The following is a 144,179-nucleotide window of genomic DNA, read 5'->3' on the forward strand; positions in this document are numbered from 1 at the left end:
TTACCCTGTACTTCTATGTGTAGCTCTTACTATGTCATCACTTTGTTGAACTCTCTCTTCCATTGGACCATTAACTCCTTGAGGTCAAGGAGAGCATTCTGTCTTTATTGCATCTCTAATGGTGTAACCCAGAGACTAGTAGAATGCATTCCTTGAGAACAAGTACCTTGTTTATACAGTTTGTGAATTTACACATTTGCTCTGACACTGCAGTGCATGAGGTGATGCTCATTGAAGGAAGAAGGCTCATGGGTGGCTTAGACAGGATCTGCAGTGGATGGGACCAAGATGGAGATTCTGGAGAAGCTCTTTTTTTCTGCAATTTCAACTTGGGGTATGTCTATGTGGGGAATTCTAGTTGTCTTCAAATATTTAAAATAAGTATTTAGAAAGTTCTTGTGCCTTTAAGTTCAATTCATGCCCTTGAGTTTCCTTCAGATCTATTGTGGTTCATTGCTTTTGAGATAACTAGAGCTGTATCTCTGACTTGCCCCCCAAAACCAGACATAGAAAGTTAAATAATAAAAATCATATTTGGCCACAGATTTTCTGTCTTCAAAATGTTTCTACATCTCTTTTGGTCTTTATTAGAATACCAGGTGTATGAATTCATTCATTAAAAGTGTTTCTTGATCTAGGCACTGTCCATGGTGCTGAATGAGCATTAATGACATTGACGTGGTGCCTGCTGCCCTTATTTTCATTTGAAACTGAGGAAAACAGAAGTCATGACAAAGTATAAGGTTTCCCATGGCTCCTTTATTGGTAAATGAAGGAGCTTGAACTTGAGTCTAGATTATCTTACCACAAGCATATATTCTATTATATCACCTTGCTAAGTGACCTTGCTAAATTACCTGCTGAATTTTGAAGTTCAGTGAAAATATGCTTTCATTGCTCTAAGTTTTGTCTCTTTTTTCTGAAAGAGAAACACCTTTTTGAAAGGAGGACCAAGGATAACATTTGAAGCAATGCTTAGTTTTTTCTTTCAAATTCTTTAATGTTGAATGGCCTAGGTTTCAGGGTGATTTTTCCAGTAACAATTTCAATTCTCATCCAGGCCTGGGGGACCTGAACAACCTGAGAAGCTCTCCAGACCCCTTGGCCTCTGACTGAAGACATATTTTCCATGGAGAATGGGTAGAGGTCAGGGAGATGTAAGAAGTGTGCCCTACCCTACTCAACTCACACACTTACTGATTTTCTCTTAGTCTTGGGGACCCAGGTACCTAGATCTCCACCACCACCCTGCCAACTTTCCTCAGAAGAAAGCAAAGGTTAACTGAGATCACACAGCCAGGTGGATGCCTGGATTTGCTTTCCCTAGGGCTAATTATGGAACTACATTAGATAAAAGTCAACATATGTTGTAAAAGGCACTGTGTATCACTGCTTGACAGTTTCTAACAATGTGCTCATGTAACAGCTGTCAAAGGCAGTGCTAGAAAATGAGTAATATGTTGATTTATGTATATCAGATCTGTCCTCATGCTCTGTGGTGGAGCAGGCCAGGCAATCTCGGCTCTGTGGGTGGAGAATCTAGGAGGGTGGTGAAGGCAGGAAGGAAATTCCCTCATCTTCAGAAGCGCCTGGAAGGCATGGCTGAAGCCTGTAGCAGCTGTTACTTTCTGAGGTCCTTTGGAGAAAAATTGCCTAGGGGACATCTGTTCCCTTTCTACAACAGTGGGAAGAGTAAAATCCAAGTCTCCTAAGGCAACGGGGGCTGCTGAGGTAATCTGTGCCTTTCTTGGCCTCTGGATAGGGCTGAGAATAACACCACGGATCCCCACTCTAAATGGTTTTGGGGGTTTATCTTGAAGTAACCACTCTGGATTTTTTTAATAGCCAGGGCATTTTTAAATGACCAACTCAATTTTCTTATTTGTTTTATAAGTATCTCATTTTATTTCCAAAGTATGTTAAAAAAGGAAGTAAAACAAGTTTTTCTTTTCTTTTCTTTTTTTTTTTTTTTGCATTTTAAAAGCCGTCTGCTTGTGCTGTTTTCCCTTGAGGCCATTCAAAGGGCCCCTGGTCTCTGAAAAGATCTGATTATTACATAGGGGAAATCAGTTTGGTGTTGCCTTGGGAATCTCCACTAGATTCCACAATTATGATTGGCTCCTCTCTCTCTGGCATTCTCTTGGTTCTTATTCTCTTTGCCTTTGCTGTGCTATTCACTCAGTCATAGAAGTCTCCTCTAAATGGTAAGAAGTGACTTAATAAGAAGATTAGGTACAAAGCACAAAGCCAGCCATTGAATGCTAACAGCAAATTCAAACTCTCAAATAAACACTGCTAAAATTAGTTTTGGGAGGAATCATTCACTAATAACCATAGATAAATAGTACTACTTACTTGTTGGTATTTATTGGGACAAAAATATAAACTCCTCATTTTTTAGAAGTTTATTTACTGAGAAAGAGAGAGAGAGAGAGAAAGAGAGAAAGAGAGAGGGAGAGAGAATGAGTGGCGGAGGGACAGAGAGAGGGAGAGACAGCATCCCAAGCAGACTCCTCGCTGTCAGCACGGGGCCCGATGTGGTGCTCAATGCCATGAACAGTGAGATCATGATCTGAGCCAAAATCAAGAGTTAGATGCTTTACCCACTAAGCCACCCAGGCGCCCTCTTTTGTTTTTAGAGAGAGAGCATGAATGGGGAGTGACAGAGAGGTGGAGAGGGGTAGATGGAGGGGGGAAGGACAGAGCGGGGAGAGGGGGAGGGAGGGAGAGAGAGAGAGAGAGAGAGAGAGAGAGAGAGAGAATCATAAGCAGGTTCCATGCTCAGTGTGAAGCCTGCTGTGGGACTCGTTCCCATGACCCTGGGAAGATGACCCTGGGATGATGACCTGAGCCCAAATAAAGAGTCAGATGCTTAACTGACTGAGCTGACTAAGCCACCCAGGCACCCCAGTCCTCACTTATTTTTATCCCTTCAAGTGAGATGGAGGAATGGATTGCAGAACATAGTTGCCTTTTGTTTAAGGTTGGAAACATTGATCAGTGAGTCAGGCTTGAGGGCTTTCACTACAGGTCTCAGGGTATAAGCAGACATGACATCCTTTTCTCTCCTGGAGGTAGTTTTCTTCTGGGTTGAGGCACTAATTGTATTGACATTAAGTGTATTGTACACTAATGTTCCACTGCTTACACAACATTGCAGCCACCACTGCATGCGCTGGAGGATGGCAGATGCCCGCTAGTGCTATACATCCCACACAGAAGGCCCGAATACTGCCACCAGGGAACATATCTTTATTAGGCAAATTTACCTCCAACTCTGTATTTGATGCACTTCCATGAGCTCATATCCAGGCACAGCCAAACTCCCACAACAGAACCAACTTCTAGCAATCTAGTTAATGGAGAAAGCCATTTACAAACCTCTACTCTGATCACTAAAACACTGAAGGATAGTTGATTGCACACCTAGTTAATAAATCTTTATGGGCACTGTACATTTATAAGGGCAAGGATTTAGAAAGAAGTTAAGATTCACAATTGACGAAGGGTAATTTATGTAGCCAATTGAAAGTTTTAATCCGCAAAAGGAGGTGTCTCTCCACCAAAGATACATGAGGACCTATTAGAAATTTCAGTCAGTGATACAAATCTACTCCTGGAGTAGTGCGTCCTTTTGGGACAACTGTTTCTCTAGTTAACGCAACAGCCCATGATGATTATAGGTTGGTATGAAGACAGTCTTACCTAAACATGAAAGAATGTCAAGAGCAGTTATGAAAAATCTACTATAGCAGTCTTTTCAAACATTATATTTCTTACTAGGGGTCAGTCAAAATGTTTTAGGTAAGAAAAAGTTCTACTAGTTTAAGACAGAAAGGTAACAGGAGTAGTGGAAAGTGTGTGGAATTTAGAATTGAACAGTTATGGTATTGGTTTACTAACTGTATAATTTTGAGCAAATTAATGTCCTAGAGGCTTGGATTTTTAGCTATAAAATGGGAATAATAATCATAGTAACTTACAAAATTGTGGTAAAATTAAATTAGATAATGAATATAAAAGTGCTCTTAAAATGAAGTATTAAGTTTGCTGTGTTTTCTGTTTTTTTAAATATTTTTATTTATTTATTTTGAGACAGAGAAAGAGAGCGAGGAGGGGAGGGGCAGAGAGAGGGAGACAGAATCCCAAGAAGGCTCTGTACCATCAGCCCAGGGCCCAATGTGGGGCTCAAACCTACAAATTGTAAGATCATGACCTGAGCTGAAATTAAGAGTTGGACGCTTAACCAACTGAGCCACCCAGGTGCTCCACTGTGTTTTCTGTCGTTTAAGACACATTTTTTCCTATGCTTTAACATTTATAAAATCAATATATTTCTTATAATTGATGCATACATTCAATGTGGTAGTTGTTTTTCTTTTCCCCCTGGAAAGCTATTAAATTGATGGTATGTTATGCAATCAATGGCTTCCTAAGACATGAAAATATGGTAGCTCAATGAAAAGGAATCAGATTTATTATTTTTCATTTGGGCACTTAGAGTCACTAGATTCATATGATATAGCCACCATTTATTAAGTACATTTTGTTATGTGCAACAAAATGCTACCCAATGCAAATAACTTTCTATGATTTTCCATTTCCTTCTAATTATACTCGAAATCATAGTTGGAACACTGGCTTGTCGACATTATTAATTGGCAGGTTGAGGAATGGTGATAGTGGGGAACCTCCTGCATAGCAGAGGTCATCTACTGATGGAAGGAAGCTGGAGGATTTTAGAACAGACCCTTAGCTGCTGGGTACACCATCAATCACTTTTTAGTTCTTGGTCAGCAAACTCTTAGAGACTCTAAACAAAGAGCCCTGTAAAGTGAAAAGTTTTATTGTTATTAAAAGATAAGATTACTTAGACACAAAAATGCAGTATGCTTTCTTCTAGATTGATTTTTATTAACTTGAATGCAGACTCTTCTTTGTACCTGATTGTACCGTTCTATTTTCAAATACACATGCTGTATTGACAATCTTATTCCCTCATTGAATTTTCTGCAGGTCTTTGTTGTCTTTTATGAGGCTATTCCAGTGAGGGAAAAAGTTAAATGGAATTTATGGCAATATATTTACCTGGCTGGGTTGTAACTATTTCTAAAATAAATAAAACTTTTAAGACAACAAAACCAAAAGGAGCAGATATCCATTGAAGACTTCTCCCTTTGGGAGGGATAAAAATGCATCCCACTTACAGAATGCCTTTTTCTAAAGCCTTTTCTGGTTTTCCCAAATAGCCATTGTCTAAATAGAGTAGCTTGTATGAAATTGTACACTCTGTGGGTAGTCCTATAAATATTCATTAGTAAAATGTACATAAGGCACTGATCCATGGGTTTTTTATTCAAAGATATGGTCTTAAGAAGAAAAAGCTCAGTTTTGATCTAGTGGGTAGAGTCAATGTAGGCCTGAAATCATGATCCTGAATACCACCCCCATCCTTTTGGAACTTGAAAAAAAATATTAAAAAATTTAGCCCAAAATTAAACTGGGAAGACATGAAAATGAAGCAATAAATGCTGTTAGATGCCAAGTTCAGCATTCATCTGCTCCTGTTGAAGGCCTCATGGTGTTTGCAATGCAAATCTCAGAGTCATGCCTTAATCATTACCTCAGGGAGACAATTAGGGTTAAAATATAGATTTCTAGATCATGAGAGCAAATAGTAGAGAAATAAATACACAAAACAAAGAGAGCTAATGTGAGTCATTTATAGCAAAGCTCTGTTCAAGGAGGCTTGAAAGGTTTTTCTAGCCAGGAGATGGGCTTTCTGGGTGTGAAACTGTGTATAACTTGGCCTAAGACTCAACATTTTATGAAGGAAAGATGGGAATATCCTTTCAGGACTTTGGGTTCAAGTTGAGAGCACCTAAAATTGAGGCATGTGAGTAATTTTATGTTTTTCATTTTATACTCTACTGGTTGAAAACTCAGGCACTTGAATTGGACAGACCCATGTTTATCTGTTAGCTCAGCCAGGCAAAGCTCTCTACCCTTGGGCAAATGACCACAGCTCTTTAGGAGCTAAGTGTTTAAGTTTCCTCATCCAAATGGTTATCAACTTCATTGGTTTGTTGTAAAGACTAAATGAGAATGTGTAGAACAATCCATCTCACCTGTTGTTATTATTAAGGTTATTTGCTGTGCCAATCACGTGTCCTCTTTTTCTCCTGAGAGACAACCTCATTAGAGCTGTGCTTGCTGACCATTCTTCCTTCAGTCTTTTTTCCTAGTGAGAACTTTCCATGACTGATTGCTGTTTCTCATGACTATATATCTTGTGCACACATTTGGATGTCTGTGACTGGGAGATCATGCTAAAATCTCCTTCTCTCTGCTGTGGTAATAACAGACTTTTCTGGAGGCCATCCATCAATCCCCTCAGAGAGAAAGATTTTCTGAGGGTCTACTGGGAGCATAGTACCATTGGTGGACTAGAATTCAGGATCACTGGGTTCTAGTCTTGGTGACATGACTTCCCACTAGCTGTATTGTCTTGCCATGTCACCATACCTCACTGGGATTTAGTGTTTTGTTTGTATGTTAGAGGAGTTGTACTAGATCAGTGGTTCCTAACCCTGTTGCATACTAAAATCACCAGGAGAACTTTTGCAAAATACCAGTGCTCCACCTCAGGGTGGGGTCTAGAATTGATGTTTTGTGTGGTGTGTGTGTGTGTGATCCTTTCTTTTTTTTTAATTTTATTTTTTATCTTTTAAAATTTATACCCAAATTAGTTAGTATATAGTGCAACAATGATTTCAGGAGAAGATTCCTTAATGCCCCTTACCCATTTAGCCCATGCCCCCTCCCACAACCCCTCCAGTAACCCTCAGTTTGTTCTCCATATTTATGAGTCTCTTCTGTTTTGTCCCCCTCCCTGTTCTTATATTATTTTTGTTTCCCTTCCCTTATGTCCATCTGTTTTGTCTCTTAAAGTCCTCATGAGTGAAGTCATATGATTTTTGTCTTTCTCTGACTAATTTCACTTAACATAATACCCTCCAGTTCCAACCACATAGTTGCAAATGGCAAGATTTCATTCTTTTTGATTGCCAAGTAATACTCCATTGTATGTATGTATGTATATATATATATATATACCACATCTTTTTCCACTCATCCATCGATGGACATTTGGGCTCTTCCCATACTTTGGCTATTGTTGATAGTGCTGCTATAAACATGGGGGTGCACGTGTCCCTTCGAAACAGCACACCTGTATCTTGTGGATAAATGCCTAGTAGTGCAATTTCTCTGCCATGGGTTAGTTCTATTTTTAGTTTCTTTGAGGAACCTCCATACTGTTTTCTTTTCTTTTTTTTAAATGTTTATTTATTTTTGAGAGAGAGAGTCAGTGTGAGCGGCAGAGGGCAGAGAGAGGGGGAGACACAGAATCTGAAGCAGGCTCCAGGCTCCAAGCCATCGGTACAGAGCCCAATGTGGGGCTGGAACTCATGAACCATGAGATCATAACCTGAGCAGAAGTCGGATGCTCAACTGGTTGAGCCACCCAGGTGCCACAAAGGAACCTCCATACTGTTTTCTGGAGTGACTGCACCAGCTTGCATTCCCACCAACAATGCAAAAGAGATCCTCTTTCTCCACATCCTCACCAACATCTGTTGTTGCCTGAGTTAATGTTAGTCATTGTGACAGGTGTGAGGTGGTATCTCATTGTGGTTTTGATTTGTATTTCCCTGATGATGAGTGATGTGGAGCATATGTTGGTTGGCCATCTAGATGTCTTCCTTGGAGAAGTGTCTATTCATGTCTTTTGCTCATTTCTTCACTGGATTATTTATTTTTTGGGTGTTGAATTTGATAAATTCTTTATCGATTTTGGATACTAACCCTTTATCTGATATGTCATTTGCAAATATCTTCTCCCATTCTGTTGGTTGCCTTTTAGTTTTGCTGATTGTTTCCTTCACTGTGGAGAAGATTTTTATTTTGATGAGGTCCTATAGTTCATTTTTGCTTTTGTTTCCCTTGCCTCCAGAGATGTGTTGAATAAGGAGTTGCTGTGGGCAAAATCAAAGAGGTTTTTACCTGCTTTCTCCTCGAGGATTTTGATGGCTTCCTGTCTTACATTTAGGCCTTTCATCCATTTTGAGTTTATTTTTGTGTATGGTGTAAGAAAGTGGTCCAGTTTCATTCTTCTGCATGTCGCTGTCCAGTTTTCCCAGCACCACTTGCTGAAGAGACTGTCTTGGTTCCATTGGATATTCTTTCCTGCTTTGTTAAAGGTTAGTTGGCCATACATTTGTGGGTCCATTTCTGGGTTCTCTATTGTGTTCCATTGATCTGAGTGTCTGTTCTTGTGCCAGTATCATACTGTCTTGATGATTACTGCTTTGTAGTATAGCTTGAAGTCTGGGATTGTGATGCCTCCTGCTTTGGTTTTCTTTTTCAAGATTGCTTTGGCTATTTGGGGTCTTTTCTGATTCCATACAAATTTTAGGATTATTTTTTCTACCTCTGTGAAGAATGCTGGTGTTACTTTGATAGGGATTGCATTGAATATGTAGATTGCTTTGGGTAGTTAGAATTGATGTTTTTTAAAGAGCCCTGCCAAGTCATTCTTAAGTGCAGCCAGGAAAGAGAATCATTTAAAGGGATTAATGGTTTCCAAACTGTGCTCCTCTAGATTGGAGGGAAGCTGGGGCCACCTGCTCTGAGGCCCCACCCCAACACTTCAAAGAGGCGGTTATATTCTGGTTATATATAGTGGTTTTCTTCTTAGGGTTTTGTTTAAAGAAACTGCTGCTACAAGCCAAATCAAAATCTTTGAAAACTTTTGGACTTAATTGTCTGTGATGTTTGATACTATTCTCATGATCTGGAACTTGATTTGTTCTGGAAGTGACTTTTTTTTTTCTAATCATAGATTTCTAATCATAGATTTTCTAATCATAGATTCTAACCAGACCCCTTTACATTTTATGTTTCATCTTGGAAATACCCATTTAGTAATAATAACATAATTAAGTTTTGCTTATTTAATCATTATTAAAAGCATCGATGTGGTTCACTATGATTTAAAAAAATAAAACTCATATCCTGCTATATGCATATATCAGTTATTTACATACATTGATTGAATAAAGACTTTGAAATTTATAACAGATGTCCTCTTATAATATGCCAACTGGAAATAAGGTTGTATTTACATATGTGATATATCCATATATCTATATATGTGAATAAAGTTTTTATCTTTTAGTTTCAGCTTCTGTGCATCCATCCATGTGTGTATTCATTAATTTCTTCCTGCAAGAATTCTTATTGAATATCTGCTTTTTAAAGCCTTAGTGCTTTGGAAGATTTTGTGTGTGTGTGTGTGTGTGTGTGTGTGTGTGTGTTGTGTTTGTGTATGTATGAGAAATAATGATATATGTTTATGGATAAACAAAAGAACATATCCACAGTCATAGCAAGCATGAGCCTATAATTGTAAAAGATGCCAATTTATATCTAGATGGTATGGACTCAGTTTCCCATTAACTAGATAAAAAGAAATAGTTTTCAACTACCTTGAGCAAAAAGTAAAAAAAAAAAAAAGCGTTTAGTTTGTCCACTTGCTTGGTTCACGATATCTGCAATATTTGGTTAAGAAAGCATGAAATCAAATGAAAATGCAAATATATTAGGAACATATCTGAAAGAGTTAATGAAAATTGGAGTGGATGATAAAGAAATATGAAATAAGGACCTGATGGTAATAGAAGCAGGTGCCAACATATCCAGAAAAATGTGTCTATAGTGGGAGAAGTTGGATTTCAGAGAGCCAGCTGTTTCAGGTGAATTCAGATATACTGTTTTTCAATGCTGGGGATCTTTTAAACAATACTGCTGCCTGGACCTCTAACCCAGACCAACTGAGTTGGACTCTCTGGGCATGGGGTTTTGGTGTTGGCAATTAAAATCTGCTAGGTGATCATAATGTGCAGCCAGAGTGGACGAGGACTAAGCCACCCATGGTTTCTGTCATCAGGCACACTCCACACCGGAGTTAGGCCTAGATGCACACTATTTTTGCAAGAAACAGGCAAGTTCTACAAGGAGTTCCGGTGTCAGGGGAGGTTAGTTGGGCTCTAATTGGCTCTAATTGGCTCTCCCAGCAGCTGAAACATTCTCTACCTACAGCTGAGTGACACTCCAAAAGGGGAGAGATGTGCTCCGACCTTTGAAAACATCAAAGGAGTCACTTCCAACATGGTTCTTACACAGCTCAATGCCCTACAGCTCATCAGGGTCAGGGCCAAGCCCAGCAAAGCTGATAGGAAACAGCTTTTGCAGAGTCAGATTTTTATCTCTTTCCCAGATAGCAGAACTTGCTGCCAAAGGATTGGGGTGGGGAAGGAGAAGAGCCCTGACTTAAAGGGGGCATCTGTCCCTTAACTTGTTTTGCTGCCCCAGCATCTTTTGGGCTGCTAATTCCCCTTTTGGTGGTGAAAGGAAACTCTATTCATATGTATTTTAGTGTGAATGAGTAACACTTAATATGTGAAAGGGTTTTAAATACATGTTATGTAACAGGCAATTAACATGGCTTATAAGGAGCCCAGGTCCTGATGTTTACTCTCTCTAGTTTCATGTTTTACAACTCCATGTGCCAAACATATGGAACCATTTCTCTTTCCTTAAATAAGTCTGGTGTGCACCTCTCTCTCTCTCTCTCATTCTGTATCTGTCTCTGTCTCTGTCTGTCTGTCTCTCTCTCCAGTTAGCTCAGTGTGGACAGGAACCTTTGCTATCATGTCAAAAATGATGCCTCACATACAGTAGAGGCTCAAATATTTGCTAAATGAATAGGTAATGTGTAATTTGGCAAAATGATGAGATACTGACTTGATTTTCAAGTGGCCTGAAATCCAAATCAGGATTAAAAGATTCAAAGATATAATGACCCCTGCCCTCAAGGTGACTGCAATCTAGCGTGGGAGCAAATGTGTCATAATAACTCCATAGTGCATTGGGGGTGCAGAAGGAGTTTCTTCTTTCTCTCTTGGGACAGCCTGGTAAAGGGCAAGCCTGGTGGAGGAGGAGGAAGTGGCTCAGCCTGGGCTAAGGCTCCAGTGGCAGGGGAAGGAAAAGACAAAGGGGAGTGGGGCCAGAAGGCCAGCGTTATGCCTGAAGGAAAGGACCAAGGATTAAGAAGGAGAACAGCATATTTGCATTAGAATTGAGGCAAAGGAACAAAGGGAAGAGTGAGCTAAAATTTGAAGGAAGTAAGGTGAGGAGCTAGGAATAACGATCTACTGCCTTGAGCAGCCCTTGATGCCAAAATATCCCTTTAATGAAATAAAAAACAATATTGCATAGTGCATGAGAGCACTGAATCTGGGTGTAGATAGACTTGAGCTCAAGTCTTACTTCTGCCATGTATTCATTGTGGGCCCCTGGTCAGGATACTTCACTTCTAAGTCCTCTAAAAATAGGGACATTAGGTATGTTGCTGCCATTACTGGGCAGCAAGGGTCCTGTCAAAGGCAGGAGATTTGAAATGGGGGCAGGCTCAGGTGCAGGAGGCCAGGAACTCTGGCCCACTGTGTAGTGATCCCCTCATGCTTATGCGATAGTCAATAGTCACTGGCATCAACTTTCACAACCAGCAGGAGAAGGGGAGTGACTTCTCAGAATTCCTGAGTAGCTTTCCTCTCCTGTGTCATTATCCTAAAGTGGCCAAGGACAACTGGATTAGTTTCCTGGGACCGCTGTACTAAAGGATCACAAAGTAGGAGGCTTCAGAAGTCCAAAATTAAGGTATGGACAAGGCCACAGTCCCTTGGAAGGCTCTAGGGAAAGATTCTTGCCAGTCTTCTCTCCTAGCTTCTGGTAGTTCCTTCTCTCTTGGCAGTCTACCTTCTATCTTCACACCAGATTCTCCCTGTGTGCTGTCTCTGTGCCCAAATTTCCCTTCTTTATAATGACACCAGTCATATTGGATGAAGGTCTACCTTAATGACCTCATTTTAATTTGATTACTATCTCAAATAAGGTCACATTCTGAGATCCTGGGAGTTAGGATTTCAACATACCTTTTTTAGGGGGAATGCCCATCCCTGAACTAAATACCACAAAGGGAGAGATGTGTCACACTGGCTTAAATCATCTAGAATGTAATAAATACTGGGGAGATGTCTGCAGTGCCCACACACTCTCCTTATTGGGTTCTGGGAGGGTAATGCGAACTCAGCACCTGGCACAACCTGGACTTGGAGACTGTATATTAGTCTGCATGTTGCCTGGAGCAAGGTTTGTAGCCTGTCTATGCTGTAAAAATTGAGGTGGTGTTGTGTGGCTCTAGGAACTAAATGCTGTGATTTATGTACAGAGCTCAGTGTGGTGCCTGGCCCCACAGTAAGTGCCCCACAAATGGGACTGTCACTTGTTATTATTATTACTAAAATACCTTGCTTCTGGCCATGGTTGAAGGAGCTAAGTTGAGTCATTAAAGGAGGCAAGGATGTCACCAGAGGAACAGGTGAAGTGAAAGCATTTGGCCTTGGAATCTTTGAAAATAAAAATTTTAGAACATTAATGGGAAGGTCTCTGGCAAAGATACAGGCCTGAAGCTCTGGAGAATACTGGAGACTGACAGCTTTGTCATTGGGTGACTGTAAATGCTATGAGTGTAAACAAGCTAGCTCAGGAACAGACTATGAACACAGGACACAGATGTGGACAAAGCTCTGAGGTGCTCCTATACTTAGGCGGGGACTGGTTGGAAAGAAAATGGGGACCCAGAGATCCTGACAACAGTGTCTCATCTGACACAGGTACAAAAAAAAGTGCAAAAGAAAAAGCTATAATTGAGTGACATGAGCTCCAAACAGGGAGGACTTGCTGGGGTCAATCACAGGCCAGTTGACAGTCCCCTTGGAGGGGTTGGCTCAGCTGTACCTCTGCTTAATAGCATGCAAGGAGCAGAGGAAAACGCTGAGCCAGGGAAAGGGGATCCAGGTGAGAATGTGGAGACGGACAGCTCAAGCCCAGAGCTGAACACTGGGTAAGATGTTGGTGTGTAGGGCAATGTGAAGGCAGAATTGGAAGCATGGGGGCAAGTTTATTTGAACTACAATGAGGTGACTGTGAATTGCAGCCAGCACAGAGTCCAGTGTGGGCAAGATTCAGAGAAAGAGGCCAGATTGGGGATCTTTCTTTGGACACAGAAGCCCTGGAGGATAATAGAAGCTCCTGGGGCTCTCAGAGGGTGTTGGGGCATTATGCCAAAGTTCTGCCCCCACAGACACTTCCAGCAACAGGGTGCTGAGGAAGCTACAGGGGTTCTGGTCCACAGAGATGTAATGAGAGACACAGAAAGCTAAAACTGTAGATGCACATTTGGGGCTGGGGGTGGAGATGATGACTCCTTAAGAGAAATTTGCTATATAAATTCTAGTTTTTTTCCCCAGTAGTCTGAACCAACTTGAAGACTGCAAATTTTATAAACCAAAAAGAAATTTTCCTTGAACTTGTCACAATACTTTGATTGGTAAAATAAATGCAAACTGTAATTGTTTCGTGGTTTATTTTTAATTTGTGGGTTTAAACATCATGCTTTTGTGATGCAGTCTATGTTTATGATTGGTTTACATTTCCATTGTCTGTTCTAGCATATAATCTTCTGGGAAAACAGGAACCAGTTCTGTATCAATATACTTTGCACTGTCTAGCAAAGTTTATAACTAAAGTTAATTCAGTGTATTTCTTTCTTGGGTGGTGAAAACTATTGAAAATGAATTATTTTATTAATGGAAGATATTTTCAGTGTGGGAAACAGTGGTAAAGTATTAATATACCCATGTTGCACAAGTGAAGACTGAAGGGGCAGTGAAGGAATTGGCATTAAAAACTTTGGTTCCTGGTCTCCTGACCGTACATCAATGTTTCTTCCTAAGATAGTAGTTCCTAAATTTTGCTGCACATTGGAATCACGTGGACATTTTAAAGAATATCTGAATGCTTGGTTTCCACCTGCAGACATTCAATTTCATTGATGGCTTAGAGTACAATCTTAGTAGCATTATTTTTTACAAGCTCCCCAGATGATTTTAACATGCAGCAAAGTTTGAGAGTCATCATCCTATGTGTTACTCTCTGGCAAATCAAATGAATAATATCACCATTTCATCTTTCAAAGCACAAATAATCAAACATATTATAAATCTGTATTATATCATAAATATATACATCTAAAATGTAGGATAGAATAAATAGATATCACAAATAGAACATAGACTAGACTAAATTGCTTCAACTTAAATATATAAATATCTAAAAATATGAAATGAAGGAAGACTCATGGATTGGTGAGGAAAGGAGCTATTATTTAGTTGGAAATACTGCTATTTAAAAAAACATATTAACATTTTGGAAACTAGGGTGCTTAATAAATAAACTCCTCTCACTGCCTACAGTCAAAATGAATTGAGTGATGGACATACAATCAGAAAGGTGGAAATTAGTATGTTATGCTGGTCCCTGGTAAATACTGGGTGGAGAATGTAGGTCTAGATCTTTTGGAAAACAGGGTTTCCTACACTTTGCACTTGGACTGGATAGATTTGCCCAGGTGAGTCCCTGGCAGCACTAAATGCTGCAGGTCTTTGGGGGAGGGCAAGGGCTGCTCTTGTGGAGCAGCAGACCAGAATTAAAGCTTTCAGTGGGAGAGCAAAATGGAGGAGGACAAGGGGAAGGGCTCAGCTTCTCCCACATGCACCAACAGAATTGTCACCATATGCAGTAAGGATTTGGGCAGAAGAGCAGGAGGAAGAGCACTGTCCCCATGGAAGCATGAAGGAATGGGGAATGGAGGCCCCACCCTCCAAAAAAGAGTCTCTCCTTCTACATTCACTAATTTCACATAAATTTTAGAGTTTAATGTAAGAGAATGAACCCTTGAAAAAAACCCAATAGTATTTATATGGCTATTTTTCTGTCTTCTGAATGAGGATGGTTTTTCTTAGCTTTGTAATGGTAAAAAAGATTGCCAAGAAACAGATCAATAACTGACTATACATCAGTTTGGGCCTATTTGATTATTAAAGATTTTTAAAAGTGAAGGTAATACATATTGTTGGGAGTATAATTGGAGCAACCTTACTGGATATAAATTTGGCAATTTATTTTAAGAGCTTAAATACCTTCATATCCTTTGACTCAATAATTCCACTCTTAGAAACTTGAGAATGTAATCAATGATAAGGTCAAAGATTTATGTCTAAAGATGTTCATTCCAAGTTATTCTTTATAATGAAATAAATGGAACTACCTACATGCCCAACAATAGGAGAATGATTAAATAAATGAGGGTGACTTTATTCTATGGAAATATTATGTTTCAACTTAAAATGGACCTTTTGAGTACTTTTCAATGGGGAAATGTAAAAAAATTTAGGTAAAAATACAGAACACAAAAATAAATTTGTAATCATAATAGTGCAAAAATTTATTTTAAAAAATATAAGAAGAAAATGCATCAAAATGTGAATAGGGATTGGAATTGTATTTTTGCTTTATTTTTTTAAAATGAGAATTCTTGTTCTTATATTTTTAGATGGATGTTTATTAATAACGTTAGTGTGTGTGTGTGTGTGTGTGTGTGTGGTGTTTTAAAGCATATATTCTTTTTGAGGCCTGAATGTCAGCATGCCAGTCTGGTAGGTTGGGACCAAGAATTAAAACTGCCTCCAGATGTGTGAGTCAGAAAAGAGGGTGACAGCTTCACTTCCCAAAGCTAGGAAGGCCTAGAGTGAACACAATGTGTGAAAATGGAGTGAGGTGCTTGCCATCACCTGTGTATGAGCAGACATCATGTAGTAACACAAAAATATTTTGAAAGAATAGATGATATTTGCTGTTATTAATTTCTTAAAACAGGCAATCAGGCAGTTACATATAAACTCCCTTTAGGACTGCTAGATCTTAATGGAGGCCATGCCCATGGAAGTTTCTGGGAAAAACACTTTGAGAAAAGTTGTGTGAAGGGGCGCCTGGGTGGCTTGGTCGGTTAAGCGTCCGACTTTGGCTCAGGTCATGATCTCACGGTCCGTGAGTTCGAGCCCCGCGACGGGCTCTCTGCTGACAGCTCAGAGCCTGGAGCCTGTTTCAGATTCTGTGTCTCCCTCTCTCTCTGCCCCTCCCCTGTTCATGCTCTGTCTCTCTCTGTCTCAAAAATAAATAAACGTTAAAAAAAAAAAGAAAAAAAAAGAAAAGGTGTGTGAAGAGAAATCAGGGCAGGGGTTTGGCTTGGAGAGTGTGCAGTCACAGTTGTTGGAGCAAATCCAGGTACCTAATCCATCTGACTGGTGTTGCACTGGAGCACCTGCCACATGTGATCCTGCTCATGTGCACTGCCAGTGGAAGCCCAGACCCCCTAGCTCTCTTCTTTAAATGGGACATCCACAGTAGCCCCGGTTGGTCTCTCTGCACAGAAAGCTAGGCGGATTTATATGAAAATCTGGTTCATAAAATTCCTAAGCATGCTATTTCATCCAGGCCTGGAGAGTTTAGCTTGCACAGATTCAAATATGACTGCAACAGAACCTACAGTTTTGTAATGTTGAAAAGGAAAGACAGAGATTTGAGTGCCCAGTGGGAGCTGAGACTAGGATAAACTCATGGTAGAGAGCACACATTTCAAAATGAAACAATCCCTCCAAAGTCAGCCTTTTTTCTCAGCCTTTTCCTTTTTTTCAGTATTTTTTTTTCTTGAGTCTCTATGTTTAAGGAAAAAAAAAATGCCGGAAAACAAAAGCTCGTTTACTCAGATGGGTGGTTAACCTTGATGAACCATTAGTTGAAAGTAGGAATATTCAAAAACATTTTATTTCCCCTTTTTGAAAAATTTACCTCTTTTAGAGTTTTGGTATTATTAATTATAATAATAAAAAAAGAAGAAGAAGAAGAAGCTTGGATAAATGTGCTAACAGCTTCTTTCTTTGTATTAAGATTTATGTGTTTTTAATTCAGCACTGAGCTGTATTGGACAGCAACCTTGAACGAGAAGAAAGGGAAATAGCTGATCTGTTACTATTTTTTCCATATTTCCTTAAAACTTCATTGCCCTCTTTCCAGTATTTTATACTGCTGAGCCCAGTCTAGTTTGAGGTGTCTGAATTATTAAGTGGTACATGAGGTAACTGATGCAGGATTAGGAAGTTAAAACAACATGCAATGGTATGACATGTGGGCAGCAAGGGTGAGGTAGGGAATTTTACAACATGCAGTGAGATTTCAGATATATGTAACCAAATAGTCAGTGGTACTGTGATGCTCCTCAAATACTTGGGGTTTTTGCCTTTGTACTGGGCAAAGATATGGTTCTCTTGGCTGGCTGTGTAGTTCATCCTTGAGGGCCTGCTCCTTCTCCTGGCTATGGGTGTTTTCTATAGAATCAGGACCAGGTTGGATTTGGCAACCAGAAAGGGGAAATGTTTCATGTCTCAGTATCTCATCTGCTTTTCCCTACTGGCTCCAGCAGGCATGAGGACCTAAATCAACTAGGGAACAGTAGGGAGGAGTGAGGGAGAAGGAATCAATCTGTTCTGATGTCTGTCTCCCTGATCTTTGGAACAGGAAGACAGCGTCACCTCTGAGCCCAAGTGTTCTTGTATGGGAAAAGCTTCCTTTTAAAGAATTAGCCTTCAGCATTCTGTCAATTATGGCCTCCAAATCTGGCTGAGTAATTAAATGCCAGCTGACAGTAAATATCAAACTGCTTGGGAGCCGTAGCGAGATATAGACAAGTGGATTCTGTGTGATTGCTTTGGTAATTTTCTTTTTAAATCTTTAATACCAATTAAATGCAGGGGAGCTGAAGCCCAAGCATTGCCCAAGTGAGACAGCCAGTCAGCTGATGCCGTGAGCTGTCCAGTATGGATGTCTTGGCTCCCATGACTGCACTGGGTCTTAGGAGACAGGGAAGTCTGATTGGCAGTGACTAGTGGACCCTGCACCATCTGGAGGCAGAGAAGCCCCTGTCCTCAAGGTACTGCAGGACTGTGCATCCTCAAAGGCTATGGTCAATTACCTCCCCTATATTTAATGCCCTTAGTTGTCCCTAGCATCATTGTGGGTCTGATTTAAGACCTGATTTTTTTTTACCTCATTACCTTAGGGAAATGGGCACAGGAGGAAAAGAAGCAATACCTACTGAACAACTACAAGGTGCAGAGATTGTTCTTTAGCAGTTCCTACCAAGACACCAAACTAGCATGAGTGCAGACTCATGCCTTCAAAACCCTGAGGAACTTAAAAGCAGTGGTTCTCAACCAAGGATGATTCTCCCTCCACATCCCCCACCACACACACACACACACACACACACACACACACACTCATAGGGACCTTTGGCAATATCTGGAGACATTTTTGATTGTCTTAGCTGTGGGGGAGATGGAACTGACTCATAGTGAGTACAAGCCAGCGATGCTACAGGGATACCACAATGCATAAGGCAGCTGAACACAACAAAGAATTATTTGGCCCAAAATATCAGTGGTGCTGAGGTTGAGAAACTTGATCTAGAGTGAAAATCCCAAGTTAGAGAGAAAACTGAGAAATTCTTGGGATTACAGGACAGCCAGCACAGCAGTGGGAAGATAAGAACTCCTTTTGAGGTTGCTTTTGCTTCTCTTCCATCATTGTTTCAGGAAATACAGAACCTGTCCCACACTTATGGAAACTCAAGTTCTAGCCTAGGTGTTCTCAAGAATAAATTAGTACAGCACAAAAGCTCTGTGCTTATTAAGAACTGACAAAATAGGTGGGGACTTGTACTTTGGGCAGTTGCTTCTTACTTATTTTCATCTAACCTTCCCCACTCCCCTCCCCTACCCCATGGTGAATTATTATATAAGGAGTGTCCCCCTTTACTGATGTTTCTTTTGGTTGACAGAAAATAAAACTTGACCTAGGTGGTTGGTTTTGGGAGTAGTGGACTATTTTTCACTGGTACCTAAGGTTCTCCAATCTGGGATTCATTCATCTGGGTTAATTAGGCTAATATTGGCTGGGATTCTGGCTTGCCCACACTCATTGTTTGGCAGAGAGCTAATACCTCTAGGAAAAAGGAGGTCACTAGTCAAAATAATGAGTCTTTGAGAAGTATAGCTTGAAGGAAATGGCATTAAGAATAGTGTATTGCAGATTCTATCAGAAGCATAAATATTAGAATATATGGACCAAGGTTTTAAAAGAGCCTAATAATAACTATACTAAAAGAGAAAACATAAAACAAGAACAGGAAAACATAAAATAGTCAAAGTAAAAATTTAGGTATGAAATACATAATAGGTGGATAATGATGGGTTATTGAGCAAGAAAGATATAGATGAGGAATGAATTAGTGATTTGGAATATCAGACTTAGGACATATCTGAGAAAGAAAATAATAAGAACAAAGAAATAGAAAAGCTGAGAGAGATAGAAGAAGCAATAGAGGAGTGAAACTTCAGCCTGTAGGGGCACCACAAAGAGCAGTGCAGAAGAATCTAAGGATGTAAGAAATAAAATCAGGAAAGAAAAACTCTTGTGGGGGATAATGGATTAAAAAGAAAAGGATGACTTCAGAGGATGGCTGTATGAAAGAGCTCATGTGCCAAAATGGAGAGATAAGGGACAACTCCAAACCTTATTAATGACAAATGGAATAACTTTGTAGTGGAAAAAACCTGGAAGATACCACCGTAAGCAAGTAATGTATCAACATTATTTACTACTGATACATGATGCATTAAAAAGGGCACATCACTTCTGTGATATTCTTCCCCAAATCCTATAGCCCCAATTGAATTATTAGAAAACATCAGACAAAGCCAAACTGAGGAAATTCTATAAAATGCCTGACTAGTATGCTCCTAAAGTGTATGGTTATGAAAAGACAAGGAAAGACCAAAGGATTGTCAGACTGAAGGAAACTAAAGAGGAAGGACATCTAAATGCAATGTGGAATCTTGGGTCAGATCCAGAACAGCAGCAAAATGGACATTACTCCAAGAACTGGTGATGTATAAATAATTTCTATATTTAATAATATTGTATCATTGTTAATTTATTAATTTTGTTAATTTTATCACATTTAGGCAAATTTTAACTTTAGGGAAAGCTGGGTAAAGGGAACAGGAAACTTTCTTTTCTGTCTTTGTAACTCTTCTAAAGCCTCAAGTTCTTTTAAAATAAAAAGCTAGGGGCATCTGAGTGGCTTAGTCAGTTGAGCAACTCTTGATTTCAGCTCAGGTCATGATTTCACAGTTTATGGGTTTGAGCCCCATGCACTCTTAGTGCAGAGCCTGCCTGGGATTCTCTGTCTCCCTCTTTCTGCCCTTCCCCTGTTGTGTGTGCGCGCTTGCGTGCGCGCTCGCACACACTCTCTCTCTGTCCCTCCCCCTCTTTCAATTAAAGAAATAAACATTAAAAAAAACTTTAAAAATATTAATCCATCATCTCCAGTATTGAAGAATTTGATGACAAAGTAATTATTGTATGAGAGTTCCAGTGGCTCCACATTCTCACCAACATATAGTATGGGTAAGCTTTATGATTTTGGGCATTCTAATAGATATATAAAGGCACCTTGTCGTGGTTTTGATTTTGGTTTCCCTAATGACTAATGATTTTGAGCATCTTTTCATATGCTTATTTGACATCCACTTGATGAAGTGTCTGTTCAGATCTTTTGTCTTTTTTAATTTGGATTTTTTTCCCGTGTGCTTTGAATGTTATTTATGTATTCTAGAAACAAATCAGAAATGCAGTGTACATTTTATTGGACATTTTGTGTAAATCACTAAACCTTTTTTGTTTATTGATTCATTTATTTTGAGAGAGACAGAAACAGCATGAGTGGGGGAGGGGTAGAAAGAGAGGGAGACAGAAAATCCCAAGCAGTCTCCGCACTGAAGCCTGATGTGGGGCTGGAACCCATGAAACCGAAGACCATGACCTGAGCTGAAACCAAGAGTGGGATGCTTAACCAACTGAGCCATCCAGACACCCCTAAATCATTAAACTTCTAAAGGAAAGATAAGATATCTTGGGTTAGGCAAAAAGTTTTCAGATACATCACCAAAATAAAATAAAATAAATATAAAAGCAATCCATATAATCCATATAATGAACATTAATTAGTTGGATTCTATTGACATTAAACTTTTGTAATGTATTTTTCTGGTTTAATATTACTAAGGTAATGCTGGCTTTGTCATTTGGAAGAGTTCGCTTATATTTTTTGGTAAAGGTTGTGCAGAAACTTGTATTATTTCTTTATTAAATGCTTGGTAGAATTTGCCAGTGAAACCATATGGGCCTGGAGTTTTGTTTTTGTGGAGGGTTTTGAGTACAAATTTAATTTCCTTAATAGATATAGGGCTATTCTGGCTATCTATTCCTTCTTGAGTGAGCTGTGGTAGTTTATGTCTTTCATCTAAGATGAAAGTGGAAGTTATTGGTATGAAGTTGTTCTGAATATCCCCCTCATTATCATCTTGATGGCTATAGGAGCAGCAGTGATGGCCCCTCTTTCATACCCAGTATTAGCAATTTGTGTCTTTTCTATTTTTTCATTGGTCAGTCTGACTAGAAATATATCAGTTCTATTGATTTTTCTCTGAAATCCGTTTTTTTCCTATTGTTTTCCATTTTCAATTTCATTGATTTCTACTCTGAACTGTATTTTTTCCTTCTTTCTTGTTGCTTTGGGTCTCATATTGCCTTTTTCAGATGTAATTTTAGATTATTGATTGGAAATCTTTATTCTTTTCTAATGTTAGCATTTAATGCTATACATTTCCATCTAAGCACTGCTTTAGCTGTTTGTAAATGATGATACATGGTATTTTCATTCTCATTCAGCTTAAAATATTTTAAAATTTCCCTTGAGATTTTCTCTTTGAGTAATACGTTATTAGTACTATGTTGTTTAGTTTCCAAATATTTGGGTATTTTCCAATTATATTTTTGTTACTGATTTCTAGTTTAATTCCTTTATGGTCCAAGACTATACTCTGTGTAATATCTATTCTCTTCATTTTTTAAAGCATTGTTTTAAGTCCAAAAATATAATGCATTTTGGTGAATTTTCCATGTAAATTTAAGAAGAATGTGGATCATGTGTCAATTTGGTCAATTTTGGTTCATAGTGTTGTTCAGGATTTTTATATCCTTAGTGGTTTTCTGCCTACTCGTTTTGCTAATTACTTTGAATGTTGAGGATGCCAACTATAATTGTGGATTTGGTTATTTCTGTTTCAATTATATAAGTTTTTACTTCATATATTTAGAAGCTTTCTTGTGGGTTACATACACAGAATTATTTCTTCTTTGAGAATTGAACCCTTCATTATTATGTCATGTCCCTATTTATCCCTGATGATATTCTTTGTTTGTGAGTTTACTTTGTCTGGTATTAAAACATCTATTCTAGCTTTCTTTTGGCTACCAGTGTTTTCATGGTGTGCAGTAAGGAATTAGCATGGTAGGCTTGAGGCTGCTATCCTTAGAAACATGTGTGAGCAAGGCTCTTGGGTGGTATCTGGGAATTTGGATTTTGGAGGTATTCCTACCACTGCCTCACTAATAAAAGGGGCTCACTGCATTTAGACTGTTTGTACAAGCAATATGGTTTATGCCACACACCTGCTTTCCTTCTGCAAGTTTAGAATTTTGGTACACACTAAAGCAGAGGGTGCCTACATGACCAGCCCTAATTAAAACCTTGAGTGCTTGGTCTCTATTGGGCGTCTCTGAGCAGAAAAAAATTGCACACATGTTGCTGCATTTTCATTGCTGGGGGAAGAGAGTGTTCATGGGAGGGAGGGCACATCCAGAAGCCTTTGTGATATGCTGTGTTCTTATTACCTACTGTAATAAACCTTAGCTGTGAGTATAGCTGTATGCTGAGTCCATAAGTCCTAGCAAATATCCAGACATGTGGTGGTCTTGAGGACCCCCAACTCACATGGTATATCATTTTCATATTTTGTTGTTGTTACTTCTGCATTGTTTTATTTTAATTAAAATTTTAATTTTGAGGTAATTATAAATTTACATTCAGTTTGTAATAAATAACACAGAGAGATCCCAAGTACTCTTTTCCAAGTTTCTTCTGCTAATGACATCTTGCAAAATTATATATAGTTCAGTATCATTACTGGGATAATGACATTGATACAGTCAAGATATAGAACAGTTCCATCACTAAAAAGTCCCTCATGTAACCACATCCACTTCCCTCCTGTGTCCACTTCTTCTTTAACCCCTGGTAAAAGAGAAATGGTTCTCCATTTCTATATTTGTCATTTCAAAAATGTATGAATAAAATCATACAGGATGTGACATTTTGAGATTGACTTTTTCCCTCTGAGCATAGTCCCTTTTAGATCCATGCAAATTGTTTGTAGTAATAGTTTGTTTCTTTTTATTGTTGCATAGCATTCTCTGATATGGATGTACTACAGTCTTTATTCAACTGTCAAAGGGCATCTGGGGTGTTTCCAATTTGGGACTATTATGAAAAAATATTCATGCGCAGGTATTTGTGCAAATACAAGTCTTTATTTTTCTGAGAGAAATGACATAGAGAACAAATACTGAGTCATATGGTAGTTGTATGTTTACTTTTTAAAGAAACTGCCAAACTTTTTCAGAGGGGCTGTGTTATTTTACATGCCTATGAACAATGAATATATGGTGATTCCTTTTTTTCTGCATCCTTACTAACATTTGGTGTTGTCATTATTCTTTTACTTTACCCATTCTGATAGTGTGTAGTAATAAGTCATTATGGTTTTAATTTGGATTTCTTTGATGGTTGATGATGCTACACAACTTTTTATGTGCTTATTTGCTACATCCCCTTCAGTGAATTATCTCTTCACTATTCTCTTTTTGTTTTGCTCATGTTCAACTTGGATTTTTTTTTCACCATTGAAGTTTGAGAATTCTTTATATATTCTATATACTAGTCTTTTGTTAAATACACGTTTGCAAATATTTTCTGCCAGTCTGCACCTTATCTTTTATCCTATTAGTAGAATCTTTTGCAAAACAAATTTATTCATTTCTCAGTCCTACTTTTTTTTTTTCCATCTCTTTCTGGGATTCCAATAATACACATGTTAGATTTCTTACTATAGTTCCATAGATCACTGTGACTCTGTCTACTTTTATTTTTCCCCCTTCAGTCTGTTTTATCTTTTTCATTTATGTTAGATAACTTATATTGTTCTATGTTCCAGTTCACTTTTTTTCTCTATATTTTGTATTCTTCTTTTTAGCCTAGTCATTGAATATTTTCCTGCAAGTTATTTTATTTTTCATTTCTAAATTTTCCATTTGGTTCTTCTTCATATCCTCTGTTTCTTTGATGAAGCTTTACATTTTTTTATTTGTTTCATCAGTTTTGTAATTATTTGTGGAATCATTTTTCATTATGGCTTCTTTTAAATCTCTACTAGATAATTCAAACATCTCTGCCATCTCAGGATCTATTGATCATCTTTTAAAATTCAATTTGAGATTTTACTGGTTCTTGGTATGATGAGTAATTCTCAATTGAAACTTGGATATTTTCATCTTATGCTAAGAGACTCTGTATCTTATTTTAATCTGTTTTAGCTGGCTTTATATGACACTGCATCAATGTCAGTATCCTGGTTGTGGTATTGAATTTTACGAGATGTCCAAAAGGGAAAAAGGGAGTTGCCGCTTTATTACCACCAAGTAGAAACAGAAGTCCATGTTGCCCACTTAACTTCCATTGACACCCAAAGCAGGAGTGATTCATTACTGATGGGCTGGAGCAGCAGTTCTGGCTCCCCATGTGGTCTCACAGGCTCCTCAGTAATGTGGTCTTCTTACTACTGGGTAGTAGTGAAAGTTCCTGACTTTCTATTAGGTATCGTCTGACATTAGTGCATTGAAAATGGTAGGGGAACCCTTGTTACTGATGAGTTGGAGTGGATGTTCAAACATCCCAGTTGGTCTTCCCTGGTATTGTGTTGGTTGGGAGTTTTCTTTACTGGCTGGTGGGGATCAAGTCCTGACCCCCTACTTGGACTTTCCTGACACTAGCTCAGCAGGAGTATTGAAGTGCCTTTGTACAGCATGGTGAGGGCGGAAGTCTAGGTTCCCTATTTGACTTTTGCTTGGCATGGGTATGGGCACAGTCATAGCCTTTTCTGTAATGTTTGTCTGGAATAGAGCGGTTGTTGTCAAAAAGTATTCTGTCTTGCTAGACTGACCTTTCCTGGTCCTTTGAGTAGTGAGAGTAGGCTTTTGGGGGGGCTTATTTTGTCCATATTTGTTGGTGTTTCTGGGTTGATGACTCCTTCATCTCCAAGTCTGGGATATACAAAGCAAAAGGAGAATACAGGGAACTTAGCACAGTGTTATTCTTTAGGTCCTAAGATACATAGCTGGTCTGCCCTTTTCTCTTCACCTTTCAGGGTTTTCTAATGTTGGATTTAGATATAATTTCCAGGCTTTAGTGGGAATAAGAGGGAAAAGTACATTTACAAGCTCAGTTTCCTGGAAGCAGAAGTCTCATACTTTTATTTCCACATTTAATGTAAGTTTCCTGTAGACAGCCTATTGCTGGGCCTTGCCATTTTAATTAATCCTATCTGATAATTTGTGTTTATTAACTGTTATGTTATGCCATTCACATATAATGTGAATGAATGTGATTATTGATATATTTGGATTTAATTTTATGACCTTGCTAGCAGTTTTCTATTTGTTCCATCCGTCTTTCATTTCTTCTCTTCTTCTGTATTCATGGGTTAATTGGACAATTTTTATTCCATTTGTGTTCTCTATTGATTTATTTACACCTCTTAAAAATTTTCCTTAACAATTGCCCAAGGGTTTAATATATACAAATTTAATTAATCAGAGTCTACCTCCAAATAAAATTATACCTCTGTGTGTAATGTGAGAACCTTTCAATCATATATTCTCAATATCTCCTTACCATTCTTTGTGTTATTGATTGTTGTTATATATTTTACTTTTACATATGTTATAAGAAATCAGTACATTGATATTACTTTTGCTTTGGACCATCAGTGATCTTTTAGAATAAATAAAAATAAGGAAAAACTTAATTATATTTTACCTTCGCTTATTCCTTTTCCAGTGCTCTTTATTTCTTTGTGTAGATTCCAGCTTCTGTCTCATATCATAAACTTTCTTCCCGAAAAATTTTCTTCAATATTTTCTATAGTGTAGGTCTGCTGGCAGCAAATTTTCTCAGGTTTTGCCTGAAAAAATACTTTATTTCTCATTTATTTCTGAAAGATATTTTTACTTGTTATAGAATTCTGGTTGAGAAGTTTTACTTCTTCAGCACTTTTGAAAATCTTCACTGTTTTCTAGCTTTCATGGTATTTGAAGAAAATTATAATTTAATTATTGTCCTTGTTCCTTTATATGTAAGGCGTCTTTTTTTGTCTGGCTGATTTCAATGTTTTCTTTTTTTTTTTTGATATGAAATTTATTGTCAAATTGGTTTCCATACAACACCCAGTGCTCATCCCAACAGGTGCCCTCCTCAATGCCCATCACCCACCCTCCCCTCCGTCCCACCCCCATCAACCCTCAGTTTGTTCTCAGTTAAGAGTCTCTTATGTTTTGGCTCCCTCCCTCTCTAACCTCTTTTTTTTTCTTCCCCTCCCCCATGGGTTTCTGTTAAGTTTCTCAGGATCCACATAAGAGTGAAACCATATGGTATCTGTCTTTCTCTGTATGACTTATTTCACTTACATTAACATTCTCCAGTTTCATCCACATTGCTACAAAAGGCCATATTTCATTCTTTCTCATTGCCACGTAGTATTCCATTGTGAATATAAACCACAATTTCTTTATCCATTCATCAGTTGATGGACATTTAGGCTCTTTCCATAATTTGGCTATCGTTGAAAGCTCTGCTATAAACATTGGAGTACAAGTGCCCCTATGCATCAGCACTCCTGTATCCCTTGAGTAAATTCCTAGCAGTGCTATTGCTGGGTCAAAGGGTAGATCTATTTTTAATTTTTTGAGGAACCTCCACACTGTTTTCCAGAGTGGCTGCATCAGTTTGCATTCCCACCAACAGTGCAAGAGAGTTCCTGATTCTCCACATCCTCTCCAGCATTTATAGCCTCCTGATTTGTTCATTTTAGCCACTCTGACTGGCGTGAGGTGGTATCTCAGTGTGGTTTTGATTTTATTTCGCTGATAAGAGGCAACATTGAGCATCTTTTCATGTGCCTGTTGGTCATCTGGATGTCTTCTTTAGAGACGTGTCTATTCATGTTTCCTTCCCATTTCTTCACTGGGTTATTTGTTTTTTGGGTGTGGAGTTTGGTGAGCTCTTTATAGATTTTGGATACTAGCCCTTTGTCCAATATGTCACTTGCAAATATCTTTTCCCAGTCTGTTGGTTGCCTTTTAGTTTTGTTGGTTGTTTCCTTTGCAGTGCAAAGCTTTTTATCTTCATGAGGTCCCAATAGTTCATTTTTGGTTTTAATTCCCTTGCCTTTGGGGATGTGTCAAGTAAGAAATTGCTGCGGCTGAGGTCAGAGAGGTTTTTTTCATGCTTTCTCCTCTAGGGTTTTGATGGTTTCCTGTCTCACATTCAGGTCCTTTATCCATTTTGAGTTTGTTTTTGTGAATGGTGTAAGAAAGTGGTCTAGTTTCAATCTTCTGCATGTTGCTGTCCAGTTCTCCCAGCACCATTTGTTAAAGAGACTGTCTTTTTTCCATTGGATATTCTTTCCTGCTTTGTCAAAGATGAGTTGGCCATACTTTTGTGGGTCTAGTTCTGGTGTTTGTATTCTATTCCATTGGTCTCTGTGTCTGTTTTTGTGCCAATACCATGCTGTCTTGATGATGACAGCTTTGTAGTAGAGGCTAAAGTCTGAGATTGTGATGCCTCCTGCTTTGGTCTTCTTCAAAATTACTTTGGCTATTTGGGGCATTTTGTGGTTCCATACAAATTTTAGGATTGCTTGTTCTAGTTTCGAGAAGAATGCTGGTGTAAGGCTTTCTCTTTGTCTTTTGTTTTCAGCAGTTTGATTATTCTATGATAGGTATGTTTCTTGTTTGTTTGCTTTGGTATGTACAAAAATACCAAATTGATTTGTGAGCATAATTAATTCTGGAAACATGCTTATAATCCAAAGCACTCATATATCAAAGCAAATTTCAAGAACCATTGGCCCAGTTGTGATCATGTGACATTTGTCATCACATACTACTCATATTGCAAGACATCACTCATTTATCAAGTTAAAATTTATTAGAAATATTTGCTTGTCTTGCAGAAGACTGGCAGAACAAGTTACTTGTAATGCAAGGTTTTACTGTATTCTGCTTGGAAATCTCTGAGCTTCTTAGATCTGTGTTTTGCTATCTGTCATTAATCTTCTAAATTTTTGACAATTATTTCTTTAAATATTTCTTCTGCTCTGTTCTCTCTTTTCCTTCTGGTATTGACTTGCCTGTTTGTTAGACTATTTGATTTGTTCCTAAACTCTTGGACTCTCTGTTCAATTTCTTCCTCCTTTCCTTTCCTTTCTTTTCCTTTCCTTATGCTTTAGTTTGAGTAATTTCTTGAGATCTTCAAATTCTTTGATTCTTCAGCTTCTTGTGTCTTTTATAAACAAGTTGAAGGCATTTTTAACCATTGTTATTGTGCTTTCACTTCTAGCATTTCAATTTTATTTCTTATAATTTAATTTCTGCTGATTTTACCCACAAAATATTGCCTTTGCTTTACTTTTTCCATTAACATATTAATTATACTTATTTCAAATTCACTGTCATATAGTTTCAACATGTGTCATATTTGATTTTGGTTCTGATGATCACTTTTTCTCTTGGGGCTGTGTTGGTTTTACTTGCCTTGTTGGGTGCTTTGTAACTTTTCATAGGAAGATATATATCTTGTGTAAGACAGTAGAGAATGAGGTAACTATTTTTTGTGCCTGAAATAAAAAGACATATCTTTCCTTCTGCTAGGACTTTAGTACAGGAGCTTGAGTTAATCTAATTAGGAGGTGAACTGGATTTCAGATTTGTTACTGCTATGATTAAACAATACTTTGTGTTTAGGGTAGGGGCTGGTTGGACAGAGAATATTTTCCAGTATATGATCCATCTTCTGGCTTGAGGTCTTCACTGTGCTTTGCACCTAAGAAAAGATATGTATCTTCCAATTTACTTACCACTCCATGCTTGTTAGCCTAGCCATAAGGATATAGGAGTAGGGGTCATTCTTTTTTGTTCTGACTAAGCTTCCATCTTTGGGTATGTGGCTTTTTCCACGCTGATCTCCTTCCCCAGCATGATTCCCTTCATCTAAGGATAAAAGGATTTTTCCCCCCTGTTATGTTTCTCAGCTGCAGTGGGTCTTCACTAGTGCCCTAAGGGTGACAGTGTTTATTGTCTTTTCCCTCACCTGTTAGGGCTTTTGTTCCAGAAAGGAGATAGAGAATAAAAGTTAACAGTAGAGTTTTTACCCCTCCTGCAGAGTCTGTTCTTCCCCTTCTTTAAGTCTGCACCACAAGGACACTCATAAATCTCCCAATCTTTTCTGTGAGCACCCAGTAGAAAGAAAAAAAAAACTATTATAGTGTGTGGCCTCCCCCAGTTCCTGTGCCACCTACAGGCGTAAACATCTATCAGTAGTGCTTTTTCACCCTCCATCACTTTGCCAACACCCCTAGCTGAATTCTCCTTACTGGTGTCTGGGTGCTGTTGTCAAGGTAAACCATTCTTGCATCTCCTCTCCTATTGGTTCATTTCTCTAGATTTTGGACTTATTGGTTGCCCTGTGACCTCAATGCTCCAGCTGGTTCAGAAAAAAATCATGAACTTGCTGTTTGTGCCCCCCCCCCTTTTTTTTAAATGTTGTTGTAGGGTTGGGATTGTCATTCTTTCCCAATCTCTACTTTCTGAGAGGAAACCAGAAGTTTCAAACAGTATTTTTAAAGTTTTGAAATAATACTTTATTCTAGAATATATTAAGCTAAGTTGGTATTCAAATATGGAAGTATGATAAAAATATTCTCAGAAATACAAGGCTTCGTCACACAAAAATCCATGCTGAAAACTGTTTGGATGAAATACTTAAACAGTAGGAGAGAATAATCCAGAATATTTTACCAATGTAAAAGATGTAAAAGTAAAAACAAACAAAAAGACAAACAAAACTCATCATACTGTCCTTTAAAGAAAGGAAATTTAGGGGCGCCTGGGTGGCGCAGTCGGTTAAGCGTCCGACTTCAGCTAGGTCACAATCTCGCGGTCCGTGAGTTCGAGCCCCGCATCGGGCTCTGGGCTGATGGCTCAGAGCCTGGAGCCTGTTTCTGATTCTGTGTCTCCCTCTCTCTCTGCCCCTCCGCCGTTCATGCTCTGTCTCTCTCTGTCCCCAAAATAAATAAACGTTGGAAAAAATTAAAAAAAAAATAAAGAAAAGAAATTTTTTAATGATGATCCAGAACTAAAAGTCTAGGGTAATATAAATATGATGGGTGTTGAGAAGGAGATCAAAAAACCTAAGAGTGAGCCAAAATTCCTGTTTCATTAGGGGAAACAATAGTATTTTTTAAAAGTAAGAATAGATTTCAAAAGAGGAGATAAACTTAAAAAGTAAGTTATATATTAGGAACAGTTCAAATATATCATTACCACAATAAATATAAACAAACTAAACTTGCTATTTACAAGACAAATAATGATAGGATGGTTTAGGAAATATCCAGATATACACAAAATTGCAGAATTTTCTCTGGTTCAGATTTTCTTGGTAGAAAGTTCTTTTTACTAGCCAAACTTTATAGAACATATACTTCCTAGTACAACATTTTTCATCCAATGTTTTAATGGGGAAAATTATATTTATACCGACCAAATTCAATTCAATTTTTGGCAAAACGATTTCAGGAAAAATAACAAGTTATGTTATAAATACAATTGGTGAGATCGTGTGGAGATTTTGAAAGTCTTGACAAGTGTTAGCAAGGAGGATGTTCATCTTGGATTTTGCTGAGAAGCTCTCAGAATCGTTCTCAGCTGAGCAGTTCTCTGCCATTGTACACTTGTTCTGAACATGTTTTTACACTGCCTTTCATACTTAGCTTAATGTTGTAAAACAAGTCCACAGGAAAATTGAAAAAATTGTGGAAAGGGAAGCAAAATGAGTATGAGAAATGATTGAATGGAGGAGATATTCCTGCAAATAAGGAAACTTTTGCTAACAACCATATTGATTTTTTTGGTGATTGAGAATGGATATTTTAAATATATTGTGATCTAACAAGTTTGTTACTGATATATATGTATTTTACTGTATTCATTTGTGTGTTAGAAAATAGGTCAGGGGTTTTGATTGGTGTGTAGTGGGTTATTGGAAAAAATGAAATAAAACAGATTAAGCTTCTGATTAAGTTTTCACTTAAGATGCTGACTGTCAGGAACAAATTGTGACCTCAACTGGAAGTTGCCCATATCTGAGGTAACACACAAAGATACAAAGTGAAAGTTGTAAAAAGACAGATCAGGCAAAATAAAGTTAGTGTGGCTGTCTTAATATTAGATAAAATAGATTAAAGCATTTTTTTTAGGGATGGAGAAGATCAATACATAATAAAACAATGTTCAATTTACCAAAAGGATACGGCAGTACTAAATGTATATGCATTTACGAAAAATCCTTCAAAATCTAAGATATAGCAATTGATAGAGCTCTGGGAAGAAATAGCTAAGTCTACCTTCATAGTGATTCCTACATACATTTATGATTGCTAGGTCAAGTGGAAAAAAGAGCAGCAAGTGTTTAAAGAGCTTTCAACAATACAATTAATTAGTTCTGAATATGAAGTTTTATTAACTCCTACCATTGTCAAAGGTGTATTCTGCTTATTCTTGAATCGTCTTAGGTCAGCATTTCCTTATTTGATGGAAAATTCTTCCTTGTCTTATGTCTTGGTCTTTTCTCCCTGTATTTTCCATCCAGTGTTTCTTAATTCTCTCCCATTGGATCATGTAGAAAAAGACTATTCCTATGCATGTGATGTGGAGCAATTTGTTTTGAGTTATTTGTTTGTTTGTTTGTTTTTGTATGGTACGAGGTTAAGGTTAAAGGTTATTTCTTTCACATTCAGTCCCAGTACCATTTGTTAAACAGACTATCCCTTCCCTAGTGATTTTCTTTGGCACCGTTGTCAAAATCAGTTGGTTATAAACATGAAGTTTATTTCTGTTGAATTCTATTCCATTGATCTCTATTTCTTTCCTATGTGGCTTGATAACTGTAGCTTTATAGTGAGTTTTGAAATCTGAAAGTGTGAGAGCTTCAAATTTGTTATTTCTTAAAAATATTGTTTTAGATTTTCTAGATGTTTTGCATTTCCATGTATATTTTATAATCTGCTTGTCAATTTCTACAAAAAGTGCTGCTGGAGCTGAGGATGGTTTGTTACACAGCAATAGATAACTGATCAATTCTGTTTACTCATAGTCAGCTTATAATATGCTATTGCCTAAGTCTTCCTCCCATGAGCTGCTTCAAAGGCACGTATTTCTTATCTTACACAGTGAATTTTTTTTTCTCTTTCTTTCTGTCTCTTTTTTGGACCCACAAAATGTACTTCATCTTTTTAAATCTATTACATTGTAATATGATTAAGTTTTGCTTGTAATTTCAGCTGGTCAGTCACTAATTTTATCATGCACAGTTTCTTCCGTGTCTCTTTGCCATCAGTCATTTACAAATTCAGTAACCATACTTTTTCATGGTTCTATGCAAACACTAAACAACAGTTGTTGAGCAGGCAAGGAGAGAGGCTTGGGCCATGAAATCCAGTCTCCAGGGAACCCTTGGGCTTCACTCATTAAAGCGATACTTTAGAAATTATAGAAAATGATTGAAAAACATCAGGGAGAGGGAAATTGTATCTATGGAGGCAAAGCTGAGGCCTTCTGAAGAACTTTTTTTTTGTCTTTGTAAGCACAGATTTCCATTCCTTTTTGATGAAGAAAGAAATCAGGGATATGATCCCTTTAGCCTCACCTTGTAAAAGATGACTTAGGGTGAAGTAGCCAAGCAGAGGAGCATGTCCTTCTTTGAAATGTGCAGGCCAGCAGACACTGAAAGTATTTCCTTAGCAGAAAGAAGCTGGGAGCAAAAGACAAGATCACAATAGAAGAAAGGCCTTGCTCCCACAGTGCTAGAAAAAGTGCCCAAGGAGACTTAGGCAGTCTTTTTGTAGTTGAAATTATATTAAAGGGAAAAAGAGTTTCAAGAGAGAAAAATTGACCCACTAATAAATGAGAAGAGAAAATTAATGCTGACTCTCCACTGTGAATGCCTGGGACTGTGCGTACACTTGGCAAATCTGTTCCCGGCAAGGAAAACAAAGCAACGTGGACAATTAGAAATAATGAAGACCTCGCAGAATTAGCAACTGACAGAAATGAGATGATATTTGGAAAAGTGAGGCATAGAAAATCTGAATATATGAAAAGCTTGCTTATGCCCTTTCTTTATGCCTCATTCCCCTCTATGCCTTATCATCTCCTTTGATGTGCCATTAGCCAGGAAAGAATCCCAGAGATTATTGTCTCTGGGAATAAGGTTTGTCAAAACTGACTTACAGTGTTGCCTCTAGTGTAACTGGGTGAGGAATAATGGAACAGGAGAGAGGAGAGCTGGGTTTCTCATAGTGATGTGGTCTTGGGCAAGACGTTTCATTCATGACTAGAAGTACAGTGGTCATCTGACCAGTATCCTTTCCCCCCTCCTTGTAGTTATAACACTCACTAACCCCTCCTTTGGGGAACTGTCTCTTCTCTATAACATAGGCTTCAGTGGGGCTGCCAGTCAGAGCGTTCTGCTTTCCTGAATACTGGGCTAAACTCGTAACCCAAGCCAGGTCAAGTTACAGCCAATAAATAATATGCTTTAGACAAGGGGAAGATGAGGGGCAAAGACGGTCAGAGTGGACCTATCTAGGGACCATACCTGAGAAATGCCCCCAGTCCTCATGCAGCTTCCTGGCTTTCCCCAAGGCTTACTTTATGCACCAATGCCAGTATCCTTCCGATAAGTACTTCTTTTTCTCTTAAACTTAAAAAATGTCCATTTGGTTGTTTTCAACCAAAGAAGATGATCAGATCTGAGAGAAGAGGGCATTCCAATAATATAAAGAGAAGCTTCAAGCAGAAACACAGGACCACTTTATTTTTGATTGCTGAGATGGGGGCAGCAGCTTCCATCAGCGATCCCAGGGATGCAACTGTCCAAGTCGCGTGTAGGTCCTGACCTGGTGGTGGCACCCGAAGGCAGGTGTGAAGTCTGTGAACCTCAGCTCCCTCCTTTACAGTTCCGGTTCTTTGGCTGTCTTCCTGGGATATTTTTAGAGTAAATAAAATATTATGAAGTGCTTTGATGATTTTGGAGAAACGATTAAAAATTAATCCAAGATAGTATGAAAATCTGGGCCTAGCCCCTTTAGCCAGCCCTAGGGATCTCAAAATATCTGGCAGTTCATCCGAGAATGAGAATGATGCTTCTTTGCATTTCTTATTCTGTCACACTCTTTCCTATTGATTTGCCAATCTGGGCTAGAAAGGAAGGAAAACACACAAAGACAAAAACCCTCTGCAACTAATTAATTATTTTGCCAGTTTTAGAGAGAAGTGGGAAAAAAAAAAACTTTAAAACCAAATAATAATTTTTAAAGGAATCCAACCAACACATTTCCATAGAGTGAATATGTTGGGCCTAGTAGGAGGCAGAAGGCTCACTAGGATGCTAAAACCTCTCCACATTTGCATATATTTTTTAACAGGGGCTGATAAAAGCAAATATTCCAACACAAATAATTATAATATTTTAATTGCATTCCTTCAGGGCTTAAAATCATTTTTAAAAAAAAATATATATACATACATATATATGTGTGTGTATATATATATATATATATATATATATGACAAAGTCAGTGTTACTAAGTGGCAAGGATTCTGCCAGACCCAGTTGCTGGTTTTTTTTTTTTTTTTTTTTTTTTTAAACTACATGAGGAAAGAGAGGTGAAGATGTGGTCTGCTTACTTTTAAAAAACTTATTGAAGTATAGTTGACATGCCATGTTATTTTAGTTTTAGGTATAAAACGTAGTGATTTGACAATTCTATATGTTATGCAATGCTCACCACATCTAGTTTGCTTACCTTTTTGAATTACAGAACTCTTAGGGATTCAGATCTAGTATTTCTGTCACTTACCCACTTGCCTCTCACTCACTCCCTCACTCACTCATATAGTCCAAGACACATCATAGGGACACTTTTGAATGGGAATCATGGGCCAACATCTTACAGATGCATCTTACAGATTTCATGGATCACAGAATACCAAAGATGGAAGCGTTCTAGAGGATTTGATGGCATCTCCACACTGGAAAGAAAAGACATAGTAAACTACCCATGCTTTTTCAGGGGGCATCTCAGGGAGCTAGTGGGAAGCCACAGGGTGGGAAAGCCGCCTCCAGTATCATTCAGCTGGGGCTGTGAAATTTCCCTGAGGAGGGCTCCTTTTTTCTCCTTTGCTCTTTGCTTTTTTAGAGCCACTCCCCGATTCATCTTCTTTTGTAGTCGAGGTCAAACTGTGGACCCTTCCATCATAGGACCGTATTGCTGGAGGAGACTTTCAATAGCTGTGTTTAATCCTATTTCACTGGAAGTCCAAAGAGGTTAATGAATCACCTGAGCTGATGAACGCTTAAGACCATAGTTTGTAGGCAGGATTTGGAAAACTGCAGCTCCAGAAGTGGCTTTGAAATAGTTCTGAAATCTTGGGCAAATAAAATGCCCAGCTGGGTTTCCAGCCACTGGGTTTCTTCTTCACCCCCACCCTGGTCAGTCTGGCATCTGGTGCAGTCCCAGGTGAATCCCCAGAACCCAAGTTGAGCCCTTCTCTCAAGCAGACCTTGCTAATCAGAGGCACTGGGTTTGGTCTGGAGCCACTCTGAATTCTCATCTGGGCTTTGTGCATTACTTCCATCTCTAGGAGCAAGTTCCTATAGTTTCTCTCCTGCTTTGTCTCTTTCTTTAAAACTCCTATTCTTGAGATTAGATAGACCTGGGTTGGAGTCTCAATTTTTGTCTTGCTATGTGTGATTCAGGCAAAATGATAGCCTTGCTGAGTCTTGTTTTTTGTTTTTGTTTGTTTTTTTTTCTTTTGCAAGGTGAGGATAATAATATTACTTCATGGTGATATTGTTATTGTTGATATTCAGGGTTAGTTGATATAGTATAGAGTCTGGAATTGTCATAAGAGAGGGGTTCAATATAACGTGGAAATAATTGTTTATCACTCCCTTTGGCCCTTCTTAGAAGGGTGGTTCTACTTCCTTTTGCCATTCTTCACTGGAGCACTGTTCTGGCCCCCCAGTCTGGTATTGAGGCTTTTCTCTTATTGGACAAACTTCCAGTAACCTTAACCCTAACACCCACCTTCTCTGGGCTTCCAGTATGGCCAGCTCTGATTTCTCAATCACTGGCAGTCACTCATCTTCCAATCCCCCTGTTCTTTGTCTTGGATTTTTCGGTCTGACTGCTTGCTGAAACTTGGCCCGATGTTGCCACTTCCCTTGGGTACCTCTCCAGATGCTGGCTGTTTCTTCCCCAGGGCCTCCAACCTGCCCAGGTCTCAGTGTGGATTTGACTTGTCAGGATTCCTGAGGCAGATATGAGAAAAGCTCACTAACCTGTGCCTGATTTAGTGATATTCACTATGTGCATCTACCCTCTGGCCCTCCTCCCTTTTTCAGTCCTCTTAAGGCTCAAAAAGGAGAAACATCTGTATGCAGCACCCAACTCAGAATTGCTACTCAACCAGATAAAAAAAATTCTGTGAACATTGGGTGTGGTAGGAATAGAAAGAAATAGAGCCCATCAAAGGTCATTGAGGCCTGCTGTCAGATTTCCTGGTGGTGTGAGCATGAAAATTCATGAGTGAGGCAGAGAAAGGAATAGAAGCAGGGTTGAGGTGGGGTGGAGGGAAATGAAGAAGTGGGGTGGGGGAGGGAGACATTAAGAGAAACAAGGAGAGGAGAACAGAACATTGCTCAAAATTTGTTCAATTTATTCTTTTACTCTTAAATGCATGAAAAGTTACTGAGCCTGACTCTGCTCCCTTTACGAATGCAATTCTAGTATTTATGCATAGAGTTGACACTACCACGTCTTCCATTTGTTCATCCATTCCATATGTAGTTTGTGTTCTGGTTGTTTTCATATGTATATGTTTTCTCTTGATGCCGAGTACAATCCTTTGTGGCAGGTGAAGTGTTCAACATACTCTAGGCGAATCAATGTCTGAATTCCCAGCTGTCCTGTCCATCAGTCATATTCTCTCTGATACCTCACTCCATTAGCAACTCTCCTTATTTGCCTTACTGTCCAAAGTCATATTTTTCTTGACTTTCTCCTCTCGCTCCATCACTTCAAGTCTTCAGGACCTGTTGTTTTCTAATGCTTGTTTTGTATCCATTACCTTATTTTTACTTCTACTTCTACCATGTCAGTTTCATCTCTCATTACTTCATACCTGGATGATTATAATTGTCTCTTGACAATTCTTTTTCCTGTTAATCTGTCTACCCACTACCCATTTAATCTTCCTGAAAATAAGTTTATTGTCATATGGTATTACTCTACTTAGGATCAGTCCTTGCTGCTTCTCAATAAATGCCATCTCTATCACTGGCCTGGAGCTCTCGTACTGGGTTGCCCCAGATGTCTGCAGCATTGTGCCTGCTACTTTTCCCAGTGTGTGGTCCATCTTCTCAACTATGTGTGGGTTCACTCTCTGCAGTGTACACAGCACTATTCCCAGTCAGCACCAGCTCTTGCTGCTTCCCCTGCTAGTGCATTTGTTGCTTCTTCTTTCACCTACACACATTCAGGGCTCAGCAATTTTTCTTTCTCACCATGAAGCCTTGTTGACCAGTCTGACCACTGAATTCTCTGATCTTTGTGGTGTAGATTATTTACAATGGGATCCAATTGTACAGGTTCCTGCACAAGTGCTCAGTTATTTCATGTATTTGCTACCACAACTATATCCCTTTTATGAGCAGGAACCAAGCCATATTATATAGCAGCCTTTTAGCCCCATTTATAAAGTCCTTCCCAAGGCCAGGCAGTATGTTGGTGTTGGGTGCAGAGATGAATTGGAATGTATCTATCCAGTAGTCTAGATTCATCTAGTAGTCCAGATTTTGGCATCAGTAAGATCTAAGTAAGGTCAACTTCTGCTCCATCACTTACCAGCAAGTCATATAGTAAGTTCAGACTCCATTTCTTCATGGGTTAAATGGGGGATATTTATATACCACTGTTGCTGTAAAGATTACATAGATCATATGTACAATGTTCTTATCATCACACTTGATACAGAAAATTATCATAGATATTAATTAGTTCCCTTCCTCATTGATGATCCTGGAACTACTTTCATAGGTGACTTCTGTCAAATGTTCCTTACTTACTGCTCACACAACAAAACAAGAGTTGGACACAGAATATCACAAGCTCTAGTCTCCCAGTTTTACTTAGAACTGAGATACGAGGCTTCCATGGGCCTTGTTCCTTGGTTGAAGCACACAGAACATAAAGCTACCAGGGAGCAGTCTGTGTAATTGTAGATTTCCCATGTAGGCTGTAGATCGGCCACTTGGAGGAGACTCTGACCTCTTCACTGCTTTTCTTGCCTGTTTGCTCACCTGGCAAACCTAAGTGCATAGTAGGACCCTCATGAATACTTGCCAAGTGGAATAGGTGGAGCATTGTTGTGGTGGCATATTGGAGCCACCAAAGGAATGGAGTGTGATGGGCTGGTACCTCTGGGTGGTGGGTTGGGGGTGCGGGCTGCCTCTGCTTCTGTGCAGCCAGAGATGACTTGCCATCTGTTCCTGCAGCTCCCTGCTGTTTCTTCCTCCTGTCTCAGTCCCATCCTGCCTGCCACTCTGAAGTTCTCAGTCAGAGAGTGCCACTCTCAGGACTCTGTGTGAGGGGTTTTGTATCTGAGAGGGAGGGACATAACCAGGCAAAAGGGTGTGGATATGTGTGTGTGGAGGGGAGGATAAGGAGTGTGCGGCAGTGTGGAAAAATTAGAATAAGCAAGAAAATTGGTGGGAGAAAGGAAGAACATGAGTCAGAGAGGGTAAGAAAAGCAGGAAAGAGAAAGGGGAACTGAGAGAAATGGAGTAAGAAACAGGGGCCTGGGAGAGAAGGATGGGAAGGGAGATTGTGTGTGTGTGTGTGTGTGTGCGCATGTGTGAGTGCGTGCGTGCATGTGTGTGTGTTTGAGAGAGTGGGGGAGAGAGAGTCCTGTAATTATATGAGTGAGAAACTACATCCCACAATTCAGATTGAAGACAAAATGGCAAGAGACACAGCAGTAGCTCAACAGCAGACTGAAGATAAGTTTGAAATTGCCGAGAGCAGTGGAAGAAGCATCTGGGCTGCAGTTACCTTTTGAGTCAGAGATGTAATCCTCTGCAACAGCACTGGGTTTCTTCTCATTTGGATCCTCACTGGGCACTTGGCCCTTCCCTCTGGGATAGGAGATGGGGAGAGATTGTGAGCATGCTGTTCCCCATAATTTTGGAGCAGGGGTGGAGGGATGTGCTGACAGAGCCATTATGACGAACGGCTCAGTCACTCAATAACTGTTGTCCCCAAGTTCTCCTCTATAGCTTGGCCTTACAGTTGCTCTCCATGCAAATCTGGTCCTCAAAGATGTCCTAAGAGTTGGAACTTTGGTCTTTCCACCTGTCAGTCCTCCTCTCTAGAGGCTCCTTCCCACTAGGGCTGGGGGACTACTTGAGCAGTTGCAGGAACACCTAACCTACTGGCTCATGAAACTCTCAGGAAGCAGGAGACCCACTAATATAAGTTTCTAAAGCTGGACTGTAGCCTGGTACCAATGGAGTTGATATCATGAGAACTTCTCTCCCTCACAGCTTTGAAATTGCCCTGTTTCTTAGAAGAGCTCTGTTCCCAAGAAACTCACTATTAATTCACCAAAGGTTCTGAGGGATTGAGACTCAATGATTGCATTTTGTGGTGCTAAAGATGTGCCTACCATGGTTGATTTTTTGATTTGGAGAAAGGAGATGTGTAAGGTCACATTTGTGTCCCAGGGAAAGTCTGAGGTAAAGGAATTGAAAAGTTAACAGGATTGAACTTGAGTCCCAAAGGTGAGATAATGGCATGAGCACCTGGGGGCTCAAGCTTCCAGATTTGGGGATAAAAGACACATTAAGTCACCACGGTGTCGGAGACCTGGCCAGCTCTCTTCTCCTGAACCTTCTGTAGTTTCCTGGGCTCACAGGAGGCTCGCCCCCTGCCCCTTGCTGTCAGCTCTGGAGACATTTGAATAATGAATTCTGTTTAAGACTGAAAACCTCGAAATTCCATCTGTAACAAGACTCGAAATAATTACAGCTGATGATTGCCTGGTACACTCAGCCAGAAAAAACAGAACAGCTTTTGGCCGCCAGCAATTACAAGCAGCACCGGCTTCAGCACAGACAGAACTTTTAAATGAATACATGAATACATTGCTGAAGATCAGAAGGCAAGAGAGACTGTTGGAGCTAGGGATGGGGGTGGGGGAAATGAGTTGGCAAAAACTGAGTGATTTCACCCACCATATGAGAGAAGAAGGGAGTAGAGAAGGGAGAGAGAGAGAGGGAAAGAGAGGGAGACAGAAACAGAGATAGAGAGAGAGAGAGATTCCTAAATTTAAAAAAAAAATTAGCTTCTACTTTTTTCTTGTTCCTATGGTGGTAGAGAGAGAGAGACCACCCTGCCCAACCCTTTGCCTATGCTAATTTATAGCTATGAAATAGCAAAAAGGTTTGACATGTAGTAGCGTCCTGGGGGTACTGTGTTTTAGGACTTGTTCCAGTTTAAACTCTTATCATAGGAGACAGTAAGATGAAGTAGCTTGCTTGCCATAGATGTGATTTGGAGTTGTAGAACATGGTGTAGGGGAGATAAGATTTGGAATCAGAGAAAACTGGGCTCAAAATGCTAGTTTTGCTACAATTGTTATCTTGCTTAGCCATTGAACTACTCTGAGCCTCAGTTTTCTCATCTGTGAATACCTTCTTGAGAGTGTTCTCATGGGGATTAAATAGGATAATGTTTATAAAGCATCTTACACTGCTGTCTGGAATAGAGTAAATATCCAGTAAACGTTATTTAATGGTCTTAATCCATTGGCTCTCATTCCATCTATAAAAGGTTCTCCTTTTGGTTTTATCTTATGTCTTTAATCCTTACTTGCATTGTCTGAAATTATCTGACCTCACCCATTGATTTAGAACAACCAGGATGTTAAAGACACTCTAAAAACAATTTTGGCTAGTCATTTGGTTAGAGGCCTTTAAAATATGGAACTGCACACCCTATGTTTATTGCAGCACTATTTTTAATAGATAAGATATGGAAGCAACCCAAGTGTCCATGGATAGAATGGATAAAGAAGATGTGGTATATATACAATGGAGCATTGCTCATCAGTAAACAAGAATGAGATCTTGCCAGTTGAAACAACATGGATAGGCCTAGGAGGTATAATGCAAAAGGAAACATGTCATAGAAAGACAATACCATATAATTTCACTGATATATGGAATTTAAGAAAGAAAACAAATGAACAAACATAAAAAAGGGGCAAACAAACAAACAAACAAAAAAAGCAGACTCTTAAATCCAGAGAAAAAATTGGTGGTTGCCAGAGGGGAGGTGAGTCGTGGTTTGGGTGAAATAGAGAAAGGGGATTAAGGAGGGCACTTATCTTGATGAGCACTGAGAAATGTACAGAATTGTTGAATCATTATATGGTGCACCTGAAATTATTATAACACTGTGTTAATTACACATCAATAAAGTAAATAAGCAAGCAAGCAAACAAACAATAAATAACAAAAATTGAGGGGGAAAGGTTAAACTGCAAGAACCTCTAAGTCACAGCAGAGAGATAGGGTGATGCTCTGGAGAGGACGTCTCCACAGCTGCATTTTTGCCTCCTACTTCCCTGATTTCTCATTTTGTACAAGTTTGCTTTGATTTCCCTGCCTGATTCACACATCTGCCTTCAACAGCTAATTCCAACCAGGATTAGAAGTGGGAGCCTGAACTCTCAGGACTTTAAAAACTAGTACATGAGCCATCAAAGTCTTGGTAATCAGTCCACTGGAGTGGAGATTTTCAACCTGATTTGAAGACTGTATGATTTCATTGCACTGCAGCTCCTTACCAGCTTCTCTGACTCAGCCCTCCTACTCACATCTGTGAGATCAGACAGGGTCTAAAGGCTGCTTCCTGTCCTCATACTGGAACCATCTGAGTGGGAGTTCATGGGCCAGCCTCTGTGCAAACCCTCTGATGCTCTCCAGGGAATTATCTTGGCAAGCCCAGTGTGGCTCTTTCTCCTCTGCAGAGTAGGGTTCCCAACTTTCTTCCTTTCTCTCTGTCCATCATCTCCTTAATTTCCCACTCTCTCATCTATAAGCATCTGAATGGAGCTCTGCTGTCCCCCAGGTATTTCCCTCTTTTATTTTAAACAAGAGGCATCCTCAAGGGGCCCCTGATAGTTGTCAGAGCATCTATCTGATCTGATTGGTTGTTTTGACTTTGCTTAGAGTTCGACTTTAAAGTTAAGCATGTTTCATTTTTTTTTCTTTTTGGGAGAGAGACTGCACATGAGTGCAAGCGAGTGGGAGAGGGGCAGAGGGAGAGGGAGAGAGAGAATCTTAAGCAGGCCCCATGTCCAGTATGATAAAGAATTGAATCCTGAGTCTAATGCTCACTGACTGAGCCACCCACGCACCCTAAGTTTAAGCATATTTCAGCCATTCAGGAACTACACTGCTTCTGGTTCTTTCTCTTCCCACCTTTCAGCTATCTCATGATTCCTTGGTACTTGCCCTAGTAGGGTGAGGGAAGGGGGACCATGGAAGAGAAAATGATGCTAGGGAAACCAGATACCATAATTTCAAATGAAGTACACAGAGGCAGAACATACTAGTGAGAGAAGCAATGGAACTGGGATCAAATGTCTGGGTAGGAATTTGGAATGTTTGACCTTGAGCAAGTCTCAGGCTCTCCATTTGTTTAGTGGGATTGTCAGGAGGGTCACACTTAATGAGTCAAGTGTGTGGAAATGATGACCCAGAGAGCGAACTCCATAAATGACACGAATGCCTCAGATTAAATCATTAAGATTTTCCTGCTCCCCCTGAGGACACAGGGACTTCACTTTTATCATGCTTTTGGGAATTTAGGAGAAGGGTCTACAGCAGGGGTTCGTGGGCAGAGTGACTTCCATGGTTCTATGAAGGCTCATAATTCCTTCAAACATAAATGAATTCCCCTGGGGTTACTTAATATTGAGAATCCTCTCCAAGTGTTGCTTTGGGAATGTTGACACACTCTCCTGATCACTCAGGTTGCTGTTGAAACCCCATCTGCTCTCATAAAACTCCTTAGTCAAAATCAATCTTGAGCTCTAAGAAGTGCTTTGTTAGAGTAGGTACCACCTGGATATAAAAATCTCTGTTTTTGCCAGGAGCTAACTGGGGTCTAGCCTTGTTAAACTCTTTTAGATCAAGGTTGAGTATATATATATATATATATACACACATATATATATAAAGACAGTAATTATAGTACTTTGTGATGCTGGACAATTTGCTTAATCTTGCCAAGCCTTGGTTTTTGTTTTGAAAAACTTTATTTAAAAAAATCTGCTTGACTTCATTTGTTTAATCCCTTTAAATTTTACACTTTGTATTTATTATCTGTATCTGTGTGTCTGCTAACATACCTATTCTTTTTGAGGGTGGAGCTATGTCATAGATATTATACAAACACTTATTGATTATTAATTAATCATCATTAAGATGGTTCTGGAGCTACAAAGGTGGGTGATACATAATTCCTACACTCTTATGAACTCAGGAAAAAGAGAGAAAAAATACAGGATGAGAGAAGGAGCGCTAAATAATAATAATAAATAATAATAATAATAATAATAATAATAAAATTAGCTCTTTTTTTTGTTCCTATGATGGAAACTTCCATATGGTATGTGAATTTCTCAGTCAATACTTCTAAATAAATATTGACTGATAAATAAGCCTAATTCCCTCATGGAAGCAAGGAATGCTGTGAATTTTAAGTGACTGGTGGAGAATATTTGGTTACACCTGGTGATATGAACATATGATTTCATCTTGACTCTGCCTTCAAAGTTCACTAAAGTGGTAGTAAAAAATAAAAAATAAATAAATAAGAAACATCAATGAGTACAAAGAGATTAAAAAAAGAGACCATAGCATGTGAGAGATGATTATATGTATTCGGAGCTAGAAAGCAGACAAAAGGAAAAAAGAAACTGCCTTAAAATGGATATGTTAAAACTTAAGCCCATGCGTGCCTGTTTGTGTGCATGTGGGTGTGTCAAGCAAACAACACCACATTGGAAAGTCTTGGGCCTTGAGTTTGGATGCCCTAGTTACCTCTATGGCTGAGAAAAGGTCAAATTGCTAAAAAACAGTAGACCCATATTAACTCCCTCAACGTGTGTTGCTGTGTGATTGCTCCCATCCAACAGAAACTGGGAGGTATGCATGGAGGACAAGGTGAGACATTATTTGGAAAATAAAGCAGGGCTAAGTGAAAGTTTGCATACTAAACAGCAAGGCTTTCAATCCCTTTCTTTCATCTTCCTCCTGAATCAGTCAACTATTCCTCCTAGCAGGACACTGGATGATTCCTTTTTGGGGAAACTGATGGGCATTTAATACAAGATTTTCAGATATTGAGCATAGCCTAATCAAAGTTAAGCCCACTTGAGTTACATGTGTATCATTGGTTGGTCAGGAGTTCTGCTCTGAGTTGTCCTTATCCTGGCACTCAGTGGAACAGCTATTATCAGGCATGTTGGCCATCATCATGGCAAAAGGGAATAGTGTTGTGGATTCTGCACTGATCCCTAAAGTTCCCTATGGAAGTGACACATACCATACCCACACACTTTTCATTGGCCAGAGCAAGCCATAGGCCTGTCTAACTTTATAGCTGGTGAGGGAATGAAACTTTACCATGTGCCTGGAAGGAGAAGAACCAGAATATTTGTGAATAACTTGGACAACAGTATTCCCATCTGGTCCCTAAATATTCTATGTACTCTTCTTCCCACATGCAAAGTATACTTATCTCTCCTGGAGGTAGATCTCTCTACTGTCTCATAAAGCTCAACCTCTAAAACAGAAGTACATGTTACTAGTCTCTTCAAGGGATGATGCTCAGGAGTCTCTACCTCTCATCCATGAGTGGCTCTTAGCAGTCTGGTGATCCAGGAAATAAACATATATGTAACCCCAAACAACAAGCCAAGTAACAAAATAAACAAGTTGTTACCTCCCCTCCACCTACCCAATATATACTTATGGAACAGGACAGAATAACTCCAAGAAACACTCTTATTTAGAAATGGAAACGAGAGGAGTCATGCAGTGGTGAATCCCACCGGGCAGTCATATTTAGAGTCCCCTGGTCTAAGAGGGGAAAATGCTCCTTGATTATACCTTGATTCATTTTCCTGTACTTGTTCCTTGCCCATTGTGTTCTGTGGTTCCTTGCTCCGCCTTTTTCCATGTCTTTTCTTTTTTATTGACCTCCATTGCCTCATTTGAGGTGGATTTTGGGGAATATGCTTTCCTTTGGAAGTGAGCAGACTTTTATACTAATTCATACCCATAGATAATGGAAGCTCAGAGGTCATTTTAAGTTTTGAAGAGTCTCAGTCCAGGCTGATAGTTCTTTTGACAATATAAAGCTCTCCAAAACATAGATAGCTTATTTATTTCATTATAGTCCTCTCCATGAGGGGAATATCCACACACAGAAAAACTTTTTCAATGTGCTATATTTATTTGTTCACTTGCTCTCATGTCTCTTTCTAATCTAATTGCAGATCCTTGAAAAAATCTGATCAGGCTTTGGTGAGAGAGCCACAGCTCTAGCTTCTTCCTTAAGCCATACTTTCATTTGGAAGGATTTTCTCGAAGCTGGATCTTTATTTTTAAATGAGTATCTTTGTCCATTCAGGAGTTTTAGCACTGGGTTGGAGGCCATGCTTTTGTGGGTCTTACTTTAAGGTTGATTTATAATCATCCTTTAAAATGTTTTCTTCTTATGTTTCTTCTCAGCTTTTTCTATTACTGTTTGAGTGTGAGAAGCAGCTACCTCTTCCAACCATAAAAGTCCCCAAATTATTGACTCGGTTGTTCTGCATTCCTACTTGGTTACTCACAGTTCTTTTCTAAACTCATTACAATCTTTTGTATTTATCTTTATGCCAAATGTAACCAACATCAACAAATGCACAGTCCTGATGCCCTGCTCTAGCACTGCAAGTTCACGAGATTATTGTACTAGGATTCACCAAGGAAACCAAAACAATAGGGTCTCTCTCTCTCTCTCTCTTTCTCTCTCTCTCTCTCATCTCTAACTGCATGTACCTATATATAATATATATCTCTATATAACATCTCTCTCTCTCTCTCTCTCTCTCTCTCTCTCTCTCTCTCTCATCTATCTAGCTATCATCTAGAAAGGGAGACTGGAGACCTGGGAATCAAGAGAGACAATGATGTAAGTTCTAGTCCAAATCCAAGTCTGAAGACAGAAGACCTATGTCCCAGCTCTAATACAGTCAAGCCCAGAGAGAGAATTCTTTCTTATTCAGTCTTTTGTTCTATTCAGGGCTTCAACAGATTGGATGAGGCCTACCCACTTTAGGGAATGCAATCTGCTTCATTCAGTCTACTGATTCAAATGTGAATCTCATCCAGAAACACCCTCACAGACACACCCAGATAGCATTTAACCAAGTATCTGGCACTTTGTGGCCCAGTCAGGTTGTGCATAAAATTAAACATCATGGTTATTTTCTGTTTTTCCAGATATCTCCAGTGAAACTTTTGCCAAATGGTTCCCATTGTCTAATGTGGGTCACTATTCCTCTAACCCCCGATAAATTTTCTTGTTGCCCACTGACACACCACCGAGCTGATGCCACATATTCTAGGTATTTGATGTGGCAGCTCCATGTGTCAATTTCTGTACTTTCAGGATAGTATAGGTTATACTATAGTAACAAGCAGTTCTAGAATCTCAGTGGCTTATATTAACAAAGTTTATTTCTTATTCACATTAACTGTTTCTTGTGGATTGCTTAGGGGTTCTTCTCTGAGTCATCCTCATGTCATGACAAAAGCTGTTGCAGCCACCATCTGGAGTTCTGCTGTCAGCCCTGGTAGAGGGACATACCATTCTGCTCATATGTGGTTGGTCAATATAAGTCATGTGGCCACAGCTAACTTCAAAGACCAGAAGTCCTACCATGGGCACAGAAGGAGGAGTACCAAAAGATCTGTGCATAGCCCCGAGGGTTATTACACAAGTTCAGCTCATGCACACAAAATCTCCATTTAGCTTTTTAGTATTTTCCTCTTACATGAGAGCCAAGGAGCACCAGACACTTAACAAAAGGCTCTAATATGAAAAATGGAGACCTATGCAAACACTGTTTTAAAAAATGAACCAGGAGAAAAAAGACAATTCAGGGAGCAGAAGAAAACTTTTAAAAAGTCCTCTAATTGATCTCAGAATAAAATGTTTGTATCCCTGAAAGAACAGGGTGTTATGGAAAGGAACAATCAAAAAAGAAGGGATTGCCCTTAACAACTAAATATATGGTAAAAGGAATTTTAAAATTTAGTGGAGGATTTTGAAGATAAAGTTAATGAAGCAGTACAAAATATCCAGTAGGTCAGATATAGAAAAGAAAACACGTGGATCAATCTGGAAAGCCCATCCTTTAATTAATAGGAGTTACATAGAGAGAAGATATTTTTCAAAGAAATATTTCCTGGAATATACCAGTACTGAAGGCAATGAGATTCCATATTGGAAGGACTAACCAAGTGCCCAATACAATGAATGGGAAAACTCCTACCCTATCACTGTCAATGTTCAAATACTAGTGATAAGGAGAAGCTCCTACAGACTTACTGAGAAGTGAGCAACTGTAGAAGGAATGGTGGTCTGCATGGGAGGAGTCAGAGTGGGGCTGGTCTTGTCAACAGCAGCTTGAAAGATAGAATTATATCTTTGGATGAAGATCCAGGGTTCAGGAAACTGTTGGACAGGAATTTCCAGAAGTGGATGAGAACTGTGCAGCAGTTTCCAGAAGCTTGGAGCTTGGGAATGGAGGCCTCCGGGGGTTGACGTGGATGCCTCTGAAGAGTGGGGATCAGCAATGAGGAGCGTGAGGCAGAGAGCTGCCCATTTACATCATAGGATTTTTTGTGTTTTAAAATAATGTGTGTGTATTCTTCTGTTAAAATGAAATCCAAAATTTAAAAATGCCTTGGTGTAGCAGTGGATTACAAGTTGAGAAAATGAGATCAAGTTCTCATTCTGATGACTAACTCACTGTGTGACCTTGATATATATTTCTTATTTTTTCATTTATAAAGTAGGGTAGTAAGCCTGGGAGACTTCTTAGGTTATCTCTGGCCCTTACGTTCCAGGGTCTTAAAGAGCTACAAGTGCCACAGTCACTTTCAACAGAACAGCCTCAAATTCCAATTGTCCCAGGGCTGCTCTCCCCTGTGGGGACTGATGTGCTCTAGAGTGTGCCTGGCTCAATTTCATTTCAGAGAAGAGACCAAACTTAGGGGCAAGGATCTAAAATCCAGGGCCTAGTGCCAGTGTGGACTGCATGGGAAGGTGGCTGGTGCATATGGTTTATTTAGATGCATTTAGTTCCCTATCCTGGGGACCCCTGTGTGGCTCCCTGCTGTGTAATGGGGCTGGCTGGAAGCTGATCTGGCAGCTCGTTAACACTCAATTAAAGCTCTTCTCTACAGTGTGGCATTAACTTTTAAAAAATTTATACATGCAATTGAAGGTATTAAAAGTGCAATGTGGTTTTCAAAGCAGCGCATGTGAGGGAGGCTGTGAAATTGTTCTCGTCTGCCTGGGATTCAGTTTTCAAATTTATATGTGCAATTGAGTTGGAAATTAAAGTGCAGCTTTAAGGTGGGTGTGAGTGTCTAATATGGTCCTATGTTAACCATTTTAAATTTATAAATGTAATTAAAATGGGATTACTTTGGAATTAAAGAATATAGGAAGGAGAAGAGGCTTGCTCTTTCTTGGGAATATGCTGCTTTTCCCCTTTCCTATAATCTAAATTCTTGATGATATGTTGTCAGCAAAGTCTTAACTCCTGAAAAACAGGGAAATAATATTTCCAGAATGGAGAAGATACCTTCTTGCATCGGACATCACCCTTTGTTGCTTTTCCTTCCCATGTTGAAACTGGGGACTCTACTTCCTACAGGATTCTAGAGTGTGTACCATTGTACACTTGTCATTTTAGTCCTAAGAATGTATGTTTTCCTTATTTATGTTAGGGTGAAGATCCAGAGATTACATTTTCCAGTTCCTAGAGTTATGCAGGAATTGGTTTTCAGGAATTAAGGGAATAAGTTCTGTGGACACCACCCTGTGCAGGCTCCAGTCCCGAAGCTTCGTGATTTCATCCCGAGGTTCAGCATGCTGCTTTTTCAGATGGGGCAGCCCACGTACAGAAGGCATTTTCTGGCTCATCAGGAGTATGCAAGGATTGGGGCAGATGCTGGTGAGAAACATGAGCAGTTCCCCATCCTCCCATGGATCCAAATGGCATGTTCCAGAGAAGTAGAGAAGTACTCTGATTTTTGTCTTTTCTAACCCCAATAACATGGTCAGAAAATTCTTCAAATATTTTTCCCATTCTGGTTTAGACTGGTTCCTTTAAGATCACTGGCTCTTCTAATTGTATGGCTAGGATATGTCTGAATTATCTAGAGAATGCCCATGGCTCAGAAAAATTCCAAGATGAAAATGCACCCTGCTTGTTCTCTGAGATGATGAGACATGGGTGATGCACATCTGTGTGGGCTCAGCTCTTAAGCTTCATCTTCTCTATCATGCCTCCTTTAAGGCAGGGGTTTGGCCTATGTTCCCCTTTCTCTTTCCTCGTTGCCACTCAACTGGCAGCTCCTCCATCTGCCTCAGAGCAGTGCTTAGTGCAGCAGGAGGATCATGAATGGCTTTCGTAGGCAACTCCCCACTGAATCCTGAATCTCCAGGCATGATTGACTTTCTTAGGCTAGGCACAAGATTTCCTGCATTGGAGGTCTTACCCTCTTCAAGGTGCTGAGCAAGGGGGGTGGGGGGTGGGTGCCAACTCATTGTGTCTGTAATCTAAGCCCCTTTATCATTCATCCTTGTCATTTTCAAAAGTCTTTGAATCAAGACCCCTTTCTTCTTTTCTCACCCTAATACATTTGCATGCTTATTGAGGCGAAAAATTACATGATTTCAAGATTGCACTGAGTCCTGTTTCAGACCCTGGGCCTACTTAACAGGGCCATCACTTTGCAATTAGGCTGGGACTCACAGTCCTTATTTAATATCCGTGCTTCTCCAATGTGAGTCCTTGCTGTTTCTCAGCTCCCAGTGTGCCTCTGTCCCATCTATGTGGCTTACATACTCACCAATGGTAGGTCCAAGGAAAACCACTTTGCAACCACACAGTGCATCATGGAAAATGAATGACTGACAGAATAAATGAATGGACCTATTCATTAAAAACAATTCTGTTTTAAAAGTTCAGATGTAAGTGATGAGTCACTGAATTCTATTCCTGAAACCAATATTGCACTGTGTGTTAACTAATTAAAATTTAAATAAAAGATAAAATAAAAGTTCAGAAACTAGTTTAGGCCTTAATCTTTGGTAAGGAAATTAGTCTTGCTATTAAAAACAGATTGAAACAAACAAGTGGAAATCATAGACTGCTTTATTCTGTGTGGCATGTAACCAAAGATTTGGAGGAATCTCCAAAAACATGTAAAAGACAATAGGCTTGAAACTGAGGGCTTTAGGTAAAGAGAAAAGATAATTGAGAAAATAGTAAGTCCCTTCCCATTTTTGAAAAGAAAGAAGTGTATTATGATTGCTGGCTAAGAGAAATATAGATACTGATACCTACCCACATGCAGGGCAGATGGGTGCTGACCCTGGAAGGCACTACAGGGTTTATTGGGAACAAGGGGCGGGCTGGTGGTGTTTGGATGCATAATATTCATTTTGGCTACTAGGAAACATGGAGTCAAGTGCACAGCTGACATCCAGCACCCCTGGGTGGTTCTGTTTTAGATGTATTTCTGTGAGCTAATTGCCACTGGACCTCATTAAATTCTCATCCCCCTTTACTCCCCACCCCCAATTCCTCAATTATTTTGGAGTTCCTGCAAATATGTGGTGACTTCAGTAACAAAATAAATCTGTCAAAGAATTAGGAGTTATTATGGGGTTTACTTAGAGTATGAGAGGAGCCACTTATTATAAATCTTACTAAATTAACCTAACTAGAGGGAAGGCCAGAATGAATTGCCTGATTTAGTGGACTTCATTTGTGAGTATCTTTAACAATTTTCAACTCATTTAGTGAGAATTGCCTGCACACCTATTTAACACATGACCCTCATTTAGGGAGATTCTTTTGGAGATACTGGGAATAACCACTTAGAGTCCTTGTCTCTTCTGGACCTTACCTTTCAGGTGGAGGAGGTGAAGAAAATGCATTTTCTAGATGTCAAGAAATTGGAGATAGAAACATATGGGTGCTGAGTCTCTTCTCCATATCCCAGTGCATACATGGTCCTGCCAAAAATGAGCGTGTCTGAAGGATCAGGAGATCTTGGCTTTGTAAATGATTCCTTGCACTGCAAGTGCATCTTGAATGGTGGGAGAAACTCTGAGTGTAAAGGATTGGAGAGCAGCAAGCACTGAGCCTCTCAGCTTGGGAGTATGGAGTGTGGAACTCTCCATACCTGCATGAAGCATGTCATTGAAAACTGCAGGACCCCTCATTTTCCCCCACTCTGGGTGACATTTTCTTCTCCGAGAAGGTGGAATTTGAAACTTAACCTGACTCCACTGTACATATGTATTCTCTCCCTGCCAGTCCATAGGCCACCAGAAAGATTTGATGGGGAAACAGATAATAAACATAGAAGTAAATTAAAGTAATTCAAAGTGATGTGTGATGTAAAGGAAAATGAAACAAGGGTAGTGTGACAAAGGATAAAAGGGTGGTCAGAGATATGTTTTTGGAAGAGTGTTCCTACGGAAGAAAGATCCAGTGGCAAGGCCCTGTGACACAATGTTCCTGGGGTTGCTTAAGGAACTGGGCAAAGGAATGGAGCAAGGAGGCACAGGGAAACAAGGTTGTTGGTGATCCTGGCAAGATCATGAAGAGCCCTAGGTGCCAGGTAAAGACTTTTTCCAAGTACAACAGGAAGCCACTGGAAGACTTTAAGCTGAAGAATGACAAGATCTGATTTATGTTTGAAAAGTTCTGACTCCTGTATCAAGAATGAATTAGAAGGGGAATAAGGGTTGTGGGTAAGAGTTGAAGCAGAGAGACCAGTGCAGGGTTATCTCTGAAGTCCAGGGGAGAGATCAAGGTGGAATGGTGATGGTCAAGATGTCTGGCCAGGTTCTGGCCACCGGTGCTGGGATGGTTTCCCATTGTCACTGTTATTGGTTACACTTTCTAGGTCTCTATGCCTTCATTTTATACTGAGTCCCTCAGAATCCACACTATACACTTTCACAGGTAGTGTAATGGATTTCCATCCTGTAGTTTTTTCCTAAACCAGATTATTTAATTAGTTTACAAGTGTGTCTAGGGCAGATAGGTGATTATGCTCACAGCTGGGAATGCCTGCTTAAGTCTAGGAAAAAGGTGCAGTTGGTGTGGCAATAAGGGTGTGTGTGCGTGTGTGTGTGTGTCTATGCGTTTATCAGATCTATCCCAGACTGGCTTCCAAATACTCAATTTCCTTTATTCCTGTGATTGGGAGGTTAAACACTGGTAATGAGCATCGTGGATACACTCAGACTTCCTGGGAAAGTCTTTTTACTCTCTCAGGCTCAATTTCCACATATGTAGAATGACCATGTTAGATCTAAAATGCCCTTTCCAGCTCAAATGTGAACAGAGATCATTTGCTTTTGGACTTGAACGCACAGTGTCTTACGATTCCACTTGACCCATAGAATTATGACATCACTGGTAATTACATGAGTGTCTGTTGTTCAGTATTTAAATCAGCTTGGTTCTCCCATGGTAGTACAATTCTTTCCCCTCTTATTTATGCCATTTATTTGCACAGAATACCTCTCTCCACCAATTTTTTTTTCATAGATAAACGTAAAGGTAGGCTTTAGTTTAGACCAAATAATCAGTAATAGCTCATGAATGAAGCTCTACCATGACATTGTAGGAAATAACTGGCTGCCAAATAGAAGCCAGAGCTGTGATGAGGCTGGAGTCCAAACCCATGACAGATTCATTGCCTTGTCTCTTCTTGGCTGAAGCAACTTGCGGGCAGTGTCCTTGTTTCTGTATCTGGTACCATCTCTAGCTTACCTGCTGGCACTTAACACTTGTTTATCATTATCATGGAGACTGACAAATAATGGAATCCCTCCTGCCACCCAACATGTGAAAAGGTAATTGCTGCTTGGGCTCGTATCAATTCAAACCACACCACTGCAGCTGAGACAGGAACTCGGCCTTATCTTGAAGCCTTATAGCTACTGGAAGCTGCAGGCCAATGTAATTTGCTGGTGCTTTTTAACTCAGCAGCCGTTTTTCAGCAAACACATCAAACTCTTAATGGGGTTTTTGAAAGTAAATCTCATATTTGAAGTGAGAAGGAAAGAAATAAACAGTTATTATTCCATTTCTCTTCTTTAAAAGAAATTCCTTTTAAATTTGGGGAGGGGGGAGTTGAGTGTGATGGGAGTGGGCACAATGATTCCTCAAAGCAAATAAGAGTCCTGTTGGACAAGCAGCCACGATTCTGCCAAGGAGCTGTGTGGATAAAATATTAAGTGCAAGAGTAACAGCAATGTGGTTGCACAGACATAATTAGATGAGTAGTTAAAGGTCTGGCATTCTTTAGGGAAACAAATGATTGATCAACCTTGCAAAAATAAATAACCTGGCTCTTTAGATCTATGTAGCAACTTTAAATATTTAATAAATCCATATGTATGTGAAGGATTTGTTCTCACCCCGCTCCTGGTTGGCTGTGATTTTTGGATGAATTTATCAAACATGCCATTTTAGGGACTTCTGACTTAGGCTATGGATATAGGAAGTGCCATTTAAAATTCTTGTCCCATCCCTTTCTTGGCACACTGCTCATTGGAGGCTGTGAGAACGGGCAGCCGTTGGGGAGGCTGTGCTTTTGGAGGATGGTGTTGGGGGTGGGGGCCACCTGGGACATTGGCATACCTCACAGGCATCAATCATAATGTGTATTTGCAGCTGGGAAGTAGCGCATTGAACCCAAAACATGACACAGATCAAAAAGTAGCTGGTTCTTTGCTGACAGCTATTTGTGGCTGTGAGGGTTTCCAGCCCAGAAGGCCTGGGCTGGAGAGGATGGTAGGGTGGGGCCCCTGAATTGGCCTTTGTGGTTCACACCATGCCCCGTGGGAGGCGATGGTCCCATTAGAAGGTGCTCCTCAGCCTTAGTGCTAGAGAGCACTGTGCAAGAAAGCAGAGACATGGCTTTGCATGGTGTGTGAGGACAAGCAATTGCCTCTGTGCTCAAGGAGTGCTAGAGATGGGTGGGGGAATCCTCCAGATTTGCACAGGCCTCGATCATTGTAGTAAGTTTGTCAGAGGGGAGAACATGGTAGAAGCTGCAATGTGGATGTACCTATATGGCTGCTATTGGTAGAAACCTGTTTTTAGTGACCTGGTGGCTGTAGGTGAGTAAATACTGTTACATTATAACTACTGACTGGAGTGATTGTTGGGGGGCACATGGCATCACATGGGGATGTCAACTTTTAGTTTTATTTGGAGATAACACTGAGTTTTACTGAATTCAGAGATCTTAAAAGCTGCTGAGATTTCCAGGAAGGTATTAGGTTTAGTTTCATTGAAGGGACAAGATGCAAAGTCACTGAGACTTTTTTTTTTTTTTTTGCCCTGCTGTCAAAGTAATTAGACAATGGTGCTTCATAATGAATTATTTCCTTTATTAAAGTCAATATATATTTACTAAATATTTATCACATGTCAGGTCTTATGCTAAGGACATGGGGATAAGGACTAAAAGATGTGGTCTTGGCCCAAAAAGCAGAATGTCTCTACCAAAACTGTGATCTCATGGACAGCACAATACCTGTGGGTCTTACTGGCTAGTTTTTACAAGAACATTCTTTGGTAATGAGTGAAGATTAGAACATTTCTTTAGGGAGAATCTCCATGGTTGCCCTCAGAACTTCAGAGAAAGTGGGAAAAATAGATAAAGACAAGGTTTTTAGGAAATTAAAAGACTAGTAATTAAACAGGAACTAGCAGAAGAAACAGGCTTTGGTGGTAGAGTCCAGATTACTGCCTTTGTATGTGTGCATCTGGGATGAGGCTCGGCAAGTCCAAAGCAGCATATGCTAAAGAGAGCAGATGGAGAGGTGGATCCTTCTTCTCGGGTCTTGCTCAACCCTGACAATGCAACAGACGTCCCCTAACCACCAAATGAGGCCAAGTTGGGGTACACAATGGGACTACCCCACTCATCAGTGTGCCCTGGGTTTCTCAATACCCTAGAGAGGAGGGGAATGACAGCTGTGGGGATAAGGTTTTCTGGGGCTGATCTTCACTTTGGATAGAAGAAAGGGTGGACTGAGGGTCACAGAGAAAGGGGAGGCAGTGGGGAGGCTCCGATGGCTCACTTTCCTGGAGTGACAGCTGGCAGGCAGCTGTGGAGAGATATTGTGTGTGTGTTAACAGCCACAGTGACTGGGTGTTTATTGAATTGCTGTGGATTTTCTAAAAGCAAAGCAAGCATACTAAATTGCTGCAAATTACCAAGGGCTTTCCTAATGTTCGATAAAAATACTGTGAACATTTAAGGACACAGGCTCAGCAAATGGTTCTGAATGTGGTTGTAGGGAAGCTCTCGCTTTGAGAACAAACACGGTAGCTCTTCAATACAAATAAATGGAGTTAGTTGAATGATGATCACATCAGAGGCTGGACATTACAGATTCAAGTTGGCATCTCCTTCCTTTTCCAGTATTTGCTTCCATTCATTTCAAGATGTGTTTCCCTGCCTGGCCTCTGCCCACCTTGCCCATGGAGAGATGATTATTTTGTTGTGCCACCTTGTGAGATGTGGTGCACCTCAAACCTGGTTGTTGTGGCTTATCTTCTGGCTCAGAGATTAAAAGAAGTGCAGGAGGATAGGCTACTTTTTAAATTGTCTTTTAATGATCATCAGTTTCTGTCACTGTTCTCAGTATCCCCAAGGCTACCCATCACTTCCGAGAACAGGAATGTCTTGAAGAAGGCAAGACCAGGGGTTTAGATTAGGACACATTTCTTGCTTGGAAGTCAAATATCTCCATATTCCACACCTGGTTTCCTCAGGTTCAGCCTAATTTCTTTTTGTTCCTGGGGCTTTGCAGTTTTGCTCATTTTCCTCCCTAAGGTCATGTTCTTTGGACAGAAATAAACCATAATTTTTTGCCCTAAGCAAAAAAGTACCACTAGATTCAGAGATTTATGGTTTCCAGCCTTGTACTCAGAAGTATAGAAGAGCTGGGCCTCTGAATTAAATTACATCCCAGTTTAAAAATCAAAGGAATAACTGTTTAGGGGCCAAATGCACTTTGGGTTAAATCAGTTCAAAGCATCAGAAAAATCGTTAGAAATATTTGAAGAGCACAGCAGGTGGCTAGGTTTGCATTTCTTAACCTGTGTCATTTGATGTTTTGCTTTCACAGGGAAGGTATAAGGAATTTCATTGCCTTCCAGCAGTTAAATTGCATTCAGGAATCCTACACTAGCCTTGTGGTTTGCAATAAAATTTCAATGCATGGATGCTCTGCCTCCAGTTTGACAGTACTTACCTATTGTGGTGAGTTTGGATTTCTTTTGCTCATGAGATGATTACATTGAAAATCAAAAAGACTAATATACTTTCTAAAAGCAGTGAAGGTCTGCTTTAGTGGTATGCCCAAGCATGGATGCCAGAAGTGTTATGGTTTCAATATAGTCTAGGAAATTAGGAGAGAGGGCCCAGTACTTTGGGGTTAAAATAGATGCTTCCTGAGTCAACATACTAAGTGGGCAAGAAGCAACAAAAAATACAACTGGGCCAGAGAGGGGTAGGACTAGCAAATGGACAAGGTGCAACTGGAAAGAAAGAGGAAATCAGAGCCACATACTGCTGAGCCACAGCACACCTGCCTGGCTATGATTGGACTAGCATTAGGGGGAAAACAAATAGGAGAAAACAACCAGTAGTGGGATAGGAACCACAGATGTTTTTCCTCAAGAACAACCGAGCAGTAATCACAGGAAGAGAAAAAAAACCCTGTTGCAAACAGATGGACTTTAGTAGCAGCCTTACAAATTGGTGCTCTCAGACCCATCTGATGGTCTGTGAGTCCTTAGGCAGGATTTACTCTGTCCTGATGGGACAAAGACCTGCTCAACTGTCCTGAATAAGCACAATCTACAGGTGGTCTTCTTGAAGCATGGCTCCTCTGTGTCAAGGAGGGGCTCTGGGGATGAAATTGAACTTTCCTAGGATGTGATCCCATTCCAGGACTAGGAATGTTATGCTGCTGGATGGCTATGTTTGTAAAGGTGGTCAGAGAATTGGACTCATAGGCATCCATATTTCTGAGTGCTACTTTTCTTATCCATAAAATTAGAATGTTGCAGTTCCTGATTTCATCTCTCAGGCTACATGTCAAATCCTTTTGGGGGACATCAAAGGAAGACAACTATGCAATATCCTATGCACAAAGCTCAAGGACATTTGGGGTTTTGAAAAGCCAGTCCATCAATCCATCTGCCCATCCACCCATCCAATCGTCCATCCATCCATCCATCCATCGTCCATCTATGCATTCATTTGTTGGCAATTTAATTATTCATTCATTGATTCAATGAACAACACTGAGCACTTATAGTGCAGCCAAACTCATGATTTTTTGAGCTCTGTGGGGATAAGGACTATCTTCTTTATGTTGATACTGTATCTATCAGCAGTGATTGAGAAATCATCAATGCTTAAATATTTGCCAAATGAATGAGAAAGGTAGCTACAGTACCTGTTTTGCAAGAAAAGAGGGTGAGGAGTGGTTCTGCTTCACCATAGTCCATTTCCCTAATTTCTTGGCAGTTGCACATATTTCAATGCTAAATAAATATTTGTTAAAGGATGGAAGAAATCTCTGTGCATCTGCAGTTGTTTGTGTGTATGCGTTTTGGCCATATGCTATGTATCATGTCTTTAGGCAGTGTGGTGTAGTGAGGCGGGCATGATGGGCCTGGAGTTGGGGGACCTGGGTTCTCCTCCTCACTCTGTTTCTAGCAAGCTGTGCCAAAATGGTTAAATTATGTAGCCTTTCTGGACTCTCTTTTCTCATCTGCAAAGTGAGAAGTCTCTTTTGGCTCCTTGTAGCTCTAAAGTACATGATTAGAGCATGAGAAATAAAAATGAAGGAAGAAGGTATGTCCTTAAAAATGATAGCTGTTATTATTTTAAAGGAAGGAACCTGTCTTCATTACAGTATTAAGGAAAATGTTGTATATCCTTTGAGTGTTCAGTAAATGCTTTTGAATTACAATAATAAAATAACCGGGAAGTGTTTACTTAGACACATTCACAGGGCTCACTATGGGCCAGGCACTGTTTCACATGCTTTACAACTATTAATAAATCTAATCTTTGTAACAACTAAATGAGGTAGGTACTAACATTGGCCCCACTTTACATCCTAGAAAACTGGGACCCGGAGGGGTGAAATCAGCTCCCTGTCATTACCCACCAAGTAAGAGGCAGAGACAGTATTTGAAGCCAGGTGTCCGGGAACTAAAGTCTTTGATGTCAACCCCCTTACTAAGCTGCGATGACAACCACATTATATTCTATGATGGCTAAAACAGAATATGAACCTTAGTCCGTACGTAGCATGAGATTCTCACAGTCTAATTGGGCACATGAAATATTTAGAGAATGAGAGAGTGGGCGATAAAGCCGCAATGGGAGGTATAGATCATTGGAGAACAGGAAAGCATATAATAGGTACCTTACTTTTATATAACACTTTATGCTTTTCTGAGTGTTTTTACATCCATCATCTCATTTGCTGCCCATAACAGCTATCATTATTTATTGAGAGCTTACTATTTGCTGGGCATTGGGCTAAGTGCTTCACTTATATTATCTTAACCAAGCCTCACAGCAAACCTATTACATAGGGATCATTTCTATTTTAGCATTAAAAATCCAATTTGACTCATTTATGTAAACAAAAAGTGGAGGAGTTAGGACTGGCTTCCAGCTGGTTCCAGGGACTCAAACATTGTCACTGGGACATGGTCTGTCTTTCTCTTCCTTTTCATTCTTCCTCTCTTTCCTTGTCTATCATGACTCTGGGTTTCCCTATGTTAGTTTCACTCTCACATGAGTTCTTTCCTTAGGGTGGCCCCAGACATCCTTACTACAAACGATACCAACAGATCCATCAGAGAAAGGACCCCTTCTTCCCAGAATTTCCAACAAACATCCTGGAACTGAGCTCCATGGAGATGCATGTGTCCTTTTTCTGAATGGGACACTGTGGCCAGAGGGATGGAATATATTGACTGGTCAGACCTGAGTCACAAGACAAGCCCTGTAACTCGTGGAAGGAATTGGCCCATCAGATCCCAAAGGAAAGTGAAGATAATGTTTCTAGAATAAGGGAGGATGAATGCTGGACAGACACAAAAGTCAAAAAAACATATGATGGTTATTTTCTCCATTTTATGGTTGGGGACATAGGCTCTGGGAGGTTGAATGCCTTGAAAGGGACCACACATATATAGAGCAGCAGAGCAGGAGTTGTGTGATGCATATCTGGTTCTTCTCATCCATTTCACAGGTGGAAAAAGTGAGACACAAAGTGGTTGAATGCCTTCTTGATGTGTGTGTGTGTGTGTGTGTGTGTGTGTATATATATATATATACATATAGATAGATAGATATAGATATAGATATAGATATAGATATAGATATATAGAAGGAGATGTTCTAGGATTGAGGATGGTACTTTCTGCAACATGGCAGAAAGACATCCCTGACACAGACATCTTCGCTATGTTAGGGAGGCTATCTGAAATTAAAAAAATCTGGACAATTGGCATTGCATTCTGTATCAAAATCTGTGACTTAGAATTTTGAACTACAGCTTATGGTTCCAAACCCACACAGAACCTAAGTTTGGAGTAGAGACGTGAGTGGTTCCTGTTGGGTGGCTTCTTTCATAAGCCGGTTTTCAAAACATCATGCTGCCCCAGGGAACTGGAGAATTTGGCTGTGAATTAGAGGTGGCAGACTTGCTGGTGGACCTTCACCAACACCACTGCTCACAGCCCAACAGAGTGCTCAGGCTTGTGGGCTATGCACAGTGGTCTTGGTTTGTGTCTGATTCTTGGGAAGACATTTGTCAAGGATGAGTGTTCAAGAATAATTTGGTGAAAGAATTGCAGGCAGCATGGATGAAAGAGTCACACTGCCTTAGATCTAAGTATTCTTTCTGTCTTTATCAGCTGTGTGGCCTTGGGTATCTTAGGTGGCCTCTCTGCAGCCATTTCCCCATCTGTGAGATGGGACCTGTGGGGCAGGTCTCCTAAAGAGACAGGTATCCTTAGACTGAGGTCAGACCACAGCTATGGAAAAGGCCCCTCCCTGAACACAGGGCTCCCCAGCTAGGGAGGAAATGGACAATCTGGCAGTTCCAAGTGGTTGCCTTAGAGAGAGTGTGCTCAGACAGCTGGCTTCTGTGTTGCCTTTTGTGACTGTGGGTGCATGTGACTGTGCTTGCAAGTGGTAGGCAAATGCTCTCCTTGGTTCCTACCTCCCACAGCTACAGTGACATGTACTCCCAGCCCTGTGCCTTCAGGTCTTCTGCTCAGGCCCCCAAGTTCTGTGAGCATAAGCTTGCCTGTAGTTCACCCCCGCTTTCCTTGCCTTTTACCGAAAGACCTCAAGTCAAACCATGGTGAGGGCAGGGCAGGGCAGGGATACTGATACTACTGAACTCGGTTCAAATCTCTATGCTTTAGCTGTGTGTGCATGAGCAAATCTCTTTATGCATTCTACGCCTTGGTGCTCTGACCTGTTCTTATAAAGAATAAATCAGATAACACTTGCAAGTACTTAGCTGATTATTTTGTCATATTATGCATAGATTGATAATGTGACTCTTGAGACTTGAGACCTCCATGTCACTTTTATTCCCTGACAGGCCCAGGAGAACCTGCTCTGTGTGTCCTTGAAGGGCATAGACCTGGCCACATTCCCAGGGCTGAGTGTGGGGTGGCTTCTGAGCAGCTGTGCTCCATTCTAGCCCTCCATGGCTCCCCATGATTCATGACCTCTGTCCAGACCAGTCATCAACACGTCCTTGGCTCTGTTATTCTCTCTCCATCTCATCATATGCCTCTGTTCTGGCTGCTCTCAGGAGCTATTTGCCAGTCAGATCACAAATGACCCTCAGAGTGAGCTCCCAGTTCCATACAATGCAGCCCCCTCCCCCCATCCCAGGAGATTTGGGGAAAAGGGAAATTTGTTCCTGTGTCATTTCCTTTTCCAGCCTGTGCATCTGCAGGGCTTTAGTGCTGCCACTTCTCCTGACATGCATCTCCTCCTTCGCCTGCCCTCCCTCCCACGTTATAACTTCCCCTGCTTTCCACATGTTTCCTTATTCTTCCTATCTGTTCCTGAATGTCTTTCCCCAAGTCCTGGATAATCACTTCCTTCCCCTCCCTCAACCACCTGCTCTTCTATTCCTGTCTTTTCTAGCAGGGTGTTCCCCACTATAGGAAGGAAACTGTCCCCTCCATAGGCTCAAGGCTGGGCGTCAATACGGGGGCGAGGCAACATGGTATTTTTTTCCTTTTGTTCTACTTCTCAAGTTTGTCTCCCTTCCCATTCCAGATTTCTTGCTTGTATACCTCCTTTGCAAGGTGGGTAATTCTTTACCAGCACATCACACTGTTAACCCCACTTTCTTTAACCTTTGTTAAAGGTATGTCAGTAACTTTGCTCCTCCTGTGCTGACCAAGCAGTCCAGGTCCTGGCCTCAGTATGGATGTGCAGTGGTGAGATAGTGGACACTGGGTGAGAAGATCGGGGCCTTATCCCTAGGTCCTGCTTGGGACCCCAAGGCAGGCAGTGTTTCATCTCCCTCATTTGTAAAAAGGGAATGATAACCAGGCAGAAGGGGGAAGTAGGTGGTATACTGTACCTTATATGAAAATGCCTTATAAGGTACAGAGAATTATACAAATGATAGGGTTTTTTTCTTATTGCCATGAAGTACACATAGCATACAATTTAACCATATTAAATTCAGTAGCATTAAGTACATTTTCAGTGTTGTGCAACCATCAGCACAGTCTAGTTGCAGAACATTTCCATCACCTTAAACTGAAACCCACACTCATTGGCAGTCACTCCCCATTCCCTGCTCCTTGCAGTACCTGGTGACCACTAATCTATCTTCTGTATCTGTGAATTTACCTGGCTCAAGTATTTCATATAAATGAAGTCATACAGTATGTGGCCTTCTGTGTCTGGCTTCTTTCTCTCAGCACAATGTTTTCAGGGGTCCTCCACATTGTAACATGAGTCAATGTTTCAATACCTTTTATGGCTGAATAATATTTCACTTTGTAGCTAGATGACATTTTGCTTATAAAAAACTGGTAGTTTTCATTTGAAATCTAATAACCATCACAGAGAAGGGGTAATTTGAAATGAAGGGACATAATATAAGGGGCGCCTGGGTGGCTCTGTCGGTTGAGTGTCCGACTTAGGCTCAGGTCATGATCTCACAGTCCAAAGAGTTCGAGCCCCGCATCAGGCTCTGTGCTGACAACTCAGAGCCTGGAGCCTGCATTGGATTCTGTGTCTTCCTCTCTCTCTGCCCCTCCCTTGCTCATGCTCTGTCTCTCTGTGTCTCAAAAATAAATAAAAACATTTAAAAAATTAAAAAAAAACATGAAATGAGGGGACAGAGGTGCTTCATTTGGAGAAAAGGAGCCTGGAGGGCAGTCATGAGACCAGCTTTGAAACACCTCAGAAGCTCCCAGGGAAGAGCTGGACCTAGTCTCCGTGCATCCCACTGGGAAGACCAGGGCCAATGGGACAAACTTCTTGACCTACTTCTGATGGGCTTGAGAACTGCCTACAGGCTGGCCCTGGGGATGGATGTTTAGGGGCCTTGGGGCCACTGAGAACTGTGATCTGACAGAGAAGAGCAAATGGCATGGAGATGCCATCAAAGCAGAACTGAGGAGTAGCCTAAGGAGTCTGATAAAAGGTGGTATGAGGCCCTGGGTCAGAGCTGTGGCAAGTGAAAGGTTATGGATGTGTAGAGAGGCTGCAACTGAGGTAGGAGAGTGAAGAGACTTAGGACCCAGGCCACAAACAGAACTTGGGAGCTGGTTCTAAGGGCTCCACTGCTCATGGGATGTCTCTACCCACCCTGGCCATCACCACTTTAATTCATGTTTTGGTCATCTCTACAGCTGGCCACATGTCCGCAGGCCCAGTTCTTGTCCTGACTCCCCTCCCACCTCATTCTTACCCTCTATTCCTCCTTTGACCTGCTAACTCTTTAGATCACATTTCTGCTTACATGTTGTTCCTCCCAGAAAGCCTTTCCTGATCTGCATCTCCATAATCCACAAGAATATCTTGGCTGGTGTCTCTCCTATTTGTCCCCAAAGGTCCCTGTACCTTTTCTGTTGCAGCACTAGACTGTGGGTATCTCTTTGCTGGTGTGTGTCTCTTCAGGACTGAGCATTCTGCGAAGACAGAATCAGCAAGTCCTGTTCACCATGGCATCTCTGACACTGTAGACCAATATCTGGCACACGGTAGGTGATATGCACATATTTGCTGAGTGAATGAATGAATGAATGAATGGATGGGGATGGTTGAGATAATACTTAAAGTGAGGCAGGTTTGAGCATATTTTTCTAACAAATAACAGTCATGGAGTAGAACACTGTGGAGAAGTGAGGTCTCTCACATCAGAGGAGTTCCACTGGGAGTTTGGATGACCATGTCTCTGCTGTGTTGTAGGTGGATTTGAGCCAGTTATGGGAATGGCCTGAAACCCCATCCAGCTCCAATGTCCTGTGATTTGATGACTCAAAGAACTGATCCTTTCCCTCTGCCTAGGCCATTTCTCATGCCAGCAGGAACCTCACATGGGCCCATGTGCAGCACAGATGCTGACCAGGATTCTTTAAGCTTTGCAGGGGTTGTTCTTTATAGAAGTTAATATAATAATGCATTGCCTATATGGCCTTTCCATTAAACCACCCCTTCTCATATGGAACCTGGAGCAGAGGCCAGGAGGTGACAGAGAAGAGAATCTGATGTCTTAAGTAGCACTGTCCTGAGCCAGGAGAAGGCACAAGCTGTGAGTAGCATGGACATGGCTGTGGGTGATGGAGAGGGTTGAAGAACAGTATTTGGGCTGATGGTGAACTGGACAAGGATTTCAGTGGTTCCCTCTTGGTGGAAGCTGTACAAGTTCAAATTCTATGATTCCAAATACTTTCTCCACCAAAACCCTTCACACTTGTTCTTCCTAAAAGCAGCAAAACCACTAAACTCCTTTGTTGGAATAGTGTTCTACACCCAGCTAGTTCAAAGTACTTTCACATCAAAAGACTACTACCCTCTCAATTCTCTTGATGTAGATGGGGACATTATCAGACTATCTTTTTTATAGAAAGAGAAACTGAGGTACTGAGAAGTTCTACAGCTTGCCTGGAAACTGGCCCTATTCTGGTACACATGCTGTCTAGGCATCTTCAGTGGTAGCCAAAGGACAGTGAGACTAGAACCTATGTAGGGGGCACCTGGGTAGCTAGGTTGGTTGGGTGTCAGATTCTTCGTTTCGGCTCAGGTCATGATCTCTTGGTTCGTGCGTTTGAGCCCCACATCAGGCTCTCACCTGACAGCAGAGAAGTTGCTTGGGATTTCCTGTCTCCTTCTCTTTCTGCCCTTTCCCTGCTTGTGTGCACATGCGCTCTCTCTCTCTCTCTCCCTCTCTCTCTCTCAAAAATAAATAATTTTTTTTTAAAAAAAGAACTTATGTAGAAATTGGGGTGTGGTGGTAGAGTGAAGGGATGGGGAACCAGTAGATACTGTAAAACAGTTTTAGAAGCTCATTACAGGCATACCTCGTTTTATTGAGCTTCACTTTGTTGATCTTCGCAGATAGTGTGTTTTTGGTTTGTGGCAACCCTGCATCGAGCAAGTCTATCAGAGACTTTTTTTCAATAGTATTTTCTCTCTTTCTATCTCTGTGTCACATTTTGGTAGTTCTTGCAATATTTCAAAATTTTATTATTATTATATTTTTTATGGTGGTCTTTGATCAGTGATTATGACTCACTTAAAGCTCAGATGATGGTTAGCATTTTTAGCAGCAAAGCATCTTTTAATTAAGGTACATACATTTTTTCTGTAGACATAATGCTAGAGCACACTTAATAGACCATGGTGTAAACATAACTTTTATATGCACTGGGAAACCAAAAAATTCATCTGACTTGCTTTATTGTGATATTCACTTTATTGCAGTGGTCTGGGACAGAACCCACAATATTTCTGAGATAACCCTGTACTCTTTTTGATTTCCTGGCAGGTGCCCAGAGACCATTTGTTTTGTTTTACAGGAATACTTTTACTTTGGTTTCCTTCTGCAAAGTTACTTGCCTCACAGGGGCTGTTCTGTCCATGACCCTTTTATTCTGGAAAACATAGAGTATTCAGTGAGCTATTCTCTTCTCTCTGTCCACTCACTCTCTGAGATTTTCCTGTATGCAATGTATGCAAAGGACCTTTTCCTGGAGGAGCTCCCCCCCCCCCCCCCAAGCACACACAGAATCTCACTTTGGCCACTTTCTTTTTTCTCTCTGCACTTTGGACAATGAAAATTGAAATATGTAGTAGAAGGCAGAAATGTGCACAGAGATGGGCTCATGAAGCCCAGCACAGGGAATGTACCAAATTAAATGCCATCCAGCAAGAGTAGGGAGCCAAAGAGCAGAGAGATGGGGGGCGTAAGATGCAGATCAGACAAAGCAAGAGAGTGTAAGTAAGCAAGGGTGTGCTGGCATCCCAGGTTACTGGAAATAGAGGCATAACATGATGGTGAAATTATTGCACCCTCCTGATGGATTCCCTGCCCCATACTGGCCCGCTGTGCCAAGTGGGCCTTCCTCTGCTAGCTGCAGCATTATTTTATCTTCCGGTGGGAGCCCTCACTCACCGTGGTGGAGAGGACTTGATTAATTAGCAGAGATTTCCTTCACACAGACAGCTGGCTCACTGGGAAGGCCAGAGCTATTTAAGGATGAAAACAGAGCACTGGAGCTGCCTCCCCATCCTGGCCCTGCAGCCACTCCCTCACCTGCCCGCAGCCCACACCCAGGGGTCAGCAAGCACACTCACACAGATGCCCTCTCTCTCTGCTTGCCAAGGCAAAACTCCATTTCTTTCCTTCTTTCCTGGGCTAATTTAGAAGGCACCAGCAATGAGACTTCTGGGAGGAAATGGCACTTTCTCTGTTAGAAAACAGGGTGTGATGACTGAGGCTACAGTTGGATTAGGTGGGCAGAGGGTGAGATCCATTCCTCTTCTTAACAGTTTTGTTCCGTGGACAGGTTTGGGGGGGTTCAGGGCCTCCCTCTTTTCAGGACAAATACATCCATCTGGGGTGCTTGGCAGGGGGCTCCCCACATTGCTCAGCTCATTAAAAGAGCCTTGCCTTAGAGTGGCACAGGTAATGAAGCATTGCGGGGTGCCTGCCGGCTCTAATAAGATGGAATGAACTGAGGGGAGAATTAACCTGGTAGGATTAGTTCACTCTGCAGCAAGATGCTTGGAATCACCTCTTACACCCCGTGCAGGGAATCTTAAACACACTCCTCTCTCAGGAAGAGTGCTGGCTGGAGAGGAGGGTGCAGGGCTAGGCTGAGCTAAAAAAAGACAAGCAGGCTGTAGAGCAGAGGCCCATGGCTGAGGGGCCACAACACAGCTCTCTTCTGGGAGGATGCCAGTTTTCTTTCCAGGACGAGCCTCAGAATGGTGGGCTGAATCAGAACCTACAGAGCCCCCTGGATTGTCCAACCTGACCCCATCCCAGACGTCCAGGCTGGGCCAGGGTTGTGAGGGGAGGGGAGAAGGCAATTAAGCCTCTAAGGGCCATGCTGTATTTGGTGATACCAGGGCGCCTTCCCAAGATTGAAATTATAGATACTTGGCTTGCCAGTTCTGACCCTAATTCAAGTGTTTCCTGGGTCACAGCAGGAGGTGGAAAGAACAGGAAGAACACCTACCTACAGAACTAAGGTCATCATCATAATTCAAATTCAGTTGTGCACCTACTCCATGCCAGACACTGTGCTAGGTGCTGTGAATAGACACATAAATAAGACGTGTCCTCTGCTCTCGAATTTCTCACAGACTGTAAGAGAGAGATGAGCGGGCATCTAGCTCCAATACTGGGCACATGCTTAAAGGCAGACAGGAATCAAATTAATTCTGCTTGGCAAAAGTAATGGCAAAATTCTCAGGGGGCCTTTACAACAGAAACAGGGTTTCTTTGCCTTCTTCATTCCTTCTAGGCTGTTGCACCAAAGCAGAGGGTCAGAGAACACTGGGGGCAGATGGCATCTCAGAGACCCAGTGGTTCCAGCATTGTGATTAATCCTGGGCCCATGTTAACCATACAGATCACGAGGTGATACTTGAGATGGACTGAATGAGAATTTCCTGTAGTGCCTGTGAACCTGCGCGTAGACAAGCATCACAGGTGATTATGGTAATTGGTTGAATTTGAGATAGGCTGAAGTAGACCAGTCTCTCCTGTTAGAGAGGGGGCAAGTTAGGTCTTGAGATGAGGGTGTATGATGATGGGTTCAGGACAATAATCTGGTACACAGGTAGCACAGAGGCCCTGAGCTCAGATTCACTCGTTTCCAAATTCGACATTCTGTTCACTAAGGAGGCTGCATATGGCATTTCACACAGCAGGGGAGGAGCTGAGAAATACTCTGTAGGGACCCAGGACACATAACATTCTGTGTCAGGACAAAGTCTCCTGTAGGACTCAAGGAACAGATCCAGAAAAGGGGGGAGAGCTGGGGTGTTTGGCAAATTACCATTGCTCTGTTGGCTCTGGCTATCTACATCCCCTCTTAACCCCACTGCTCCAGATGTGGCTTGCCTCATTCCTGGAAGGTCATGTCTTCCTGCTTGGAGGCTAGCAAAATGCCAAAACAACTGGTGGTTTGCTTATACTCTGAATACGGATGGCGATATTTAGGAGGTAACAAAGCCTTACCACAGAAAGTTACCAAACTCTTGTTTCCAGAGACAATACTATAAGAAATCCAGGGAGCAGAAAAAAATGTAACCTTAAGGTATAATAGCTTCCCTGAAAGAGTACCAGATGCCTTTTCAATCCTAGGGTGATGCCCTTTATAAAATCTCTCACTTGTTGAGCACGAAGCTACTGTTGTTTGCTAGCCTGTGGCCCTGGCTTACCAGCCATCTTCTATCCAACATGAGAAAAGAAATGTTTCCACCAAGTGTACGTCCTGTTACGTCTAAGCTATCACCTTTACTGGTTCCGAAGGCAAACATTCTAAATATGTTTGGCTTTCAAGCTATGGGTGGGCTGGCCCCATGCCCACAGCTGTCTCACATCCTGTGTGTCCCCTGCGGGCACAGGCCTTTGACACCAGCACCTCCTCTGATCCCACCAGGGCTCTCTGAGGTATGTAAGGAAGAAATGCAGGTAATACTTCTACTTGGCAGGTGAGGAAAAAGGCTCTGAGAGGTTAAGGACTTTTGTGCTAATACTGCATGAGTGGTAAATTTGGGACACACCTAGGTATCTGGATTCTAAAATCTACCCCCCGCCCCGACACTCCTAAATCTGATTGGGCCAGTTTCACCACCCAACATTCATTTCCACCACTGAGACTGTGCAAATGTTTTCCCCTCTGGATGGCCTTCCTTTACTTCAACTTTCCATACCCTTCAAAATGTAGCTTGAAATTCCTCTAAGAGGCCTTTTTTAAAGACTCTAGCCCTCAATCCTCTCTGAATCTGAATGACAGTAGTTAGTGCTTAATTATGTTCCATCATATTGTTTGCTAATTATCCAATGTGTGCCATTTTTCTCAGCACATCTAGTTTATAAATTTCATGAGAACGGCTACTCATGATTCTTTGATCATACTCAGCCCAATGCTAAGCACACTGTTTAAAGCTTTTTACTGAAAATCTGCATGGAGAAAGCCAGTGGCATTTATCTTCCTAAGGGAATTAACGACAATGACCCCATTTAGCATATCTCAGTGTGTTTGGTTTCTCCCCATCTTATTAGCTTCCCAACAGAAGCTATCTGGCTCAGAAAAAGCATCCAGCTGTTCAGAGCAGCTGGAAGCCAAGTAAGGGTTATTTTGGGATGAGTTATTTCTTGCTTCTTAAGTCCTTTCAAATAATATTGTCTGAGATGATGCTGCTTGATGGAGAGGAGTCCCCTCACTCCCACAAAACTGAGATAGAGAAATTGCTCCCGAGGAAGACCAAGGACAGGCTAAGAAGAGCAGGAGGCAAGATCGCTCAGCTTTGGCAGCCAGATGTTTTAGGAGCTCTTGTTTGGTCCTTATCATTGCTTCTGTACAACACCTGTTCCTAGGGGCAGTGAGGGACAGCTGATGGCTTCAGAGGCTGCAGCAGATCCAAACTCACTTTCATGCATCCCTTCATGCACTAAGGGTCTATTATTTGCTTATTCCTTACTCTTTCTCTGCCTATAAGCATGGCACACTCTCAATGGGGTTGTAGAAAAGAAACATGCATAAAAATAAATGAGGTAATTGCAGTTTGATAAGTGTTTGGAGGGAAATAATCTAGGTAAAGGGAATAGTAGGAGGGAGTTGTGGGTGGGGGGTGTGAGCCACACTAGACAGGGTGGTCTGGCTGGTAGTGGAAGGTGCCCTGAGATTAAACTGAGACTTGAGGGAGAAAAGCCCACCAGCCAAAGACTAGGAGAGTCTTCACGGGAAAGGCATGCACACACACTAGAAAAGCTGGATGGGGATGGATGGAGGCCAAAGTGGTGAGAGGAGCGAGGTGGGGGAGTGTGAAGGAGGCACCCAGTAGAGGCAGCACAAGCCATTTCAGCAGCCCAGAGTGGTGGGGTAAAGAGGAATGAAAGATAGACAATAATGACTATCATTTATTCAACGACTGTTCATTGTGCATCTATTTTGTGTCAGGCAGGAAACGAAACATACAAAACTCCTCTCCCTCATGGAACACAGTCTGGAAGACAATAATAAATAAATAAAATATATAGTATGCTTGAAAAGGAGCAGTGCCTGGGAGAATATAGAAAAGGGGAATACAAAGAGGGTTGAAGTTTTAGATAAGATGTCCAGAGAAGTTCTTGTTTTTTTTATTTTTAGTTTTAGTTTTTTATTGAGAGAGAGAGAGTGCAAGCAGAATACAGGTAAGGGGAGAGGAAGAGGAGAGAGAATCTTAAGCAGGCTCTGCTTAAGGTGGAAGCTTAAGCAGGCTCTGCTTAAGCAGGAAGGTGGATACTCAGCACAGAGCCTTACATGGGGCTGGATCTCATGACTATGAGATCATGACTTGAGCTGAAACCAAGACACTTAACCAACTGAGCCACCCAGGCTCCCTGAGAGTTCTTACTGATTATGAAATTTAGGCAAAACTTTAAGGAACCGAGCATATTTTGGAGGAAAGCTTTCCAGGCAGGGGAAACAGTAAGTCCATGAGTCTGAAGATAGGAGAATGCTTGTCCTGACCCAGGAGCAGTGAAGTGGCCAGTGTGAGCAGAGAAGAGTAAGCAGGGCTGACAACAGGGATGTACCAGGGGTAGGGGGAGGGCCAACCTTGTGGTCCTAGCAGGTCAGAGTAAGGCATTGTAAGGTCATCTGGATGGAGCTGGAGCTTGAAAGGTTTCATCAAAGAACTGAAATGATCTGGCCTCTTTAACATTGTTCTGAGAGCTGTGCTGAGGACAGACTGGAGTGACGAGGGTTGAGGAAGAAGTTAGCCAATAGGTCTTGCCATAATCCCAGCCTGGATGGATCATGGCCTGCAGAAGCATGGTGGCAGGGGACTCCAGAGTGGACAGATTCTTTGTATATGCAAAGGGATGGTAACTGTATTTACTGATGGATTGGATGTGGGATGGGGAAGAGGGAACTATCAAGGGTGACTCCAGGATTTTTAGCTTTGCAATTGAAAGGATGAAGTTGCATTAACTGATATTGAGAAGAAAGTGGGAATAATAGTTTGAACATCAAGAGCATGATTTTAAGCATATTAGGTGTTAGTTATCTGTTAGACATCCTTATGGGACTGTTTACCAGCAGTATGATAAATGAGTTGAATTTGGAGCAAAGGACAGGGCTAGAGATACAAATCTGGAGTCAATAGCACAGAAATGACATTTAAAACCAGAGACTGAATGATCAAATCTAGGCAGTGGGAGTAGATAGGGAAGAGGTTTAAAGTCTGAGACCTGGGGAACTCTAGAGTTTAGAGGTGAAGCAAGGTGGAAGGAAGGGCAGAAACTGACAAAGGGTGGTCAAAATGTTGTTGGAAACCAGGTGGGTGTGTGATCCATGAAACCATACTAAGAAAGGTGTTTAATGAGGACAAAGTGATCAACAGTGTAAATACTAATGATAATTAAGAAAATGAAGACTGAAAATTTACATTGGCTTTAGCATTGGATGACACTGGTAGCCTTAACAAGGGTTTTTGGAAAGGTAGGAGAAGACATGGAAATAGTATGATTTCAAGACAGAATGAGAGGAGATCCACGTGTGACAATACATACAGACAAGAGTTTCAAGGAAATTTGCTCTAAGGAAAGAGAAATGGGGAATAGCCAGAGGAAGAAGCATGGTTGAGAGATTTTTTTAAATAGGAAAAACAGCAGTATGTTTGTATTTTGATGGAAAAAATCCAATAGAGTGAGAAAAATCGATGCTACAAGAGAAAGAAAGGAAAATTGCTACAGCATCATCCTTGAATAGATGAGGAATAATGGGATCAAATAGACCAGTGGAAGGCTGGCCTTAGACAGGCACGCAGTCACTCACAGTGATAGGGAGAAGGGAATGTTACACGCACAAATTCTGGAAGGTGGATAGATGGGTCGTGGGAACTTGTGGCTGTTCTTTTCATATTATTTCACTTTTCTTAATCAAATAGAAACAAGGTCATCGCTAAGAGTAAGGATTGGTGAGGTGCTATCAACCACTGAAGACGAGAATGCATGACAAAGCTGTCTAGCTGAGTATACTCTAGGAAAGTATGCCAGTGCACCATAGCCCAGGATCCCAGGCCCCATTGTTTGCCAGCACAGTTGTGTGTTTTTCTTAAACATGTTCATTGCAGGTGCAGTCCCTGTAAGAAATATGAGATGGGGACGGGTTAGAGAATTAGCGCACCAAATATTCTGGGGGTGGAGGGGTAGGATGATGGCTGGAATTAGGCTACCCGAGGAAGTAGTCTTGAGATTTAGGAGGTGGTGGTCAGAATGTGGCACCTCTTAAATTAGGCATACGGGGAAACTGTAGTCCTTGGTAATGATGAGCTCGAAGTGTGATTGGGTGAATTACAAAAGAGGAAAAGTTGCATGAAGCAGTAGAGTTTGGGGTTTTCAAAGCATGACTATTTGTTTATTAAATCACCAAAGTGAAGAAAAGAAGAGCATCAGAAAAAGGGATTATCAATAGCTAAATTCTTCAAGGTAAAAGGGGCACAAGATAACTGTAACAAAGATGGGAAGCAGATGGTTTTGTCAGGTGACATGAGATCCCACACAAGGGGGATATAGGGAAGTTAGGGAGATAGCTCTAAGGAGCAGGAAGATCCATCCCGGGAGGGCCAGAGGCCAATATAGCCTTTGAGAGAATGGAAGAGGAGGCCATATCCTCAGGGAAGAGCTGGGTTTTAGTTTAGAGGCACAAGTTGGAGAATGTGAGGACATGACTGGCCTTGAATTCTGGAGGGTGAGTGGTAGGGTGTCAGGAGAATGAGAGGGAAGGAGAAAAGGTCAGAAAAAGTGATGTGCAGAACCCGCGGGTGTCAGAAATTGGGGTGTGAGGACTGCTTGTGATGTCTGGATATGAACACGGAGAAAGATGGACAAAAATACCTAAGATTTAGTGAGTGTATTCTATGTGCTGGACATGTTTCTAATCTTTCTATATGCATTAACTCATTTGTTCTCACAACAACTTTAGGAAGTAGGCAACGTTATCTTTATTTTATGGATGAAGAAAATGAAGCACAGAGAGGTTAAAAACTCACCCAAGTCACATAGCTTGTTGAGTACAGAGCTAGAATTTGAACCCAGGCAGAGAGATTCCAGAATCCATGCTTTCCAACACTATTTCATTCTGTCTTCAGACTAGTATTTTCACTGTCCCTTATCCGTTATGTGGTTTTGAGGAAATTGATTAACCTTTCTGAGGTTACTTTTAACATCTGCAAAATAGGAGTGATAATATCAGAATTAGTGATGCTATACCTGGAAATTGTAGTAAAGAACTCAGACAATTAGTAGGGAAAGTGATATTTAGGCATGTGACTATGATAAGGGGCAAGGTAAGAAATACTATTTTAATAGAAGCACCATATGTTGTGGAAGCAAAGGAAGAGAAACACAAATTCCTGGTGATTCAAGCAGGGAAGGACTGTGTATTCATGAAAAGTGGCTGTAATTAGGGGATGGAAAGAAGAGAGAGGCACCGATCCTGTGCAAGGTATGGCCAGATTGTTCAGATTCTGTTTTCTGCATGAGAGGAGACACTCAAGGCTTAGTTGACTGAGAACTCTGATATCTCCAAATACATGCCTGTTGCCTTTCTTTTCTCTTTCTTTCTATTTTTTTAAGCAGTCTTCTAAAGAGTAGAAGCAGAGAGAGCAGATAGTGAAGGAATAGAGTGGAAACTGACTTCTCAGTAATGATATGCTCTGCAGACTGAGATAACATGAATGAAGGTGCTTAGGAAACTGTGACTAGAAATGTGCTTGCTAGAGAAATGTGGGGTGGTAGAGGGGCATTGACAGTGGAGGAAATGTGAGTTTTCAGATGTGGACCAGATATCTCTGGAAGAGTCTGTCTCAGCCTAAAGATTGATAATTATAGGAAGGTAGCAATTCTTTTTAGAGAGAATGGAAGACAGACAGACAGAACGACAGACTCTTCCAAGGTTCCTGTTCCAGTATTGAACATCAAGTTTGTGCTGGGCTCAGGTGTACATGCTTGCAATGGCAGCCAGACAGTGTGAGGTCCATCTGTCAGAGCAAAACAAAGTACCCTTGTCAGGTGGCTGCTTCTATAGAGTGTGAGGCTTAGACTACTTGCTTTATACAACAGAGACTTCACATGTTGCCACTGCCATTTGAACCAGTAGTGTTAACATGGATCCTGCCCCCAAATGACAGAGTCAAAATATCCTCCTTCACACAGAATTGTCCTCAGGGATCTCTAAAGTCTCTATTATTCCACCTTGCTGAAATTCCCTTTCTCACCTTTGGGTAAATCAGGACTCATGAGAATAAACTGTGCTTGGAGCAACAGTGTCTAAAGACTGATCACTGACCTGGTAGCAGGGCAGTTGAGGTTTGGAAAGTAAGTAGACCATAGAGAAAGGAACTTGTTGACATGTAAATGCTGGTTTTACTGACTGTGAATGCCCACTCCCCCACACCACACTCCAAGAAGTTCTCTGAGCCAATACCTCCTGGGATAGAGAGGATGGTATATACACTGAGCAACAGAAAGACAAGACAGTGAGTTCAGCAAGAAGGATTTGAGGTAGACTTATTCCATTTATTTCTCTACTGCACCTTGTAAGGGTGTCTGTAGGAGATCTAAGTCTAGCAGGCTAAGTCTCCACTCTCCTTAAAAGCATATCTGTGGCAGCTGGGGCACAAGATGGGAGGAGGGAAGGCAGGGACAAAAGGGTGTGGACTGCATTAACCCTGACACAACACTCCCCCAGAGCTGAGAGTGGCTAGATTTTCCAAAGGTCTTGCTTTTCCAACAGGTCCATTTGCTAAGCTGGGGACATTTCAAACTCCTGTCTCTTTTTTCCTCCTTGGAGCTCCAGCAGGTTTTCTCTTCCTCTGCATACAACATGCATACTAATTGGAACCTCTCCCTGAGAAGAAGCCTTCTTTCTGACAGATTCTTTAAGAATAGACATAGGTTTTGAAAAATCCAAGATGGCATTGCCTGTAATTATAAAGTAATTGGTGTAATTGAGAGCTCAGGGTCTTATGCAAATCACTCTCCTGTTTTTAACTTTACATCAAGACTATTTTTATTTTTAAATGCAAAAAAAAAAAATAAACCATGTGCCTTTGGGTATGGCACTTATGCATTTTGGCCTGGTCCCCTGTGTGTGCAAAATGTTAGAGTAGCTGTGGAGGAAGAATTGGCCTTGGATGAAAGATTAAGCCACTTGTGGTCCTCATGCATCTTGCAGAAAGTTGCCAGGCTTCTCTCAGCCTTTGTTTTCTTCATCTGTAGAACAGAAAATATAAGAGTAAACTCCTTTTGTTGAAGGAATGGAAGAATATAGATGTATGAGCACTGTAGGGTATACAGTACTGTCATGATGTTACATTTCTCATTCCCCCTTGTCACTCTTTTCCTCTTGGAGGTAGAGTGTGGTGCAGTGGGAAGGGCAATGATTTGGAATAGCAAGCTGGAGTGCATGTCACAGCTCCTGTTTATAAACTGGATAAGTGACCCTATTTTTTCTCTTGTGTATAAAGTAGATTGTGGTGGTGGTGGGGGGGTTGTCAAATGGTTGAATGATAGGGTCAGTGGGAAAACACTTTGAAAAGTTCCTCTGGCCATTGAACTACTTGTTTAACCAGTGACGCACCCCTGTGTACTTTGTCTTCACTGAGGTTTTGTGAACACTTGCAGTAGCTGCTATGATTTTTGCTGAGGGGAAATCTTCCAGTGTGAGACTTCACCAGTACCCTCGTTGGGAGTGTTCTTAGTTTCTTGTGGCTACTGTAACAAATAACCACAATCTTGGTGGCCTAAAGCAATAGAAATTTATTCTCTCACATTTCTGTCCAGCAGCACTAAGCTCCCTCTGAGGACACGAAGGGGAAATCACTCCACTCATTGTCTCCACCTTTACCTGGTTGTCTTTGTGTGTCTTCTTGTGTGTCCATGTAATCTACTTGTGTGTCTTTTTCAAGGACACATGTGATGGCATGTAGGATTTACCCAGATAATCGAGGGTATCCTCATGCAAGATCTGTAACTTAATCACATCTGGAAAGACCCTTTTTCCAAATAGCAAAACATTAACAAGTTCCTGGGATTAAGACTGTGGTGCCATTATTCAGCTGACCATAGGAGTGAAGGCTCCTTGAAGCTTTCCAGGTTGGAGTCATATCTCCACTACCAAGGGCAAGTTATTTAATCTCTCTGCATCTCAATTTTCTCATCTGTAAAATGAGGGTAAATAATAGCATCTACCTCACAGGGTAGTTGTGAGGGCTAAATAAATTAATATGCAGAGATCACTTAAATAAGTCCTTGGCTAAAAGTAAAGCTCTCTTGAAATATTCAATATCATTATCTCTGGTATCATCTATCTATCTATCTATCTATCAATCTATCTATCTATTTTTTCCTTTGTTAATGAATTTATTCATTTAATGAAAGGTGCTGACCCTGGTGTATACCAAGATCTGAACAAGCCTGGGACTCAACAATGAACAAGAGACATGTCTTGCACACAGATCCCAATTTAGCAGAGAAAAATTTAAAAGTCTTAAGTCTTGAATAAAAGCAACTTAAAAGGAGATAAGGTGGCCCCAGTTCATGTCACAAGCTTGTGGCTTATTTTGTTACTGTTTTCATTTTTTCCATAATTAACTACTTTACAGTTTATTTGTACATCTCTGGTTTTCCTCTAATACCTTGTTCCCGATTTGCCATCATAGTTTCCTCCAAACTCTTCCAGGATTTGATTAGATTTGGCCTATACAAATTTTGTGGTATGACTTTTCATTGGCTAAAAATTATTTTTTTATAATTAAAAATATTTAACAATTTAATGATATGGTTTGTTTTTACTTTTACCAACATTTCATGATTTCATATAATTTAATTATATCCCCTCTTAGCATACTTTTTCATGTTTTTGTTCGAAGAAATAAAATGTTTTTACCTATATAAAAGAAGGAAATTATTGACTCTCATGATATATTGCATTATATCATAAGCTAGTACTTTCTAATGTTTCCTTATCAATAATTGCTACATTGACCCCTCTCCTCTGACACCAACAGTCATGAACTTCAGGCCTTGAAATAATTATGCTTATGATACAAATTTAATTAAGTACGTATTAATTAAGTTTTAACCAATAAAGAAATATACACGCTTGCCAATCAGTATGTCATCAAGCTGATTTGAAATACTTATATCAAAACATAAAAACACTTGCTATTTGGGGCATTCCATTCCGTTTTAAAATAGCACATAGACCCTCAATATGTTAAGACTACATATTAAAAACACACTGTTAACATTATACTAAATGGTGAAAGTCTGGAAGATTTTCCTTTGTAATCAAGAAAAAGACAAGGATGCCCATTTTTACCACTTCTACTCAACAGAGTATTGGAAGTTCTAGCCAGAAAAATTAGGCAAGCAACAGAAATAAAAGGTACCCAAATTGGAAAGGAAGAAGTAAAAAATATATCTGTTCACAGATGACATGATCTTATATTCAGAAAACCCTAAAGTCTGTTAGAAGTAATAAATTCCATGAAGTTGCAGGATACAAAATCAACACACAAAAATCAGTTGTATGTTCCACATACTAATAACGAACAATCTTAAAAAGAAATTAAGAAATTGGTATTATTTACAATCGCATAAAAAAGAATAAAAACTTAGGGATAAACTTACCCATGGAAGTGAGATAATAGTATATTGAAAACTACAAATCAGGGCTGGAGGAAATTAATGAGGACATAAATAAAGGGAAAGACATCCCGTATTCATGGATTGGAAAGCTTAATAAGTGTTAAGATGACATTACTACTAAAAGAGATCTACAGATTCAATGAAGTTCCTATAAAAATCTTAACTTGTTTGCAGAAATAGAAAAATCCACCCTAAAATATATATGAAATCTGGGGCTCCTGGGTGGCTCAGCTGGTTGAGCGCTCAACTCTTGATTTTGGCTCAAGTCATGATCCCAGGGCTGCGGGATCGAGCTCCATCTCAGCTTAAGATTCTCTCTCTCTCTCTGTCCCCCCCCCGCCCCCGGCCTTGTGCTTTCTCTCTCTCTTTCTCCAAAACAAACCAAAAAAAATGCATATAAAATCTCAAGGGAACTTGGATAGCCAAAAACAATCTTGAAAGAAAGAACGAAATTGGAGGACTACATTTCTGGATTTCCAAACTTACTACAAAGCTATAGTACACACTGCTTTGAGTGTGATACTGGCATAAAGGTAGACATATACAATGATGTTGATCTTTGAACAACATAATGTTTAGGGTGATGACCCCCATGCAATATAAAATCTCTAAAAACTCTCTAAAAACCTAACTACTAATAGAGTACTGTTGATCAGAAGCCTTACTGATAACATAAAGACTCAATTAACACATATTTTGTATACGTATTGTATACTGTATTCTTACAATAAAACTAGAGAAAAGAAAATGTTTTTAAGAAAATCATAAGGAAGGAAAAATACATTGACAATACTGTACTGTTTTTATTTAAAAAATCCACATATAGGTAGAATCATACAGTTCAAACCCATATTGTTAAAGGGCCAACTGTATAAAAAACTGATTTTCAATAGAGTTGCCAAGGCCATTGAATGGGGAAAGGACAGTGTTTTCAACAAATGGGAAACTGGATATTCACATGCAAAAAAAGAAGTCGAACTTTTCCTTTACATCGCATACAAAAATTAACTCAACATAGTTAAAAGACCTAAATGTAAGAGCCAAGACTATAAAATTCTTCAAAGAAAACGTAGGGGGAAAGCTTCATAATATTAGATTTGGCAATGATTTCTTGAATATGAAACTAACAGTATTAAGCAACAACAAAAATAGCTAAGTTGGACTTACTCAAAGTTAATAAAACCTTTTGTGCATCAAATGAACTATCAACAGAGTGAAAAGGCAATCCACAGAAAGGGAGAAAATATTTGCTAATCACAAGGGATTAATATCCAGAATATATAAAGAACTCCAACCCAATAAAACTAAACAACCCAATTAAAATATAGGCAAAGGAATTGAATAGATATTTCTCTAAAGAAGATATAGAAATGGCCAATAAACATAATCAACTATGCTTAGCATCACTAGTCATTAGGGAAATGCAAATTAAAACCACAATAAGATATCACTTTTATACCCTTAAGGATGGCTATTATCAAGAAAACCAGAAAATAACAACTGTTAGCCAGAATGTGGAGAAATTGGAGCCCTTGTGTATTCCTAGTGAGAATGTCAGATAGTGTAGCCACTATGGAAAACAATATAATAGATCCTCAAAAAGTTAAATACAGAATTACCATTTGATCTAGCAACTCCACTCCTAGGTGTGTACCCAGAAAGATCGAAAGCAAGGATTCAAACAGCTATTTGTACGCCAATGTTCATAGCAGCATTGTTCACAATAGCAGAAAGATGCCCATTGACAGATGTATGGATAAACAAAATGTGGTGTATGCTACATTGGAATATTATCTAGCCTTAAAAAGAAGTGAAGTATTGACACACATCCACTGACATGGATGGACCTTGTAAACATTATGCTAAATGAAATCAGCCAGACACAAAATGACAAAGATTATATGATTCTACTTACATGAGATGATTAAAATAGCCTAACTCATAAAGACAGAAAGTAGAATAGAGGTTACTAGGGACTGGGAGAAGAGAGGAATGAGGAGTTAGTGTTTGTTTAGTGGGTACAGAGTTCTAGTATAAGATGAAAAACCTCTGGAGATAGATAGTGGTGATAGCTGCATAACAAAGTGAATCTACTTAATGCTACTGAACTGCACACCAAAAAATGGTTAAAATGGGAATCTTATGTGTTTTTTATCATAATAAAATTAACACTTAGATGCCCTTGCTTTCTTGTAAGACAAGAGGCCACAGAGTGGAACTTGAAGGGATGTCACAGCACAGCACAGCCCAGTACATGTCACAAAACTTGTGGTAAGTCCCCAGCCTACATCCCTAGTTTTTTGGGCAAAGAAGTAAAAAGCCTGGTAGGTTCTTGGTTGGGAAGAAATCATGATCTAACTACTGAATAGTAATTCATCAGGAGGAAATTGTAGGGCTGCTAACAGGGCTGTTGATTGGTAAGAGGAAATAAAGTCAAGGTGGTATGTTACATGTTCCTACAATGGGTAAATGCTAGTGAAGATCCTGAAAATCCAAGGGCTCTTGACTGGGGACTGCATTTTGCCATCCTGAGCACTTGCCAAAACAAGACATAATTGATAAGTTTTTTATATGTACTGGGCACGGTACTAAGGCAAAGATAAATTCCTTGAAGGAGCTTACCAGCTTGTTGGAGACATGAGGAATAAATACCTAAATAAAGGAAACAGTATTTCAAGACAATAGCTGAGCTATCACACACAGTTTATGATTAACTGCCAAGGCAATTGGAAAGACACTAATTCTCACAGAGCTCATGGCAAGGCTTGATCACTTGAGACTGGTATTGCCTGGTGGTGTGGAGGGGCCAGGTCCTGGGCCCTTGCTCCGGCATCACCACTTCTTATTGACTCAGGACCTGTGTCTGAACCTCCTCAGTGCTCTATTTTCTCACCTGTAAATGGAGTAATGTTATTTCTCCGACATGGTTGCTGTGAAGGTGACATCAGGTAATGCATAGGGAGCACTTAGTGCAACACCAAGCACATTTAATACACATTGGAGATCAATCTTGAAGGGGGAAGGAGAAGAAGGGAAAAGAGATTCTAGGAATGAACAACAGTGAGATAGGTGGCTGGTGTGTTTGGGAGCAGAAGTAGTGAGTGTGGCTGTAGTGGAAAAATGCTTTCTCTTATGGTTTTCTTTTCCTGCACAGAGAAGGTTAAATTTCTACATAAGCTACAGGGCTTATGGAGAAAATGTGGGTTTGCACAGTCTTGGAATGGCTAGCTATGAGGCAGGAGGAACGCCCTGCTGTGGGCACACTCTTACTGCCTTTTCTGGGTCCTATCTCTCTTTAGCCAATGTTCTCTGGGTTACCCAGTACCATAATCCTAACCATTTAGCCTTAATGCCAATGTACAGACTGGCCATGGGAGTCAGCATCCCACTATGGCATGTTGTGCACCATCCTTGCAAAGAACTTTTCAATCATTTATTAGCTCATCAGAAATTTAATGAGAAGTGGGCAACATAATTTCTGCCTCATAGAATGAGATAGGGTTGTTTGCAGGATATTTATGGTCTTCAAATGGTGCAATACAAGCAATAATGTTACTTTGCAATAATGAACTTTGAGTAATATTCAGTAGATATCAGTGGTTACTCTGTGGGGGAATGGTAAATGGCTAAAACAATGTTAAAAGGAGAAAAATGAAACAATATTATCCCATGTTTCTTGTGTAGTGACTTTTACCAATATTTCCCTGAAATTGTAGGTGTTTATGTTGTGATTCTATGAAATTATCTTATTTTTCTAACTCAGGTCTGTTTAGGTAATTAAGTAATCTGTGTAGTAAATGTCATAGCTGAATGCTAGTCTTATTTCAGTTTTCTCAATGAAAATAGATTTATCTGCTCAGTGAACAAGGTAAACCAAGAACTTGATTACTGTTCTTCAGAATGTTTTTCTTTTTCTTAACATCCCTTTCAAGGAGTTCTATCTATAGAGATACAATTATAGTCATAGAGATGGGTCAAAGGACCTTCCTCATCCTCCTGGCTTGGATAAGACACAGACAGCTATGGCACTGAGTGGGGATTGATGGTGGCACATTTCCAATCTCCACCTTATGCCCCATTCTGCTTTTTTCTTCCTGTCTCTCCTTGGCTTCTCTAGCTTCATTTCTAAACTCCTATCCCCCTGTTTCTTCCTGCTGTATGTCATCTGACTTTCAGAGATAGCTGTGGCCATACTGTGCCTTGCTGGCTATAGTGGCATACAGGGCAATGGAGGTGCTCATCTGAGGCCTGGCTCCTGCATAAGTTCTTGGGCCTTCTCTCCTCTATCTCTTTCATCCCCAGATTCTTTGTTAAAGCCTGGGTTGCACTGACTATAGTCAAAGAAGATCTCCAAAGCCTCATTCATTCATTACTCAACAGGTGTTTATTGAGTATCTACTATGTGTCAGATACATACCTGATATGTATAGGGAAATACTATTGAACAAAACAAAACTCCTGTCCTCATGGAGCTTACCCTCTAGTGAGGAAACAGAGAAGAAACAGTACAGAACAGGTGTATATATGGATTCTTAGATGGTGATGGTGGCTTTAAGAAACATTAAAGTACTGATAGTAAAAAGATGGTTAAAAAAGGCCTTTCTGGTAAGATTGACATTTGAGGGAAGATCTGAATGAAATGAGGGAGATAGACACACAGATCTCAAAGAGGACACACATTGTGGACAGAGGGAACAGAAACTATAGAGGCCTAGGTCAAGAGGATTCAGGGTATATTTGAGGGGCCAAGCATTGTTCTGAGGTTTGGAGGGGGTGAGTGAGGAGGGGAATGCTAGATGACTGGTCTGGCAGACTAATGATCTCTTTTTCTGGCAAATTATCGAGCTAAAAAACACTGCATCTTTCTTTTGATAGTCACTTCAACTGATGTCTTTCTGTCCATGTTTCAATATTTTTTTAGGACACCGAGGAGAAGGAGTGTAAAGTATATATCTGTTGCTTTTTCCACCTACCATCCATTTTCCTGTTCTTTGACAACTGTACCCTGCTTTCATGGAACTGCCTCATCCTCTGACTAGCCCATGGGTTCAGTTATGGTACCATTCCCCACTGACAGGCCACCCTGATTCACATATGGTAGTTCCTTGGCCATTAGGTCACAAGGCCTGAACTGAGCCAATGAGACATGAGGAAACTTTTGCTGGTAATACTGGAAAAGAGACTTGCTTCTTCTCACTAATTAAAGGCCATGTGAGTTTATGATAGGCAATGACTGCAGCTACCTTGAATCCATCTGGGGAGTCTGTCTGAGAGTGGAACTGAAGTAGACAGAACCTGAGTCCTGGTGACATAATTGGAGGCCTTGAATCAAACCAGACTTGAAATCAGTAAAATACCTTGGGTTTTCTGCGAACCATTAACTTTTATTATTGGTTAAGCCAGTTTGAGTGGGGTTTAAAAAATATTTTTGTTGTTACTTGCAGCATAAGCAGCTCTCCCTACTTGACATAGGGGATAGGAGATGGTGTAGTGAGGCAGCTAAGACCACAAGTTCTGAATTCAAAACTAGTTCCTTGACTTTTAACTTATCTAGGCATAAATGTCATCTCATGTCAAATATGAGTAATTATAGCATCCACCTTAAGATTGCTGTGAACATGAACAGAACATATGTAACTTTGGAAGCACATACTAAGTGCTATCTGAGTGTCTGAGGCTGTTATTATTTTTCCTACTTTTTCAAATAAAGTTTCTGAAGCTAGACTATATAATTTTAAAATATTTATTTATTTTTGGGAGAGTGCAAGCAGGGGAGGGGCAAAGAGAGGGGGACCGAGGATCCCAAGTGGGCTTTGAGCTGACAGGCTGACAGCAGCAAGCCTGGCATGGGGCTCGAACTCATGAACCACGAGATCATGACCTGAGCCAAAGTCAGACACTCAACTGACTGAGACACCCAGCTGCCCCTGAAGCTGGACTATATTAAGCGACTTCCACCAGTGACACACAAAGTCAGAGTTGGAGCTGAAATTCAACTCCAGGATTCTTCTTTTTCTTTTTCTTTTTTTTTTAAGTAGGCTTCATGCTCAGTGCAGAGCTCAGTGCAGAACTTGAACTCATGACCCAAAGACAAGACCTGAACTGAGATCAAGAGTCAATCAGTTAAACAAGTGAGACACCCAGGTGCCCATCAAACTCAGGATTCTTAAGGGGTGGCTGTCAGTAGTTATTCATCCATTGTAAAAGGCATTTCTGAGTACCTACTATGCTCCAGTACTGTTCTGGATCCTGCACAAAGATCACAAATTCTGCACAGACGAGGGCTGCTATTCGAATACATTATTTCCCTCCAGTTCTAGTACAAGGTTCTTTTCCCAGTGGGTGATTAATCAGTGGTGTTGACTAACCTTCCCCGACACTACTCAGCCTCCCAGGGAGGCGAAGCATTTTCTGGAGAGGGGTTATTTGGGGAATCAGTGATCCACATAGATGGAAGCCTGGCTCCCAGGGCCGGGCTCTCATGGTTGGCCTGGCAGCACCTCCTCCCTACAGGGTGGCAGGGCCAGCAGGTTGAGTCTTGAAGCTGCCCTTTTGCCCAGCTTCCCTGGGCATCTGCCTCAGCAACTTGCTCTTGGTCTCATGATAAATTCATTATCAGAAAATGAAGCTGGAGCTTCCTAGTGACATAAAATATTGATGAGAGAAATAAGGACTAAGATAAATTATCGGGTGCTACTTGAGAGGCCTGCTTGATTCTGTTCTGCCAGCTCTGCACACATTTGTTCTTCTCCCTTTTTGATTTGTTCGGGTGAGGTTTGGTCCTCTTAATAGGAAGCATGTTGGAACACTAGTGAAGTGCTCCAACCCCAGCGTCACACCAGAGTGGGAAAATAGACATGTCTCCTGGTTACTGTCAAAACTATGAAACCCAATCCTGCCACTTAACAACCTTCTTGGCAGGTTCTTGGCACCCTCAGGATAGCATGCAAAAACACATCGCTCCCCTGCTCAGAAACTGCTAATGGCTTCCAATTGCTGCAGAATAAAATCTAAGCTCCTTAGGATGCCATTCAAGGCCTTTTGCGATGCTGTTCCAGCCTGCCTTTGCAGTCTAATCCTCACTGTGCTACACAGAACCCCTGCACTTTGGTACATACAGATTCCTGGATTTTCCAATGAGTGTCAGCCTCCAAGCTGCTGTGTTGTTTCTTGCCCTGAAATACCCTTTCCCAACTACTCGGCATATTGAGATCTTACCACTCACTCAAGGGCCAGCTTGTGTGAATGCCACATGATTCACAAAAAGTCCTCTTTGAAGTTCTCTTACACAGAATTAATTCATACTGAGATAAAACAAAATAAATGTGCCCAGTGTTGGTAAGAACATAGAGAAATGGGTGTTCTCCTTCACTGCTATGATAGTGTAAATGGTCAGCTACAGGTGTCAGAATACTTAACCAGGTTCAGAAGACAGCAGTTCCACATCTGAGAATTCATCCTAAGGAAACAGGAAGGAAGGAGTAAATTTTATTTTAAATATAAGGCCATTCATCATAGTGTTTTTTATTTTTTTTTAAATGTGTTTTAAATTTTTATTTTTTGAGAGAGCACATGTGTGCGAGCACGCATAAGTGGGGCAGGAGCAAAGGGAGAGGGAGGGAGAGAATCCCACACTCAGTGCAGAGCTCAACGTGGGGCTCCATCTCATGACTGTGAGATCATGACTTGAGCCGAAATCATCATAGTGTTTTATTTTTTATTTTTTTAATATGAAATTTGTTGTCAAATTGGTTTCCATACAACACTCAGTGCTCATCCCAACAGGTGCCCCCTTCAATGCCCATCACCCACCCTCCCCTCCCTCCCACCCCCCATCAACCCTAGTTTATTCTCAGTTTTTAAGAGTCTCTTATGGTTTGGCTCTCCCTTTTTTTTTCCTTCCCCTCCCCCATGATCTTCTGTTAAGTTTCTCAGGATCCACATAAGAGTGAAAACATATGGTTTATATACACAATGGAATACTACTTGGCAATAAGAAAGACTGAAATATGGCCTTTTGTAGCAATGTGGATGGAACTGGAGAGTGTTATACTAAGTGAAATAAGTCATACAGAGATAGTGTTTTTTATAATTATGCAAAATTGGGCAAAATCTAAATGCCTACCAATAGGGAATTTGTTAAATAAATTGAGATACATCTATATGATAGAATGATAATCATGTATTTAAAAATTATGGTGTAGACAAGTAGCTGATGGTATAGAAAAATGTTTGTGATGTTTCAGTAAGTGAAAGAAACAGAATATAAAATTGTATGAAATTTTTGGGAAGGTGGGAGGGGAAGAGAGAGAGAAAGATTGAGAGAAAGGAAGAAAGAGAGATTGAGAGAGATTTGAGCCTAGAGAAAGCATTGGAAGGATACATGCCAAAATGTTGGGTTGTGAGACCACAAGTAATGTCTATGCTATTTCTCTCCTACAATCCCAATCAAGAGAATTCTGATGTAAATAAGCTGCCACTCATTTCCTTCATTGTAAACCTAATTTTCCTGACTTTGGCCCCATAGTAGATGAATGTAACACTTGATAATCCTTCTTATACTTTAATTCTGTAAAACTGTCCCCAGACTCCTGCTCTGCAGTTAAAATCACTCACTTGCCGTGATATTTGTCCCAAGGGCCTCCTTTTTCTTCTTTTGTTATGTCCGCAGCTTTCCTCCCAACCTTTTCAAGTTCTAGGCTTCTCACATGGCATGTGGTTTTAATAAAGGTCTGACTGATGCTGTGTTCTATAATGTTATTTTCACATATTTTTATGTCTAACCATAAGAGCTCATCCTTATTATTTTTAATGCCTTGTAAGGGTGTGGCAGGAAATTTTTTCCAGCAGAGGTTTACAGCCATATTCTTGGACACATGCTTTGGGACATTGTGTTAGGCAACGGTCTCCAGAGAAATAGAAGGAACAGGATATGTAGATATACATACACAAAAGAGCTTTATTATAAGGAATTAGGTCACACAATTAAAAGTCCCAAGATCCTCAGTCAGCAAGCTGGAAACCCAAGAAAAAATTGAAGTTTCAGTTTGAGTCCAAAGGCAGGAAAAGACAGATGTCTTAGCATAGAAGTCAGGTAGGAGGAGCTCCCTCTTACTCAGGCTTTGTGTTTTATTCAGGTGTTCAATTACTAGATGAAGCTTGTTCACACTAGGGAGGGTGATCTGCTTTGCTCAGTCCAGCAGCTCAACTGTTCATCTCCTCCAAAACCCCTCACAGATGCATGTCTGACCAAATGTCTGGACACCCATCACAGAGATTTGAAGGCCAGTTGGTGATAGATACTCTTCCGGCCACAAGTCATGTACACTCACCAGTGTCATCATTTTTTCCTTGGTGTTCCTAATCCTTGGTGTGTCCAGACACGATAGGAACCCCTGGACACAAACAGCTGCTTTATAAAAGCTAGAATCATAGGATGTCAGAAGTGCAGCAAGGAGGAAAGTGAGGTCTACAGAAACAGAGAGACTTGTCCAAAACCACAAGTCTTTTAAGTTGGCAGAGCCAGGACTGGACACAGGGCCTGTGTGTCATACTGTCCTGGTGTGTTCTTAAGGAGGGCAGGAAGACAAGAAAAAACCCAGTCCTTATGGGTCTTGGAAAAGGAGTTCAACCTCACTACATCCTTGGTAGCTTGCCATACCCCTGTTTCCCTCTTACCCTGTTCACTTCCGACTGTAGACTGTGTTCTGTGCTGATTCCTGTCTCCATCAATACTTTCTGACATTTTGACACATCTCTCCCTACAAGTGCAGCTGTGGTGTTGTGTGGAACAAAATTAATTAGTTAATGTCTGTGAAAGCTTTCTGAAAATGAGGAACATGGTCTTACACCAGTGCAGGGGATGCTTCTGCTCACCCTTTGTGAAGTTCAGGGCCTGTGAAACTGCTGGAATCTGGGGGTGGAGTGGGTCTTAATGGCCCCTGACCAGTCCAAGAAGGAGGATCTGGAATACCCAGAACCCTCTTCAAGTTTTCCAATTTGGTTTATTCTGGTTTTTGCTGTTGGATTGTTTGCTGTGTTATTGAATATTTTGTTTTCATGAAAGGCTCTCTTCTTTTGAAATCTGTGTCCATCCCACCCCATGGTTTTAATGTTCAGTAACTTTTAAGGTCTATCCTACAAAGTGTCATACTGTGGCACTATTTCTGCTTGGAAGATCCTTCCATCTAAACAGATGGGACAAATTATAAGCTGAGAAGACTGAGTGTGGAGTCAGGAGCAAATTATGCCTCAGTGCTCCTAATGTCCACTTGCACTAACAAGTCTGGGTAACCAGATTTCAAAGTCTTTGGCTTCAGTTCCTTGGGAAACAAGCATGTGTAGCTCCAGTTGACGCATACTGAAGCTTTTGCAGTTTTGTTTGTCATTGTTGCTTCTGAGCTCTTTGCAGATATTCTAATTTAGTATTTTTGCAGGGATTAGGTTTACCCCAGAGTATTACATAAAGTACATGTTCCTTCTGCCTCCTCCTCCCCAGTGCTCTGCCCTCCCCTTAATTCTTTCAGTAAGCTGCCATGGCTTATAGAGTCCAGGCCCATCAGGGGAGCAGAGATCTCTGCATGGGCCCCATACCCTCCTCACATACTTAAGTCTCCAGTGGGAGGGGTGAGCAAGTGTATACAGAAGGCAGGATGGAGCAGACTAAAGCATTTTGGAACTCTGGAGCAGGCAAACTGAAATCAAATCCCAACCCTTAGGTGTCTAGGGGCATGGTTTCCCAGGTGAGAGCCTAGCAGGGTACCATGGTGTTTTAACGTGTCCACATGCCTCAGGCTAGTGTTCTAATCAGCTCAGGGCTGTGCCCCTCTCCAACCCAGCTTAACCTCAAAGTCTATGCCTTTAGGTGGACAGGGCCCACTTCCACCCCCAGTGAAGGGTAAGCTGCATATGGGGTAGCTTCCACAGCTCTGTCCCTGGCCCTTAGTGCTGGTGACTGAAGTCCTTAGAACGGGGGGGTGAATCCGATTTTGAGTTACTCAAAGAATCTTTGAGTAATACTTACTTTAAAAGACCATAACTACTTCCATAGGAGGCAGTTCTATTTAAAAAGTGCATTTGAACTTCAGTCTTTGAAAGCATGGAATAGTTAAAAATAGATGGTGGCCAAGGTTCTCCAGCTTGTCCCTGACTCAGGATGTTCTTGAAACCAACCACCAATCAACCAACCAACTAAAACAATTTCCAATCTGAAAACTGGGCATTCATCCTCTGACCTGGAGCATTATCCAAATCCCCTTGTCCCTCCATCCCTGTTTCCCCTCCCCCATTCACCCCTTCTGATTCTAGTTCCTGCTCAAACCCTTTTTGGACTATTAGACTCAGAGGAAATCACTGATCCTGACTCTCCACCTAACCTGAAACTAAGTCCTGGGGTTGCTGTGTTCCACAGGAGGAGGGCAATGGGAGAACGATCCCGTGGCTGGTCAGTGAAGAGAGATAGGAAGGAAGAAGCAACTTAATTTTCTGAGGCTGGTTGTAATATCAACCTGGAAAGTGAAGAAAACAACTGGGCTGCACTAGCCCTTGCCTCCATGTACTGAGCACAGATGGAGCACCTAGCACTGGGGGAAAGCTTTGTGTGGAGTCTCAGTCCTATGAAGTTGTCTTGTTATTATCCCAGTTTACAAAGAAGATAAGCAACACTGTCATACAATTAAGTAGCTCTCTTTTGGTCTTGGTCACACACTGTTAAGTGGGAATGCTGATCCTTGTACCCAGGCTGTTGGGTACCTAAGCCCACTCTCTCAGCTATTACAGGCCAAGGATCGGTCAGTGTTTTCTGTAAAGGACCAGATGGTAAATATTTTGTGCACAGAGTCTGTTGCAAGAATCTATATTAAAGTGCCGGACTCTGCCTTTGTAGTGGGAAAACAGTTGTAGACAACATACAAACAAGATGGGCTGGATTCAGCCATGGGCAGCAGTGCCATGTGCCATGGCTAGCAGTGCCACGTGCCATGGCTAAGGGCAAGTGTATGGCCTTCAGAGGGAGAGAGACCTGAATTGCATTCCTTACCTGCTTATCAGGAGATCCTGGAGTGCAGATTCCTCTTCTGTAAAATGGGGATAACAACACCTATCTGGGCATGGTTGTAAAAGGATTTAATGAGATAATATATGTGAAAGATTCACCCAGTGTCTGGCACATAATTATCTTTCAATAAATGTAGCTTTTTTCCTCCCTACCTAAGGGCAGTCCTGAAGGAGGGAATCACTAGCTGTAGAGCCCCAGGGAAGGAATAGTAAGTAGCACTTAGACCACAATCTCTGATGTGCAGAGGGCTTTCACAGTATTGTCGCATCTGGGTTTCACACAAACCTGAAATAGACCTGCCAGATCATAAGGCTGCTGCTGTCTTACAGATGAGAGAATGAACACTTAGCGCAGGTAAGAATTCCAGACATTTCATAAACTCAAGCCCCAGTTTTGCAGCTTCCTTTGTGGCTCTGTCTCAGTTTCTTTTATGTGAAAAGGGGGTAATGAAGCCATTCATTACCTACAGTGGGAATTACAATGATTTAATGTTAACAAATCTCTTTTACTACCCTTCTGAAAAGGCTGATTTGCTGCCCCTCTTAGGACTCTCTACCACCCCCCCCCCCCCGGGGAAAGTCACAAGTGTTGTCCCTCTGAATGGCTGGGCCAGCTCTGTTCCTCACTGGTCTGCTGTGTTTTCTCTTCTCTGCCCCACCTCACTACCTGCAGTTGAGTGGCATGAGGCTGCTGCTCTTGACCCTTTAAATAAAGCCATGAACTATATGAATGGTGATGGCAGTCAATGGGAAGTGACCATAATACCTTTTTAAGAGCATACATGGGTGCTAACCATAGTGGTCTGACCTTCCCTGACTAGCAGACACATGGCACACACTGAGCCCTACCATGGATATCATGTGCTGGAATAGTAACAGGACACACAATGCTCACAAGGAAACCAGCGTTGGTCCTGTCCAGACTTGGATACTTCTCCTTCAGGCAGAGCACTCTTCCTGGAGCAATTATTCTTCATTTATTGTTTGTGAGGGTGGTCGCAGTAGTAGCAATAGGAGAACTGAGTACACAGTTGGAAAAGGGCCCTAATTTTTTTCCCTAATAAGCCAGTGGAGCAAAGCAGTTTAATTTAAGAAATTGTTGGATTCATAACAGTACGACTGTTTCCCACCATTCACTGCTCTTTGCAGTGTTGGTTTAGGGGCTCCATCTCATTGCCCATAGTGAGTCTTTTTAGGCAAGTTTCTTAATCTTCGGATGCCCCAATTTCCACAAATTGGAAATAGGAATAATGATGTAGGAGGCATTTTGATAACTCAACAAGTTGATGAATGAAAAAATACTCTGAATACTCTGTTAAACTGTAGGATGTGGGTCAAACATAAATCTTCTATGTGTATATGAACCCAAAAATATTTCAAATGACACTTCAGGGGTCAAGAAACCACAGCCCATATGCAAATCCAGCTCACTGCCTGTGTACTTCTAGAAATTCATCCATTTCATCTACGTTATAGATGACACATAATTATTCATAAAATCCTCCTTATAATTTCTTATACTCCTGTAAATTTGGTGGTGATGTTCCTTCTTTCATTCCTGATTCAGTAACTTGAATCTTGCTATTTTTTAAAGAGTTTTTTAATATTTATTTATTTATTTATTTATTTATTTATTTATTTATTTTTGAGATAGACCTGCCTGGAGCAGGCAAACTGAAATCAAATCCCAACCCTTAGGTGTCTAGGGGCACGGTTTCCCAGGTGAGAGCCTAGCAGGGTACCATGGTATTTTAACGTGTCCACATGCCTCAGGCTAGTGTTCTAGCTGAGACAGAGACAGAGCATGAGTGGGAGAGGGGAAGAGAGAGAGAGAGCGAGAGGGAGACACAGAATCTGAAGCAAGCTCCAGGCTCAGCACAAAGCCTGATGTGGGGCTTGAACTCCTGAACTATGAGATCATGACCTGAGCAAAAGTCGAACACTTAGCCAACTGAGCCACCCAGGCACCCCCTTTTAGTCTTGCTAACAGTTGTCAGTTTTCTTGCTCTTTTCAAAGAATTAACTTTGCTTTTGTTGACTTTTATTTATTTACTTTTTGCTTTTCCATTCTTAAAAAAAATTTTTTTTAGATTTATTTATTTTTCAGAGACAGAGTGAGACAGAGAGTGAGCAGGGGAAGGAAAGATAAGGAAGGAGACACAGAATCTGAAGCAGGCTCCAGGCTCTGAGCAAGCTTTCAGCACAGAGCCCGATGTGGGGCTTGAACCCACAAACTGTGAGATCATGACCTAAACCACAGTCAGACACTTAATCAACTGAGCCACCCAGGCCCCCTGCTTTTCCATTCTTTATTTCATGTATTTCCATTTTAGTCTTTAGTCTTTATTATTTCTTTCCTTCTTGCTTCAAGTCTCACTTAATCCTCTCTTTCTGGTTTCTTAAAGGTGAATATTTACTTATTGATTTAAGATCTCTATTCTTTTAAAATATACACATTTATAGCTATAATTTTCTTTATAATCCTTGCTTTTGCCACATCCCTTTAGTTTTAGGATGCCATGTCTTCATTTTCATTCATCTCGAAGTGTTTTTTAATTTTCCATGTGATTTCTTCTTTGGATTATTGGTTATTTAGGATTGTGTTGTTTAACTTCAATGTATTTTTGAATTTTCCAGGTTTCCTTTTAATATTAATTTCTAGTATCATTCCATTGTGATCTGAGAACATACTTGGCATATCAATTCTTTTAAAAATTTATTGGGGCTTATATTATGACCTAACATACAGTCTGTTCTGAAGAATGCTCCATGTGTACCCAAGAAGAATATATATTCTGCTGTTGTTGGGTGAAATATTCTATAGATGTCTGTTGGTTTATAGTTCTGTTCAATTTTTCTACTTTTTTTTCATTAATCTTTTGCCTAGTTGTTCTACACATTATTCAAATTTTTATGTTGAATTGTCTGTTTCTCCCTTCAATTCTATCAGTTTTTGTTTCATGCATTTTTGGGCTCTCCAGTGAGGTGCATCCCATATTGTTACATGTGACACTTCAAAGCATTCTTTCTTGGGCCTGATAAGCTTCTGTCTATCATGTTATATTTGTTTCCTTAACCTACTTTCTCTGTGGTACAGTCAGGTTGTATCTGAGTATCCATCCAAGGCTTTGTGACTAGTTTATTCTAGAACTTGCTCATAATTGATTCAGTCTTTCCATTAAGTGGTACTTTTGGATGATGCTGGATAAAAGGTAATAAAATTTTGGAAACTGAAAAGCCTTTGGATATTATTTGTCTCTTTTTCTCTTTTCTTTTTCAGATGAAGAAAGTGGGGACCAGAGAAGTGAAGTGATCTATTTGAGGTCACACAGCAAATTAATGACAGAGATAGGGCTAGAAGTCAAGCTATTTAACTCTTCATTACTCCTTTTACTGAACCATTCATATCTACATATTGTTATTCAGTGGTTTCTTCGAGCATATCTATAGATTTGTGCTTTCCTGGACACTCACTGGGGAATCTTGTTAAAAAATGTTTATGTTTATGCATATGAAATACATGTGTATATATTCCCTGTTTGTTTCTCTCTCAGGGATTCTCATTCAGTATGTTTGGGACCATAAATTTGCATTTCAGGAAATCTCCCTCAGGAGGTCCCAGGAAGCCAAGTAATCTCCTGGGGGAGATTTCCCAGTATGTTCCCAGATGCTGATGCATAGACAGGTTGGGACACACTGGGTACTTCCATAGATTCACAACCCTTACTTGATCCTGTGGTTTTATGACATACACACTCTAGTAAAGTTTTCCTTAAAAAATAGCTCTTTTTTATAATCTTTTAAATCACTTTGTCATTAGTTTTATTTATGCCTAAATATCCCAATTCTCTGGACTCTTCTCTTTTCCTTCTATGACATAGCAAGTGAAACACTAAAGGTAATGAGCAATTCCAGATGCATCTAGGCAGGAGCCAGGAGAGGGGATTGACTTGTTAGTGGGAGACAGAACTGAGAGGATTTTCAGTCTCCTCATGCCTTGTGGGTGTGTGTGACTTTTCCTTTATGTGCTCAAAGCTGGAGACTCAAGGTTTATGGAATCATAGAAAAGCAAGGAGACAATTGCTATCCCATTGTAGGCAAGGCTATAAATCAGGGATTTAAAAACAGATCTATGGATACTAGAGACCTAAGGACGGGTGCCAGAGTTTCTATGAACTCTGTAAAAGTCTAGTCCAAAGTCTGTGTGCACACACTTGCATTATTCTGAGCAGAGGCCTTATAGGTTTCACCAGGCCCTCTGAAGTCCCATGACACCCAGTAATGAAGGACTTCTGCTAAAACTGGTTCTTTGCTAGCAGGATCATCTCGGGTGCCAGATTAACACCTCCAGTGTGTGTGCTGGGGCCTTGGGTTAGTCACTCAGGACTGTAAGACTCCCCTAAGATGTGGATAATTGTGAGGAAGAGTAGAAATAGAATTCAAAATACCCAGTTATGCTTTCTTTAAGAAGACATTTCTTTTTCCTGCTAAAAGAAGCACAGAATAGACAGGCTGAGCAGATAGTAATGAGAAAGAAATGTGAACATTGAGGAAGATTTATAGTATTTATAAATTATCAATAGTTATTTAAAATCTTTGGCCTCCTCAGAATGGGGAGCAAATGTGAATGCAAAGTTTTTATGCCAAACTTGACATTAAACAACAAAGTAAGTGCTAACACAGAAAGATAACCTGGGGCAGGAGATTAGCAAACTTTTTCTGTAAACAGGCAGACAGTAAAAATTTTAGTCTTTTTGGCCAGACAATGTTGTAACTACTCCTTTACTATTGTAACATCAAAATGGCCACAGACAGTATGTAAATGGATTGATATAGTTGTATTTCCAATAAAACTTTATTTATGGACATTAAAATTGGAAGTTATATATTTTGTACATGTCACAAAATATTTTTCTTCTTTTGATTTCTTTTCAGCCATTTAAAAATGTAAACACCATTTTTAACCTCTGGGACATACCAAAACAGGCAGTGAGCTGGATTTGCATATGGTCTGTGGTTTCTTGACCCCTGAACTAGGGTGACCTAGAAGGTTTGGATTTTAGAATTCAAACTGAATGAACAGTGTTCTCCAATTTGATTCAAGCTTTGGATCTTAGAATTAAAACTGAATGAACATTGTTCTCCAATTTGACTTTGGCTACAGAACCCAGAAGTAAGTCAGACAGCAATTATAATGATTGAGTTTTAATGTCAGAAAGTACTTAAATTTGATTAAATCTTGTTCTATATTATATCTTTCTTTAATTATGCCTAGCCATTTTTCCACTCATAAAGGGCTTGTACATAATGATCTCATTTAATTTTGTTAAAAATCACTTAAATTTGTTTTATTCATATAAGTAAAATATGAAACTGTTCTTATTGTAAAGAAAAATAATGAAACAAAAAAAATCTCCATTTGGTACCTTCTCAAGTTCACTGTTCTTACCAGAGGAAAGTTTTGAGTTTTGGTGTGGATTCTTCCAAAACTTTTCTTGTGTATTTATATAGAATTTGTATAAATAGTTGTGTTTTGTGAGTTTTTCTCTTTGTTTAAGTCATCTGGTAACATGTATATATTCTACAATTTGTTTTTTGTTTCTTTATAATAAATAGGTCATTAAGACCATCTCAAGTCAATGCATGTAAAATGCCTATTTTATTGTAATTTATTCAGACTAGTCCATAGTTTGTATGTATCATAGCTTGTTTTTTCTTTATTGATGATTATTTTAGTTGTTTCTAATTTTTGTATTACAAACAATGGTTCTGTAAACATTGACACATAAAGAAGTATGTCTGGATAGAGGGTCATCCACATATTATATTTTATTAGATGTCATCTAACTCCCCTCCAGAAAGAATGAACAGTTGTACAAGAATCCATATCACCCTGTAGCTTTGCTTTGTGTGTGTATGTGTGTGTGTGTGTGTGTGTGTGTGTGTGTGTCAGTAAAGACCCAAATGTTATCTCCTTAATTTAACTTGCATCTTTTCACATTTATTAGATGTATTTCCCTGTTTGCAGCTTTGTAAATGCTGTCTTTGGTTGCATAGACATTTGTTTGTAGCTATATTGATAATCTTTCTTCCTTGGCCATTTCTTTTTGTATCTAGTGTAAGAAACTAGATCTTTGATCATAAAAATTAAAGATTTCTGATCAATGAGGAAACTGTTGATGACTTAAACAGAAAGTGAAAATTTGATAGGTATTTGCAAAATAAAATAAATGAGATACTAATATATAATTCATACAAGGAGTTTTTACAAGTCAAGTAGGAAAAATATTAAAAACCTAAAATAATAATAATATTAATAATAGGTATCAATGGCAAATGACAGAAAGGGTAATCTCAATAGCATGCAATGTCAGTAAAAAGATGCTTAATATTACTAGGAGTCAGAGAAATGCAAATAGAAGCAGCCTTGAGCTCAAAGTTACACCTATTAGATTATCAAACATATAAAAGTTAAATAATACAAAATGTTGCTAAGTACCTAAGGAAATGGGAAGACTCTTGCCTTGCCACTAGGACTAGTCTGCTTGTCTGCCTCAACCATTCTAGTCATTGTCTTGAACTTAGTGTTCCCACTCCTTGTTGTGTACCCAGAACTATCATTTGAGTCCAAGAAAGTGCAGGCTTCTTTGTGGTAGCAGAGAGCTAAAAGCAACCTAAATGTTCATCTCTAGCTGAATGGATAGGCCAAATGTGATGAGTATTAAGGAACCATACTTAATAATATGGAGTGGAGAACAGAATGTAGGACAGAACAGGATCTATAACTCAGTACTATTTGTGTATATTTATCCCATTAATGTAAACAAATGTCATGCAAGTTCATTAGAGTGGGTGCCTGTGAGGAGTGGGGGAATTGGAATGGTGATCTGGAAGAAAAGCAGGTAAAACATAAGAAAACACCTCTATACATCAATGATAAGGGTCTACTACTGGGGAGTCTGATTAACTTAATTCTCTGCATCTGCATTTCTACAGGAGGCAGAGTCTTACTGCATTACTAGAAACATATTATCCTATAGTTATTTCTAAAATTCATATTACTTGCTTTCTAGATTTAGCTTTTGTTTTTTATCTATCAGGATTTGTTTTTCTGTATGTTTTTTTTATATTATTTTTTTTCAACGTTTATTTATTTTTGGGACAGAGAGAGACAGAGCATGAACGGGGGAGGGGCAGAGAGAGAGGGAGACACAGAATCGGAAACAGGCTCCAGGCTCTGAGCCATCAGCCCAGAGCCTGACGCGGGGCTCGAACTCACGGACCGCGAGATCGTGACCTGGCTGAAGTCAGACGCTTAACCGACTGCGCCACCCAGGCGCCCCTGTTTTTCTGTATGTTTTTAACTAGAGATGTAACTTAAATATTTTCTCATTGATAGTGGTTAAAAAGTCCATGTTTTCCTCACTAACTTGATATGTCACTTTTATCATATGCTAAATTCTCACATGGATATAGGTTCCTTATTTATTTATTTATTTATATGATTTATTTTCATATTTTGTAGACTGTTCATGCTATTTTAATTTCTATAGCTTTATAAAATGTTTCTATATCCTGCCGGATAAATCCCCACTTACTGTTCTTCATTTTTAATATTTTATCAGCTATTTTCACACTTTTGTCATCTATATAATTTTTTAAGCTGCTTATAACTTTCATAAAAAATATGGAAATTTTTGATGTGAGTGAATTTATTGTTGTGTTTATAGACTAATTTGGGGAGACTATTTAAGACAATGAGCATGGTATGCCTGTCTACTTATCCAGGTCTCTGTTTTCTTTAGTAAAGCTGAATAGTTTGGTTCATATAGATCTGACACATTTCATATTAGGTTTGATCATAAGCATTTCATGGAATTTTTCCTGTTATTAACATGGCTATTTCTATTATAATTTTTAAAATGTATTATTTCTGGGCATTCAAATTTTTGGTGAACTGTTGTCAATCAATTCTTACAGCTTTAAAGTTTATTCTTGTGGACTTTTTAAGGCAGACACTTATATACTTAACACATAATAACAGTTTTCTCTTCTCCAGTATTTTTTTTAACTTTTTTTAAAAAATTTTATTCATTTATTTTGAGAGAGAAAGAGAGTGTGTGAGCAGGGGAAGGGCAGAGAGAGAAGAAGACAGAATCCCAAGCAGTCTCCACACTGTCAGTGCAGAGCCTGATGTGGGGCTCGAACTCACGAACCATCGTGAGATCATGACCTGAGCCAAAATCAAGAGTCAGATGCTAAACTGAGCCATCCAAGCATCCCCAGTATTTTTTCTTATTGCACTGTGGAAAGCCCCCAGTGTAATACTGTTTAGCATTGTTGAGAGTAAGCTTCTTTACTTTGATAAGAAGGCTTCTGATATCACTATTTAGTATAAGACTGACTTTCATTTTCTGGTAATATTTCTTATTGCCTTCAGGGAAAGGAAGTTTTATATATATATGTATGTATATATATATGCATATATATATAATTTTTTATTTTTTAAAATGTATATCCAAATTAGCATATAGTGAAACAATGATTTCAGGAGTAGGTTCCTTAATGCCCCTTACCCATTTAGCCCATTCCCCCTCCCACAACCCCTCCAGTAAGCCTCAGTTTATTCTTCATGAGTCTCTTCTGTTTTGTCCCCTCCCTGTTTTTATATTATTTTCATTTTCCTTCCATTATGTTCATTTGTTTTGTCTCTTAAAGTCCTCATATGAGTGAAGTCATATGATTTTTGTCCTTCTCTGACTTAGCATAATACCCTCCAGTTCCATTGATGTAGTTGCAAATGGCAAGATTTCATTCTTTTTGATTGCCGAGTAATACTCCATTGTGTGTGTGTGTATATATGTGTATACACACACACACACACATATATATATATACATATATATATGTATATATATATATACATATACATATATATATATATATATATATATATATATATACCACCTCTTCTTTATCCACTCATACATCAATGGACATTTGGGTTCTTTCCAACTTTGGCTATTGTTGATAGTGCTACTATAAACATGGGTGTGCATGTGTCCCGTCGAAACAGCACACCTTTATCCTGTGGATAAATGCCTAGTAGTGCAATTGCTGGGTTGCAGGGTAGTTCTATTTTTAGTTTTTTGAGGAACCTCCATACTGTTTTCCATAATGGCTGCACCAGCTTGCATTCCCACCAACAATGCAAAAGAGATCCCTCTTTCTCCACATCCTCGCCAACATCTGTTGTTGCCTGAGTTGTTAATGTTAGCCATTCTGACAGGTGTAAAGTGGTATCTCATTGTGGTTTTGATTTGTATTTCCCTGATGATGAGTGATGTGGAGCATTTTTTCATGTGTCGGTTGGTCATCTGGGTGTCTTCCTTGGAGAGTGTCTATTCATGTCTTTTGCCCATTTCTTCACTGGATTATTTGTTTTTTGGGTGTTAGTTTTATAAGTTCTTTATAGATTTTGAATACTAACCCTTTATCTGATATGTCGTTTGCAAATATCTTCTCCCATTCTGTCGGTTGCCTTTTAGTTTTGCTGATTGTTTCCTTCACTGTGCAGAAGCTTTTGATTTTTTATGATATTCCAGTAGTTAATTTTTGCTTTTGTTTCCCTTCCCTCTGGAGACGTGTTGAGTAAGAAGTTTCTGCGGGCAAGATCAAAGAGGTTTTTGCTTGCTTTGTCTTTAAGGATTTTGATGGCTTCTTGTCTTACATGTAGGTCTTTCATCCATTTTGAGTTTATTTTTGTGGATGGTGTAAGAAAGTGGTCCAGGTTCATTCTTCTGCATGTTGCTGTCCAGTTTTCCCAGCACCACTTGCTGAAGAGACTGTCTTTATTCCATTGGATATTCTTTCCTGCGTTGTCAAAGATTAGTTGGCCATATGTTTGTGGGTCCATTTCTGGGTTCTCTATTCTGTTTCATTGATCTGAGTGTCTATTCTTGTGCCATTCCTAAACTTTGAATAGTTTTTTTTAAGTCAAGAATGAATATCAGGTCTTGTCAGCTTTTTCCCCTTTGATTCTATTGTTGTGATAGTGATCCTGTATATTTTCTCTTTTAATTGATTTAATTTTCTCAAAACCTCAGCAGGATAGGTACTAAGACCTCCATTTTACAGAGAAGGAAACTGAACAGCATAGAAGATGAGAAAACTGCTCAAGGTTGAAGAAGTAGTGTGGAGCAATGCACAATTAAAAACTGGATTTTCTGCATGGTGGTAGGCTGTTTCCAGTGTGACAGCCACAGCTCATTTAAGTTTATGAAACAAAGATAGGGATTAAGAAGGTTCTAAAATTCCATGTTTGTTGATTCTGCTTTTGAGGATGTATCTTATGAAAATAAAGTGTGTGCAAAATTTATCAATGAGGATGTTTATTGCATCACAAAGTACAAGTAGTGAAAAGATAGAAAGATCCCAATAAGAAGTGAGGTGTCATCCATAACATAACCATTAAATGAAATGCCATATTCTTATTAAAATATTTCTGAGAACTATTAGTGATAAGAGAAGTGATAAGAGAAGTGCTCATTTTATGTGAATAAAAGCAGTAAGTATGTTACATTCTTTAACAGAAAATTTTTTAAATGTTTATTTTTGAGAGAGAGAGAGAGAGAGAGAGAGAGCCCACGAGCAGGAGAGGGGCAGAGAGAGAGGGAGACACAGAATCTGAAGCAGGTTCCAGGCTCCAAGCTGTCAGCACAGAGCCTGATGAAAGGCTTGAACTGAGATCATGACTTGAGCCGAAGTCAGACTCTTAAATGAGCCACTCTGGCGCCCCAAGTATGTTACATTCTTGAAAATCTCCAGAAAGAATACTGGTAAGGGTAATGAAAGAAAGGAGTGTTTGGGGGTACCAATAATAGGAGAACTCCTTGAAGGCTTTGGAATTAAGCTAGTCTTACTTATGCAGGCTTCTAAAGGACATTTGTTCAACGAGGTAGCTAGTCAAGGTTATTTGGGAGCTGCAGAATGAGCACTTTCTATTCCTGTTATGAAATTCTGGTTGTGTGCTGTGCCTGAGTCTGGTCGACCCTTGCACCATGTCAGTGAAAATTTGGCATCATCAGCCTTCTTTCTTGGTCTCTGTGTCTCTGTCTCTGTTTCTGTATGTCTTCACCACTCTGTCTCACTGTTTCTCTGTCTCTCCCTTTTTCTCCTGGGAATCTTTTACCTCTGCCAATTCCCCCTGCCCTCACACCAGCTGGCAGCTGTCAGACTGTCACTACTGACTCTGTCCAAAGAGCCTGTCACTCTTCATTTTAATGATCCTCAAGACAAGGAAAAAGAGGCAGCTCTGTGGGTACCCTCTTCACCTGGAAATGAATTAGTGGCTCATTAGCTTAATGGGGAGCTTTTCTGGCCTCCAAAAAGAGAAATGGAGATGTTTTAGACTCAGGATACAGTCATGGACAATTGGAAACTGTGGCTCACAGTTCTCTTTGCCCACACTCTTAATTTTTTGGGTGATGCCTATCAATTGTTTTATTCCTTTCCTCTTGCAAGCAACTTGTCATTTGACCTAAATGAATTTAATCAGCCCTGGTTTGGAAGAAGGGAATAGATGGTGGTAGGATTGGGGGGATTACAAGTAGCAAACGCCTCTCACAGCTGATATGAGAACCTGCAAGAAATTCCCTTTCTAGTTTGGTTCTTGTTTCTGCCTTGAATTCTTTCTTTCTAAGGCATGGATGTGGGAGCTCTCAGACCCTTTCATAGTTCTACAACATATTCACTATCAACTCCTACTGTGTGCCACGGGTTTTGCTAGGTATTTTTCAAGGCTTATGACATTTTATCCAGATAATAATCCAATTTGCTGAAAGCTGTTATCACGCCCATTTTAGAGATGCACAAACTGAGACTTGGAGAGGGGCAAGAAACTCAGTCAAGATTTCACAACCAGTATGGAGATGAGCATGGTAAAAATAGAGTTACATTTGCAGAGTACTTTCTATCTGCTAAGTGTGTTACCTATATGAGCTTATTTATCTTTACAGCAACTTGTGAAATTCATGCTGTTATCACCATTTCAGGGCTGAGGGAACTGAAGCTCAGGGGTTAAGTAACTTGCCCAAGGCTGTCCTGTAAGTGGCAGAAGTGAAATTTGTACCTACCTAAATAGGTCTGACTCTAGAACTATTAACAACTATACTAAATTTCAGCAAATACTTATTTAATGCCAATTACCTAGCAGGCACTATGTTAGATTCTTGGAATTGCAGACTGAATAAGGCCATGCCACCAGAGAATGCATAGTCTTAGATAGAAGCAGACACAAAGCAGAATATTCCAACCTAAGAGAGCAAGCACAAAAGATGGACTCTGGGATCATAAGAGACTTCTTAGGGAAATATCTGATTTAAAGGTGAACCGGAATCAGTCAAATAATGTAGTTTTGTGGTGATGAACGGAGGGCAGCGGGATACTGCAGGTGGCAGAACAGTGGAGGCATGACAACACAAGGTTGTGGGCAGTTGGTGGAAGCCAACAGTTCAGTGTGGCTCAGGGATGTGGGGATCTAGGGTTGGGGAAGCACTTGGTCAGCAGGCAGCACCCTGATCATAGGAGACACATACCATGAGAGGGAATTTAGAATTTATGGTGGAGATAAACAACTGTGAATGGGATTGTCAAATCTGGAGAATGATCTGATGGGAATAAGGGGAAGAGAGATGTGAGGACTAGTTAATAGGCCTCTGCAGCAACTTAGACTTGGAAGACAAAAGCCTGAGGAGAATCTGCACTGAGTGTAATTTTCTGCACTCTGTATTTAGTCCAGGATACTGAGCTTCTCTTGGGTCAGATAGATGGGGCTGTTGACAGACCAGAATGCTCCCCATCTATTTTTGGGTTCTGAAAGCCAGGACTGGGGATTTCAGTTGGCTCTTCCAGGCCTGTACTAGGGCTACTATGGAGAGGCTGTCGATGCAAAGCTGCATTAGTTTCCTCTAGGTCTTTGTTGACAAATTCTAAATTTGCAGTTTAATGGTTTGGTTACACTGAGGTTAGTTTATAAAATTCATGAGCTGTTAGGGGAGACTTGGAAATCCCTACAGATCAGCACACACAGTGGCAGCCACCACCAGCCTTAGGAAGCACAGCTGCTCTGAGCTCTCTGTGGTGCCCCTGATTGGAGACTGATTTCACCTGGGACAGATTGGTATTGAGATCCCCAAACCAACAAAATGTTTAATTCTAGATTCCTTAATTGTGTTGGGAAGGGGCTTTTGGAAATGATAAAATGATTAATGGAGCAAAGTGGTAGTGGCAGCAAAGTGGTGGCAGGCAGGGAGGCTTGAAGAAAATAAAAAGCAATCCACTTAGAGTGCATTTGAAAGACTTACCTGGAAGGAATATTTTCAAACCAGATCTTCGTGACTCCATCTTTTTGGATAAGAAAAGTTAGAAAACATTACACGTTTTCTTATAAAAAGATTTTGACTTTAATCATGCCTGTAGAAAGCAAGGAGACCCTGTAAAGGTCATTTGTATTGCTCTGAGCCATTTCTTCATCTGATATTTGAGAACCACACACCAGATGATCTCCAAGGTATCCTTGAAGAGAGCCTTATGAATGGGGGTGGTCCATAGTGTGCATAGTGGGAAAGATGAAGATGGGATGGTGAGCATTTACAGCAAATGATGATTTCCCCCATCTTGACCTGGGATTGAGAACTAGACAGATTAGCTATTGGTGTGAGAACAGCCATTTAAAAATATATTTTTTAAGTTGTGTCTTTAAAAAAAACATTTATTTTGAGAGAGAGAGAGGGTGCATGCATGCACTCACACATGTAAGTGGGGGAGGGGCAGAGAGAGTTGGGGAAAGAAGGCATCCCAAGCATGCTCTGCACTGTAAGTGCAGAGCTTAATGCAGGGATAGAACTCACAAACCATGAGATTATGACTTGAGCCAAAGTAGGATGCTTGACTGACTGAGCCACCTAAGCTTCCCTAAAAATAGATTTTTGTTAAGACACATATGTACAAGAAACAAAATTTAAAAGGGACCAAAGGATATGTAGAGTGCAAAGTAAATCTTCAGCTGTCCCTATCTACCAGTATCTACCAGTATCTCTTCGTGGAGGTAGGAGCTGTAAATTTCATGTATCCCTTTCCAGAGACAATTCATGCATTTACTGTGTGTGTGTGTGTGTGTGTGTGTGTGTGTGTGTGTGTAAGAAAGAGAGAGAAGGAGAGAGAGAGGGAGAGAGAGATGTCTTAAACACAATGCAGGATGCCTCATGTATTATTTCCACCCTTGTTTTTCAGTGGTGCCATTTTGAAATACCATCCACTGCAGAGCCAGTTCTTTGGTTTGTTTTCAGACTATTTGCAAAGTTCCTTTGCACCTTGGAATATTATAAGCTCTGAGTTTGAAATGGTATTAGCAAATTCTGACCCTTCAGCTTCAATTTTTCTGGACTGATGTCTTCCCTCCTAGCAACCAAAATTGATTGTTTGGTTTTATAGCTGAGGATTTTTCACTTGTTGATGAAGTGAGGAAGACCACAAGAAGGAAGCAAGCAAAGGTGGCTATGCAAATAGTTGCCAATTAATTTGATAGGCAAATGGTTCAGGGTGCAAGAGGGAAAAAGCTATGATCCAGGAAATATTAAATCAGTGTACTCACTGTAGAGAGTCACATGACAAAAGCAGTTTATGAACACTGTGAGATTCGAAAGGAACAATTGTATATTAATCTCATTCAATATATTGAGGTGGAGTGGCTACAGAATTCATAGACAATTGTCCTTTTTCCAGATTTCCTCCTCTAGCTTGAGAATTACAATTCCCTTGGAATGAACAGCTTGATGGGGCAATGACTGCCAATCTTTAATCCTAGAGCTCCTATGGGGTTTGCGATGGGAATAAGGAGGCCAATTTAGCCTCATCCATATGTGCCATGCACTCAGGAATAATATATTTTGACAGTGTATTTCCTCTAGGATCTCTTTTCTCAGCAAAACCCCCCAATTTTAGAGAAGTAATTACAAGAATTACATAGTCTATAGAATATTAATTAATATTCCTTGTAAGTGGAAATGTTGCTTCTCATGCTGTTTCTCTCTCTTGGTAGCTGACGTATTTCTATAATTTGATAGTTGTTTCCTGTTGTAGTGAGTATATTTTCTCTGTCCACCCTGTTAACTTTGTGTTTCCTAAGATGGGATGGCCTCCCTAATTTTTAGTATTTTATGCAAGATTTGGGTTTTCAAATATCATCTTCTCATAAGTCAAGTCACAAATTCCCATTTATTTCCTAGGTGTTTGCAATCACTAATATTAATTCTCATTAGCTCTCTGGGCTGCCAGCCACATCTGTTCAGTAACTACATAGGAATTGGCCTGCCATGTCCTGGCAAGAACAGCAGCTATATGGAAAAGTGTGGCTGCCCCTTGTTTGCTCCGAGGACCCTGGAAAGCTACATGGCTAAACATATAAAATGAAAGGTCTTTACAAGTCATTGAATCATTTTTCCAGATTAGATTTCCAAATGTCAAAAGAAACAGCAGCTCATTAAAACTGCAGCTGTAAAATCCACCAACACCACACGTAGAAAAGTGATTACAGAGCAAGCTTGATTAATTAGGTGTGAAAATTTAGGACCAGCGTGGTAATAAATGATGGAACTCACCCAGAAGCCTGCTTCCCTTCCACTGTGTTTCACTGAATGGCCAATTTTCCACTTGTCTGTTGTACAGAGATCACATTTCAGAGCTGGTAAAGTTTACATCTAAATCATGATTCCAACAGAAGATCATGCATGGGTTCCAGACAGAGTTCCAACTTTGGCTTCATTATCTCTTTCTTTGTCACCTTTGAGACATTACTAAATCTTTTGGAGTCTCATTTTCTCTATTTATAGACGGTGAATTTCTATTCCTACCTATATCCCAAGACTTTGAATAGAAGCAATTTCATTAAAATACGAACACATCAAATTGCATCATCCTGTATATGGCTTTGAGATCTTTGGGTCTAAGAAATCTTATGCTATATAAATAATTATATTCATTACCTAACATGGTTTGGAAATCTGATGATTCTGGTTTATGTAACTAATCTTTTCAATGGAGTAAAATAGTATTTGTAAAAGTGCCTAGCCTGGGGCTTAGTACACAGAAGGTATTCAATAATCCTTTGGTGAATTCCCATGATCTGAACAAAGGGAGCAGATTACAAGTTCCAAAGAATGACAATAGAATACAGTACAGTTATCGGGATAGAATTACTATGGTAAGCACAACATAATTTTTCCTTGATGATTCAGACAGTATCATTATGTCATGCTTTCGAGTCATAAATATTAACCACAGTTGTGAATGCAGTACTGATAACATTCGATTTCTTCTAAGCTCCAAATTTTCAGTGACTTCTAATTGGCTACAGAATGAAGTTCAATTTCCTTGGCCTGTAATGATTCTGCACCCAATTTCAGTGGGGCTTTGGGGGTGGTTTCCTCATAGCACTAAGCAATGCTCTGACAGAAGCTTTGTGTCCTACAATACAACTCAATTCTAATACTGTCTACCCAGAGATAGTGTCAGATTCCTCAGGTTAAGGGTTCAGTTCCACAAGACTGCCCTCTACTTCAGATGCCAATTGAAAATACAGGTTTTATGTACGATTCTGACCCAATAGATGTAAATCCTAGGTTATCACAATTCCCTCCTTGGGTTTGATTAATTTGCTGGAGTGGCCCACAGAACTCAGGAAACCAGTTTCCTCATTAGATTACTGGTTCATTAAAAAGGATATTAAAGCATATAAATCAACAGCCAAACGAAGAGATATACAAGTTGAGGTTCTGAACAAAGAAGATTCTGTCCTTATGAAGTTTGAGGACCAGTGCAGTGGCACATGGAAGAATTCTGGTTCATCCATCTAGAAGCTCTCCAAACTCCATCCTTTTGGGGTTTTATGGAAGCTTCATTACATAGGCATGACTGATTCAATATTAGCCTTTGGCAGTTGATTCAACCACCGGATCCTCTTCTCCTCCCTAGAAATCAGAGGGTGGAACTGAAAATTTTAATCCTCTACTCATGGTTGGTTCCCCTGGAAGGCAGCCCCCATCCTTAGATGCTTTCCGAAAGTTACTTCATTAACAAAACAAAAAACAAATACCAAGTGTTTTAGGAGCTCTGTATCTGACATGGATGAAGACCAAATATATATTTCTTATTATAAATCACAATATCACAGCTTACTATTCCAAAGCATCTATTATTTGGCCCTAATGTTACTTCTTACTATTTATCTTTGTTCAACTGAACCAACCAAAATTCTATTGCTTCTTCTGTATGTCCCAGAATTTCCCACTTGCAAGCTTTTGTTACTCATTAAATACTTTGTTGAGTATTTACCCTACCTTAGGAAATGTGTTAGATACTGGGGAATATAGACTTGATCTCTGGTAGGTTTTGTCTAGTAAGGGCAGACATACAAATAGATATTTATAATCCAGTGTAATACATACAATGACTAGTGCTCTATCCTACTATATAGGTTTAAGGGTTCACAGCTTCCTTAAACTCCAGTGTCCTTTACCTTCAGTTCACATCAGTTATGTACTAAAGCTTGCCACAGCCTGAATCATGTGTTTACTTAGAACAGCTTCATCTCCAAAATTTATCTTTAAGCACACCACTACCTGACTATAGTTTCCCTTTGCTGCAATAGTCACTCCATTACTTTTAGTCACTTTGAAACAGCCAGTTTTTTTATTTCCACTATTTTTGTTCTTGCCAACCTGTTTGTCTTCCCCCTTTCTAATCCCTCTCTATGAAGCCTGGACCCCCAAGGACTGTTCCTTTAAATTTCAATGACTCTATGGACAATGTTCTAAACTCTATTATTACACCACACTAATCTTGGTTCAAGCCTTCTGTCTACCTAATCTGTTTCTATACTTATGCTTTTGTATAGTGCTGAAGACATCCAGCCAGGCAAATACCACTATAAAAATCCTCTACTTTACATTCATTTGGGCCATTGGTGCTCCCCAGAAATCCTTTATGGGTTCCTTATTAGCTGTCAAATGACAATTTCAGAACTTCTCCTTTCTCCTACAATGGAAAGGACATAGTGGGCATTGTATTTCATGTCAAGAAACCTGAATCTGATTCCCAAGAAATGTTATTATTGGCAGAGTTCAAAGCATGTGTGTGTGTGTGTGTGTGTGTGTGTGTGTGTAACTGAGCTACATTCAATCTGGCAGATGTTCAGAGGTGAGTCTGAGGGGATAAGACTGGCATTGGGAGTCTGTTACAGTACTCTACAAGGCTGATAAGGTACCAAGTTAAGGCCTGATAGGAGCGATGGGAAAGAAGGGATAGATTTGGGAAATATATAGTTAGTAAAATCAGTGAACTCCAACTGAGGTAGAAAATACTAGATAAGGTGACATTTTAGGGGAAAAAAAACTAATGATTTTTATTCTCAATATGTTGAGTTTTAGTTGCCTGTGGGATATTGAAGTAGAGCTTTGATATATGAGTCTGAAGCCCAGGGGATGAGGCCAAGCCTAGAAATATAGATTTAGGAGTCATTGGCATATAGATGGTAATTAAAATCATGAGAATGGCTGTGGTTACCCAGGGAGCATGTGGAGTGAGAAAAACAGTGGGTGGAGGACAGAACCCTGTGAAATGGCAGGCTTTACAGAGCAGATGGAAGAAGAGGAGCCCACGAAGGGGCCAGGGAAGGAGCTGTCCGAAGTACAAGGAGAGCCAGAGAATGTGGTATCATGGAAGCCTCAAGAACAAGGAGTGATTAATTATATCACATGTAGGAAAGAGATCCAGTAAGATTAGGATTTAAAAATGCCCATTCCACTTGACATTTAAGAGCTCCTAAGTGGCATTTTCTGAGAAAATATTCAGCTGAAGGTGGGAGTAGAAGCCAGATTACTTGAGGGTTCAAGAGAGGAGAAAGGGGATTCAGCAAGTGTAAATTTCTTTGGAAAATTACAAAGAAGGGTAAGAGTAGATCAGATGGTTGCTATCTGGATGGTTACTAGATAGACTGAGATTACTATCAGAGTATAACTGATGCTGTTTACTTTTGCTGGTAGGCCCTGCGTCTGTAATTGCTCCACATTCTTATCCATAGTTCAAGAGATAATGACATTAATAGTTCTTCCATGGGAAATCCCTGATGATCTCCTCACGGGGAAGAAGTATCTCCCTTGCCTGATTCCCACAATACCAAATCTATGATCCTTTTATGATGTTCATTTATGTTTTTATATAAACCTTATATTATAGTATATACTTATTATACTATATACTTATTATACCAACATACTTATATACTAAGTATAGTATATACTTAGACTTTAAGTACCTCAAGTGTACATGATATTTTCTAGCCTTTATTTTTCTATGTTCTATATACCTGTGTTTTAGTATGTAAAGTATACAATAAATGCTCTAATGCCAGAGGAATTCAATAAATAATTATTGAAGGAATACATATGTCTGAACATCAGTCACAATTACATTGAAATATTCTGGAATTTTAGTTGACATAAAGTTTTATTAATAAGATCAATTAACAGAAGGTCATATATAGGTAATATTTTCACCCTAATTGTTAACAAGTTCTTTAGATTGGGCTTCTGTTACACATAAGTTTTGGAAAAGTAGAAGCTGAATTTCTCACAAAAATGACAATTCCTACCGTTTTGGAAATTGATGGGAAGAAAAGTTAACAGGGAAGCCTCAAAATTTGATTCTCTCTTATCTTTGATAATAACAAATGATACTTTTGAAAAGGCACCCTTACAGTTTGGCTCAAGGGAGTCCTAGGATTTATAGAAATATAAATATATTTTCCCCTTTTGTGTCATTTTAAAGCCTAATGGCTGCCAAATTCTGGTTGTTTTAATATTTGTATCTATATGAAGAATTATATAAGTTTGGATATTCTCAAAAGAGTGTTTTAGAAATCAACAAGGATGCATTCCCCCACCCCCCCCGGGAAGTAACTGTAGTGAGGACATGGGAAGACAGAGGTGTCAGTTTCTGTATCTTTCCAGATAGCCTAGCACAAAGATTACACTTAAATTGTGTTTTTCTAAAAAAAGGAAATTTTAGAGAGACTGGTGCCTAAGAATTTAAATGCATGTATTTTCTTCTCAAAGGAGTTCATACTGGACCTCTTTTTCCCAAAGAAATAGAAAACAATGATTTGGATTGTTTTCCTGGGGAACTGGAGGATGCTTTCTTGGAATGAGCTGCTTGCATGAGGGTTCTCTATTGACAATTACACATTCGGGCCCTCACTGATAATGCCTCTGAGTATCTCCAAGTGAACGATGGAATTAGAGTAGGCCAGTCTCATGGGCCTGAGCCCTATACATTCACACAAAGCTTATCTCATGGAAGGTCCTCAGGCTTGGTGTAATGTTCTGCTGCTGCTGACTTGAAGTTCTTATTCATTGAATGAGGGACCTTGAATTTCACTTTGTACTGAGTCCCACACATTGTGCAATCTGTCAATGTGGATCCATGCTTAGGTAGACATGAGTTCCACTTGTCCCATCACTAGAAGATTCCCCTGGGATGTAGGTTAGAGTGCTGTATTTCCAGGGACAGTAGATGAAGGGAAATGGCTCACTTGTTGTTACTCTGGAAACGGCTGAAAGTATCGGTGGGCTGGCAGAGTCATCTTCATATATGATAAAGTGAGCATTTTATATGCTTAATGAGATCACTGGAGTGTCTCTTCCAATTAGTTTTTTGGAGAAAAAGAATAGAACATACTGGCATGAATGAATAGCAACTGGAAAAGTCAGGTATATTTGGCCTTTCCACTTGGTATGCTTGTCTTATTGCTCTAACTCTAGGTGCCTTCATCAGATCCGTGTTTCAGAGTCCTATGTGGCACAGCCAGGATTTGATGGGGCTGGTACATTGTGCATTTATCTGGATTTAACGTGTCTTTTATTAAGTTTTCTTTTCAAAGAGGTTTATGCAGAACAACAGAGAATGAAGTTTCTACTAGAATGTCATTGGGGAACATAAAAAAAGCATTTGCTGGATAAAAGGCGTTTTAAGATTGTGAATTCAAACAAGAGTCAGAGCTTGCCTGAGGAGTGATTTTCTTAAAACGGCTGTGACAAAATCTCATACAGATGCAAAGAAGATGTCATGAAGCCTATAGCCATCCTTCATCTTGGATGACCGCTGAAGAATGCAAATATTTGTGGAGAAGTTACAAGATGCCAATAGCGATGTGGAACTTACAGTGGAAGCATGATTTGAGTGTAGACAAGGATGACAGAGCAGAGCTTCTTGATTAAGTTAATGTGTATTGATATTTCTCGTGTTGTTTTGACTTCTTAGGCTGTTTAAATTCAGTCTTGTCACAACAAAATACAAAAGAAGTTGCTATGACATTGATTTTTTAAAATAAATCCTGCCTCTGAAGGATACTGTTTTTTTGTTTTGTTTTGTTTTGTTGTTTTGCATATATGTGTGTGTTTGTATTTCAAAGTTGACAGTCAGGAAGGTAGAAGTGTTAAAATTGTGCCACAAATAATTATGTTAAATTGTTGAGCATAAATTATCAAGGGAAATACATTTTGATTGTAAGCATAAATCAATTTTATGCATCACAAAATTGCTACCATTAGAGTTTGCTGAGGTGACTTATTTCTGGTAGTGGTGAATATAGTGATAGTTTGAAAATAGAAACTCTGAAGACTTCATAAAACCTGGACTCATTTATTCATGGGTAAAAAGTAAAAACAAGCATGAGGGAGGGTTTTATGCAGGTGAAGAAGTGCACATTTCACACTCTTTAACCTGAAGCAAGAGAGTTTTCACATTGCCTCACCAAGGCCCTAGACATACTGATTTAGCCTCTTCATTGAGTATATAGCCTGTAATACCCGCACTTCCAAGTTGGAACCAAATTTAGCTGTAAATGTCCAGCTTATTCTTGCACCATTAAATACACCTCATCATAATTTTAAAAGACTTGTCTTATTTTGGCAGGCTGACAATACATGATTGCCTAGCCATCTCTCTATTATTTAAACAAATAACCAATCATATCTATAAACCAGAATGTTAGCCTTTGCGTATGTTTGGACTTTTGTGGGAGGAAGTTGGGGAGATGGGTATTCCCACTTGAGTGTAGATGAGTCTACTCTAAGGATTTTAAATGCTCAAAACAAAATAATAGTGCTTCTCTTAAGAAGCCCTAGCCAGAGATGCTAGAAAGTTGTCTTTGTTGTTCAGATTATAACCCTGCTCAACCCTTCTCTTTGTGGACAGACAACATAGTTGCTGAGGCTGATGGATGACAGCAGCCTTCAGAGTCATGCCTTTCTTCTCTTTCCTCTCCTGTTTTGTGGTTGAACTTTCCTTGGGATAGCAGAAGTACTTGACTATTTTGGTTTGGAGGGTCTTCCAGCTGGATTAGAAGGAGGAAAATAAGGAGAGGACAAGGTAATTACAGTGTATTATTTATTCTACTCAACTGTGCCAAAAAGGACTTCACAATAGCATTGGCTGATAAAGTGATGAAGCAAAACTGACCACCAATTGCTATCAGAGGTGCTGACCTGATTCTCCTGAGATGGCAATATTGAGTGCTGTGGAACACAGAGGACAGACCATGCTCCTGAGAACACTCTGGGACAATGCTGCTGGTTTCTACTAGCTCTGTGACTTTTGGAAAAAAAACAGTTAACCTCTTCCTGCCTCTGACTTCCCATCAATAAAATGAAGAATATAGCAATAGCCACCTCAAAGCTTTGTTAGATGAAATGAGATAATATATAGAAAATGGTTAGAAGAAGATGTGGCACATGGAAGAAACAGCATGGGCCTTAACTGTTATTTATCTTATATGTGGACAGTGTAGAATGTATTGATCACTCCTCATATAGGCATTCAGGAATTAGCTACAATTACAACGTTACATCTAAATTCATTTCCACCTTTTGTTTTGACAAAGAGAGTTCCGGTATCCATTCAATAAATTTTTTAACTGCTTTTATTTCCCTGTCCACAGTGTAGGGTACATTAGTCAAATTTCTGGGAATTTTGGGGCACCTGGGTGGCTCAGTAGGTTAAGTGTCTGACTCTTGATCTCAGCTCAGGTCTTGATCTCAGGGTCATGAAAGTCTACTACAATAAAATAAAATAATTAAAAAATTCTAAGTTATTTTGAAAGGGAGAGAGAGCAGGAGAAGGGCAGATAGAGAGGGGGAGAGAGAATGCCAAGCAGGCTCCACACTGTCAGCATAGAGCCTGATGTTTGGGCTCAATCCCATGAACTGTGAGATCATGACCTGAATCGAAATCAAGAGTCAGACTCTTAACTGACTGAGAGACCCAGGTGTCCCAGTAAATAAAATCTTTAAAAAATTCTGTTAATTTTGCAGGACTCTCAAAAATTAATGGGAACGTTAAGATGTCCCCCAAAGAAAAGACACCATGCAAGCCTATGGGAAATAGTCCTAGTAAGTACTGGGGACTAAACTGACCCCCAAACAGTCTGAATTAAAGAAGATGTTTTTGTGCCACCTGGGTGGTTCAGTGTGTTAAATGTCTGACTTTGGCCCAGGTCATGATCCTGTGCTTCGTGGGTTCCAGCCCTGCGTCAAGCTCTGTGCTGACAGCTTGGAGCTCAGAGCCTGGAGCCTGCTTCAGATTCTGTCTCCCTCCCTTCTACCCCTCCCCTGCTTGCACTCTGTCTCTTAAAAATAAATACATATTTTTAAAAATTAACAAAAAGATGTTTTTAAAAAATGCTTAAAAAAAGAATAAATGCAAACAACAAAACAAAGGTGAAATAATTGGAAAATCCAACACTGTCATTTACAGATAATATGATCATTTGCAAAGAAAAACCAACAGAATTAAACAATTATAACTAAAAACAGAGGTCAGCAAGGTTTTCACACACAAGATTAACCTAAAAAGATCAAAAGCATTTTTATATACTAGCAATAATCAACTAGAATATTTTAAAATCAAAGATACCACCTATAACAGCTGAGAACAAAAGGAAAATACATATTAATTAGCAAAAAATACACTAGATGTTTATATGAAAATATATCAATGTATATATAGGCAAAATCCAAATATATGGTTAATAATTTCATACTCATAAGTTATCATGATCGCAATGTTCTCAAATTAATCTATAAATTCAATACATTTTCAATCAAAGTACTAGCTAGATTTAAAAAAACTAAATACACACATTATAAAATTTATATGAAAGGACAAGATCCATGTATAAGTTAACTGTGTAAAAAAAAGCATTGTTCTCCTTTGTATTAAGATGTGCTATAAAGTCATAATAATTTAATATGTGGCACTAGTATAAGAAGACAATGGAGAGCAATGGAGCAATGGAGCAAATGGAGCAAAATAAGAGATGTTGGAAATAGATCCAAATTTATTTAATATATTTTATAGGTGGCACTGAAAAGCAATCAGGAAAATACTTTCTTTTTAATTGATGTAATTGAGAAAAATGGCTTATTATATGGAGAAAAATAGACTCGATTCCTAGCTGAAACCATATAAAAGGTGGATGCCAGGTTAATTAAAGACCTATAGATGAAAAGTAAAGCTTTAAAGTTAACAGAAAGCATTAGGGAAATCTTTGTGACTGAAGGCTGGAGAAGACTTTTTAAACCAAAAGTATATAAAATACAAAGAAGTACATAAAGACAAAATGTGATTATAGTAAGATTAAACATATCTGCTCGATAAAGGATATCATAGCTATAGTTGACAGTAACAGATTGAGAGATGGCATATGTGATAACAAACCAACTAGAGATTAATACCTAGAAACTCTTGCAACTCAGTAAGAGAATACAGAACCTTCAATACAGAAAAGTGGGAACAAGAAATCTGCACAGGATGAAATGAAAATGAGATCAAGCAAGCGTACAAAAAGATGTCAAAAATCATCTGAAATTAAAGAAATAAAAATTAACCCCACTCCATTTTATTGTTAATAATTTGGAAGCTGAATAGTATGTCAGTCAGTGGGGGTGTGGGGATGTGGGGATATGGGAACACTCATTGTTGGAGTATAGGCTGAGGCTTCCATTTTGAATAGCAGTCTGGCAGTACTTGCTTAAATTGAGTATATACATATTCTAATGCCAAGCAGTCTCCTCCTGGGTATATATCCCAGAAAGGGTTTTCCAGGCCGATTTGGGCACATCTACAAGGATCCTTATTACAGCATTGCTCATGGTAGCAGAGAGATGGAGGCAAACTGAATGTATGTCACCAGAGGAATTGATAAACAAAGCATGATGTAATCTTATTATGAATTGCAATGACACATTTAGATGTAACAGAACAGATCTACCCAGCTGGCCTGGCTAAATCTTAAGACCACGGTGTTCAATATAGAAGAAAACCCAAATGAGGTCTACAGCACAATACAATATACATTAAGTAAAATACATGTATAAAAATCAAATAACTGTGTGTACTTATATAGATTATCTTTCTATCATCCATCATGTATTTATTATCTATCTATCTATCATCTATCTATCATCTATCATCTATCTATCTATCTATCTATCTATCATCTATCTATCTCTATCTCTCAAAGATGTTCAAATGGTTGCTTGTGGCAAAGAGGGAAATAGGAGTGCAGATGAGCACATAAATGGGATTGTACATGAACCAGTGGTATAGTGTGTCCATAAATAAGACTAATGATTAACCAAGTTTTCTACACCTGAGGTCAATACTCATGTGAGTTCATGTGTGCACACAGGCACACACATGAGACTAGGAATATGTAATGAAGAGTTTAGAAACCATCCTCCTCCACATCCCCATTAAAAACCATCTAACAAGTATGCCTTACATGCAATAGGAAATCCTCTGTGTTACAGAATGATTTCTTTGCTTCTACAAATAGAGACTGAAGTTGACGTAACTTTGTTTTTGGCCTAGAGCCACTTTTCCACAAGTGGAAGAGCAAGACATTCCTCTCCATCAGGGTAATTTGAGAATTTCATTTAGCTTCATTTTGATAAAACTTCACCCAGCCTGAGCACATGATAAGCAACTTCTATTGTGTTTTCTGTATTTGATATCTAAGGAAAAGGCAAGTTGTTCTCTAAATTTATGCAGATGCTAGAATTCTAAGATGAAAAATAGTGAGGAAAAAAACAGCTCACATGCCTCAGATGCTAAACAACAACAGCAAGGTTTCAGAAACTGTTTCCAGATTTTCAGAAAATCTTTAACCTCATCAAGGGACAAATCAATTTGCAGGTGCATTGACAGCCATTTACGCTGGAGGATGGAACATCTTGACTGGGAAAAGCATATTAAAGGCGCAGCCAATTAACCCTTTATGTCCATATCATTTAATCTGGTTTTCACAGATTTTTAGGTATTTATTATACTTTCTATGAATTTAATTATTAGAGATCATTATTTTTTAAATTAAATTTTATCTATTACAAAATAGTTAATTTACAAAAAAAGGTGGGGAGGCAAAACCAGAAATAGAATAAATTATTCTCCAGTCTGGAAACAAGAATATTCTATGTGCAGTCAGAAATGCTGTGTATTTATTGTATCTTCTGTGTGTCTAGTACTAAGCACTATTTAAAAAAAAGTTTATATATTTATTTTGAAAAAGAGAGAGAGAGCGAGCACAAGTGGGGTAGGTGCAGGGAGACAGAGAGAGAAAATCACAAGCAGGCTCCACACTGTCAGTACAGAGCCCGATGTGGGGCTTGAACCCATGAACCATAAGATCATGGCCTGAGCTGAAGCTGGACACTTAGCGGACTGAGCCACCAAGGCATCCCAAACACTAAATAAGTGCTTTATGTTATTTATATGCACTAAGATAAAAGGTTAATTGAACTCAAAAGGTTAATGGACTTCTGTATTAGCAGAATATTTCTCAAAAGCAATTCCTATACAAGTGATTTTTATTACTATTTTTATAGCCTTCATTCATTAATTCATTCTTAAATCCATGGTTTTATTAGTGAATACCTACTGCATGCCAGGGACTGCTGGAGCTTTGATGTCACCCTCACTGGTCTGCTTGTCCATGACAGGGTCTGTGTCTTAATTTATCTCTGTAGTCCCAACACCAGCAGAGTCCATAGGAAATAGGATACATGTGTGGGTCTGGTTGAAAGGGAACAACAGAGGGTTGTTCCCTCCACCCATTCCATTTGGGATATTACCCATTTCCCTTGCAAGAATTTTTAGAGAGGTCATTTTTCCCATTCCCTATATCTCTGTCCCCAGTTCTTGACTCAGTATTCAATAACATAGGTGCTAGTGTTTTATTTATTACTCTTTGCGAGAAACTTTAATTTCTATCATTGTTTCTCAGCACCAGAACAAAGAAACTGAGTATCGATGCTTACTCTAAGAATTTTAATGCATTTAATCATCTAGGCATTCTCATAACCTCTGAGGAGGTGTCCAGCTCACATCTCTCATATGTCAACAAGACAAAACTTTCTTCTATGTTTTCAGAAAATCTTTAACTTCATGAAAGATAAATCAATTTGCAAGTTCAATTGACAGCTACTGTCATAACAGTTATTATTCCCATTTTACAGGTAAGGAAACTAGAGAGTTTAAGTGACATGTTTAAGCTGCACAGCTAGCAAGTAGAGAAGACATAAATTCCATCATGGGACATATCTTAGATAGCTTTTCCAAATTAGTCTCCATTCCCTTACACTTGACCTAGAAGGTAGAGGAGTATCCTGCTTAAGAAAAAGCCAGTTGTCTGTGGATAAGCAAGTTTAGTCCCACGTTTGGCTTCCATACCTGTGGTCTGAGATGGCATCAGTAAGGCCCCAGTGAGCATCCATAGCTCCAACAAATGGATGAACAGCTGGAAGAGATATAATGTTGGGGATGGAGAACAGACAGACCACAAAGATAAAGGTACTGAGGATGGAAGTGTAGGTGGCCATTAATGAAAGGCCACAGGGGAAATTTTAGTGCTAATCTGAATAATTTAGCTGATGAATGTGTGACAGAGCAAGATTTTCTTGCAGAGAAGGGGTGTCCTTGTCCCTTTATTTCTATTTATCTGTCTTAATGGAAGGCCTTCTTTCTCCAGTTTCCTCCCATACTTGCCCTATGGAAGGGGATTTTATAGAGGGCAAATGTTTTATTTTAGAATCATCTAAAGATGGGTGGATTTTGATTTAAACTCTAGTGTATACCTTGCAGAATTGGCAATAGCTTATTTTATTGGGAGGAGGTGGTAGAAAGTAGTTTCTGAGAGTTTTTTTCTTATTTTCCTTTTATTCCCTTTCTTAAGCAGAGCTTCTCTCATGTAGAGCAGCTCTTATAAACTAACATTTTGATGAAATTAGAGGCATACATATTAATGCCACTTGTTTTTCCAAATTTTCCAGAGAATGGTCTTGAAGTACAATGTTGTAGGTTCTATCAAACTCACATGTCAGACAGGGCTGCCTGAAGGCTGAATTTATTATCTGAATAGCCCTCTCACTCCCCTGTCCCTGCCATTTACCCTGAAACATGGCTTAGAGTCTACTAAGCTGTGGATGATGCCCCTCTGTCAGGAATCTTGCCTGTGCCTTTGGCTCTGATTGAAGAATGTGGCATATGTCCCCTATATATAGAAATGAACATATCCATACACAGCTATGTAGCTACAGATAGACACACCGACACCCCCACACGTGGGTCTGTGCAAATTTTTTCTCGACTCTTTCCCTCAACCCAATGATTTCCTAACGATCCGTTACCCATCTAAGACAGATTGCTTTTCATGGTTCAGCGGTCCCAGCACAGACATTCATTTTAATCAATAGAGCAGTCGAAAGAATAGATTTACTTGTTTTTTTTCTTTTTTTACATTTAATTGAAAATTTTCAAGTGATTATCAACTTGTGTAGATCTCAAAGTTTAGGAAGCAGTAATAGGTAAGCCCATGAAGTAAGTGGAAAAGCATCAACTGGCAGGATTCAGGTCTGCAGAGGCTCCACTTGGGTGAGGTAGAGTACTCGTTTTTGTGCAATACACCAGGTCCCTTCTCGTCTCTCTCCACCGTCTCTCTCCACCATTTCCACCAGACACACCTCGCACTCAAAGATGTCTCCATCAATCCCCTTCCTCACCCTCCCTGATAGCACCTTAGTCCAAGTTTTGCCATCCCTTCCCTGTGCTGCTACACTTCTGGTCAATCCTGCTTTCAAACTGCTCCTTAAATGAACTTTCCACAGAAAAATCCAACCATGCCACTTCCTTGCTCAAAAACCATATCTAACTTTCCATTACTATGTGGCTTTGATGTAATGTTCAGTTTTCTTACCTATGAGATGGGAATACTAAGTCTATATGTTTTAGCAGAGAAAGCAGAGTTCTTTAGCCTCTGCCTGTAACTTCCTTTTCACCTTCCACTGAATTAATTAGTCTCTATGGGGTGCCTGGGTTGCTTAGTCGGTTAAGCATCCAACTTCAGTTCAGGTCATGATCTCACAGCTCATGAGTTTGAGCCCCACATCAGGCTCTGTGCTGACAGCTCAGAGCCCAGAGCCTGCTTCAGATTCTGTGTCTCCCTCTCTCTCTGCTCCTCCCCCTGCTTGCACTCTCTCAAAACTTAATAAATGTTAAAAAAATTTAATTAGTCTCTGAACACACCATGCCTTTTCACATAATCCTATTTCTCTCTGGCAAACTTGTACCTTCAAGTACAACTCCTTCAACTCCTTGTACCTTCAACTCCTTCAGGGTTCAAGCCAAATGTCCCCTCTGCTGTAAAACCATTACTCTTTGGGAGAATTAAGAATCTTCAAATTCTGGGTGCCCCGGCAGGTCTTTGGCCATTTTTTGTTAACAACACAGGCTATTGGCAGCATCTATGCCCCCCATAACCAGGCAGTATGCTCCAGGAGGGCAGAGGCATGCCTCATCTTTCTATCCACTATCACCAGTACAATGCCTAGCACAGAGCTGAGTAAGCAGTGTGAAGGAGCAAGCATATCATCTGGAAAGTGTCTGGTTCATATGTCACAATCTGGAAATTGGTTCTTATGTTTCCTGTTCAAAGTTATCCTATTGGTTGATGTTGGATCAGAATCTGAAGCCCTCCTAGGGCTTCTAGATCACTACAGGCAAGTCATTAGGAGAGAAAACAAAGAATCTTAACAGAAGACCATGGGGAAGGGAAGGGGGTAAAAAGTTACAGAGAGGGAGGGAGGCAAACCATAAGAGACTCTTAAATACAGAGAACAAACTGAGGGTTGATGAGGGGTGGGGGGAGGGGAAAGTGGGTGATGGGCATTGAGGAGGCACTTGTTGGGATGAGCACTGGGTGTTGTATGGAAGCCAATTTGACAATAAATTATATTTTAAAAAAGAGAGAAAATCATTTTGGCTACCAACCTTGATTGGTTTTAGAACGCTTTTCTTTGCTGTACTTAAAATGTGTAGATCATTTCATGTGCATACCATTTCCTTCCATATTTCTTTCTTGTGCCACCTATCCTTGTATTTTCCTACTAGGATTGTAATTTTATGGGATACATATTATCACTCCATATTTCATGGTGAAGACACTGAGGCTTTGGAGGAGTATCACTTGGGAGAGACTTAAAGAACTCTGCTATCCAGATAATTACATGAGAATGCTGTGGGTGGTCCCAGGCATCGGTTATTCCAAAGCTTCCCATGAAACCCCAATTTGTAGCCAAGTTGAAAACACTGCCTTAGCCCTAAAGAGTTTAGGTTCTAGGTCCATGGTGGGTTCAAGGTGGTGGAAACCGGGGTAGGGCCTGGCTCTGACTTGTGGGGCCTACTTCCAGGACTCTGTGCTGTCCTTTCACTATGATCCCACACTTAGTACAGGCAAGTCATTAAGAGAGAAAAACATTTTGGTTACCAATCTTGATTGGTTTTAGAACATTTCTTTCCTTTGCTGCACTCAGTCACCTGGAGTGACTGAGGCAGGCCTATTGGTCTCTCTTTCCTCACCTGTAGACTAGGGATATTATTTCCTTAAAAAAACTTTTAGGTGAATCCAATGAGATGTGACTCAATAGTTGGGGAGACTCAGAGGGCAATGGGCATTATAAAATTAAGAAATAATATTTTCTGTTATTAAAATAGATCATTTAGAGTAGGTGGAATTTTTATAGAAGACTTGGTGAGAAGCTTGGAGGTTTGAAAGCCATGTTTGGCAGCATTTGGGGCTGGGGATTTTTAGTATTGTGTATTGAGAGCAATTCTCTAAGCTTCACCTTGGGCAGTGTGGTATAGGCTGAAGGAATCCATATCTTCTTAGTATGTTTTTCTAGTCAGCTTACTGCCTCAAAGTGTATGGTAATTTGCCTACCCCCTGAAAAGAAACCAAATGCGGACTGAGTGTTCTGCAGGCAAAATCATACTTAGAGTGTCTCAGGTTATCAGAGTAAGTGGTAGTTGTCTGATTATAAAGTGGGAAGATATTATTCAGACATGGATATATCTGTAATCAGCAATGATGAAAAAGGAGGTGTACAGGAAGTGAATGGTAATTAAAGGGGATTTAGGAGACTTTTTTGCTTGGCTGTACTGAGTCTCTCATATGCCTAGAGAATGACCCATTGACTTTTCAAAGTCCCATTAACATTGCAATTCTCAAATGGCTTGGGAATGGGGATGCACATAGTCTAATTTTGGAAGGATTCAAACAGCAACATCCTTGAAAGGACCTAGTAAGTTTGGTTTCCAATCAAGAAAAATACAGGACAAAAACATGGTCTTCACTAGTCATTGTGAAGGATAATTAGACTAAAGCCTGCCTACCGATGTGTAGGGCACTTATTCTGAAGAGTGTAATACTGAGAAAATTTGGAGATGAAGAATTTTACTCCCAAGGGAAGGAAGACGGGTAGTTTGATCTGGTTGTGGGGCCATCAGATTGGAGCAGGGAGAACTGAGTCTATTCTCCTCTGCCAGCTGATTGATTTGTAATGCTGTTTTGCTGTTATTAGGCTTAGGTTGCTCTTAGCAGCTGAACAGACATATATTGATACTCATGTAAGCAAGTGTTATAATTTTTTGAATGCTAATACCTAAAAATGAGCACATAATTATGACTGATGGTTTATAAAAAAACTCAGATTTCCTGGTACCCCTAGTGTTGTCACAAAATAAGTCCCTGGGAGCTTGTGGGGTTGTGAGACAGAAAACGGCACTGTCTGAACAAGTGATACACACTGGCACAGAAAGCCACTATAAGTGCTCAAGCAACGTGAGATCTTTTGCTTTTGTGATGGTGTATGAACCTGACCTCATGAACTGAGGATATGTATAGACCCTCCCTCTAATTTTGAATATTTCTTTCCACTAGGAGCAAAGCAGAGACAACCTTGTTTCATATGCAAATTGCAGGAAATGTTCCACCTGTCCCTGTGGTTTCCCTTGACTTGGAAAATCATTCATAGTCCTGCTGCTGTCTTGGGGGGACCATTCACAAGCCTTCCTTGTCTCTTTAAATGGATGTTTAATAAGCTTGGAAATGGCATTGCCTCCAAGAAAGCCAGCATTGGAGAATTAGAGCCTGTTTCCTTAGATGAATATGAAACTTTAAAATAGTCCAAGAAGACCCCTGCAATCCCTGCTAAATGAGATTTGATTTCTCTTTAAGCTGTTTTTAATAGCTGGAATTACAGAACATTGCTGTTTACCAGCTAATAGGTTTGTGAGCAAGCAGCTTGCTTTGTACGCAAGGTGATACCATTTACACCTGTATTCAAGAAGCAACCCCTCCGGTTGCTTCTCCACAAATTGAAGCTAAGTTTACTTCTCAGTGCAGTTCTTGCCTGCTGCCCGTCCCCCTCTCCCTTGTCCCTGTCACACTGCTCTCCCCAGCTCTGCCTTTCTCCCCTTGTTTCTCAATGTGTTTAATTCTTTTTTTTTTTTTGGTTAAAGGAATTTTACCCAAATTCTACCTCTAGGTTGTTGTGTTTTGGAACCAGGAAATGGAGAAAATGAAAGAGCCCTAGAAAATTTGTCCCTTATAATTAATTAAGGGAAATATAGGCTACAGGCAAACTGAGCTTTTCTTGCCTCTAGGAGACCAGGTCTTTTTTGTACTTTGATGGGACCCAGACCACAGGCATACAGATGGTGGAAAGGCAGCTGGGGGTGGGGGGGTGGGGTCAACTAGGAAAGAGGCACTCTGCCTTTAAACCATGCCTTCCACCCAGAAATATGAATGACAATTAGTTACAATGATTGATATGAATAACAGCATTAGTGAGCACTAACCACATGCCAGACCCAAATTTCATGTGCATCTTGTCAGTCCTCTCAACTTCTTTTGGCTATGGATGGAAACATCCTGATTTTACAGAGGGGGACCATGAACGACTTTGAGCTGTGGAGCCTCAAGGCAGAGCTGGAAAATGGCAGGATTTGAATGAAGCTCCATCTGACTCTAAATGAGGTGCATGTGGGACTGCCAGCTGCAGGGAGTAACAGCACTAGCTGTGTGCTGCACACCCTTTGGAGCATTCTGCATCTGTTAAACCACTCAGCCTTTGTATCTGCCCGACATCAGACTTGTGCTACTTTTCATTTTACAGCTGAGAAAACTTAAGCACAAGAATTATAACCTCATGGCCTAAGCCACACAGCCCAGGCAGGGAGTGGAGGTTTTGGGGCTATGGAGCCAGGCTGCCTGCTTCCAGAGTCTTTGCCCTTAACTCCTCAATGTTTCCTAAGTTCCTGGCACAGAGTCTGTAGATGTCTGAATCTACTAAACAAACATATGGAAGCACCTACAGGATTTTAGTCCCTCTCTTCTCTAGGTAGAGAAATAACTAGAAGTGTCACTTTGCTTAAGGTTGGGTAAGTGGAGAAGTACAAGGGAGATGCCCACTCCCTTGATTCAGTTTATTCTGATCTCACTCATCATTGCATATAGTTCAACAATGATTCCAGGATTAGATTCCTTAATGCCCCTTACCCATTTAGCTCATCCCCCTTCCCATAAAAGCTCTAGCAACCTTCTGTTTGTTCTCTGTATTTAAGAGTCTCTTATGTTTTGTCCCCATCCCTGTTTTTATATTTGCTTCTCTTCCCTTGTGTTCATCTGTTTTGTATCTTAAATTTCATATGAGTGAAGACATTTGATATTTGTCTCTCTCTAATTTTGCTTAGCATACTACCCTCATGTTCCACCCACATAGTTGCAAATGTATATGTGTGTGTGTGTGTGTGTGTGTGTGTGTGTGTGTGTATCACATCTTCTTTTGTCCATTCATCCATCAATGGACATTTGGGCTCTTTCCATACTTTGGCTATGGTCAATAACACTGCTATAAACATTGGAATGCATGTGCCCCTTCGAAACAGCACACCTGTATCCCTTGGATAAATTCCTAGTAGTGCAATTCCTGATTTGTATTTCCCTGATGATGAGTGATATTGAGCATTTTTTCATGTGTTGGTTGACCATCTGGATGTTTTGTTTGGAGAAGTGTCTCTTCATGTCTCTTGCCCATTTCTTCACTGGATTATTTGTTTTTTGGGTGTTGAGTTTGATAAGTTCTTTATAGGTTTTGGATACTAACCCTTTATAAACTGATCTGTCGTTTGCAAATTTCTTCTCCCATTCTGTCAGTTGCCTTTCAGTTTTATTGATTGTTTCATTCACTGTGCAGAAGCTTTGTATTTGGGTGAGGTCTCAATAGTTCATTTTTGCTTTTATTTTCCTTGCCACTGGAGACATGTTGAGAAAGAAGTTGCTGCAGCCAAGGTCAAAGAGGTTTTTGCCTGCTTTCTCCTCAAGGATTTTGATGGCTTCCTGTCTTACATTTAGGTCTTTCATTCATTTTGAGTTTATTTTTGTGGGTGGTGTAAGAAAGTGGCCCAGGTTCATTTTTCTGCATGTCTCTGTCCAGTTTTCCCAGGACCATTTGCTGGAGAGACTGTCTTTATTCCATTGGATATTCTTTCCTGTTTTGTTAAAGATTAGTTGGCTATACGTTTGAGGGTCGATTTCTGGGTTCGCTATTCTGTTCCATTGATCTAAGTGTCTGTTTTTGTGCCATAAACATCTTTAAGGTTTGATTTTGAAATTCCTGTCTTAAATGAAAGCCACCAAGAATGAGGTATCCTTTTAAGTGACATTACTTACCCAGGATGGGTTGTCCTAGACCTGACACACTTATGAAGATGGTCCTGGTTCCCATGACAGAGAGCAGGGTCTGCAGGTGAATAGAGTGACCGAATGTGGAAAGAAGCCCCTGGAAGCAAGCAAATGAATTTTCCCCTCTTCCCCTCCCTCTCTCCGTCCATCCAGCAAAATGAGCTGACTACTCTGGGCATATGTTAGAGGTAGGTGCTATATACAATGGATCAACAGAATCACTGGTTTTCTTAGAAAGAGAGGGGTTGAGAAAAGCCTTCATAGAATACGTGATCTTCTGGCATTTTCTATAAAGGGAAGATAGTAATAGAGGTTTCTTAATATTTAGAAATTCTCTGGAACTATCTCCTCGGTATGAAGCAGTGGTGTCTTTTCTCTTTTGATTCAGTTTATTCTGATCTCACTCATCACATCTGACAAGACAGCCTCACTTCTCCCTGTACTCACCTTGTCAAATTTTTCTTCCTCATTCACAGCATGTTGTGGGAATGTGAGAAATAACAGACACTGCAAACAGTGTGAAACAGATTAATAAATCATTTTAAAGTATTAAAATTGATATTAGGTTTTTCTGCAATATTTTATCACTCATAATTTATTAAGCATGTTATTTGTTAAACTTGGTTAAGCAAGAACAACCAATATGTCATGGAGGGGGGTGGGATCTGATTTCTCAATGCCCTTAATCAACATGGAATAGAAGTGACAGAACCTTTCCTACAGAGAGCAGTAAGATGCCAGCCTGAAGGTCAGCTGGCAGTTGACCTTGTGATTTCTTAGTTTGTAGATTATGAACACAGCCCAAAGCCCTCTGCATATCCTGGACAGGTAAAGTGCACATGGTTTCCCTCCCTCACCCTTCTCCCTTCCAGTTGGGCCAGATAGGGGATGGGTAAATCATATTCCTATTGTCTCAGGCTGTCATGTGCTTGCCATCTTACACCAAATATTTATTAAATGCCTACTATGTGCACTCTTGGAAGTGATTGGGCTATATTGGTAACAAAACAAACTGATCCCTGCCCTTGTGGAACTTCTTTCCTAGCAAGAGAAGACAGATCATGAAAATAAACATAATAAATACGTAGATGTGATAGTAGGTTTCCAGGATAAGTACTTTTACCATATGGATGCCATATGGTAAAAAGGGGAAAAGAAGACAAAGGCCGAATGTGTGCAGTGAGCTGACCTATAGTCCTTGTTTGCAAGTAGCAATGCTACTTGCTTTAGAGTGAATGCTTGGGATTTTTCTGGCTGGAGTAGCATTTGGATTCCAAGTGTAGTCTCCATTCACCAGTTCTGTGAGGTGCCTCTAGGGCAGGAAACATCATCAAGAAAAGGCTTATTTTGGACTGTGCTGCCCAATTCCAAGGTGACGCTGTTCCCCTCCTGCATGGCCCCATCTACTCCCCACACTGCAGAGAACTGTGCTAATGCCCAGTACCCTCCTCTCCCCCATTCTTCTGGGATGAAGGGGCAGGTCTAAGTGGGAGAGCACACCTGGCTGTGGAGATGCATAACATCCCCCTTCTTTTTCCAGAGGATGTCAAGGAATGCTGGAGTACTGGAACTCGATGTCTGTTGGCTGTTGGACAGTCTGAGAAACCGAGGAGTGGAACCATTCAGCAGCACAGACAGCAAATGTCTGCATCTGGACACCTGTGGCAAGTCAGCTGCTTCCTCTTCAAGTCTGTGCTGACCACTCCCTCAGTCTGGCTTTGGGTTATTTCTGGATGGATATACAAAACCAGGGGCTTCATTCCTGGCAGTGGTGGGTGAGCTTCTGGAGAGGATGAATATGTGAATATCAGTTTCCGTGGGGTAGTGTTTTGCAGATTCTGTTTGGTGCAAGTTTCTAATCTGAAGCATCTCTGGTTTCATCTAAGAGGCAGGCTGAACTTCTGATTACTGGTTGTAGGGCACCAGGGATGGGGGAGTTAGGGAGCAATGGGCAGCACTGGGGAAACCCCATCTTTGTAAGCCACCAGTACCACTTGAGGCAGAGCTCTGGGGACATGGGATTATTAAATATCAGTGAATGAAAGAAGAAAGGAGTTTATAGCTAGTATACAGAAAAGCACAGAATCATGTAGTTCATTGTATTTGCCACAGTCTTAGGGGAAAATCTGGCTTTCTTGGCGGAAGTGTGACAGTCACACAAATGGCGCCTACCAAGTGCACTGTCAGGGGAAGAGTTGAGAATCCCTGACTTGGGAGGAGGGGATGGGATGGCAAGGGCTAGCTTTTTTAGAGGCAGCTCAGTGTTTTCCAAATGTGTCTTATCATAAGAATCTTTGGAGGAACTTGATAAAAATACCAATTCTTGGGCTCTATACCCCTGAAGTAATCAATCCAAATCTCTGGGAGACAAGCCTGGGAATTCTAGCTTTAACCAGCACACCAAGTGATTCTTTTAAGGTAGAGCACATGGCTGTCAACTGGACTTCACAATAGAATTAACCATGGAGATTTTAATAATTGCTGATACTCAAGACTCGCCATGAGTATGGGCTGCAATTCATCTGGGTGGGGCTGAAGAAGAGTTGTTGGTGCTTCAAAGCCCTACAGGTGAGCAGATGATTCTCACGTGCAGTTAGGGGTGAGATTTCTGCATAGAAGAGGTGGATTGGAAACCCATCCTAGATAACTGTGACCCCTTGGGTGGGTGGCTTTGGTATCCTGTACCTCAGGATCTCATGGATGAAACCATGTTGTCCTTGCCCTGCCACATCAGTACTCCTTTGCAAAATTGTTGAGATAGTGGATGTAGGTACCCTTCTCCATCTCTGTGCAGAGTGAGCCATCAGCGCTGCGCTCCCTTTGGGCCTGTGTCTGGACCTCTCCAGCCATTCTCTCTTCTGTGGTCCGTGCCTGTCTGGATGAGAAATGCAAAGGGCATGGGGAGTTTGTGTTACACGGTGGTCAAGCCAGGTTCTGTCTGCTGCAGTGAGTCCCGAGCACCTTTGGTAATAAGGAGGGAAGGCTCTGGGCAGGGAATCTCTTTAGTGGCGCTCTGTCCACCCCCGCATTATCCTGACTTATTACATTGTAATAAATTGAACCATTCCACTTCATTATTTCATATTTGAGGAGATTTATAGATTGTCCTGGTGGCTGAAGAGGCAGTGATTAAAGAAGCAGCGTGCTAATGAATAAGGCTATGCACAAAGCCGTTTTAATTAATGCACAGCCCAGGGGCTGTAAACCACTTGCTGATAACAAACCTGTCCATTGAAGACTTGAACTGACAACTTCCCACAGAATAAGGGTTGACAGATGACATGGGAAAGTTACTCAAGTGGCAATTAGGGCTTCTGAACTGAGTTTTCCTCCCTGCCTCCCTGCTCACCATAGCAGAGCCGCCAAACACAGAATTGTTTTTTTTCTGCCTAAGAATTTCTACTCTCCTTGATCCCCTGCTACACCTTTCTCCATCTTTCTCCATCCCAGTAGCTCTGACCTTTACATTCATACTTGCACTTTCTGAAAGTTTTGTTTAGCTCATATGTATGGAGTAGAAGATGCCCAGCATCCTTCACAAAGCTCCTGTGATACAAGACAGTTCTTTTCACCCCAACTTCTTCCAGCACTGTGAAGATTTAGTTAAGTCTGGTGTTTACCTGAAAAGCTTAAACGTTTTTTGTTCTTTCTTCTTTTTTGTTTTCTTTTATTCATTCTTTCTTTCTTCTTTCTTCTTTCTTTCTTTCTTTCTTTCTTTCTTTCTTTCTTTCTTTCTTTCTTTCTTTCTTTCTTTTGTGGAGTCATACCTGTTGGCAGTGTGGCTTTGGAGATGTTCATCTCACCAGCTCTTTACTTGCTACATGACTCTGCTTTCCTGTTTGGAGGTACACGGTGGTCGTTGGAGCCTGTCAAGGTCTCCAGAGCAAGCCCCAAACATTCTCAATCCCTGTCACACTGCTCTGTAATCCAGGGTTTCTCAGTAAGTGCTGTTTCCTGACAAATTAAGTCCAAAGGATGACAAGCAGCAAAATAACCTTTTTCTGTTATTTTAATGGTTTCCTGCCAGGATTTGATGTTTGGAGACATGGGGACATTGTGATAAGATGTCTTCTTTGCCAACTGATTATTGTGGCACTTTCTGCTATGAGACAGAGCTTTATTAGTCATATGACCAACACTAATAATAGTGACTCTAAGAACAAAAATAATGCAGACATAATATGAGCTAAAAATCTTGGCCAACAGAATGATTTGAAGAAAAAAATATTGATAATGAAGTGAGGTTTATTGAATTAACTGTTCCATTTAGCAGACACATCAGCAGAACCAAGGCATGGAAGAATATAATCAAGAGTGTGACTCTGGTGACAGAGCTGAACTAGATGTGGAGATTGGGGAATAGCCAAGTCAATTCAGTTATAATCTTGGTTACCGGGATGCTACGCATCTCAAGGAAGCTGCACAGTCCAGCAGAGATTTCCAGATACCTGCCATAGAACCCAGTTTTATTTTGGCAGTAAGTTATTATTGCTTCTGGCCTACTACCTGCAAGTTACCTTTCCCAATGGAAAGGGCATCTTGTTTATCAAGGGGCTCAATCCAGGACTGATGTTTTGGCAGTGTTTGTAGAGCAGACCTCCCAGTGAGGAGAGGCAAAGCCACATGACAGCTAGGTAGATCTGACATGCAAAAGCAAGTAGCTGATTTGACTTCTCTTCCTTTCCCTTAGATAAACATACCCTTGGTTCATGAATGGCCCCCAACTCTCTGCCTGTCCCTGCTAGTGCATAGCTAGGGTCTTGGTGGCTTCTTTGTCACTTTAGGTTAACCCAAGTTTCATGATGTTGCTGTGCACCTGATTCATCTTGCTCCCTAAATCTTCTCTTCATGCGATGAGTCATCTTAACTGTGCTCTACCCTTATTGCTAAGATTGTCTCCTCGCAGGAATATATGCTTTTCTCCCTTATAGAAGGCAGCTGCAATATTACATACAAACTAAAGTTGTAAGAAATTCTAAGGAAAGGTTAGGGTGGGTCAGGGAATTAGTATTCTAAGGGAATATATTAAGAACACATTAATTTCAGAAATAATTACATTGATAGCAATACTTTTCTTTTTCTAAAGTTTATTTATTTATTTATTTATTTATTTATTTAGAGAGCAGGGGAGGGACACACACACACACACAGAGGGAGAGAGAGAGAGAATCTCAAGCAGACTCCATGCTCAGCACGGAGGCTGATGTAGGGTTTGATCCCATGACCCTGGGGTGTTCAACCAACTGAGCTACCCAGGTTGCCCCAATACTTTGTATTGTTAAATAACAGGATGTTTCTCCAAAGTGTGCAGGGATTATTCCTATATTATTTAAATGACCTTCTTTTTATATTACCTGACCTTTGAAGAAACTGAGGCATCTAGGAATTATGTGACTGAACCATGCATAGTGGTACAGTAGAGGCAGAATGATGTGAGACTCCAAGTATAAACTGACCTGCTAGAGAGATTTGCTGGCTTTGTGAATTCTGCATTCTTTATCTATGGTTTTTGGTAAGCAATTCTGAAGTCATTGCTGGGCATTTTTTTGACTGGGATGGAGGGGAGCCTGAGACCAAGTTTGAGAAGGGTGCAAAATTTTGTGATTTTTCAGTGTACTTATCCTGGATCCCACTTTCTCCACCATCCCCAGACTATATGTCAACTATCAGGTATATTTTTAAAATAACACTGAGAAAGGGAATGCATTTGGGAAATAGAACAGATTTCACTTCTAAATGACACATTAAACTTAATTTTTTAAAAATGTTTTTAATATTTATTTATTTTTGAGAGAGAGAGAGAGAGACAGAGTGCAAGCTGGGGAGGGGCAGAGCGAGAGAGGGAGACACAGAATCTGAAGCAAGCTCCAGGCTCCAAGCTGTCCGCACAGAGCCCGACGCGGGGCTCGAACTCATGAACCGTAAGATCATGATCTGAGCCGAAGTCGGACACTCGACTGACTGAGCCTCCCAGGTGCCCCATAAACTTAATTTTTAATGGTGAAGGATACCATGTATGCACATCTATAAACATGGAAGACAAAGCAACACAGATGATAGGAATTTTAGCCAGGAGAACATGAAACATAAGCAGTCAGTTCTATATTAAAACCAAGGGAAAGTGATTTCTTAACTCAAGTCCTACCTCTAAGGATCTACTCTGGTTCAAGTATAATAAGGGCCTAGGTGGGAAGAAAGGCAGCAAAGAAACTGAAATCCTGCATGAAGACTGAATAGAGATGGCTAGTTTTCTCATTTGTCCAAACAGCAGTGGCTCCTGAGAACCCCTGGAAACAGAAAGAAACAAGAATGGTGAAATTATTTTTGCACTACCAACTTGCTTCACTGATATCTATTTGGAAAGAGCAAATTCTTGGTAACTGAGATTTTTCTAAGGAGATGTAGAAATATTTCTTTACATCTGACTTAAATTCAAAAATGTTGACCAGAATTCCAGTAATTTTGACCATCTCCAACTGCCTTCTGCTCCCTTATATTCTTTTTAGATTGTGAACTGATTTAACCTTCTTTCTCCATTCTTTTCCCCTTTGATTATTATCAAAGGCACCAACTTCTCTGGAGAAGGTTACTGTATTAAACATGCTTTTTAGCACTTTCTTCTATTTCTTGTACCATTGAGCTGATCAGAAGAATTGAATCAATATGGCATCTGCTTGAAAAGATATGGAATCCAATATTTAAAAAAGGGCTGTCAAATGTCAACCAAAAGGGTGTGGCAAACTCGAAGGCTTGAGAGGGCAGACATTTGACAAATGAGCGCAGTAATATCTATTTATTAGTGTTAAGTGCCTCTCACCAGGACCAAGTATAACACCTGTTTTTTTTGTGTGTTTTTGGGCAAACCCAAATGGTTCCAAAATACTCAGAGAGCCATAAATTGTTCCAGTGGCAGCTAATTTGTGATATCTGCTGGCCATGTGCTTTCATGCAAATGTACCTTTATTTACAGAGGATATCTGGCTTCCTGGCCAAGGAGGAGAGGAAGTAGCACATCTTCCTGGTGACCTTCACATCAAATGGATGTCTTTTATCCTTTTTCTTCAACAAGCTATTTGCTATCACCCACCTTTCCCCCTTCTTTTCTCCTGTTCTCCTCCCTAAAATATCCCCTTCTCCCTCCTCTATTTTCTTCTTTCATTCCCAAAGGCATGCCTAGACAGGAGCAGATACCAGAGTCATTTGCAAGACCTGGTAAAAATGAGAAAAGAGAGTCAGTGGTCTTCCTTTCAAATAATCTCAGATGGCAGATACTGAGGGAAGACAATCTAACAAACTCTTGCCAGTGCTTGCAGTGGTTAATAAATCATATTTGAAAAGTTATTGCTCTCTATCTAAACTATTTTTGTTAAATTTTCAACAGTTCTATTAGTTTTCCTTAGTTGGATTTAGAAAATAGCCAATTATTTCTTGTATTGTAATTAGGCCCTACATTTATTACCATAATCAACTTTCAGCTCTGAGACTTCATTTTCTAAGAGCCTTGAGTCAAGTTCCTGAGGAAACAGGGATTTGAGAGCAGATGATTTATAGTGTGCACTCTTGGGCACCTGTAAGGGAGTTAGAGAAGCAGGGCTTGGCAATGGGAGCAGTTGAGCTTCTCTGTAGTCACAACAACAACTTCAGTGCATCCCACAGGATGTTCTAGAAGTTGGGATGGCCCTTCAGAGTTGTTCTTGTTGAAGAAAAAGATTCAGGCCTTTGCACTACCATGTCAATCCCTTAGCAAGGCAGCTCCCTCTGGCTAGAGGAAATCCTGGACTGGTGGGGAAGACCTCGGTGGGCAACATTCTGGGGAGGGAGCTCTTGTATATTTGTGAAGGTGGGTTCTAGTCTGAAGAAGGATCTAACATGTTCAAGAAGATGGATGGGGAAGATTTCCCACCCAATTTCTCTCTGGTCCAGATATTATTATTATTTTTTTGTGTGTGTGAGGTATCACATGAGGTAAGGTTAACTTCTGGGTTTAATAGTTGGGAATACTTATGCACTATGACTATTATTTATAGATGAAACAATGCTTTCTTTCACTACACTTTCCCTTTTCACTCCTTTTACAACTTTTCTGTACAATTTTGTGACAATATGCATGATTCTCTTACCATAAAACATCCACTGGCTTCTTGACAGCATATTTTGTAGCTGTTTATAAGTGACATATAAAGCCTGTTCCAGGGAAAACAAAAAGATATGTGACTGTATTTTTGGGCATGCATAGAACATTTTCCTAAGGGCCATTCCAGAAGAAGAAGTTTTAAAATGGTTGTTTGCACTGAAGATGTTAACAGATGCATGACTCCTGTGCAGCCCAGGTCCTAATTAGAAAGGTTCATCTGAGATTGGATGCTGAATCTTTGATTCCCTTCACCTTAGATATCTGGTTCCACCTGTGTCTCTGCCCAGCTGGTCTCTCACAGGTATGTCTGTGTGAATTGGCTGGCAGGGAGGGATGGAGAGAAGCCACAGCCAGCTTTAAGGATCCCACATAAAAAGAAAACAAAATACGAAAAATGGTGCCTGTGGTCTACAGTGTTGATGATGTTTACTGGATGATGGATGAATATGGCGAACGAGGCAGCGTGGTCTGATCAGGGTGAAATGGCTGAGCAGGAGAACGGCGAGTGAATCAATCATGAGACCTGCTTCACCAGCCGGCTGGGTTCATCAGTCTCACAGCCTCTCTCAACAGGCTTATAAATTACCCCTTATGGAGGGATGGCGTGTTGGGCTAGGTTTCGGTGACTTCTCCAGCAGCGATCAATAGGCTGCGGTGAATAGAAACAACACAGCTCCAATGAGATAGTTGGCAATGCACTCCAACTTTATTTCATCAGCTGTGCTTGCTTTTATAAATCCATATATTTTGTGCCCAAGCTGAAAGCCTCCATCCAAAAAAATAAAAAACCCAGAAACCAAAATCCAAAACCAAACCAAAACAAAACCCTCAAAACAACAACAACAACAACAACAACAACAACAACAAAATCTGGACTTTTAACATCCAGATGCAGTGCACTATAGTGCTTAAAGGGCATGGCTTCCTGAAGGTGAACACTGCCTTCAATTACTAGCTCTTTGACCTGGATGATTTACTTAATTAGCTTCTTCGTGCATGAGATTCCTCACTTTTAAAAATGGCAATGATAATAAGAGATATGATTCCTTCTTCATAAAATTCTTCATGGGATTAAATTAGTTAATATTTATAAGTTGGTATTTAATAATTTTAGCAGATATTATTATAGATGTAACTCTTACTGCCTGGTCAACCTTAACCCCATTTAATTTCAGAAGATGAGCTTGTATCTTCCTTCACTCATAAGGCAATGTTCTACACATCACCCTAAATTCCACGTACCCACATCTATCATCACCCATTGTCTATCAGTCAGAGAGCAGGAAGTGTATCTTCTGCTATTCAAGGTCAGTTTCTGCCTGTGACCCTTATCCTCTTCCGTCTATGTTTTTCTGGGTCTGGCTTCATGTACTATATTCTCACTCACTAATGGTCCCAGATCCTTACTTTGCCTATATCTAAGTCTCACCAATTCAAAAACCATAAACAAATCAAACAAGTCTCTGTTGATCTTGAATCTTATTCTAGTTACTTTCGTAGTTTTCTATCTCATTCTTATCTAAAACATTTCAGAAGAGTGTTCTAAACTTTGTATCTCTACTTCCTCACGTTTTAGTCATTTATCTACCAATAGCATCTTAAGTATTCTATTGAAATATTGAAGGTATTCTGGTCTATTGAAATTATTCTAACAAAGTCACCCATGATACTCTTATTGCCAAATCTGATAGACGTTTTTCAATTTTAACTTTATAGTGGATCTCTTTGTAATGATTGTTACTATTGTTAGTTCTTGAATTCATTTATTCTCTTAGCTTCCATGATACCAGTTTTTTCTTATTCTTTAAAAATTGCTTTGGGTATAGTGTTTTCAGAATTTCTCCTTTATAACTAGTCTTTAATATTATTTTAAATTTCACTTTGTATCTAAGAATTCTTTAGAAAAGTGTTTTTTTAATTTCAAAAGAATAGGTATTTGTTTCCTTATTTTTTCATCCTTTTTGTTGAAGTTACCTTTTTGTTGGTTATTACTTAAAGGTTAGAAACTGTACAATATTTTTTGTATGTGTTGAGTTTTTTTTTTTTTTGGAGTCAAACCCTGTTCATGTTTTTATCAGTGTTTGATGGGCATTTGAAAAAAGTCCATATTCTCTTATGTGTATCTATACACAGATATGCAGATTTTTATTAAATCAGGTTTGTTAGTCATAGTTTCTAACATTGATTATTTTTTGTGTATTTGATTTGTCCATGTATGAGACTTTCATTAAAGGCTCATCCCCCATTTACTTCAAATATTTTTGGTGCATATTTCAATGCTATGTTAGCTGATCTATAAGTGTTTGCTACTGTTATATATCCTTGGGGAATTGTACTTTTTACTTGTATAAACTATTTCTGTTTCAAATTTTTCTTCTTTATTATGACATTTTCCCTTCTACCTTCTTCAAGAGATGCTCCACAAGGTTCTACTCTTGCTCCTGCTTTCTCATGCTACCCATATGCCTTGAGAAACCTTAGGTGTCAAAAGACACACATATGCAGTAATACTCAAATTTAATCATTGCTTGTAGATATTTATCCAAGTCTCTGACTGCTATAACCAGCTTCCTTATGGACTTCGACCTGGATGTCCAACAGGGCCTCAAACTCAATATATCTAAAGTTCTCATCTACCTTTTGTCCATAAGCCATCTAATCAATAAATATTTTCTAGCCCACTTTATGGCCTCACCATTTACCCAGTAATCCAAATAAAAATCTTAGGAATTGGCAAACTTAGGTCTATAGTTGTATTTAGGTCTAAAAATAATATAACAACCTGGAAGCAACTGTGATTCATAGTTTAGGGAGACATTCTTACCTGATTTTTGACAGTAATCTATAAGAAAGTTATAATCACCCTACCCCCAGGTTGTAGTTTACTGCTTGTTTTCTAGACAGAATCAATCTAAGTATTGCACTGTAGGAGAACTGGCTGAAACATCAGTGGTGGAAGTCAAAGGCCCCAGGGTCTACCATCCCAAATTCTGGATCTTAGTTAATAGCTACATGGTCTTGGGCAATTGGCCTCTAGGAGCCTCAATCCCTTTATCTTGGAATTATTGTGAAGATTAAATAAATTGATATGGATGGATATAATTTTATTCTTAAGTGTTCAAGAAAAAATATTTTTATAACTTCATTAAATGATTTTAATGATTTCAGGAGTTAAACAAAATGTAGAGACTGCAATGCCTAATACTCAAACACCATCTTTGACCACTTTTTTTGTTTTTTGTTTTTTGTTTTTTAATGTATCCTTATATTAGAGAGCAATGGCCTCTGGTTTCCTTCAAATAATGTCTCCCTTACTTCAAGATATTTGGTCTAGTCTCATTTTTCTTTGCCTTTGATAAATCATCCACATTCATATAACCTTTTTCCTGAGTTTCCATTCTCAACCCCTTTAATCATTTTCACTGTTCTCTCTTGGACCCTCTTCAATTTTTCTGTACCTTTTGGAAAATTAGGATCCCAAAACTGAGCTTAATACTCTAATAAGGGCCAGGTCTATGCCAAATATAGCTCATGACACTCTTTCTTGTCACTTAGTGATAGACAACACTGTTAAGACTTTTCAGTAGCATACCAGTTTTAAAACGCACACACCTTCATTGCAGACCCCAAGATCAAACTTCAGGAATGTGATAGGCATGCACTTACAGAAGTAGCTTAGTGTCATTATTGATTCTCTCTGGGGAATGAGGAGACGTGCTCAGGATTTCTAGAGGATACACCCTGATGTGTCTCATGTAAGAGCCCAGGGGAGCCAGTATACACTTGGGATTTGGAAGAAAAACATGATGTTTGAATTTCCAGGGCATTTGCATATATGGAGAACCAGTTCTTCTACCATTTAGGCCTCAGTTATTTTAGGGTCATCTTAATATAGTTACAATTGCATGGCTACTTCAAGTTTTATTCTTCCACAGAAAGAAAGCACTTAACTTTTTTAGTTGAAGTGCAAAGAGTTCCACAGGGACTAGTGAGAAATAGAATCTGGAGCAGGAGGCAAATTAGTGCTGATAAGTGGTCTGACTGGTGTCCTGGAAAGTCTGAAATATTAGAAGTTCATTATGTAGAAAGTACTGTGATTCAGGGAACTATGGAACAAATGATGTAGAGGAGGAAATTAATTTGGGAGTGGGAAGGGTGGAAGATCTCACTTCATAAATTTTTACCAGGGCTAGAAGTTTAGGAACATTGTAGTGAAGATAGAAATTGATGGTTTTTGAAGAAGAAGGTGGATTTGGGCAGTGCAGCATAGAGGTGCATATTTCACGTGTGTTGCTTATCTAGCTTGTGCTATGTGAGGCAGCTAAGCAGGTGGTAGATCCCATAGTCAGATATTGATACAATGGGCAGTGCAGGCACACAGGCATTCAGATAGCATTTGGAAGCTAAGTTGCTAGGAGGATCACTCACCACTAGATCCCAAGAACAAAAGTGGGAGATGGGTAAACCATACTGCTGAATATTATCTTTCCTAACTGGCTCATGGCAGGGACCAAAGCCCTTCTTCTTCCTCTCCACTTGCCTGGATGAGGCTGAGCTCATGCCGAACTGGTTAAACATTCTCTGCAGTTTGGAATGATGGAGAATGGATTGTTTTGGCTAGAACTAGATGAGGACAGGTGGTGCCACCTGCTACAAGTGATTTCCTTCCAGTTGGCTCCAGAGCCCTCATTCTTGGTCTTTTTGCAGTTTGGTGAGATTGGTGGGGAGGGAGGTGAGGGGGAGATGGTAGATGAGGAAGGGAATCTGGAGGCATCCAGCTTTGTCAGTAAATTATAATGGACTTTCACAGGTTGGCAACCCCTTTCATATACTGCAGCAGATGCACTGGCATTGAGAGATGGTTGTATATGGACACTTTTGAATTATTGATGCTCTAGGATCCCCATGATGGCCTCACTGATGCCCGAGATTTTCTGTGCTTCATCAAGGTGATAGGAAGTGCTTACCTTTTTAGAAGGCTGAAGTTCTTGGGAGCCAAGCATCCTAATAAGGGACCATCCAAGAGCCCAGCCTTTCTTTAGCTATTTCCCTGGTGGACAGCCCTTTATACTGTTGACTCAGAACATGTCCGGCAACAACCTCTTCAGGAAGTTCAGCCACAGCAGGTCAGACAGGTGAGCTTTCTCTAGAGCAGGAAGATTGAGATGGTTTGTCTAAAACTGTATTCATTAATTATTGAAAGTGACAGTATAATCTCTTTCAAGCTGCAGTGGTGTCTGAAAGCGTCTATTTCCAAATGGTGGCTGTCTATTTGAATACAGTCATGCTCGGTATTGGAAAAATTCTCTTGAAGCTGCTGTGCCTGAGAACAGTTTGTAGACCAGCTCTCTGAGCCTGTCTCCCTTTATCAGTTGGTGAGAAAGATGCCTTGTTTATAAATACCAGGCAGGAATACTAAAAGCAGGTGCCATGACCATCCCTGGAGGAAGAGAGATGTTGGGGTAGGGAGAACTGACCATTTACACTTAGTGATTCTATTGAATAAACTCAGAGCCTTTCTCAGCCCCAAATTCTGTGCTTGGCCCTGTACTACTGCTGAGGTGTTGGCTGTGTTGAAGATCCTGGGGATGCCATTGTTCTTGACTGCCTTTATCCCACAGACCTGTATATGGTTCCCTGGAGCAAGGAGAATGAGACATGCCCTGCCCATTCCTGAAGAAGGTGGGGCCTTCATGGGCCATACACTAAGCTAGAACTTTTGCATAAATTATCTCTGGTCCTCACTGTGTCCCTGTACAGTGGATATTATTTCTATAGTGGCTTGGGCAAGGAAGGAGGTACACTGAGTGGGGTGAGTGGGAGATAATATTTCTAGTAAATAAGAATTATTGCACAGAGTTCGGAGGTCAGAGGAAAGCAAGGATACTCCCAGAGGAGTTAAGTGAACAGGAACAACCAGATCGTGTGATATGTGGTATTTGGGCTTTAGAGGAAGATGCCTTCTGACTGGAGCAGGAATCCAGACAGATTTTGTTTTCCTGGCTAATTGGACACTTGTTCACAGTATCTCTCCACTCACAGAACAAGACAACAAAAAAGTCTGCATTGTTCACAGGAGGGACACAAAGCAAAACAAAGCCCAGAGCAGTGCAATACTATTAATTCAAATTAATGACCCTCACCTACAAATGAAGCTGGTGCCTGACAGATTGCTGGCTCTTGGAGGGAAGCAGATGAGAACAAACGAGGGGCTCTGCCCATCTAGTGAGGTGATCAATGACGTCCTCACTTTCCTGGCTTCCCATACCCACCTCTTACAGGTGTTCTTTGTCTTCTTCAAATTTCTCCTCAAGAAATCCTGCTCCCTGACTGCCCCAGGAGCTTGCAGTTCCAAGGGTTGACCCAGGGGGCTCGCCTCCAAAAGAGAGGCTCATGGACATCCTAAGATACAAAGCCACACAGATAGCAGTGCTGGGAATTCACTCCACAGAGACTTGTCTGAAATAGAAGTGATTTCTAGGCAGCACTCAGAGGGATGCATGATTGCCATTTAGGAACATTTCTGTCTTGATCTGTAGGCTGTTATTTATCTCTGCTTAAATAAAGATGTGTTTGATTATAAAGGCCTCTTTTATTCACTCATCCACTCAGGCACTATAGATACAGAGATGAATAAGACATTGTTCTTGAGCTATAACTTGATCTTCACAAATCCCCCTTTGAAATAGGTAAGTTTAATTTTACTTTAAAGTTAGGATCTCAGGGAAGTTAAGCAATTATCCAAAGGTCACTTAGCAAGTAAATAGTAAAGCTAGAATTTGAATTCAAGTCCTCTTATTCCAAAGATTTATTTTAATTTTACCGTGATGACTACTGTATGTTTTTCCCCTTTGTACTTTCTAGCATAAAGGTAGAATATTAAAATAACTAAGTTTTAGAAGGATCACAGAGAGTTAAGCCTGGAATAGTTCTAAAAAGTTATCTAATCTGGGGCGCCTGGGTGGCTCAGTCGGTTGAGCGGCCGACTTCCGCTCAGGTCATGATCTCGCGGTCTGTGAGTTCGAGCCTGGCGTCGGGCTCTGTGCTGACAGCTCAGAGCCTGGAGCCTGTTTCGGATTCTGTGTCTCCCTCTCTCTGCCCCTCCCCCGTTCATGCTCTGTCTCTCTCTGTCTCAAAAATAAATAAATGTTAAAAAAAGTTATCTAATCTAACTCCTGGCTTTACAGAGAGAAACTACAGCTCAGTGAAGTAGATGGAATTCTTTGCCCTTTTATGTCGCAGCAAGGTATGGATGTCAGCGTCTTGGGATGCCCATGGCACATTCTCTATCACCTGATAAAAACAAGGAAGAAAGGCTAAGGTGTGTTATCTTCATACATACAGCTTCATCCATGGGGACAGGCATACAGATTCCAAAGGCAACCCGTATTGTTTATGTCATGCATTTTTTCTTTTTGTCCCTCTGTCCCATCAGTAAGATAGCTTGCCTACAAACCTGTATCTTTGTCTTCTGTTCTATCAGGGGGCAGGGATGAGGCTTTCCTTTGGAAATCCAAAGGGTCCCTGCCCCTGCTCTTGACCCAAAAGGATTATTTTTTGAGGTAAATCCAAGCTCTGATTTTCTATATTATAGCCTTGATTATGCCTGTCATTTTCTTCTATGCAAAAAAAAAAAAAAATCTTATTCTGTACCGGCTTTTCCATACATCTAGCTGCAAACACAAAAGCCCCAAGAAAGTTAGTGGATCTTGGATTTGTCCCATGTTTGCTAATTGCCAGAGACTTTTCTATTTAAACAGTGCTTCTTTCATTGCAGCCTTTGCACAAACACAGCTTTGGAGAGAGTTTATATTTTTAGGGGAAAGTCAATAGCTCTGCTTTGTGCTATACTAGCAACTGTAGATGATGTAGAAACCTAAGTGCCAGGCACAGTATTTCTTGCTTTGGAAGCTATAACCACATGCTTCTTTTTGTCATTCATTCATTCATTCATTCATTCATTCAGTAAATCCATATTGAATGCCTTCTATGTGCCAAGTGCTGTGCTAATTGCTGGGAATATAAAGGAAAAATAATTTCGAAACTGATTTCTCAAGGACCTCAGAGCCTAGTGAGAGACAAAGGCAATCATACATACTATTATACAGAAAAGAAATGACATCATACAGTTAAAGAAAAGAGACTTTAAAACTCCTCCAGGGGTGGAGAAAGTAGTTGGAGAGAGCTTCTTGGAGGAGGTAAAGTTGGGGTTAAGATTTAAAATAAGGAACGGAAATTAGCAAAATGAAGAGGTGAAGGTGGTCAGTGAAAATTTAACTTGAGAGCATTTTTTAAAAGGTTCTTCAAAGAGAATGGTGCATTGCAGGTAGTTTGATTTGATAACTGGGGAGTCTGTGTGTCAGAGGTGATTGGTGAGAGTTAGACTGGGGAAAGGTAGGGACCAGATTAGGAACTTCCAAGCCTAGAATGCCACGTCAAGGTAGGAGATTAAAAAATATCCCGAAACAATGGAATGCCATGGAAAGATTAATTTTTTTTATGTTTATTTATTTTTGAGAGAGACAGGGCACAAATGGGAGAGGGGCAGAGAGAGAGGGAGACATAGAATCTGAAGCAGGCTCCAGGCTCTGAGCTGTCAGCAGAGCCCAACACGGTGCTCGAACTCATGAACTGTTGAGACCATGACCTGAGCCAAAGTTGGGCACTTAATCGACTGAGCCACCCAGATTCCCCAGCCATGGAAATATTTTAAGCATAGAAGACCTTTGTTTATTTACATTCTGGAAAATCATGGAAAGGGCAAGACCACTTTAGGTTTGAGGGGACAGTGGCTGAGCAGGTAGGGGAGAAGAAGCCAATTCCAGACATATGTAAGAAAGCAGAATTGACAAGGCCAAGCAGGAAAATATGAGGGGGAGAAAGAATAATTTCCAGGTCACTGGTATGATAAACTCAGGAGGAGTAAGAGTTTTGGGGAATGAAGAGCACAAATTTTTTCGTGAACCTATGGAATCTCATAGACTTGGGCATCATCCAAGTGAAAGTGTCCAGGAAACAGTTACATTGATCTGGAGACCAAGAGAGAGATTGTTTAGAGATTTAGACTTGGAAAATATAAACAGTTGAAACAGTGCAAGCAGGTGAGATATTCCAGGGAGAGCATGTTCAGTGGGGAGATCCTAGCGAACATGGATATTTAGTAGATGGGCAGATGAAGATGAGCTCATGAGGTACACCAAAATGTAACCACTAGAGCAAAAAGGTGAATAGTAGGTCATAGAAGTCAGGAGAGGAAAGAAATTTAAAGATGGAGTTGCCAATAGTATCAAATACTGCATAAAGATAATGAAAGATAGTTGAAAAATACCCATTGATTTTAAGAACTGTGGAGACCACAGGTAATCTTTAGGAGGTGCAGATGTGGAAAAAAGTAAACAATCTAAGCTGTCAAGCAAAAAATAGATATTAGTCAGTAGCTACAAGGGCATGAGAGAGTGAGGGACTGATTGCCCTACATCACATAGTATAGATTCTGTGTTTGTGACATCAACTCTTGGGTAAGGGGATAATTGTAAAAACTATATGTCATGAACTGGTTAAGCAGTAGGATGATTGGTTTGAGAAAGAAAGTTACTCTACATAGAATATCTATTTTCAAGAGAAAATACTAATGTTGGAAGTATCAATGATCTTCCTCTTTGTCTCATTCAATAATTGTGTCCCAAGCCTTCTATTTATTGTATTTGACTGCTTTGGACAGAATCTTTTCTTCCCTTAATCTCACTTTGCCCTCTTCTAGTTCTGCAAAAACAGCCAGGTCATCTCAGACACTGACTTATTATTTTCTCAGTTATTAACTTCTTTCAAGGGTGTCAGTATCTGAGGAAGATGAAGGGGGGTTGCTGAGGGCAAGGACCTAATAGGGAATCTTGACTGACAGGGTGAAATTTCAGGGTGAGGATAATGATGGTAATGATACTATCAAAAATCAAGATTTGAGAAACCCCTTGAAAAGTTAGCAGGAATGTGAAGGGACACTTGCATTATGCTGAGCAGCAAGTTTGCAAATAGTGCTGTAGTTGCTTATCTGGAAGCTTTCTGAATTTCAAGAAAATTGGGGCTTAGAATGTTGGCTAAATCTCCTGCCAAGTCAGCAAATGATGGATTCTGTCAGACAGTGTGGTACTTAACTAGAATTTTGATCTCTGTCCATTGCCTCTTTACTTGCTTTTGGTTTTAATTTCCTTCCATTTTCACAGGTCATATTTGTTTATTGTAACTTTCACAATGGATACATGAGACCAAAGAACAGCCAACCTATATTTGGGGACCACAGTAGGTCAGACAGAAAAAGGTGGTCGAGTCTGGGAAAACCCTTCTTTTTGAAGCAGCTACCAAATGTTGCTGAGCTAATTTCCTGGCTTAAAAAAAAAGATGCTTTAGGGAGTAGGCAGGAAGCTGGTTTCCCAAG

The sequence above is a fragment of the Acinonyx jubatus genome, chromosome D1 (genome assembly GCF_027475565.1).
Source record: "Acinonyx jubatus isolate Ajub_Pintada_27869175 chromosome D1, VMU_Ajub_asm_v1.0, whole genome shotgun sequence".
Taxonomy (NCBI): Eukaryota; Metazoa; Chordata; class Mammalia; order Carnivora; family Felidae; genus Acinonyx; species Acinonyx jubatus.